Raw genomic sequence first — 144179 nt, forward strand, 5'->3', positions numbered from 1 at the left:
CGGTACTCTACTGTAAGATATTTTTTTTCAGTACCTCCGTGTATTTTCTTCTTCTTCTTTTTTCCTAAATTCCTACGTTACTAGCCAGAGCCGGCAAAGGCCGGATTGTTACTCTTCCTTTATTAGAGCTCGACTACTTTCCGCTTTGGATGTTATGTGCTTTGGCAGGGCAGGGAGCAGTCTCTGACCTCATCTCACGAGGCGCGTGCCGTGACGGGAGCAGGAACGAAAAGAGGCGTGAGGGCGAGCTCTGACGCGGTCGGCTTCACGTGAGCTCTCTGGGGGACGCGAACTTTCGTGCGTAACCCGGAGAACCAGCTGCAAAGGCGCTGCGATTCCCGCCAGCTACCGAAGGCGGCGCGTGAGCTGGAGCTGTAGAAGAAGAAGAAGGAAAAAAAAACCCTCCACGGACATCCTGGTCTGTACCACTTTGAAGGAAAAGCCGGAGTGGAGGGAAGGAAGCCAAGAGACACCTAAGCCGGAGGGTTGGCGGTTTCTCGGGAGTTTCCAGCCAGAGGCGGGCAAAGAAGCAGAGACTGCGACGGCTTGCACGCTCGGTGAGTGTTGCTGCCGCCTTTCCTCCCTCCCCTTTTCTCGTTTGCTCGTTGATGCAGATGGGCTGTCTGGGCAGGCTCGGCGTTGTGTAGATCCCTCGTTCGGCGCAAGGACGGGTGGCCGAGCGCCCGAAATTGTGCCGCCGATCCGTTCTACGATAGTCGCGGTTTGCAAGCGCCGCGGGGGAGGGGGGGGTTGGTTGCAGCCTTGCAGCCCCTTCCTGTGCCCGTTGCAGCGCGTTAAGTTGCAAGCCGGCGGAGCTCACCCACCCACATTTCTCCCTCGCGTCCTTCCCTCCTGCAGACTTGCAGAATGAAGCAGCCGGATTAAAGGCTGGTGCCTCCGGATGAACTGCCCTGTTAATCCCGAACGGCGTGAGGAAGGGTGTATTTTGTCGGAACTCCGCCGGAGAGATCCCCTCCTCCCACCGTATCTGTTGCATCATGCCCATCCTTGCCCTGGAGGCCGGCAGGGTCTCTGCCCTTACTACATCCTCACTTCCTTTGAGCAAATGCGCGGCTTCCTTGGAGAAACTGGAAAGTTTGAATGAGGCTCGGCTTTGTCCCCTAATCGTAGGAAGCCGGGAGTTTCCTTGGCTTCCCAAGAATATTATTCTGCTGCTGCTGCTGCTGCTGCTGCTGCTGCTGCTGCTGCTATTCTTCCAGTCTTCTCGCAGCTGGTGACCTCCCACTTAATTGCTCTGCCACCGTCATCATTCCCAACCAGAAAGGGAATAGTAAGAGTTGGACTATAGTTGGCAGCATATTTGAAGGGTTGCTTCCCATGTCAATATATATTTGTGGCTGTATCAGGGATTTTTTTATGCTTGTCTTTGGGAGATGTGGACAGGAAAGAACATCAAAAAGGTCTTGATGGTAAAGGAGGAGGAGGTGGTCCAGGAAACATGGATGCTGAAGTGGGTGTGGGGTATAAAAACCCTGCCAGTTTCTGCTGCTTCATCCTGCAGGGTTTGAAAGTCTGATTGGAGCTTTTACTCAGCACTATATCCAAAGTTCAGTGGGACAAAGCAGCCAAGGGGACATGCCTAAGCTGTCCTGTGAATTTTTCAGAGAGCGGTTTTTAGTTATCCGGTCACAATCTAAAATGTGTTATATTCCCTTTGAAAGCATGACTCTTGCTTCCCCATGTTTAACATTTGAGAGGCGGAGTTTAGTTTAAATATGCATTCATTAATCCTGAAACCTTTAGTGATGGAGAAAAGATAACTGAATTTAAGCCCATTAAAAAAATTGGATATTTCTTTACCAAACTTTTTTTTGTTAAAAAAAAAACCTACAGAATTCACACTAAAGAATTCAGGATATTTGAAGCTGCCTGGATGACACCTTTAAGAGGCAGCACATTTTAAAATATAGGACTCCTGCGTTTTCTATAGTGGAGCTTTGCCAAAACTGACCAGATAAAAAGTTTGCAATGTGTCCTTCTGACAAAAATAATATATCATTTAATCTTCTCACCTTTGATGTAGTCTCCTCTATCTTGGAAGAAAACATAGTACATTCTCCCCCCCCCCTCACATTAACATGGAAACTACAGTCTTGCCTGGTCTGATAAAACAGCTCTGTTATGTCTTCATATTAGAAACAGCAAGATATAGGCAGTACATAGTGTAAGTGTAGTCAAGTGAGCAGATTAGTTTGGCAAGTTTCCTCATACACATTTAGATTTAGTACTCACTTAGCTTTCTTTCCATTTAACTTTCTCTTTAGAGAACATACTTAGATATTGTCACTGATTACATTATCAGAATGAAAAGGATGTGAGTTGGGAATTTATTAAATCACAGTCCAGTACATCTGGAGGATGCAAGACCAGAGAATGGCTGTAAGATTGGCTTGGCTAGTTGAATTTTAGTGCTGAATGTATAGATTACTCTGATCTTAATAGTGCATCATGACCTCAATAGATGGCAGGCTCTAGCTCAGGGGTCCCCAACCCGCAGTTTGTGGACTGGCACTGGTTCCTAGCATGCCAGAAACTGGGTTGTGCAAACAAGCGAAGTCCCATCCATGCAATGCAGGCAGCACGTGAAACCTCAATCTCTCTGGTCCACAAAAAACCAAAAGGTTTGTGACCACTGCTCTAGTTGATCTTCACAGATCAGTTCCTGGTTTGTACTTGGATGGAAGCATCCAGTCCAGAGTTATAGGTTTGTAAAAGAAATTGGGGGGGGGGGGAATCTCAGACGTCTTCTGTATTATTACCAAGAAATTTGCATCAATACATCCATGTAAGGCACCCTTAGTTGAACTTGTTTCAAAAGCTCCACGCTTTTTAGTCCAACTTGGAGACTGGGTGTTCTGAAGTCCCTTATATAAAATTAGCATATTTTTTTGTTTTATTTGTTGGCTTCCTAATACATCTGCTTAGTCAAAGGGTCAGTTTGGGCACTTTGCTCCTCTGCACTTTCTCTTCCTCTTTTATTGGTGTTCAGATGTGTAGCCTTCCCTTGATCATCTGCTCTTTGCTTATTGTGATATCTACTGGTTTAAGATCTAGCACAAAATGTTGCCAGCCAACTTACATGGCAGCTGTGCAGCCATGAGGTAGTGGTGAATTTTGTAGAAGATGGCAGGTTAGTACCATTAGTTAATACTCTTTGAACAAGGTTTATTCAAGGCTATCTGACATCTATGCCCTAGGCACCTCACAGAAATGGAGTGATGAAATATACATAAAGTTCTTGATTTCTCTCAGTGAACAATCAGATAATAACTTGATTTTCTAGCCTAATGCTTTTCCTTTCCAGCTTATTTTCGTTTGGTAAGCAAAGCACAAGTTCCTAATAGCATTGTTCCTAATAGCATTACGAGGATATTCACCCATAAAAGAAAACAAACAAAAAATCCCTTTCTAGCAACCCAGCAAGCTAAATTAGACTCAAATAATGATCGATTTGTCATTGATCAAACTATCAGCAATTTCAAATCAGATGTCTCTACTTTGTCTCCAGCACTACTTGTGATGTCACATTGGCCCATATTCTTCAGTTATGAGAGTCTTCTTTTGATTGTGGAGCCACTTCTTTGTTCTTATTTCCAGAGTTCAAATTGAGCAATTCTGTCTTCTCTGTGATTGCTGTTTGACTATCATCTACTTGTTGTTGTTGTTAGCTGCGAAGTCATGTCTGACCCATCGTGACCCTATGGACAATGTTCTTCCAGGCCTTCCTGTCCTCTACCATCTTCTGGAGTCCATTTAAGCTCACGCCTACTGCTTCAGTGACTCCATCCATCCACCTCATTCTCTGTCGTCGCTTTCTTCTCTTGCCCTCAATCTTTCCCAGAATTAGGCTCTTCTCCAGTGAGTCCTTCCTTCTCATTAGGTGGCCAAAGTATTTGAGTTTTAGCTTCAGGATCTGGCCTTCTAAAGAGCAGTCAGGGTTGATCTCCTCTAGGACTGACCGGTTTGATCGCCTTGCAGTCCAAGGGACTCGCAGGAGTCTTCTCCAGCACCATAGTTCAAAGGCCTCAATTCATCTACTTATATAGTCTACCATCTGAAAAATTCTACCTGAACAGGTAGAATTAACAGAGGAGCCTTCCTGTATAATCCTATTTATACAAAGAGAAAAGGGGTGAAAACTAGGTGGAATCTTTACAATTCCATCTGGTTTATTAGTTTAACAGATAATTTGCTGATTTGCTGAATAAACAAAGGGGATCCTGAAGTACTCTTTCTGAATGTGTGGGGCTACAACCTGTCTCCTCAAAAAGACTATTTTTTACTCATTCCTCGCTTTCTACAGTATTGGAAGGAAGGCTCAAAGAAGTAAAAGATAACAAGAACAACACAACCAATAAGAAAAAGTAAATACTGAAATATAAACCCAAAAGATCATTCTCAAACCACCCTCCCTGCAATGAATGCATCTTTGAAACGGGTAACTTATTGAAGGAAGTAATTAGTAATTAGTTTAGCTAGGCTGACTGTATTGTTTTTTCTGAATTGCAGCTGGTAGTATATGAACATTATACATAGGCCCAGTTATCTGAGGAGCCACCCATCCCCAATTACATCCACCCAGGCATAGGATATGTTTAAGGTGCCACCTGCCAAGGACTTACACTTGGCTGATCTATAAGGCAGGCTTTCTCTGCTGCAGCCCCAGCCATATGGTACAGTGCTCCCCCCCAAGTGAGGTTAGCTTCCTCCTTGTTATTGTTCCATAAATCCCTCAATTGATGTGACCCAGCGAATAAAGGAATTGGATTTCAGAATATGCCCAGATGTATGATTTGTTCAAGAATGTAACTGCATAACCGAGATGCTTTTAAAATGTTATGTCTCCAGACAAACTTATAGAACAAAGACATACATGCACAGCATGATTCTAAAGCAGTTTTTCATGATGGCTGAAGAATTCTGGGTATTGAAGTCCACACATCTTGAAGTGGCCAAAGTTGGGAAACACTGTTCTAAAGGTTACAGCACAGTATTTAATGTTTGATAGGATAGTTGTTAATTTACTGACTTAGGCTAGGATTCATTGTCTTCTTTGGTATTTCAGAAAGCAAGGTTCACATTTGTGCATTCAATTGATTTTCTATTTTGAGGTGTGCTTGCTAGAGGAAAAATGGGTTTTCTAAACCTCTAAAAGTCAGATAATGCAGAAGTAAATGTGTTCCGCCTAAATCGTGTTGGTTTCCACTATATACTCTGTTTTTGCTGAGTGTTGCACAATGTTTCATTTTCAAGGAGGCCAAGCAGAGGGAGAACATATGAGCAGAAAAGGAAAGCTAATAACTAAAAAAACAAGTCACAAATGCAGTTTGTTACCATGCATACATTGCATGGCAAAACTGTTAAATATTTATTAAAAATCAAATAAAATGCCTCAGATATTAATAGAAAAAGGCAGCAAGGAGCACTCCTGTTAAAAATATTTGTTGGGAGCTAGTATTAACTGCAGCATACGACTAGGTTCACATAGCACGTTCAGCCATGGTTTGCTTAACCCTGATTTGTTTGCTATGCTATTTGGCAGTCAATTCCAAACAAGCCAAAAAATGTACACCTTGAAAAGGACAAGCTGAGGTTCTGAGAGCATAGAAAGGTGTTTACAGGGTTTTAGATTAGGGAATCTGAATAAAAAACTAGCAGGGCTAGATTTAAAGCTTGTGCTTTGGTCTCTGTGTTATTCTTTATATATTTTTAAGGGGAATTTTATGAGAAAGTTTTCATATTGCACCATTTTTTCTTCTTCTCTTTCCTTCCAGTTTTTTCCGCTTTGACCCACCAGTTCGCCTCTTAAAATATTGTGTCCCAGCTATCCAGGAAGAAATGAAGGGAAGAATTTTTCTTCCCCAGCTGCCACTGTCTGATTGGGAGAATAGTAGAAAGTCAGCAAGGTGTTCAGAAGTGTGACTGGAATTTTTTGGGAATGACGTAGAACAGGCATGTCAAACTCGCAACGTCACGTGACGTCACGCAATGTATTGGAGCTTTTTCCCCATTGCTGGCAATGGGGTGGGCGCGGTTTCATCATGACGCATCCGGCCCGCGGGCCGGCAGTTTGACACCCCTGATATAGAACAAGAAGAATGGCATGTTCTTTTGAGTATGTGAGAGAGAAAGCGTGTATGTGTGTTCACTAGTGGTGGTGCAGAGAGACAGATATTGAAGGTATATGAGAATATGTTGAGGTTAATGGATCTTATGGGCTGGGAGTATGGGATGTAAAAGTATTGGAACTTGAGAATATACGATGAGAGTTGGAAAAAAATCTTTAAAAAGGGTAAGAGCTGGGCTTCCAAAGAGCAGCTTTGTGTTTTGGAATTCAAATACCATCTCTATCTTATGTGTCAATTCTTGGGCAAGTTACTAGTTTTACAGCTTTGAGACTGCTGCATCCACCACAAAGCTGGTTTGGACAGGATCTGTATCAACTTGTACGAATTGCCCATTGATTCAAAAAGGCTTGAGATAAAGATGGTTGCACAGTACATGCAGAGATTAGTGTGTATGGTGCGAGGATTGGATTGAGCTGCAGGATCATGTATTTTTTTCCCCTTTGCTCTGTTCAGCACCTTCTATTCCGTAAAGGTTTTAGTCATATAAAAAAACTGAACTATGATCAAGGTATATAGTCAGAAATGTTGTATATGAAAACAAGGCTAATTCTGTTCTTTGGTCAGGTTTTTCAGAGAAAATCATAATAATCTCAAAGATGTATTTGTATGTGACATATGCGAGTGCAGCAGCTAGAATTATCAGTAACAGAATGTTTGGGGGAGGAAGCAGATAATTTGCCAGAAGAAAGAATATGAATAACAGAGAAACAGAAAAACAGAGTTGGAAGGGACCATTGAGGTCTTCTAGTCCAATCTCCTGCTCAGGCAGGAAACCCTATACCATTTCAGACAAATGGTTGTCCAATCTCCTCTTTAAAATCTCTAGTGTTGGAGCACCCACAATTTCTGGAGGCAAGTGGTTTCACTGATTAATTGTTCTAACTGTCAGGAAATTTTTCCGTAGTTCTAGGTTGCTTCTTTCCTTCATTATTTTCTGTCCATTGCTTCTTATTCTGCCTTCTGGTGTTTTGGAGAATAGGTTGACATCCTCTTCTTTGTGGCAGCCCCTTAGATAATAGAACATTGCTGGTCCTTCTTTTCATTAAACTAGACCAAGGGTCTTCAAACTCGTCCCTTTTATGACTCATGGACTTCAACTCCCAGAATTCCTCAGCCAGGTAAGCTGAGGCTGAGGAATTCTGGGAGTTGAAGTCCATGAGTCATAAAAGGGTTTGAAGACCCCTGAACTAGACATTGCCAATTCTGCAACTGTTCTTTATATGTTTTAGCCTCCAGTCCCCTAATCATCTTTGTTGCTCTTCTCTGCACTCTTTCAACATCTTTTTTGTATTGTGGTGACCAAAACTGGATGTTTTATTCCAAGTGCTATCTTACCAAGACATTATAAAGTGGTATTAACACTTCACATGATCTTGATTCTATCCCTCTGTTGCTGAAAGGGATTGATAACACATAATTGTTCTTATTTGGCAGAAGGAAGACTAGTTTTGAAACTACACTCTTCCCAGATGCTTATATTTCTTCCCTACAATGATGAATCAATTTTTAATGTGCCTTCCTTCTTGTTTTTCCTCATGATATATGTATCTTTCTGTGTGTGATGTTCATGCCATGCTGCTGAAAAAGTAACAGACCTTATTCAAGCTCTTGCCCCACAAATAAACCTTGAAAACTATTTCCCCTAACCTTGGGTTGTCTGGATGTCTTCGTTTATAAGCCCCAACATTGCCAAGTAGCATGACCATTGGTTATGTGGGCTAGGGCCATGTGGTTTGCTGTCTGTCAGACCCAATATAGCTAAGGAGAGCAAGGTTTCTGGAAGCTATGTGTAATGCAGCTCTAGGATAAATACAGAATCTTGGGAACTCTAAGAGAAATTTCACATCCTCAGTTATAATGAGTTTATTAAGGTGAAGTCTCACAATTTCCTTTCACATTTCTTGCCATGTGGGTTGAGATGGTATTCATGAGATAAACTGCTGACTCATATGGCTTATATCTATTTTCCCTTGTATTCCTTTTTTAGCTTTCACTCAATCTGTCCCATTGTTCAGGACAGCAAACTGAGAAGGGCTGTTTCAAAATGCTTAGTTTGTTATAACTCAACATGATTCTTCTCTAGTAGACTTCCCAAAGTATTCCATGCCTATGAAGTAAAATTACATGTTTGTCGTCCTAAAATTGAGTAGATAAAACATATTGCTGGGAAGTAGTAAACTGTTGTTGTTGTTAGTTGCGAAGTCGTGTCCGACCCATCGCAACCCTATGGACAATGTTCCTCCAGGCTTTCCTGTCCTCTACCATCTTCTGGAGTCCATTTAAGCTCACGCCTACTGCTTCAGTGACTCCATCCAGCCACCTCATTCTCTGTCGTCCCCTTCTTCTATTGCCCTCAATCTTTCCCAGCATTAGGCTCTTCTCCAGTGAGTCCTTCCTCCTTATTAGGTGGCCAAAGTATTTGAGTTTTAGCTTCAGGATCTGGCCTTCTAAAGAGCAGTCAGGGTTGATCTCCTCTAGGACTGACCGGTTTGATCGCCTTGCAGTCCAAGGGACTCGCAGGAGTCTTCTCCAGCACCAGAGTTCAAAGGCCTCAATTCTTTTGCGCTCAGACTTTCTTATGGTCCAACTTTCACTGCCATACATTGCAACTGGGAAGACCATAGCCTTGACTATACGCACTTTTGTTGACAGGGTGATGTCTCTGCTTTTTAGTGTGCTGTCTAGATTTGCCATGGCTTTCCTCCCGAGGAGCAAGCGTCTTTTAATTTCTTGACTACAGTCCCCATCTGCAGTGATCTTGGAGCCCAGGAAAATAAAATCTGTCACTACCTCCATTTCTTCCCCATCTATTTGCCAGGAATTGAGAGGGCCGGATGCCATGATCTTGGTTTTCTTAATGTTTAGTTTCAACCCAACTTTTGCACTCTCCTTCTTCACCCGCAACAAGAGACTCTTCAGTTCCTCTTCACTTTCTGCCATTAGAGTAAACTAACAGATAACCATTTAGAACTCAGGAACTAGAGGAGTTCAAAGGAGGCAGGTTTATGACTACCGTACTTCCATTTCCTCACTTTTAAGCAAGCTCTGATCTCTACTACTTATGCTTCTAAATATTCTAAATATTTTCATGTTCAGGGATCATACTGAAGCTCCAATAGGTCAGTAGATTATACTGTAATGGGGAAAAAAAGGTTCCCTCCTGTTTCCCCCCCCCCCCAGAGAAGCATATCACTTTTACAAATTGTTCAATAAATGCCCTGGATTTTGTTTTGGGAAAACTGTGAGAGTTAACTGTTTTTAAGCTTGCATATGACAGTTTTCTTTTATGTTGCTGTCCTGGAATATGAAGGTTCCTGGATTTGGCAATGCCAGCTGCCAAAGAACTGTTTTGAACTGTTTTCCTGAATCTAAGGAGATAAGAGCCAATCACACCTCCAGGAAGACTGTATTCCATAATGCAGGGATCACTACTGAGAAGGCCTATCTCTGAACTCACTGTTTGGCTTCACATGGGTGTGTGTGTGTGTGTGTGTGTGTGTGTGTGTGTGTGTGTGCAGACCCACTTTTTTGCACCATCCATGACATTCTAGCAGTATCTCCACAACTGCTGGATTTGCACATTGTACTGTCATGGCTTACAAGTTGCAGTGGCTGGATTTGCACATAGTCAAAACTGTCATATTAAGACTTAGCCAAGGCAGGGTCATGTGTCTCCTTGAAAGTCTCCTTCAAGCTGGGCTTGATTCCTGCTGACTTCATGGACACGTCCCTGTAGTGTTTTTGGCAAACAAAACTTAGAGGTGATTCAGTTGTGCTTAGCATTTTGAGATCAGCCAAATCAGCTGCTCCACCACCTGGTTGGACAAAGTCTGATTCTGCAAAAACATTTTTAAGGCTATCTCATTGACACCAGGAATGTCATCTATGTACAAATCCTGGCTTGTACTCGTGGTTTCAAGAAAAGAGAGAAGGGAGTTTTTCAGAATTGTCTATCTCTTTTACATGTTGCATTTATCCTATGCAGATTTAGCAGCTTCTATTTTGGCATCCTGTAGTTAAACTCAGATTTTCAGGCTGAACAATTCCAAACCATTACATTTCTACTAGGGAACAGAGTGTCAGAGGTAGCAAAATGGATTTAATCGTAGGGTAATTTTATTTGTTTTTCAGACTAAAAATTGATCAGAGGTGGAAATTTAAATGGTATTTTAATTAATGAAGTCTAATTTGCATTTTGTTATATGAACTGAAATCTCCAATATATAGGTCAGGGATTTAAACAGAGTGAACATAGACATCATTTACCGCTAGTTGTATGACAGCAAAAAAGAGACTACAACAAGCCAGTGAGTGGTAGGTGCCTAACCTTGAGATGTACATCTCAAGCTTCCTGTCAGTCAGCCATTCTTCTGTGTGCTTTGCATCAACTCTTCTTCTAGGAGCAGAAAACCAAAGTTTAAAACCTGTTTAATTTTTAAAACTTCACTGAGGTATCTAACTGCTATTCAGCTCCTGTGAGAGGAAGCGATTCTGAATAATTCATATGAAATTCTTCTAAATGTCAATGGCTTACTTGTGTAGGAATAGGCTCACCTTTGTCTTCCGTAGAACATTTTGCTGGGCAGAATAGAAAAAATTACGGTAGTTTATTTTCAATTCTCATGACTTAGGGCTGTTAATAAGCAGAGGCTTGTTGAAACACAATGTCCCTCAGTATGAAAAACACAGAGGTGGGGTCACTCACCATCTTCACTTTTGCTTGCATAAATTGCCTCAGAACAAAACCTCCCTCACTCACAAGGGATAGGCCTTTGCAATTACAGGTATTAAACTTTACATGGTTAAATGCTGGGCACCAATCACTTTCACTGATCACTGGCAGCACTTTAGTCTTGAGAGTAATCTCCCTTCTGTATTCTTATTAATTAGATTTGATTATAGCTCCTGGAAACAACTGAGAATATTTGGATAGCGGTGGCTTTCCTTTGGCTTCCAGAATATTCAGGATGAAAGACATAAAGATTTCTGAAGGTCCCATGAGCACTGTTTGGAAATGGGTTGCCTAATTCAGAGTTGCCAGAGAACATCAGTCCTTCACCCCACTCCATTAGCCTTTGTTTGCTATTCACAGAACAAGATAGAATCAACACATTCACTCAGGCAGAAGCTCTCACCTGAAAAAAGTAAGCTCATGGCTGAGCATCTGTGAAACGAAATGGATGGTGCTTGAAAATTGGCATTCATACCTAGAGATGAATTGCAGTATATTGTCCCTAGGAGAGGAAGGGTCCCTGAGCAAATTTGCTGAAGGCATCTTTGGATTTGTACTCTCATTAGGAGAACCTATGGACAATCTCTTTTGGGCTTTCACAGAGTGTTGCTTCTATTGTGCCAACAGAATGTATTGGAGAGTGAAAAGAGGTCACTGCAACTCAGGAGCCTGGGAAAAGGGGACTAGTGTGGCATTATTTTATATGCTTGTTTTACGCAGTGTACATTTCCCATCTGAAAATGGTAAACGGTAGTGCCAAGAATGGGTAAGCATACCCTTCACCTACAAAAATTACGATTAACTAGATCAAGTTTTCTTTCTCCTGCTACTTAAAAGTTTGGCTGTGGTTCCGTCAAAATGCATGACCTCTATCTTCTTGAGTTTGTAAGATTCACCATAGGGGGAGATGCTGCTTTCAAACTAGAGGTGAACGTCATTGTAAAATGTATGTGCAGACTTATTATTTATTGGATTTATAATGCTGCCCAACTCCATAACATTCAGTTGGAATACAGCAGTAAATACAACAGTAAAACAGTAAGAAATGCAAACTGTGTATGTCCAAAAAGGGCAATTCCTCAATCAGTTAAAATTCTATAGGGGCTCAGCATTCATCCTAGCCCAAAATCTGAGGGAACAGCCAGCGCTTCTGAGACTTCTTAAACATTATGAGGCTAGGAACCATGAGAATCTTGGAGTGGGGGGTGCTGTTCCTAGAGAGTTATTATGGCAACTTTTTTGTCGACTGGGTGGCTTTGAGCCAGTGTTAATTCCTAGCAACTACCTGCTTCCTTCCTGGAGCTAAGAGAGAACCACTGGTCCAATGTCATCCAGTTAGCTTTGTACCTAAGGCAGGACTAGAATTCACAGTCTTCTGCTTTCTAGCCTAATGCCTTATCTACTACACCAAACTGACTTTCTCACTTTAGGACTTAAACCTTGACAATAGAGTTGGGGAAAATGACAGACCTACAAGCCAGCTAGGATTCCAGCGGCTAAATCTTTGGTTTCTGGATTGGCAAGAAACAAGGTTGGTCTGAGCAAATATTTGGGAAACACTGCTCATTTTGTTTTCCCCAAGAAATTTATTCTGCAAGTGATGATTTTCCTTAGTGTAAAGTATACATATATTTCCAAATCTGAAAAATATGTAAAGAAAAAGTCCCTTAAGATTTGATACCACAAATCTTTTTTCTTTTCCTTTTTGCAAATTTTCCAAAGCTTGAGAAGAGATTCACTTAATAATATGTTGCCCTAGGAAACAATTATCTGAGGCTGCTAGAAAATGTTGCTGCCAATCCAGAGGATATTTCTCCTAAGCAGAGCTTTGAAATCTCTCTTTTTTCCAGTGAAACAGCCAACTTTAAGCAAGACCTGTATATTGCTATTCACTAGTGGGAATGAATAGGACTTTTCAAATCCACAGGATGCTGCCATGGCTTGGCTGTGCTATATTCCCACTAAGTAATGAATAGAAATATGTTGATCTATTTCTCCTTTCCTTAGTTCTTTGCAAGGTTTTTTTTTTTGCAGTTGCTTTTAAAGTTGTTTGATGTTTGTGTTAAAAGATAGACCGCGCCTGTGTCTCTTTTGCCCACAGAATAAGGTGTTTTATCTATTTTTGAAACACAGTACCTTGGCATCTGAATAATTGGTGACGTACAGACACTTACTGTTCTATAGTTCATGTGCTAAATCAGTATCAAATTTGCAAGCTTGAATCAAGATATTTTGCTGCGTGAAGCAGAACCCAGGCTCATCCCTTAACCAACATTTTAATCATTCTTTTTTCACCATTCAGACATCAATTCTTCTTTATATCTCTCTTCCCTTACCTCTGACTGCCCCAAACAGTAGCCTTCAACCTGAATAACCTTCATTCTGCCAAGTGAGCCAGCCTAATTAGCTGCTAACTTAATTCTTCTCATCAATTTATTAATTAATTTTGATCATTAATAATTAGCTAAAACAAGCAATTGACATGCTACACATCTGGCAAGAAAGAAACATGTTTCCTGATAAGTGTTTTGTCCATGCAAGCCTTTTTAAATATACAACATATAAAAGTATTCAACTTTGACTTTCCCCAACTCCAGTTTCAAGTGATTCAAACCAACAAAACTGGCAACCTGATAAAGATCTATGTGTGTGGACATTTTAGTTCCCAGTCTTAACAGGTCCAGAAACTACCAAGTCTGGTGGTTGCTTTTACTGAGTAGGTACAAAAATTAATTAGGTGTTTGCACACATTATTAGATATGAAAAAGAATTTTGTTTATGTTGTCTGCAAGAAGTGTCTTTCTGTTCTGATTTAGATATGGTTGCGGACAATCTGATGTAGACGCAGTGGTACCTATGGAACTATCTTTTGGACTGAGGGATTTATTATTGTGCTGTGCTGACTGTTGCCTCGAGACTGCTTGCCTCCTGAATGCCTTGTGCATCCAATTAACTGCTTAGATTTTTTCCACTAGTCTCTTGTAGACTAATGGGAAGGAAAACAGTTCAGGTTTCTCAGTCACCTGGTCTCATTTACTTTGGAGAGAGCAGGTGAGTGAAATTTCCCAAGACGGCTAGAGAGGGCCTTCATTGGACAATCCCACAATGGATAAATGTAATTTCTGTTGTTGGCAAAACCAACTACTAATTCAACAGGTCTCTAACTTTACAGTTCTATGTTAAAACTGTAACCTGTCCTTGCCCCTAACTGGGACAAGATTTTGCAATGCAAAGTACATGTCCTTTGTTCTTCGTGTATCAGCACATTCTGACCTCTTGATTTCAAATTTCTCTAACAAATATTACCCAAGAGTGAGCTATAGATTATATCGTTACACATGGCTGGGTTTCTTAAAAGTTTGTGTGCCCTTGTTGATTGTTAATCTGCTTTCTGTTATCAGCATGCCAAAATTTAGGGCTGGCTTTCCATTTTGCTTTAGGTTCTCATGAAATGGACAGTGGAAGAAATAGCATTTTTTTCTCATCTAGAGAGAATGTGGAGGCAACGCAATTTATCCAAAGTAAATAGCAGAGCGTGAATGGTTACTTCTTAGATGTGATCCTGAAAATCATACTGCATCTAAGATGAAGTGGATTTGAGAGGTTGCAGTTTTTCAAGATTATTGTAGAACAAACTGGATTTCTTTGAAAGACTCACAAAACCATGTTTCATTTTTATGGGTCTTTGCATTGTGAAATAATTTCAAACAAACTCCTTCCAGAAAGAATATGCAAGACTCAGGCATTGACAGTATTGATAGTCCTTACCTTAATTGCCTTCTCATAGACCTAAACCACAGTAGCTAATCTAATCCGGACAATATGTCAGTAAACAACTGTGATTATGAGTGGGTGGACCAGAAGCATCTACTTTGCCAAATTAAATGGAGAAGAAAAGTACAATAAATGCAGGGCTTTTTAAAAACAAAAAAACAAAAACCTGTCCTCTTGAAAGCTCAATCTTTGAATTTTGCTATGAGTCATGGACAGGTTATCTAAAATGGCATTCCAGTAAACAACTTATTTAGATGTGGGGCCCTGTTGAGCCATGATATAGACCAGACATGTCAAACACAAGGCCCGGGGGCCAGATCCGGCCCACGAAGTTGTTTCATGCGGCCCGCGAAGCCATCCTGGAAACAGTGAGGGAACGGCCCCCACTGCCTTGGCCCTGGCCCAGAGACCCTCCTTCTGCCAGAGACCCTCAGATCTGTCCCACTCCTGCCCAGGCCTCCATAAGCACCCTTGATGCGAATGATGTAGAGCTGGCCATGCCCACCCGGTAGGCCATACGCACTTTAGCCACACCCACCCAGGCCACACCCACCCAGCCCCCTGAGGGCAGCTGCAATGCTGATGCGGCCCTCAATGAAATTGAGTTTGACACCCCTGATATAGACCATAATATAGCATTGGAGAGACAGGAAAGCCCAGGTTTGCCTATCCTACGGCCAGGTTTCCATATCTACCTAATCCTGATGTATATATGCCACATTTTAGCTACCTATACCCTAAGTACAGCTCTTGTTATCTTAAAAATGGCCAGGTAAATAACTACTGGAGACTAATGAACAGTAAATATATACTTAGCTTTTTAAAGAATAACCAGGACAGTCTTTTTTCATTATAGCTTTCTTCTCACAGAGTTATTTGCTCATCAGGTTACTTCCTGTAGGATGGCATTCCTCAAATTGCTATAATTTTGAATATCTTCTAGGTCTAGGAACAAATGTGTATATTTATTTTCCCTTTATTAGCCTACAATGTAGTCTCCATTCAGTTGACCTGCCACCTGATGACTTCATGGACATGTGCAAATGGCAGCAAAACTAAAATGGTTTGCTGTTAACTTCTTCTAAGAAACCAACATTGCATTATTTTTTTTAAAAAGAGAGTAATTAAAGGAAGATATTTCCTTAATGGAGTTAAGTGCTTGTTTGAGCCATTTGGCAGATGTATTGGGTAATGTAAAATTAGAAAACCTGTGAGCCGAAACTGATTTATAAAATGATTGTATTGTTTTATCAGTAGCTCTAATGCAGGGGTATCAAACTGCCGGCCCGCAGGGGGGTTTCATCATACTGAAGCTGCGCCCACTCCATTGCCGTCAATGCAAAAAGAGTCGCAATATGTCGCAACACATCATGTGATGTGGTGAGTTTGACACCCGTGCTCTAATGGAACTGCGGGTCTTACATTTTAGAAACTCTCAAACATGCTAGGCAGATCGTGCAATTGTTTGAGACAGAGGTTGCTAGGCAGCTAGAGAAATGGATTTATATGGTTAGTCAATCAGAAAGACTTTTTCACGGGCATACAGTACAGACAAGTAGCAGGAGGATTGGGGATTGAAAGCACAGATTCGTATCCTGGTCAGGCTCCAATGAGATAAAATCTACGCAGATACAGAGAGAACAAAGCTAAGAGATGAGAGAATTGTCTTGATGTCTTTATCTTATGGAACCTATACATGTAGAACAGCACATGCATATGCCTGTTCCTTGCAAGGATTCCTGATTGTTCAGAATTCCTGTATTGCTCACAGATTTCACAATAAGCACATTTGTTTTCTCTGAAAGTAGGCAAAAGCTGTTTCAATAATTCTTTAATACAATATTCGGTTTGCTTGAAAATTAGTGTAATGATTTCTAGCATTTGTAGAAATACTAATACTAACATTTCCTGTAACTGGTCCAGTGAAAGTTACTTGTCCTTCCTATCTGTGGGTTTAATCAGATTTGTATATAGATAATAATGTTGGTGTAAACTGATTTTTCTTTTTCCCCCCTTTCAGTCCCCTTTCCCCACCCCCAATGTTCTTTCCCAGGTTCAGGAGCCTGAGACCAGTTCCTGAGCTTCACTGGGACCAAATCCTTATAATATAGGTGACAGAGAACTCTGAATCTGGCTGTTTATGCTCTTTCTCATATTGTTGAGAATTTCATACTTTGAAGCACATAACTAGGCTATTAATAAATCTTTAACTATATTTAGTTGATAGTTAGATGATCTCTCTCTCTCTCTCTCTCTCTCTCTCTCTCTCTCTCTCTCTCTCTCGCACACACACACACACACACTCACACTAATTTTGTTTAGATGCTTAGAGTTGTAGAATCAGAGTTTAATTTGTTAAATCACCAGTTACCATGTGGACATACACTGTCCCACAACCGCCTGTTTTTACCATCATCCCTGTTCTTTACCAGTTGAAATCCTCCTGAATTGCAAGTACCACCACATTGCAGACCTTTTTGTCTTCTCTGCTCCAGTGCACCTCCCTTTCATGCTCTCTGACCCTTATGTTAAAGGAAATCAGGGGGGAAAAGGCTGCTGCTGAATCAGCTAACTTGACTGATAAAGTCATCTCTTTGTCCTTTTTTGAAGATGGTTCAGTAATTTGTACGGAGAGTATATGGATGTTTTGGGCTTCACTAGTGGCTTCTAGGCCATAAAAGTGTGTGCTTTGATAAAATATTGCCTGAATCTTTTCCCTCAATTACAGAACTAAAATGGCAGCTTTATTACTCTTTTGGGCAGCAAGAGAAAAAGTGCTAGTTGTAGTACATTGGAGTAGCACCTATTTTACCATATTTCCTCCTTCAGAAATTTTGCTCTATTATAATAGAGACAGATGGCAACTGTTCTTCTTTCTAAATGTCTTAATGCTACAGTCTAGACAAAGTAGCCTCATCTATAACTTGGTTTCCTACTTCTCAAAATTACCCCAGCTTTTTTGGCAAGTGTAAATCTGTATTGCTGGCAAACTCAATTTTGTTTTAATATTTTATAAGATTGTGTTGAAGGACTGGACTGTGAATAAGGAGCAGCTCTGACCAGCAAGTAGTCAGGTTAGGGAAAAATCTGTTATTTTTTTAAGGAGCGGCTATGCAATTCTCTAGTAGATTCTTGCTTATGAGTTTGATTAATTATTGTTCCAAATGATAATAGAAGACATGAAGCAACATCTCTGTCCATTTATCACATTCCTGACAATTGGAACAATTAATCGGTGGAATGACTTGGCTCCAGAGTTTCCTGCTTGAGCAGGGGGTTGGTCTAGACCAGGGGTAGGCAACCTTGGCTCTTTTATGACTCGTGGACTTCAACTCCCATAATTCCTGAGCCAGCATGGCTCAGCTTAGAAATCTCTCCCTTTCTCCTCAGCATGGCTGGTTCAGGAATTCTGGGAGTTGAAGTCCACGAGTCATAAAAGAGCCAAGGTTGCCTACCCTTGGTCTAGACTCTAGAAGACCTCCAAGGTCTCTTCCAATTCTGTTATTCTGTTGTAATATTCCCCAGATATTGAACAGAATGTTTAAGTAAGGAATTGTTAAATTAATTCTGGGTAATTTTAATCTTGCCTTCTAAAGTCAGAGGTGGCTCAAAAATTCATGACCACAATAAAAATACCTTTCTCCCAGGTGTTTATAAGCCTGATCTGGCCACACATTGACCTGGCTTTTATTTTGGAACATATGTGAGTTGATCTGCTGCTGAAATATGTTTCTATTTTATTGCCTTGGATCTGCGTATGCTGGAAAGCTATCATTTTATGACCAAGCTTCCTTTTGTAGAGATGCTTATGGAGAATGTGGTAAGGCAACAGTTACAGAGAATCTTGGAAAAAGTAAATCGTCTAGACACATAAAAGTCAGGATTCAGGCCTGGGGATAAAACTTAAACTGTATTGGTTGCCCTCCGGGATGAGTTTTGGCAGCATTTGGATGAAAGGATGGTGGGCATTTTCATTTTGCTACACATCTTAGTGGCTTTTGATACTGTTGATCACAATATAGTTCCGGACTGCCTGCAAGATTAGGAGTCACTGAAACACAGTGGTTCTACTCCTTCCTGTGTAGAAAGGTCCAGGTCAATGGTCACAGAGGAGCAATGTCAGCCCTTCAGATGTTCCATCACGTAGTACTCCAAAGCTAGGGTTTCTGACTATCTTGTTTTTACCCTACATCAGGGATCCCCAATCTGTGGGCTGCAGCCCCCTACCAGGCCGCAGCCTATTTGCAACTGGGCCATGTGAGTGGTAGGCTGGCGCACGCATATGAACACACAGCCCAACTCACACAAGCAGATATAAGTCTACTATCTGATCTGTTTTTCTTGTTGAATGTTTGAGAGGTAGGAGACAGAAAAAGAAGTTTGCCTTGGAGTGCTGTAGTTAACATTGCTGTCTGGTGTTTGTATTCTTTAAAAATAGTTTTTAATAGAAAATTCACACATATATAAAGATACAAATACAGTACTTTTTTAAAGAAAAGTTCCTAACAGTTTCAGAGAAGGATAGCCATATTTTGCTATACTGGTCCATATAGAGTCAGCAATTCATTCATATATCTCAGGTAACATTTGGTCGTTAATCCATTGAATAACTGAGGTCATAAATGTATATTTTTGAAAGACAAATCTATTGGCAATAAGAACTGTTGCAGAGAAGGGTCCACTTTTCCTGTCCAGCCATCAGTTTCCATATAGGCTGTGAAGATCTGAAAAAAAATCAGATTAAAAAAAAATCAGCAAAAGTCATCAGAGAGCCAGTTTGGATTAGTGGTTAAGGCACTAGGCTAGAAAGCTGGAGACCATGAGTTCAAGTCCTGCCTTGGTCACGAAAGTCAGTTGGGTGACTTTGGACCAGTCACTCTTTCTCAGCCCACCGGGTTGTTGTGCAGAAAATAGGAGGAGAGTGTGCTGTTAGTCACCTTGAGTTATTTGTAAAAGTAATATAGGTGGAACACAAAGAAATAAATTAAAATGGGAAAGCTGTATCGGTGAATTTTTATAACGACGTATTCCCAGAATAGAATGAATTTAGGATGCCACAAATGAATGAAGTATTTTGTAGTTCATAAATATGTAAAGGTTTCCCCTGTTCGGTTGAGTCCAATTCTAGGGGGCAGTGCTCATCTCTGTTTCTTAATGGAGGGAGCTAGCATCGTCCAAAGACGCTTCCGTGGTCATGTGGCTAGCGTGACTATATGCCCTGGTGCAAGGAATGCTGTTAAACTTCCCACCAAAGTGGTACTTATTTAGCTACTTGCATTTTCATGTTTTCAAAGTGCTAGCTTGTCAGGATCCGGGGCAAAGATGGGAGCTTACCCCATCACACGGTGTTTATAACTATATACAAATTCCCAAATGTATTCTTTTGGCTTCTACTTTTAGGAAGGCTATTTCATTCTATTTTGTACAGTATACTCTGATCTGATATTAATTCTCTAGATTTAAGCAGCAGCAAGTCGTGTTCAACCTTAGCAAAACCAGTATTTTCTGGCTTTCTAAGAAAACAGCAGAGAATGGATCTGATATTTCTGAAAACATTATTTGGCAGTCACCCATTCAAATGCCAACTAGACATTGGTCAGGTGCTGCCATCTGCTGAGGTAAACTCCCCTTCAGCGTACAGTAAAAAGAGAGGGTGTTTGCCTGATTTCAGAATTATTAAAGTTGGACTGACCAGATCTAGAAAAGAGATCTTGAACTTGGCAATTTGTTTCAGTTTTTCAAAGATCTTCAGTATTTGCACCCAAAAGCATTTCCAGCGGGATTTCCAAATGAATGCTGTAACAAAATGGACTATGTTTCTTTGATAAAGTACTATCCTTTTTATAATAAAAGCGGGCCAAAGGTTAATCACTCCCCACTAATATGTTATCTCAGAAAGTTCTGCATGCAGATTTTCCTGCTCTGTGAAGGTTGAAGAATGTGAAGGAGCTCCTTTGTAGAACTGAGAGGTAGGAAAAGGGAGTATGTGAGAACAGAAGAGAGCAACAATCCTAACAAATAAGAATGTCGGAATGCAGCTATGGATTCTTGAGTTATGGAGTTGCAATTCCTTTCTGACTGATATTAGGAGACAGCTAAGGACATCTACAGAGAGGTGGGATAATTGGGATAAATATATGGAAAAGTGGGATTACGTCTTAAGCTCACGGATGTGCATGGTTTGTTTTTGCATCAAAAGCAGCCGAGCTAATTGGTTGTGTGAAAAGAAGGAACAATGCAAGGAGTAGGAGCTGAGCTGAAAGTAAGCCAAGATACTATTTCTCTCTGACCTCTCTTTTCTTTTTCTGATAACTCTACTTTTGACCTACTTTTTCTCTTATTTTTCTCAGTATCGTCTACTTTCTCTCCCAAGGAGAAGGATGGATAGTGAAAGGGAGCTGTTAGCTGCAGGGATTCCTGCAGAGGACAGTTGAAATGAGGCTTTAGGACATGTATCTTAGCTCAAAAGAGCCAAGATGCTGAACATGAACTAGAGAAAAAGGATTTGCCCAGTGAAATTTGTCTAAACCAGATTGAGCTTGGAATGTAGTGATCTCTGATTGCAATGCTGTAAAAAGAGCACAAAATACCTCTAGTCCATTGTGAATTAAAATGTGCAGTACAGTTAATACCACAGGAGCTTAATTGGACAATTCAATGAATTAAAACTTATAAATGGACTAGTTTGAGATAAATTTAGCTGTCATCATGGATCTCTTCTGGGATATTGCCAGTGCCTCCTAGAAGACAAAGAGTTTTATAGTTGAATCACAACAAGGGAAGTTATTGTCAAAAGGTTTTTCTTCCTGAGGACATGGGTAGCAGAAGTTCAGCAGAGGAAACTAACTAATCCTGATATTTTAATACTGGAAATAGTAACTTTTCAAATGTTTATACTGTATATGAGTACAATTTAGATTTATTTACTAATTTGTTCAATATATTTCTTTGCTGCAACAATCAAAGTCACTCTAGGCCGCTTAAAATACAATATCAAACATACCCAATTTAAAATAAGATAAAATAAAAATACACCCGCACTACAAGTAAATTCAAATACCTGTTTTATTTTATTGTTGTTTTTACTAGTTGTTTGGGCAATAATTTTATTCATATTCTGGGAATGAGCATAATTGTTTTCAAAGACTTTTCCCCAGCCTTCAATAAAGAAAATCAAATCTGGAATAATTTTGAAGTCATCTTAATGTCAGCAAAGTACTAAAATGCATATAAGACTTCCGGTGGCTCCGCGGCGACGGAGGGAGCCTTCCCGGGCTGCCCGCGGCTCAGCTGGTGTTTTTTCGCCCGAAACAGCGCCGATCAGCTGTTCGGGCGAATCTGAAGCCCCCTCCTCGGGAGAAGAGGAGGAGGTGAGCCCCCAGGTGGGGGTTGAGTTCTCCGGGGCCGCCTGAGCTTGGAGCTTGGGCGGCTGAAGGATTGAACTCCCCCGCAGCCTGGGCTGCTCCCAGCTGGCTAGCGTCTCTGCTCCGGACTTCATGGAGCAGAGCCAGGCGTCTGCGACCATCCCTGCTTGAAGGAGAGACTATGAAAGGGAAAGAGCAGGCAGAGCAGTACAAGAGGGAAAGATGAAGAGATGAAGAAGATTTTATTTTACTCTCAAGCTTGATGGACTTTGCTTAAAACTTAAAGTGAAAGTGCGTCACAATTGTAAGTAAAAGATGGCGGCTAAACCTCCCCCTAGAACTTTTCGGAGTGCTGGAAATTCTCCGGTGCAACAACAATCATTGCTGCAGGCGTTGCATTCTCCTGATGTATTGACATCGAAGGATCTTGAAAAACATACCCAGTTAATTTTGGAGTCAATGGGTGTTAAATTTCTACAGATGGAGGAGAAATTGGAGAAATTGGAGCAGAGAATGGAAGAAAGGATGGAACAGAAACTTAGAGAAATGAAGGTAGACATTTTGTCCTCAGTGCAAAAAGTTGCTAAATGTGTGGAGGTGCTGGATGATCAAGTGCAAGATTTGATTCAAAAGAATGCTTTATTAGAAGCAAAAGTATTGGAAATTGAAGATTTAAAAGACAAAATCAACAGTGAACAGAGCTTGGCTCAATTTTACCAGATGCAGTTTGCTGTGAGAATTAGAGGCCTAAAAGAGAATATTAAGGAAGATTTAAAGCAGCTGGTTTCTGAGGCTTTTGAGGGAGTATTGAACCATCCAGCATCTGAATTAAAACAAGGTATGGACAAAGTGTTTCGTGTGAATTCGTGGATTGCTAAACAGAGAAAGTTGCCTAGAGATGTGGTGGTTTATTTTGTAAAAAGGGAAATTAGAGATGAAGTTATACAAGCTGCCTACGATACCAAAGTTGTGATTGCTGGTCAACAAGTTTTGGTTCTAAAAGAAATTCCTCCAAAGATTTTAAAGAGAAGGAAGGATTTTATATTTCTTGTGCAAGAGCTCAAGCAAAGAGATATAAGGTTCAGATGGGAGATCCCAGCTGGGTTGAGCTTCATGTATGATGGCAAAAGGTACTGTTTGAGTAATGTGAAGCAAGCGCATGATTTTTATAATAATGTCTTGAAAGTAACCCCATCAACACTTCTGGAAGCTGCAGAGGGATCTGGAGAAGGAGAACATCAAGAGGATGAAGATGCACAGATAGACGAGAAGGGTACAGGAGGAGTTCAAGCTGCAACTCTTTTGGATGATCTTAGAGAACAGAGGGTGACGCGTGCTGCCTTAAAACGCTCAAAAAAGGAAAAAAAATAAGATCAGTAGAAATCTATGGAACTTCCACAAAATATTTATAGTTAAGTGGTAGTTGTGTTTTTTTTTTTTTTTAAAAAAAAAAAAAGTTTTGGGATGCTATGTATGGTAATAGATTTTTTTTTTAATTTGGAATTAATGGACAACTTACTACAGAGGAAGAGGAAGAAAGTTTTGTGGGTTAATGTGGGTTAATTTGTGTAAGAACTATTTATTAATGTGCAAATGAGAATATGTTAAGGTAATAGTGACTTGTGGAAGAATATAGATGGGAATGATGCTAGTTTTCTTTTATTTTAGTTTTTTATATATATTTAGTATTATTAAGGATTGGTTTACTATATACAAGCTAGAGAGTGATGGATTTTAGAGTTTATAATTGTTAGTATATGATTGTTTATGATTGCCTTTTAGATATATACCTTGTATTTTGCTCTGGGAAGTCGGGGGGGGGGAGGGGGGAGGAGGGGAAGTGGAGGGGGGGAGGTAGGGGAGGGAGGAGGGGGAGGGGGAGGGGGGGAGATAGGGGGGAGGTAGGGAGGGGAGGAGGGAGGGGGAAGGTGGGTTTTTTTAAAGGAAAATTGTATTTTATAAAACTTTTCAATAAAATGCATATAAGTAAATTTAATGTTTGGTAGTTATATTACAAATGAGGTTATTTGCGTTTGGCTCAAACCTATAAGGAAGTTTCTGTTACAAATGTAGTTATTTGTGTTTGGCTCAAATTTGTATGGAAGGTTAATACTACTGAGAAAAATTTCAGATGAATATCCAGAAGCATGTTCAAGAAAGATTGCTTATGAATAAGGTGATTGTCCTCAAAAATGATAGGAAAGCAACCATCTAAGTACTATTGCTGCATAGGATATGTGATACTTTACAAAGAACAATTGTGATTGGCCTCTTCCTGAGATATTTGCAATATAAGAACTGTCAACTAAACAGTTTGCCACTGTGGATGAAAATTTGGGACATTGCATATAGATCTTTATTAGGTTACCGCTTTCTAATGTTCAAGGGCCAGGAGGCAAATTTGTAATGTTGAGAACATATTATGCATACCTTTGCAAAACATCTGCCATTCATGAATCACTCATTTTTCAGAAAGCAAATTGAGATTACTTTAAACTTAATATTGCTACATTGGCTGGGAGGTAGGCTCATTTTTACAAAGACCTTGAGCAGCAACTGTCTATCATTTTATTTTCTTAAAATGCTTCTGGTCACATGGGGGATAATATAGTAATTGTGGCTGATGCATTACTTTAGGAGGATAAAGGCTGTGACTTGCTATTTCCTAATTTAAGATGTGATTCTAGACAGCCTGACAGCAGCCGTTGACCCATGTCATGAATAACAGTAAGTATCTTAACCATAGTTCATTGGACCTGCAGCTGCCTGGCCTCACAGGATGCCCTAAGCCCAAAATGTGACAAGAAACTCTATAGCAATAGTGCTGCAACTCTTGTGACTTTTTGCAGAACTTATGAAGACCCTCTTCTTATCATCAACCACAAACAATGGTCAACATTCTCTTTTAAAATGTATTGCAGTAACTTTGAACTTCCTCACAGCTGTGAAAGGGAACAACGTGATTCATTCCAAAGGTGTGATTGTGAAGAGGCTCAAAGAGAAAGGATGGCTTGCTTTAGCAAAGCAAACAGCTGGTTGCTGCTGTACCTTCCGGATTTGCAGCTCTTTGTGAATTTTTCTGAGAATAAATGAGAGGATCTGAATCATCAGATGGGAACTGGTGGTTGAGTTGTGGAACTGAGAAACAAAATATGCAAAAAATGGTGCATATTGTTCAGATTCCGCCTTGGAAATGCTGGCTTTTAATTCATGAAATTCATGTCCATGAACTGAAACACTCATAACATCAGTTGTAACTTCTAATGGACTCTAAAAACATGCATAGATTTTCCAATTGTTAAAGGAATGAACGTACCTGTTCCTTATTGGTGAAGAACACAGTTGTGCTATACGGGAAATATTTGAATACTTGTATGTCACTTCGCCTTTCTGTTCTGTGGACAGAGTTATTGCCAAAAGAGTAAATCCTCGGGTTAAGTTTATAGTTGGCTAATTTTCCAGATAACAATCATCCCCACTCCAATTACTGTATGTGTGTGAATGCAAGAGTGCAATAGAGCTCTCTCTAGTAGGACCTATCTTAAGAGTGAATCACTGATTGCTTCATAGCTGCCACAGTTGAATATTCAAAGAGAGATTTTTGCAATAAGTTACACATAAACTGAGTGGTGGTTCGTTTCATCATCACTTGCTGCCCTTTTAGTACATTGTTTTCAAGGCTGAATTCTTCAGTTTTGCCCTGTTCTGTACGTATGCCATGCTTCTATTATCATTTATTAGCTAAAGGCTAAATTATAATGGATATGGATGGATATATACAGGTAGTCCTCAGCTTAACAACCATTCAAAATTTTGATGGCACCGGAAAAGTGACAACTGAGCTTCACACACAAAACCATTACAGTATCCAATGGTCACATGATCAGAATTCAGACGCTTGTCAACTGACATGTATTTACAGTGGGCATTCTGATTCACACAATCAACATTTGTGACTTTCCCAGGGGATTCTGACAGCAGTGGGGGGAAGCTTGATTCACTTAACGATCATATGATTCACTTGACTACAGCAAAAATATCATAAATGTGGACATGACTCAGTTGACATCTGCATCACCTGGTGACAGATGTTCCAGTCTCAATTGTGATCATAAGTTAGGGACTGTGTAAGTAATATACAGTAGTGGCCAAAATTGTGGAAACCTTTTGGGAAAAGTGTATTTTTGAGGTTTGATGGCTAATAAGATCACTTTTTGGTGGGAGTAGTAACATAAAATTATATATCAATGGGGAGATAATTTAATCAAGAATGTAATTGCAACAAAGTTTGTTCAATTATCTGTACTGTAGTCTATGAAAAGTTATAGCCAAATAATCAGAAAAAGGAAGCACAACTTGCTTAGGTTGATATCGGGTAGCTTTCCTTCATCTGATTGTAGCAATGAGTGTTTAGAGAGCCAATCAGGTGTCATCTTGTTTTGGCAATGAGCCAGTCAGATCACAGTAGGATTCAGTTATTGATGTCCTGTATTGAAGCTGAGAGGAGGACATTTGTCAGTGTGTTATGTGATTGCTATCAAGTTGGTTGGGTTTTTTGTGTTCTTTCATTTAGTGAGCTTGTAAAACGTAATAAAATTAAAGTAATGGTGCAAAGAATTGACTGGTTGCCCAGAAATTGATGTAAAATAGTATTATTAAGTGAACAAGGCTACAGTTCTAAAGAAATTAGAAGAAAAAATGGTGGAAACTTAACCAAAGGTGGCATTTCTACTGTACACTTTTCCCAAAAGGTTTCTACAGTTTTGGCCACTACAGTAATATTTTATTTATTTATTTATTTAATTATACTGCCCTTCTCCCAAAGGGCGGTGTACAGGGCAATACAATAAAATACAATATATAAAAATTAAAAGAAATATTAAATACAACAGCCCAATTCAATAGATTAATACAAAACGTTAAAATACCCCTAAACCCATCAGACCAGGCCGGCTTGTTCAAATAAATATGTTTTTAGGTCACGTCGGAAGGAGCGAAGGTCGGGAGCCGTCCGGAGCTCCACCGGTAAACGGTTCCAAAGGTCTGGCGCGCCCACAGAGAACGCCCTCCCCCTGGGGGCCGCCAGTCGACACTCTTTGACCAACGGCACCCTGAGGAGGCCCTCTCTGTGGGAGCGCACTGGACGAAGGGAAGTTGATGCCGGCAGCAGGTGCTCCCGTAGGTAACCCGGACCCATGCCATTTAGGGCTTTATAGGTCGTAACCAGCACCTTGAATAACTTGGTGGAGAACAAGCATGCTGTGGTGGTTAAAAAGCTGGACAAGAAGCAAGAGAACCCAGGTTCTTGTCTTTCCTTAGCCACAAAAGCCAACGGATGACCTTGGGCCAGTCACTGTCTTTCAGCTGCCAAGCAATTTCAGACTATAAAACTATACAATAAACTGGTGAAGAACAAAACCCTCATTGCATCATGTATGGATAGGTTTGCTGTGAGAACTAGGGAAGCACAGTGCAAATGGACAAACCTTGCAGTGAAGCAGGACAAACAGTAAGTAAGTAAATTAATCATTCGATGAGATCACTTGATAGTTCTGGTGAATATGTGAACTGTTCTGTTGATACATTTTGTGATGTTCCGGTATCTTGTGATGCACTATGTTTCTTTTGCAACATGCTGGATTTAAAATAGCTGTTCACTTTTATGTGTGAATTTCCTGATGCTGTTATTAAAAACAATTGCATATATGGAACTAATCAAACAAAACAAATCACAATCACGAGAAATTTTATGGTTGTTTAAAAAGCATAAAGATTGCTGCAAAAATAAGTCTTGAGCACCGCTTTGGACTAAGAACTTACAAAACTGCATTTTCGTTACTGCCTTTTGGAAAATGTAATTCCCAGGTTTCCTGTTCTGATTTCAATATGTTTAAAGAGAATAATTAAATTCTCCTCCCCACCCCCACCCCCACAATAGCTCACCATTAGTCCCTGAGGAATTTCTAGCACTTTGGGGAATGTTGCACTTCTTGCCTACTATGGTATATAATCTTGGAGAATGCTGCAAGGTGGTTTAATGTATTGTTAAGGTATTCACTCTGAGCAGAGAATAATTTATAGCCAGTCTATTAATGTAGCCCAGTTGTTAAATATAAATAAACTATAACCATTGTCATTTTTAGCTATAATGCTCTTTTTTTTAAAAAAAATAATTTGAATGATTTGGATTTTGAGAAGTGCTAAACTTGTATTTATATGAAATAGACCTGGAAATCCAGCCAGTTCTGCCTTAACTATCAGTTATTTTTCTGGATTTGCATAAGAATGTTGCTATTTCTTTTGCTGCATAGTTACTTGATGGGAAATTCACCTCTCTTTATTTTCCTTGTATCCTTTGCAACAATTTTCGGCAGGCAGCCTCACTTCTCTTGTGATTCTTTCCACAGTCTGCACATTTGGCAAATGCCTTAGTGCCGTATGGGGGGTGGGTGGAGAGGGTTTAGCTGTCATCCCTTCAATTGCGCTTGTTGAGTTGCTTCAGTACATAGCAGGAAGAGCTTGAAATGATCTTTCCGGGAATACACTGAAAAATGAATGTACTTAATTTCTATTCCGAATGAAATAGCTCCATTTGGTAAATATCTCAAATATCTAAACAATATTTCTCACAAGTTAAGGTTAGCAATACGAAAGGAAATGGCTTGCTTGGGTCTTTCATATGGATTGCAAAATTAATGGTCAGATGTAACACAGGTAATGTGCCTAAAATATAGAAATAATGTTTGAGGATACATTTCATTTTACCATTTGTGGCCAACTGGAATAAAATGCATATTTTCTTCATTGTAGCCATTTTTTTGCATGAAATTTCATCAGATCTCTCTTGGAAATATGTGGGAAATTTATCAAAGCATTCTTATCATATACAAAGTTAACAGTGACTAGAAATAATGTTGATGTTATTTCCATCTTTTTCTAGACAACCATCGCCAGAATTAAGTGATTGTAAACCAAAGGTTTGGAAGACTCTTAGAAGACTGTCTTGTTTCTGCAAGATCAGAACTGAATTAAATGGCTGATAAACAGATTAGGTAAGAGCTTTTTTCTGTTCCTCTCTCAGCTATTCTCTCCAACTTTTTCCTTTGTGTTGTTACCACACAGTTCATTTTCTGTATCCCTAACTCCAAAATATATCTTCCTTTTGCCTTTATTTCTGTTTTCCCTAATCTGTCTTCTACATGTGTTGGACCACAGCCCCATCATCTCCAGCTAATGTAACCTTTGGAAAATTGGATGGAGATGGTGACTTGTACTTCAGTAGTCCCTAATGAGAAAGCAGAATTTGGGGTAGGTTGCTTTGATCCTCCCTTTGTTACCCTTAATGTGTTTCGGTTGGGAGAGGATAAAGAGAAATTAGGGGCTAATTCAAACAGTAAGACATTCATGAGTTAACATGCATTCCATGGTAGAACAGAACTTCTACTCCCCTGTGGACAAATACATGTTTGAAAGCATATCCTCTCTATAGAAATCAAGTTGTAAGGTTTCAGATTATCATTGTAAATGAATAAATGTTGGATAAAAATCCAGAGGGCAGTTTGTCTTTTCTTAATATTCGTCTCTTCTCTCAAATTCATTTCTGATCTTTATAAAGCTGTCTAGAAGGGTGTAGTGAAAGGGGGTCATTGGGATTGTTAAGAGTTAAGAGAATTGCTAATGGTGTATATCGTAGTGCTCTTATCCTTGTGTGCCTTTGGGCACTTCCTTAAGATTGGCTTATATCAAAATGGTAGAAACAAAAACCAAAAGGAAAAGAAAGAAAATAACATTTATAGGATATCATATCGGTATCAATATTAATGGTGGTATTTTGGATGTACAGGAATCTATCAGTGAAATATGAAATTAATATGTCTACTATTATTTAATAGCTGGAACACTAAAGTGAATAATGGGCCAGAACACAGTGGTAATTGATTGGTTGGAGAGTGTGGGCTCTTGCATGAGGCAATCTACATTATGATTGGTTGCTGGGTGTGAGGAGAGAGTTTCCCTTTTTCCCTGCCTTTTTCTTCTGTGTGCTCTGTATACTGTTCTGTGATTTACCTAACAATTTACCTCATGATGTAGTGATGTGCCTGAGTATCTTATCTACTGTAAATATAGATGTTAAATATATTTATTTACATAAAACTATAAGTTTGTAACAGCATCATTGACTTCATTTGGACACCTGTGCAATTCCTTGACACATACATAGCCAGGTAATAAGATAATTAGGTTCCTCAATTCTGCTTAATTGGAATTTTATTCCCAACTGACTATAATTTGGAGAGTTGTTTGAACACATGTAGAAAGCATCATTTTGAGGAAATTCAATCTTAAATTATAAGGATAGGTGCTATTTGCAAGGTTATCTGGGGCTGATAAACTATATACTCCAAATACATAATTTTATAACAGTCATTTACACTTAGATTATTTTTGTAATGTCAAGGCTAGAGTAAGAGTCAAAACTGTAAAGTATAAAACATAATAAGAATTTATATTAAAATCAGAACTATGGAATAAGAGAGTTGGAAAGAAGATTATTACAGTATCTATATCAGAATGATTTGTAATGCAAATGAGCATATTATTTGTTCACTGTATACAAATGGAAGGAGGCATAGCCCTCCAAAGGACAATCTAACTAATAGATGATATAAGAAGATTGAAATGAAGGAAAACTCTAGAGCGTGCAAGATGAAGAGGCATTTTTTATGTGTATCAGAAATATTGATAGTCCAAACCCTTGTATATAGAAAGGTTCATTTAGTGTACTGGCACCTTATTTGTTTGGATAATTTTTAGAAAAAATGTAGAATATAAAGATTCTCTACATAGAACTATAGATTAAATACAGAATTGCAGACTGGTCATAAACAAATCTTAAACAGTTCCTATGTTTGATTCAAGCACCAAGTGTTCAAAATGAAACCAGTCTTTGATTTCTTTTCATTTTAAATTTAAGCTCTTGTCTGTATTTTGTGTTTCTACATATAGGCAGCTGGACCCAACTGATAATGCTGCAAATAGAGTAGAATCTAAAAAGATTAACAGCTCTACACTGTTTGCAGGAATATTTTCTAATCAGCTTTATACAATTAGGCAACAGAATGGATTCATGCCAGAGTATATACTCTGAGATGTTATTCTAATCTTCTAAATTTCCAAGGTGACCCAAGATAGTTTAGATGATATAGTGGCTGATCTGGAAAAACCATCATATTTTATGAAAGCCACATTTGACCTCTAAACTCCTACATATTTTGTCCTGTCTTACAACTCCTCATGATAACCTCCAACTGTCTGTCTTTTGAAAATCCTCAGAGTTCTTTAACCAACTGACTGAATTTGCTCTCTTGTTTCCCTCTGTCCTTTCCTATCCAGTAAACATTCTTTGTATGGGCTGAGTAGAATATGCTACACTAACTGAGGCTGGTATCTTTTAGAAATTGGCCTTCTAATCTTGGCCATTGTATTTGAAAGTCAAGTCAATAATGCTGTTAAAATAAGGAGAGCCAGAGTTCCATACAGTTCTTATACAGTTGGAGATCTTGTAAGGATTCTATAAATCCTTTTTTTCCAGTTAAGTGTGATAAACATGAGATTCCTGTAGATTTGAGGGTTACAAGCTTGTCTGAGAATTAACTCTCATTGAACTCAATGAGATGACAGGTGTAAGTTCATCATTCAAAGCATCTAACAATCCTAGTGAGGTAGCCATATCATTAGTAGAAAGTTAAGCTTGACTGAAGGAAATTCTTACTGTTTGGAAATGAAAAAAATGGGAGTTTTATAATCTTTTAGATGGGTTTATAGATTACACTAAGCTGTAGTGTGATTTGTCGGGTTTGACTTAACATATAGCCATTGTGGGTTGGAAACTGTAAAATTTGGGGAACAGCATTTTAGGTACCTAGCCAAATTTGACTTATTAAACTAAAATTAAGCAAAAGAAAATCACTGTAGTACAGTAAAGGAACCTACTGTTATCTAAATTCTTAACCCCTCTGGTATTGTAGAAATAAATATGAGATCCAAGCTTTACATACCATTCAGAAATGTTATAAAAAAGATTTCTGAAAAACAAAGTTAGAGGAAATAACTACACATACACAGAACAGAAAATGTGCTTGAATGAACAGGGATAGGGTTTGATAAGTTCCGAAAGAGTTATGTTTTTTGTAACACGGCTGGTTTTGAGTCAAGTGATCAACTGAAGTATCACAACCTGCCAAGAGTAGGTTCCCCCCTTCATCAGTTATAGCCCTGATTCAGTGGTCTCCAGTCTATGAAACTTGCTGTGAAAAAATCAAAATCTTTAAGATGCTGCAGCCTGACATTTCTCTTGCCTTTTTTGGCTGGGTTGCTGTTCTCTTGGGAATGAACCCCTATGCTCTTTTTCTTACAGTGTACCTGCCAAGCTGATCAATGGAGGCATAGCTGGGCTCATTGGGGTCACCTGTGTGTTTCCTATTGACTTGGCAAAAACACGTTTACAGAACCAGCAGAATGGCCACAGGATGTATACCAGTATGTAAGTACCCCACAGATTTAAAGAAAAAAGAAAACATTCATTCATTCTTATTTTTTAATCAGTTGTTCCTGTGTGCGAACTGCTTATATTTGTCTGCACAAAAATCCTGTGGAGCTGTTTACTGAGATTCCCTAGGCCCCATATTTTTAGTGGAACTTCGATCTTAAGATAATTCATCAATACTGCATCACAGTTTTGATTAACTGAGGTTTTTTTAGAGCTATTGTAATAGTTTTAATAATCTTAAGAGTTGGGTGCCTGTGAGAGATATTTCTGCATCACTGCTCAGAGAGATTTGACCCATTGGGTAGGTATAATAAATTTAAATAAGTAATAAAATAATTATGGAAATGGTCATTCTAGCTATTGAATACAGCACCTGCTTTGTGCTAAAATCCATATTAAAGCTTCAGTGACACATAAGCAAATCTGTCATTCACCATTGGAACACTTGTGAATGTACATGCAGTAAGAGAGAAATTTGTTTATTTGCTTATATACTAAATTGTTATCCCACCTTTATTAAATAATTGAAGACAACAAACAGATATAATATTCTATCCTCATATTTTCTCCAGAACAATAACCCTGTGAAATGGGTTGGGCTGAGAAAATATGACTGGCCCAAAGTCACCAAGCTGGCTTCCATGCCTTAGGCTGGATTAGAACTCAGAGCCCCATGGTTTATGGCCTGTTGCCTTAACCACTAAACCAGACCAGTTCTCTTATCATCTCTCAAAGTAATTAATTCAACTGTACTAGGAAATCTTTCCTAACATTCCATTACAATCTCCCTTCCTGATTCAGCATAATTATTTATTTGATTAGATTCCTATGCCCTAACCCTTTTCTCTAGGAGCTCAAGGAGACTTTGACAGGGCTACCCCTCCTTCAGCTCCTGCAACAACCCTGAAAAGTGAGGTTGGGCTGAGGGAAACGGTCTGGCTCAGAGTCATCCACTGAGCTTTCACAGCTAAATGTGGACAGAGCTTGGATTTTCCCAGTTCTATTCCAACATCCATGGTTCAATATATGAATTGTTAGTGACCTTCTTCTGTTTTACATCCTTTCAAGTCCTTGAAGAGTATTGTAGTATCCTATTCACTGGTTTTCTCTTCTCAAAACTAAACATTCCCAATTCCTTCAGTCTCTTTCATCAGACATAATTTATAGTCCCCTGTCATTCCTCAAGCCTCTTCTCTGAAACTTTACCAATTTGTCTGAATCCTCTTTTCAGTGAAGTGTACAGAACTGTACACAGTACCTAAGGCAGGTTTCAACAACAGACAATGCCAATTTCTTGTGACTTGGAAAATATACTTCTGTTAATGAAGCCTAAAATTTCATTTGCTTTTTTGGGCTGAAATCCTGTTAAATTAATCTTTAATCTTATTGCTGTCCTGTAGACTATTCATTTTTTAATTTGTGCTTTCAAATCAATTTTGACTCATAACGACTGTCAGGACAAGTCCATGCAGTTTTCCTGGCAAGCTTTTTTTTTTTGAGAAGTGGCTTGTTTTTGCCTTGTTCTAGGCCTGAGAGAGAGTGACTGGCCCAAGGTCACTCAACTTGCTTTGTGCCTAAGAGATGTCTGGAACTCACAATCTCTTAATTTCTAGCTTGGTGCACTGACCATTACACCAAATTATTTTAAACCTCCCCCTTTATTTCACCTACAGATTTAATTTAGTAAGTAATCTATCTCATCCTCAAATCATCCATAAAAAGATTAAAAGCATGGAGCCCAGGGCTGAACTGTTAGCATCACCCTCTAGTCTAATGAAGAACAGTTACGCTCTTTCTGAGTACAGTCTGGAGCCAGCTGTGTGTTAGTATACTAGACAACCCATGATCCTTTGGGTCATCGTTTCATAGATATTTCCTTATCAGACTCCTCAATGCCTTCAACAATAGCAGAACTTCTAATATATTGAAAAGTTCTTAAAAATTCAGGGAGATATTCAGAGATGAATCTGCCTTGAAAGTAGCCCATGATTGTACAGCATAGTCAAATATCATGAACTGAACACGCTAAATGTTTTCTGATATTCTGTATTCTGTTTTCAAATATTAATTTTATGATAGTTTTTACATGCTGGTGTGATTAGTACTATAATCAACATGCCTAAAGGATATTGGTTGGACATGCCAATTGAGGTTGTCATCCTTTTACATCTGGACAAAATAGAAGGATAAAAGTTTTCACTTTGGACTTGGAAGATCTGAGTTCTATTTCCCACTTAGTCATCAGCATAAGACCACTGGGTCTACCTTGGGCTACTCATTTCCCCAGCCCGATTTATCTGCCAGGATTATTGTAGAATAAAAACATTAAAAACATCACTCCATTGCCTGGGTGTTGCCCTTTCATGTTTCATGCAGCAAGGTCATTGAAGGATTAATGCAGTCTATGCTGACTGTCGAAGATGCTTAATACACAACAGGAGAGAAGCAATGTGATGGGAACCCTAAAAAAAGCTTTGTTTGTTTGAATCTGTTGGTTATAGCTCCCCTGACATATGCTCTAGTGGCAGATGGGAAGATAAATTTCAGCCTGTTAAAGAAATTTTTATGTTATCACATCAGGTATTTCCAGGCTAGAGAAAATAGTCTCCAGGCTTTATTCTAAAGTTGATTTTGGAGATCACCATCTCTTTGCACTTAAGAGTTTTGTACCCTGAGGCAAATGGGTAAGAGATAGATGAGGAGAAGGGTCTTCACACCCTGCCTCAGTCTCTCTTTCTCATGTGGTCAGTTAAATAAATGTCTGTGTTTATGGGACAAAGAAAACTTCATGTTTTTTCTCTTTTCTCTCTACCTCCCTCCAAAATTGTCTTGATCCTGCTTATATTCAAGAGCCCGTCTTTCATCAAGACTCCCTGCTAAATTCAAATCTCTCACAAATAATTATTCTGTTACTATAGAAATGGTCAACTTGTAAAATTATTTTTTAAAGAAAAAAATACCCTGCTTATAATAGATATGATTGACCTAAAATTAGAACCTTTAGCATGCAAAGTATTTTTGAAGTCTATGTATTTAAAGTCTACCCAGGTATGAAAAGAATCATTCACCAAGGTTATATGACCCAAAATTTCAGCAAATTAGGTGGTTGGGGAAAAACTTTGCTTATGGCTGTTTTTATTTAGCTTCAAATGTTCCTCAAAGGAATTGATGTTTCTTATGAGAAGAAAATATTCTTGAGATTGAAATGTTCTTATTCTTCATTATATTTGGACTTGATTTCCTGCTCTTACTTTTTTTAAGGGGTTCTGTACCTCTTATCAAAGGGGAGCTGTTTTTAAACAGTTTGAAAACAAGAATGAAATTCTGGCACAGATATGTCATTAGATAGTTTTCCAATCTGTTTGCTCTCATATGCGCTTTACTGCAAGTCCAGTCAATTGGTTATGTGGATGGCTGTTCCACATATCTACAGTATCCTGATTTTGAAAAGACTGAACAGTTTTGGTCACCACGATGTAAAAAAGTTGTTGAGACTCTAGAAAGAGTGCAGAGAGGAGCAACAAAAATGATTAGGGGACTGGAGGCTAAAACATATGAAGAAAGGTTGCTGGAATTGGGTATGTCTAGTTTAACGAAGAGAAGGACCAGGGGGGACATGATAGCACTATTCCAATATCTCAGGGGCTGCCACAAAGAGGAGGGAGTCAAGCTATTCTCCAAGGCACCTGAAGGCAGGACAAGAAGCAACGGATGGAAACTAACCAAAGAGAGAAGCAACCTAGAACTAAGGAGAAACTTCCTGACAGTTAGAACAATTAACCAGTGGAACAACCTGCCTCCAGAAGTTATGAATGCTCCAATACTGGAAGTTTTAAAGAAGAGACTGGACAGACATTTGCCTGAAATGCTATAAGGTTTCCTGCCTGAGCAAGGGGTTGGACTAGATGACCTCCAAGCTCCTTTCCAACTCTGTTATTCTGTTATTCTGGTTTTTTCCAGTGTATTAATAACTAATAACTCTTTGATCCATCCACCTTTCAAACAGGTCTGACTGCCTTATTAAAACAATCCGATCTGAAGGATATTTTGGGATGTACAGAGGTCAGTATTACATTTCATGGTCACAAATAATTCCAAAAAGAAATCTTAGTGAAAATTTTGCATCTAGATTAGAAGTTGCTTGGTTTTAGCCATATGGCTGCTATGCATTTAGCTGTTTTATAGCAATTAGTGTTTCTTACTACTGAAATGCAATGATTTAGAAGGGATTCTAGGTGGCAGCCAGGAAAAGAGTGCCTGTTGTGGCTTAATTTTTCAAATGTGGAGTAAAGACATTCCTATGACACCCTCTATGAATTACAATTTTTTTTGTTGCCACATAGGTATGAGAAAACCTTATATAACTTGCATCAGGATGGCAATTGGAAATACAGATTTTGTTTAAGGAAAATGTTAATTCATTTACTTTCATTAATATTAATCACAACTTTAGAAAGCAAATATGCACATACCGTTTCTTGATAAAAATCATTTCATTTACCAACTATAGTTGTTTTCTAAAAAATATTTGTTATTTTTAAAAAAAATCTGTTGACTTTTAAAAAATTGTCCAGTAAATATGTCAGTATGAACAATAACTGACAAACATCAAATTCCTGAACTTAATTGTTAATGTTAGAAATGCTGGAGGGTTGGGGTTTTTTTGTTGTTGTTTGCTTGTTTGTTTTGGTTTGTTGTTTTTTTCCTGATTAAAATCTTGTTATTTTTTTACAACCTCGTGAGAAGCTGAAATCTGGTAAATGAACATTTTTCTCATCCTTCTGCTTGCTTATCTACTTACCATACATCTGTTAAAGCTAGAAAGGTTTTGCAGCAGTAGTGACCAAAGGACATTTGTGTGTACCGACCAGAAGAAACATATTGTCCACTTTACATTACCTAATTTACCTTCTGTCTATCTTGGCACACCTTCATTTAACAATGTAGTCCCAGATTAGAGGCACACAGTTTCAGTTCAAACGGCTATAAACCTTGAAGTAATTCATGTAATGAGAAGGGTGTAGCTACAACTGAAATCTCACTTAGTTTATAGTTCTAAAGATTCACAAGAGTAAACATTTTTATCTGTTGCTCGGAAGAGCTAATGCAGCATACCAGAGTACTATATAGCTTACTCTGCAGCATTGGGTAGCATAAAGTTAGTTTTCAGATTTGATTACATAAATCCCTGTCCTGTTTTAATGATCTTTAAAACAATGCTGCAATAGCTTTTTTGTACCTTCTCAGAAAAGAAAAACAGGGAGTGGCATGAGATGTACCTGGTGTTGTGATTCAGGGTCAGCCTGTGGGTTCGGCAGTTGGGTCGGACGACTCAGAGGAGGAGGGGGGTGTTGAAGACCTTGCTGAGGGGGTTGAAGATCTTGCTGATGGTAGCCCTCAGGCAGGCCCCTCCCACTTGGTCACCATGGAGACCCAGCTGTGTGAGCCTGACAGTGTGGATGAAGATGACCCACAGCTGGCCTTGTTCAAGGACGCCCGACGCAGGAGGCAGTCAAGTAGGAGTAAACAGAGGAAGGCAATGGGGCTTCTCGGAAGGAGGGAGAGAGAAGCCACGCCCTGAACTCTTTATAAAGGAATTGTGTGGGGAGGGCTGGTTTGCTGAAAGCAACCACTCAGATAGTGTTTCAAAGCTCCTGTATCTTGGTTCGTGTCTTGTTTGTTTTTGTAATAAATTTGGCAGACGTTATTCCAGCCTCTTGCCGTTTGTAAAGGGGTTGCCTTTTCTGCAAAGCCGGTAGCAGGCTGGTACAGAACACCTGGTAATGTCAAAGTTTTTTAACTATCCGGAGGGCAGGTGCACAGGGTGAATACTTATTTTTAATGTCAGTTGAGTTCAGAGCAGTTGTTACTCTCTAGGTTCAGTACCTATGATCAGGGCAGTGGAGCAACTAACCGAGAGTGGAAAGTACAGGTTGTTCTTGTCTTACCACCATTTGTTCAGCAGCCATTTGAACTTAAAACAGCACTGGAAAAAGTGACTTACAATCAGTCCTCACACTTCCAACCATCCCAGCATCCCTGTGGTCATGTGATCAACATTTGGGTGCTTGGCAACAGGCATACATTTATGACAATTTCAGAATCTCCGGATCGTGTGATCACCATTTGTCACCTTCCCAGCTGGCTTCCAACAAGCAAAATCAATGGGGGAGGCTGGACTGGGTTAATAACTTCATGATTCACTTAACAACTCCAGGGATTCACTTAACAGCTATGGCAAAAAAAAAAGGTGCACGACTCACTTAACATCCACCTTGCCCAGCAGCAAAAAGTTTGGTTTCATGCTTATAAGCTCACTGGAATACAAACAATAAGGCCTGAACTGTGCCTTCTCTTTTAAGTGTGGGAAATCCCAAAAAAAGAGTAAAAACTGAAAACTTCCTTCCTTGTTAGAAAATGCTGGATTCCTTTGCAGCCTCTTCCGCATCATCCTAATGCTATTTCTGAATAGCAGTTCAGAGACTGGCAGGTCATCCGTTTGGATCAGCTTGTGAATAATAATGGCATAAAATTTCCCACCAACTTGCTCAGCTTCTTCTCCTACTTTCCTTTTGGATTGGGAGCTTGCCAAAGAGCTGTCTTTGCCAAGTTGTTTCCATAGCACAGAACTTCTGCAAAGCAGACTATGCAAGACAGACAGCCGTCTTACTAAGAATAGCCTCCTCCTCATCCCCTGATTTGTAGTGAAATGAGCAAACCATTTCTGGCCACTGGGAACAAAGTGAACTTTTCTTCCATTCAGTACACAGGGATTGATCTACTTCATGCTCTCCCAACATGCCATACGGGGACTTGCAGCGTAAGACAGCCAATGTCAGACCTTTTTGACGTAAAGGATACGCTGGTTTTGCTTAGGGCTTTCATTTTGCTTTTGTGTTTTTTTAACCTTGAAAAATGCAGACGGGCAAAATTTGGCATAATCTTGTTCTCTTCCCACACATACATTCCCGTGATGTTGCAAACTATGTAAACTAGGAAATTGCATACTTCCCTGGCCATACTTCCCAAGGGGCTTGGGAAACAAAACACCTCACCCCTGAGGCAGATTGTTATTTTTGTCCCCACTCCTTCCTCCTAATCAGCGATTCCCCACCTTTTCAACTTGGCAGCCCAGCTGGAGGGGGGGGAGAGGGGAACCGGACCGTGCATGTGCACTGGCCTACCATTCGCACAAGTTGAGCTGTGCGCGTGTGCCCACCAGCCCACCTCTCGTGGAGCCCGGGTCTGAATAGGCCGTGGCCTGGTAGTGGGCCACGGCCCAGAGGTTGGGGACCCTTGCTCTAAAGCAGAATTGGCCTATACTCACTGCAGGAGAATAGTTTTAATGCCATTTCGCTGGCCCTCATGTGCTGAATCTTGCTGAGAGAGCACAGTTCATCATACTTAAACCTTGAGATGCCTAGGTTTGTAGGCAAAGTTTTTAAAAACAATTCCTGTATGGTGGCCTCTGCTTTCTCTTGAGGGTAACCCTTGGTGTCCCTAGCTTAATGGTAGAAATAGAAGAATCGGAATAGACGATAACATAATGATTTGCCACTAGTTGGCAACCTCAGAGGCATCCGTAACGTTTCTAACAATGTTTACCTTGCTTTTGTCTTTATCCCATTAAACATTTCTGTATTCTAGTAATGGCTTAATTTTTGGTAGAATCTGATATTGCTGAAACAACAGAAATCCCATAAAATAAGAATCTCTCTTACTTATTAATTTATCAAGTCTATATGGCTATCCATCTTTCAAAAAATTACACTATAAATGGCATTAAGTATAAGAACATGCAGGTTTTTAGATTACGCAGACCTCTTCATAATTCATTGTTAAAGAGCGCTAACCACCAGTTGAATTTTCCTTGGGTTGACTCAGTAATAGAGACAAAACAGTGCTTCATGCCGAGAAAGATTATGTAATCATATCTGTTTTAATTAAAAGCATTGGCATGAGCTTGTTGGAAAAGAGAAAGGGCTAGTAAAAGAGTGAATGTTGGACGTAGTTCTTAGTTGTATAGCCAATTTGTCAACAGAAGCACAAGTGTCTTTCTAAGTCACAATTGCTTTAGAGACAACGGTTGCTTTGCAGAATGTCAGCTTCCCATTTAGTTATTATGGCCCTTTGTGAAACAGTTGGATAGAGCAGATGAAAGATTAAAATGTTCCAAAGACAAAGAAGGCTTGGCAGATGCTGGACTCTCTTCTCTGAGTGATTTCAGTAAAGTGGGTCACCTTAGCATTAGTAATACCCCTTTCCTTTGTCCTCCCTGAGCCAGGCACAGCTTGGGATGCTCTCTGCAGCCCTGGGATTTGTTCTTAGGTTCTCTCTATATAATGGAGTCCCTCTTTCCCATATCCCTCTCAAAGGCTGTCTACATGCCAGGGAGCAGAGCTGGCAGAAAGTAGTGCTCTGGTGCGTTTGCCTACAAAGAGAATTTCCCCTGAACCAGATTTCAATCAGAACAAACATGTGTCAGGCCAGAGGACAGTCAACAGTTGACAGGAAAATGTTATTGATAAATATAAATATTTATGTGGAGTTTCCTGAAGAATAAAAATATGTGAGCCTTAATATGCATGATTTTGGCAGTCCCTAAAACACTTCTTAAAGGAGGTCTTAAGCATTCTTTGGAAGAGAGGGCTGAAGCTGTTGGTAATGGCTTGCCTAAGGCACCCAGATAAATACGTAATAAATAAGATTTGAAGTAGTTTTTCCAGTTTGTACCTGTTGAAATTTGTTGTTGGAATGTATTTTTATGCAACAACTATAGTAGTATTCAGCCAGTAGATGGCAATATTTACAAGTTTGGATCTATGGCAGTGGTGGCGAAACGTTTAGAGACCGAGTGCCCAAACTGCAACCCAAAACCCACTTATGTATTGCCGAGTGCTGGGTGGGCGTGGCCTGCTGGGTGGGCGTGGCTACGGTGGTCATGGCACTGGGTGGGCATGGCCAGCTCGATGTTGGTCTGGCGGGTGGGGCAGTGGGCAGGAGGACTTCTAGCTCAGCGGGTGGGGGGCATGGGGCAGGCTCCTGAGCCCAGCAACTCTTCCAAGGGGGGGAGGAGGAGAGTGGGGAGGGGCTGTGCTAGGATTGGGGCTCCTCATGCCTTCCGCTGCCCACCTGCGCTCTTCTGCCGCAGATGCCACAGCTCAGCTTGCCTGGCAGGGCGGGGGCGCACTCGCACATGGGGACACACATAGGGCTGCTGCCTTGCTTTCTGTGTCGTGCCGGGACTGGGCTGGACTGGGCGCAGAGCCTCCTCACGGCTTCTTCACCTGTGGACATCAGGAGCGCCCACCCCACCTACTGCTCATCCCAGGGCAGCTGCCACCATCCCGTGTTCTCCAGCTGCAAGAGCTGGCCAGATCCGGGCTGGATGGTGGAGGTAGCTGCCAGCAAGAATCCAAGTAAGCCTCTGGAGCGATTTTGCACACACACACCCCGCCTCATGGCTGATCTGTGTGGCAGAAGCATTTTCCAGACCTCTGGAGCCCGGATTGGGCTGCTGGCACGCCACAAAATCCACCCTGCGGCTGTAGATGCAAGCTTCGGAGGCTTGGAATATGCTTCTGCCGCCCAGATCAGCCGTGGGGGGGGGGCGCAAAATCACTCTGCAGCCCTAGATCTGGGCGGAAGAAGCATTTTCCAGGCCTCTGGAGCTCGCATCCATGGCCGCGGGGTGATTATCTTAGGGAGCACCTGCTGCCAGCATCAATTTCCCATCCTGTGCGCTCCCACAGGGAGGACCTCCTTGGGGTACCGCTGGTCAGTGAGTACTGGCGGGTGATCCCCAGGGGAAGGGCATTCTCTGTGGGCGCGCCTGCCCTGTGGAACGATCTGCCTGTGGAACTCCGGACCGCCCCCGACCTTCTTTCGTTTCGCCGGGACCTAAAAACTTGGTTATTTGATTTATCTGGCCTGGACTGAGGGGTTTTAATTTTTAAACTTTTAAATTTTTTAAACTTTGGGCTACTAATTCTTATTTAATCTTATTTTAATTCTATTTTAACTCTTATTTTGTCTTTTAACTTTGCCCTGTAAACCGCCCTGAGTCCTTCGGGAATAGGGCAGTATATAAGACTAATTAAATAAATAAATAAATAAATAATTGCTCCAGAGGCTTACCTGGACTCTTGCTGGCAGCTACCTCCACCATCCAGCCCAGATCCGGCCAGCTCTTGCAGCTGCTCCCTGACTCCCAGTGCAGAGAGAGAGAGAGAGAGAGAGAGAGAGCACAGGCGCACATGGAGAGGTGGAAGGGAGCAGCCTGGCCCCGCCTTCCTCTGGGGCAATGATGCGTGGGCCCACAGGGATGGCTCTGTGTGCCGCCTGTGGCACACGTGCTATAGGTTCGCCACCACGGCTTTATGCTTTTTTGTTCTAAGTTGTTTCCTGTTACAGTTAAATAGTTAAGCGGTAGAGCACATGGAGACTGTAAGTCATGGTTCCGATGAATGAGACAATTTAAACAAGTTGCAGGTATATTTAATTTAATTTAATTTAATTTAATTTAATTTATTAATATTTCTATACCACCCTTCTCCCGAAGGACTCAGGGCGGTGTACAGGGCAAGAATAAAACGCAGAAATTTACAAAAGATTAAATACATGCCCAATTAAAAAATACAGTTAATACATACTAAAAATACAGTTAATACATACTAAAAAACCCCAATAAAAATAATAAAAAACCCCACCAATCCCCCCTCAGGCCAGGCCGGCTTGCTCGAACAAGTATGTTTTCAGATCGCGGCAAAAGGAGCGAAGATCGGGCGCCGTCCGGAGCTCAACCGGTAACTGGTTCCATAGCTACGGGGCGCCCACAGAGAAGGATCTCCCCCTGGGGGCCACCAGTCGACATTCTCTGACCGGTGGCACCCTGAGGAGGACCTCTCTGTGGGAACGCACAGGGCGGAGGGAAGTAGACCCCGGCAGCAGGTGTTCCCTAAGGTACTCCGGACCCCTGCCATGTAGGGCTTTAAACACCATTACTAGCACCTTGAATCTCACCCGGAAGACAACTGGTAACCAATGCAGCTCATGGAGCAGAGGTGTGACATGGGAGTATCGGGAGACTCCCAACACAACTCTCGCGGCTGCATTTTGTACCAGTTGGAGCCTCCGGGTAGTCCTCAAGGGAAGCCCCATGTAGAGAGCGTTGCAGTAGTCTAGACGAGAGGTCACGAGCGCGTGAGTGACCGTGCATAAATCATCCCGGCTTAGATAGGGCCGCAACTGGCGCACCAGGCGAACCTGGGCGAAAGCCCCCCTAGTCACAGCCACCATGTGATCTTCCAAGGTGAGCCGTGAATCTAGGAGGACTCCCAAGTTGCGAGCCCTATCTACGGGGGGTAATAATTCACCCCCCATAGAGAGAGATGGAATATCCGAATAAACCCGGGACGAAGGTATGCAAAGCCACTCGGTCTTGTCGGGGTTGAGTTGAAGTCTGTTCCTCCCCATCCAGACCCGAACTGCCTCCAGGCAACGGGACATCACGTTGAGGGCATCACTGGGGTGGTTTGGGGTCGAAAGAAAAAGCTGGGTATCATCAGCATACTGATGATACCCAACTCCAAAGCCACGAATGATCTCACCCAGCGGTTTCATGTAGATATTGAACAGGAGAGGCGAGAGGACCGACCCCTGAGGAACTCCACAAACGAGAGACCTCGCGGTCGACCTCTGCCCTCCTGTCAACACCGACTGTGAGCATCCCTGGAGATAGGAGGAGAACCACTGTAAGACCGTGCCTCCCACTCCCAATCCCCTGAGACGCCGCAGCAGGATACCATGGTCGATGGTATCGAAAGCCGCTGAGAGGTCTAATAGGACTAGAACAGAGGAATGACCCCTGTCCCGAGCCCTCCAGAGATCATTCACCAGCGCGACCAATGCCGTCTCCATGCTGTGCCCGGGCCTGAAACCCGATTGGTACGGGTCTAGATAATCCGCTTCATCCAGGACCAAAGGGAGCTGATGCGCCACCACACTCTCAACAACCTTCGCAAGAAAGCGAAGGTTGGAGACCGGACGAAAGTTGTTCAATACAGCTGGGTCCAAGGCAGGCTTCTTGAGGAGAGGCCTCACCACCGCCTCTTTCAAGACAGCAGGGAAGCTACCCTCACTCAAAGAAGCTGATATAACTGATATAAGAAGCTGATATTATTTATCTAAAAGTCTTGGTAATGAAACGAAACATTGCACTCATGGAGGGATGCCAGAATCTGAAATCTCCTCCCCCCAAACCCATCGTAACACACACACAATCCCCGCCCTATCTACACGTCATAAATCACATTGTCCAATTAGTTTTACATATGAGGTCTCTCCTCCCATTCTGTACGGGGGCTTTCTAATCTTCTCAAATTAGTCGTTAGAAAATTCCCTCCCTTCAAGATTCAAGTGAAGCAGTTTAAACAAAAGGCTGTCTCTTATATTGTCAATGCAAAAACATGTAAATGTTTGCAGCATTGAGACTGTACTCTTTGTTTGCTCTATGGTGCTTTATATAAACAGAATTTCTAACAGTACTCATCCCTCTTAAGGAGATTGGAGAAACCTACCATTACCATGGATTTTGAACTGAGTCAAAATGTTTTGAAAGGAGTAATAGCTCCTTTTAACATGTGGTAACAAAGCTTACCTATTTTATAAACTCAAGCAGGGTCAAGAGAATGGAATGCTTCTGTAATGCTCACTGGCTGTTTCTAGCTTTGTCCAATGAAGAACGCTGTTTCTTTTGCCAATGAATATTGCAACATCAATTGGATTCTAAATTTCAGAGCTTGACTTTGGATTGCATGTGTTGAAAAGATGTATATATTCTTCAGTGCAGTGGCTCTGTGCAGCTTCAACCTGAACCTGTAGATATGTCCTAATTCATGGGTATGGACCTTGCAGCCCTCCACATTATGTAGAACCACAGTATAAATATTGAATGAATGGAGGGAGGGAGGGAGGGAGGAAAGGAAGGAAGGAAGGAAGGAAGGAAGGAAGGAAGGAAGGAAGGAAGGAAGGAAGGAAGGAAGGAAGGAAGGAAGGAAGGAATTCATTCCATGGTCCACACCCATGAATTAGGACAAACCCTAATGTGAACCTACACACAAAGATGATAGATAGACAGACAGACAGACAGACAGACAGACAGACAGACAGACAGACAGACAGACAGACAGATAGATGCTCAGTGGTGCTTGTTTCCAGCTTCTTGGTTGTAAAGCTAGCAGCCCAGGTTCGAGACCCAAGCTCCATGTGACAGTGTGAGCTCCCATCCTCAGCCCAGATCCTTCCAACCTAGCAGTTTGAAAACATGCAAATGCAAATAGATAAATAGTGCAAATATCAGTTTTGCATTTCTACAATGGAAGCAATAACACTGGGACAACTGTCTTACCCTGTCCAAGAATTAATTTCCCTTTCCTACCACCAGCTGTTGGAAAAGAATTGTACCTGTTAGCTTTTTAAAAAGAAAATGCTAGCAAAGTTCATCTGCAGTTTAGCTGTCTGCCAGGCAGTATATAAATGTACGACTGTCTTTATGTAGCGCAGTTACGACACAATATAGGAGAGAGGATAAATAGCAACACAGTACTTGTCATTGTTTGCTGGCTGCCAATCATAACATGCCTTTTCTTGTGTGTAGATGCCTCTCCTAGGATTCACTTTTTGTTTTGAGCACAATTGATTGTCAGCACGCAAAGATGATTTAAAATCCCTTAAACCACTAAGCTCTGCGTTCTCTTCTTTTTCTTGTCCAGGGGCTGCAGTGAATTTAACACTTGTGACTCCGGAAAAAGCCATCAAGTTAGCTGCCAATGATTTCTTTAGGTATCATCTTGCCAAAGATGGGTAAGTGGAGTGTGGGGCATACTGCACATAAGGATTTCCAACAAAGCTGGGCTCTGTCACTATTACCCCATTGTGTATTTTCCTCCCATTATAATTCACAGAACAGTTGAACCTCAATATCTGTTGATTTTGCCTCTATAATTTTGAACTGCTTTATTCTGTTCACAGTATAGAAATCGATACATCCCAAGTCCAGAACAGGCAATTTGTATATTTTTTGGAGTGGGACAAACTTATTTTTTCACCTTCTGACATGCTCTATTTGGTGGAGGGTAGTTGTCAAAATATGATATCCTCCTTATTCCAGGGCAGAAATGGTTACTACTTACTGCTTTGGTGTTCTAAAAGTAAGTCAGGGTTAACTTGTATGGTTGTTGAGGCATCTTATTATAGCTTAATAAAATTCCAACTTCCATATTAAGACAATATCCTTAATACAAAGATAATGTGAAAAAATGCACAAGTTTTCTACTTCACCAAAATCCTTTAAGCAATATAGCAAGGCAACAAAGCCAGCTTGGAAACTGTGGAAACTTTGCATTGTCATAGTTTTATGGCAAAATGTGGGATTAGATTGTTGGTATCCAAATTATGTTCCTAGAACTGTTTATTTTAGAAATACAGTATTTGCAAAAAATAAAATAAAATACAGAATTGACCAAAATTTATAGTATTTAAACCTAGGCATGGAGCTTATAATCACAAGGTTAATAGTTCTCATAGGCAACAATCAGCGAGTTGTTGTCATCAAAGGGAATTCCTTTCTCGGACAACTAAATCATCATATTTGGTTGATATTTGTATAACATTGCCTGTAATTATTTAATTTCAACTTTTAGGAATATAATTTTTTGAGATCTGTGGGGAAATTCTACAAACTTTCTCACTTGTTTATGATTTTTTATGCCAAGTAAAGCAATTAAAATGCAAATACACACTGTTTGTCTGTTTTCTTCTTAGAAATAATAACTGGGGGCAGGGCTAGAAGAAATGCCAGTGCATTTCTTCTCCATGCCTACATATCATAAAGTCTTTTAAATATCTCCCTGTCCAGTAGTTGCTATTCCCTCAAAAGGAAATCTGACATCGGCACCAAGATTTGGAATATAGAAATTAGGGGAAAATAGACCCTCCCCATATGCTACAATCCTAAACAGCACCCCCTCCCTTTTATAAGATCTCATCTATTGGAACCATAACACTATCCTTTTTAATTACACTTGTTATTGACTATCTTGTTGAGATCAAAACAAGGTACTCAATAATAAAAGCATGCAGTTTTTCTTGACTTTGGATTGCACAAATTTTTTATAGAGTATAGCTGTGTAAAATGTCATTCTGATAGGTGATGAGAATGATGCATGTGGAAAATGAAAGTGAAAGTCATCCCCAGAGGGTCGCTTATTTCGGTCAGTAATTTGGGTGCTAAAAATAGTGCATTTAATAAACCAGGGCTTTTCAACCAGTGGTATGGGTACCACCTGTGGTACATTGGCACCTGGCAGGTGGTACGCAATCATCCTAGAAAAGTGGTAGCGGGGGAGGGGAATGAGCTGAACCAATGGCAGCACTACACAAGCCTGAGCAAGAGACGGCTGGAGCTGCAGGGCTGTCAGGGCTCAGCAGAAGCGCCAGGATCAGCGCTTCTTTGGGGCTGTCAGGGCCCAGTGGAAGTGTCAGGATCAGCACCAGGCTCCAGCTGGAGCTCGGTGCTGATCCCGGTGCGTCTGCTGAGCCCTGAAGAAGCACTAATCAGCTGGAATGTTGCAGCATCTCCAGGGTCTTGTGATTTACATTCAGATGCTTGGCAACTGATTCATAATTATGACAGTCACAGTGTCCCAGGGTCATGTGAAGTGACCAAAACCTGCTGCAACCACCCAGCAGAGGAGGGGAAATAAAAACCAAACACCCCATCCCACCCCACCCCTGCTGCCAATCCTCAACAGAAATGCTCACAACAATGAAAACGTCAGACAGGATGAAGAGCGCCGCCGGGAAGGCAGGTGTCTTGCTCGGCTGTGGCTTGGGGGGGCACTTTTTTCAGCGAACTGTTGTAAGTCGAGGACTGCCTGTACTTCATCACTTTTTCCTTTTTTTTTTTTGGTCATCAAGTTTTTGACACCTTGCTAGGCGACTGGTGGTACTCGGATGTTGCCATATCCTAAAAGTGGTACAATGGGTGAAAAGGTTGAAAAGCCCTGTAATAGACTGAACTGAACTGGGTGGTTTTTTTTACAACATGCGCTAGATTGTGTCTCTGTATAATATCATATACCTTCTCCAAAGACATTGTGAACTTAATTAATACTTGTTCCATTGTCTTTACAATTCCTGGGAGATAGGAGACCGAGGACATGATACCTTTTCATCATATTCAATATGCAGCCAATCGGCTGGGGTAGGAGTGGTGTTTAGTTAGAACAGGGGTGACCTGTAGATTTCAACTCCACTGGAGAATTCTGGGAGTTGAAGTTCACAGATCTTAAAGTTGCCAAGGTTGGATGCTCCTGAGTTAGGTCTTGGCAAAAAAGAGGGATTTATCCACCCCTTTTCTCACAAGGTATTTTCCCCATCAAAATCACTTTTTTTATCATAAGCGCTACTACATTTACAGTGAAAAGAGAAGGTAATTTTTTTTTAGGTCCTTTGGGTTAGGAAGGAGCTATAAAGCCTATCTTATTTGAAAAAAAGGGGCCAAAGGCAAAGGATTATATAGACTTGTGTATGCCGTCATGGAGATATTTCTACTCTGGTCAGTTCTGTAAGCTGGAAAAAGAGATGCTTTTCTGATTTGGAGAAACCCTCATTCATGCATTTCCTAGTCTTTAATCCAGATTTATCCTTGCGCTATTGTCAGGATAAATAATTGCAAAAGATTTCACTTAACTTCCAAACGCCTTTGTCCTGGGAAAGGCTTAGTGGAACACCAAATGTGAATCCATAGATGTGAAGCTTTATTATTTTTGAGTGAAGAGAAATTGTGAAGCAATGTGTTGAAACAGAAGCCTTTGCAGTAGTGAAAGGTGGACCAGAAATGGTGCTTTAATTTGGGATGAAGCTGTCTGATGTGGGGCTTCGCCATGTCTTCACTAAGCCTGCTAGTTACACTCCGCTGCTCCTTCCTCAGCTCGCCTAAAGATATGAAATGTTCAGTTTGTAATCAGGCCATCTGAATTTTCAAAGTAGAAATGCAGAAAATGAATATTGTTTCCCTGCAGAAGGGGGCTGGCATCTTGAATAAATATTACCAGTTTAATCATGCAAAGATTCAGGGTCCCTTTTCATCTGAAACACTGATTACCATAAAGCAGGCACAGGATTTTTCTTTTTTTCAGAAGGTTGCATAAGTAATGTCAGGATTTTTGTTTGTTTAAGCAGACAAACTTAAGCTGGGATTATTAAATTCAGTAGTGTGTCTGTTTTCATATGTTCCCTATGTGCATTCTCAATTATGATTCTGTGGGCCGACCTTGGGGGTTACAGCCCCGGTATTTATGAGGATGGCATGGGCCTCAGTCAAATTCCTTCTGGAATGCTTGGAAAAGGCATTTCTTGAAACACATAATTGGCATGCTATGGCTGTTAAATGATTTGTTGATAATAGCAGGACCAGATTAGTGGAACTGGTTTTACCTTGTTTAGACCTCGGGCCGCAAAGACAGTTTTGTAGCATCGTAGATATATTTGTGTTCGACACAACAATAAATCCAGTGGGGTGGAACTGGTTAGTTGAATGCACATTTGCATGTTCCTGGATATAGCAAAAATATTAATACATGTGCTGCTTTTGCACATGAGTTATTTTTAGAACTTGCTGATTGTTGCCTTACATTTTGTCTCTCTCCAAGTACTGTGATTTACAAACAACCAAGAATGATAAAATAATTAACCATAAGAAGCGTAAAAATACTCTAAAAGATCTGATTAAAAGTGTAACAAGTCAGGGGCCACCCTAAGTGGGACAGTTCAGTTGCCATTCAGATGGGGATAAATTAAGTCCCATAAATTGAGACTTAACCATGTCCTTCTCCAAGTAATTTCATAACAGATGTGACCCAGTTCAGTATTTTGGTGCAAATCCTCTCAAATACTGTGAAACTTGCATCTGAGTAAATATTTACAGGACTTTATTGCAGAAAAATATGTACTTGCAAGAGTCTGAAAATAGTATCCTGCTTTGCACTGCATAATTTCTACAGGTGATTTTGGAGCATATGTATACTATCATTTGGCCCCATTGGTTAATGTGTCTCAAAAATTGCTAGTAAAAACAATATTTTTTGTAAATAGTTTCAAACATCTAAAAAATGTTCTGACTATAGATAATCTTTGTTTAGCGGCTGCCTCATTTAGTGACTGCAATTACAACAGTGATCAAATAGTAAATTTGCATTTGTGACTTTTGCAGCTCCGTAAAGCAAAAGAAAGCTGAAGTAAGATTGAAAGCACAGTTGTGGTTTCATTTAGCAATCACTTCACTTAATGACCAAGTTGCCTGTCCAGTTGTGGTCACTAAATGAGAACTATCTGTATCACTTTTTCCAAAGGAACTTAGTTAGTATCAACTCCTCCCTGTGGTGCAATAAAATCTTATTCTTTTTATCTTGACCTTCAGATTGCTGTTTAGGTTTGGCCAAAGAAATTTGCTGAGCTTTGTTCTTTCCCTTCCTGGTTGTTAAGCATGGCTCCATTAACTGTTTCTTTATGCATCCTATCATAATCAGCAGGAAAACTGATACCTTCCCCCCCTCCTTTTTATGTTTCCTGTAAGTGATACTGTTTTGCTTAATACACAAAAACGAGAGAGAACTTACAATGCTTGGTTTCTCTATGGCAGGGGTAGGCAACCTCGGCTCTTTTATGACTCATGGACTTCAACTCCCAGAATTCCTGAGTCAGCTATGCTGACTCAGGAATTCTGGGAGTTGAAGTCCATGAGTCATAAAAGAGCCGAGGTTGCCTACCCCTGCTCTATGGCATCCTGGAAGTGTATCTTCATCAATTCACTTTCTGGTAAAGACAGTTCTTTGATTGGCTAGCCACATTGTAACAGTGGTGGGATTCAGCCAGTTTGCACCAGTTCAGTAGAACCGGTAGCTAATCTTTTGTTGCCCAGGCCCAGAACGGACTTCCGGAAGTGGCATCCACAAAGAGAACCGGTGGTTCACCTATTTGAATCCCACCGCTGCGTTGTAACAACTGTTCTGCTGAAGTAGCCTTGTTTTCAAAAACCTAACTGGGGCCACTGCTGCCCTACCCTCATATTCAAAGTCCGTTTTACTAGGTTGTAAAAGCAGCTTAGATTAATTCTGTTAAAAGGGTGGTAGTCCAATGGAATGGGGTGATAGGAAATGGCATACAGGTAGTCCTCGACTTACAACAGTTCATTTATTGACTGTTCGAAGTTACAGTGGCACTGGAAAAGTGGCTTATGACCATTTTTCACACTTACAACCATTGCAGCACCCCTGTAGTCATGTGATCAAAATTCAGACACTTGGCCACTGATTTATATTTAAGACGGTTGCAGTGTCCAGGGGTCATATGAGCTCCCTTTAAGACCTGCTGACGAGTGAAGTCAATGAGGATCGTCTGATAAATGAAATCTCAGTTTAATAGAGGAGTGGAGGTAGACAAAGTATCTCTAAAATGATCCTCCCTAGTTTTGGGGAATGTAAAATTAAGGGAGGGGACAAGTACTTTCATACTGGCAAAATTCCACTATGTAATACTACAGTAAAGGTATTGTCGGCACCTGTGGTTGATGCTTTTTGTCAGGACTAGCTCAAAGGACTGACACAGATGCATAGATTGGAATAGGAAATTCTGAAGATCAACCTGATGCCCTCTGCAACCTTTTCCTTACTCATCACTTTAACAGCTTAGAACAGAGGTTCCCAATCTTTCTAGGTTGGTGGCCCGGAGGGAAAGGAAGGGGGAAGCATGGGGCTGCGTGCGTGTATGGGATGCAAATGGGGGTGGGGTGGGGCTAGCTCCTGCGTGACAGTGCAAGCGCCCGTGCAACGCTGGGAGCAGGCCTAGCACCTGTGCAACACTCAGGGCAGGAATAGCGTGAGTGGGGGGGGAGTGCACTCACTGGCCAGCCATTCATGTGGTCCGGTGGCCAAGAGGGCACAGCTCGGTAGTGGGCTGCGGCCCACAGGTTGGGGACCCCTGGTATGCTAGCTTTAGTTATGAGAAATAGAATTCTTTTCTAACTTTATAATATTCTTGGGAAATTGTTTCAATTCAATTGTTTGAATTAATACTGAATATTTAATTTGTTTATTTTTAGTGCAACTATAATTATGTTCATGAGTTATTGTTTTTGTTTTTTGCTAAATATGGTATGAGCTCCTTTTTTAAAGCTTCTACCATGGGTTTTCCGTTTACTTACTTACTAAAGACCTCTAAATTGTAAACGCTTATTTAAATGATTTTTTATTAATGATGATTCATTTCTGAGAAATTGTAAGTGGAAACGTGGTTTATAAATGTATATACTGTAAAAGATTACATACCGTAATTTTTACTTATCCAGCATTCTTTAGAACAGCATTTTTCAAAGCAGTATCCACCAGACTGCAGCTTCCATAGTGATTTCAGCCTTGCTACTTAGAAATACTGGGAATTTCTTTTCCAACATATGTGGAGAGTTTTTCCAAAGTAGCCTTTCAGGAATCAGGAAAAGCTCAACATTTTACCAAAAAATAGATATCACAAACAGGCTATGACCTAGTTTCTGCCCATCCTGATCCAGAAAGTAAGGTTATTTCAGTCATGTTTCAGTGAAAACTTTGGGGAAAAGTTTTGGAGGCAAGTGACAAACTAGCTCCAGTTTTTTAAATATTGTAGCTCATGCGCCGGCCCTTTGGAACCAGCTGCCCGCGGAGCTTAGGACTGGCCCCGACCTCCGTTCATTCCGCCGGGACCTGAAGACCTGGCTCTTCGAGCTTTCGGGCCTGGACTGAGGGTATTAATTGGGGTTTTAACTGGTTTTTAACTAGGTTTTTTATATTCAAGGTTTAATATAATCATTTTAATTGTTTTAACTTTTCTAATTGTAGTATTGTTTCTTTTAAAAAAACCTTGTGAACCGCCCTGAGTCCTACGGGAGAAGGGCGGTATATAAGTCTAATAAACTAAACTAAACTAATCTTTAAAAGGATTACCGGTAAAAGCATTTTTAAAGTATCTAGTGTCCACTTCTCAGTTTTTGAGCACACAAAAATAATGTTCAACAGATATTCAAAAGAAAATCTAAACCTATGAGGGAGTTAAGAGTTACAGATAGTCCTCAAATTACAACCAGTTGAACCCAAAATTTATGTTGCTAAGTTAGAAATTTTTAAAGTGAGTTTTGCTCCCTTTTATGACTTTTCTTGCCACATTTGTTAAGTGAATCACTGCAGTTGTTAAATTAGTAACATGGTTACTAAGTGAATCTGGCTTTCCCATTGACCTTCCTGGTCAGAAGTTTGCAAAAGGTGATCAGATCTCCCCAGCACGTTGCAACTGTCATAAATGTGAGTCAGTTGTCAAACATCCAGATGTAAATCACCTGACTATGGGGATGCTGCAATTGTCGTAAGTGTGAAAAATGGTCATAAGTCACTTTTTCCAATGCCGTTGTAACTGAGCGTTCACTGAGGGAACTGTTACAAGTTGAGGACTATCTGTATTTTGTGAGGGGAAAAAAACGAATACAGAAAACTAGTCCCTTAGAGGACTTGATTCCCTGCCAGATTCTATTCAAAGAGGGAATCGATTGCTTTAATGGATTCAGAAGGATGTTGCCAACTCTCTGTTTTCTTCTTGTACCAATGTGACACTTGCGTGCAGTGAAAATTCCTTCCTATATTCTCAAAGGAGAAATCTATATTTAGTGATTTGCTCATCTCTGCTGCGGCCTTACAACTATAATCTCCTCAGATAAGAGAACTCCGCACCTAAGCAGCAATCATGCAGACTGAGGAACTGGCTGCATGAGGTTTCCTGAAGCTATTTTTCTGAGCCCGAGAGGCAGTGGCAGTCCCTCCAGAGTAGTGGCCAAAATTGTGGAAACCTTTTGGGAAAAGTGTACAGTAGAAATGCCACCTTTGGTTAAGTTTCCACCATTTTTTTTCTTCTAATTTCTTTATAACTGCAGCCTTGTTCACTTAATAATACTGTTTTACATCGCTTTCTGGGCAACCAGTCAACTCTTTGCACCATTACTTTAATTTTATTACGTTTTACAAGCTTTCTAAGTGAAAGAACACAAAAAAAACCAACCCACTTGATAGCGATCACATAACACACCGACAAATGTCCTCCTCTCAGCTTCAATAGGTAAAGGTAAAGGTTCCCCCGCACATGCGTGCTAGTTGTTTCCAACTCTAGGGGCCGGTGCTCATCTCCGTTTCAAAGCCGAAGAGCCAGCGCTTGTCCGAGGACGTCTCCGTGGTCATGTCCTACTGTGATCTGATTGGCTCATTGCCAAAACAAGATAACACCTGATTGGCTCTCTAAACACTCATGCTCATTGGCTACAATCAGATGAAGGAAAGCTACCTAATATCAACCTAAGCAAGCTGGGCTTCCTTTTTCTGGTTATTTGGCTATAACTTTTCATAGAACACAGTACAGATAATTGAACAAACTTTGTTGCAATTACATTCTTGATTAAATTATCTTTCCATTGATATATAATTTTATGGTACTACTCCCCAAAAAAAGTGGTGTTACTAGCCATCAAACCTCAAAAATACACTTTTCCCAAAGGGTTTCCACAATTTTGGCCACTACTGTAGGTAAGGGGATGAATGTTATGCTACTCCAGGCTTCCCACAGAGGGAGGTTTTTGATGGATCACAGATGCTAAGCTTCAGCTACGTGGTGTTGGTTTTGAAGACATAACTGGGCAATGTACCACCTCATTTCCAGCTCTGGCTGGTGGCCAAGATCGTTGCCTGCTCTGAATTCTCTGAGAAGTGACAAATTAACCTTAGTGCCAGAAATAGGCCAACCTGTGCATTCACTCTGGATCTCTTACCTAAACTATTTTTTCCTGTTCCTCTTTATTCAATGTAACTGAAGTGATTTAATGGTCTCCTCTCATTTTTTCCCCCTTCGTGTACAGTAATAGATATATTAAAAATGCAAAAGAATGAGTACATATTAAAATGTGAAAGCGTTGTTTCAGATCATTCTTTCTGATTAGGCTGGTCATGGGTGCCTAGTCAAAAGCCCCTTTAAAAAAAATACCGTATAAACAAAATAAAATGTTTCAGATCGTGGAGTTAAGTAGTATGTTGAAAAGGAAGAAAACAGAAAGTCTCTTGAGTTCTACCAGTAGGCATGAGTGTGGGAGGGTTTTGGTTTTTTAATCAGGTAGCGTATTCTTTTAATTCTGGCTTTGAAAATAACCTCTTGATGAGTTGAGTGCGATGGGAATTCAGCCTCTTCTGTTCCCAACACTGTGAACTACTCTGCTTTTGCCTGGTATTACAGGCTAAGAGTTTTAGACTTGGTCACTTGTCTTATATTATGCTAAGTTATCAAAAGTATATGAAACTTCCTATTTGTTTGCAGCCAATAGTGGAAAACCAAATAGTTCAGTGTTTAATTCAGTTAATCCCCATGTATTTAATAATTTTCATTTTCTCCCATGAAAATCATACAATATGGTGGCAAATGTTATAGGCACTCTGGAGTTACCTATGAGGCTTTTGAAATTAGAAATTTCTACAGCAACAGAATGTAGTTTGATGGAAAGGGCTAATACCAAAAGCCAATATGCCTCAGGGTTAAAGGGAAGACCCATGAGGCAGTTGCTTCTCTCCTTCATCCCGTTGTATCGCCCTCCTTGAAAGTTACTTCTTTCTCAAAGTGTTGCCTGACTAAGAAAACCAAATTCCTATCTTGTTATCTTCCTTTGCTCTGATGGTGGTGATACTCCTGTGGCTACAGTCTCCTATTACATTTTGATTGCAATGGTGTCAGGTGATGACAGCTGTACGCAGTAGTATGATTTGCATTACCCTTCTGCAAAGCCAAAATACTGTAAGGGAGAGATTTACTGCCTAGCACTGTGGTGGCTTTATTTCCAAAACAGGATTCTTGTCAACCTCTTAGAGAGACATCTAGCTTTACAGATTAACATAATTAATTCCCCCAGAATTTTTTCATTTCCCCCAATGTTTGTGGTTTATTAATTTATGTCTCCAGTATTTTGCCAAAGAGTGTGCTTGGATAAATCTGTCTGTAGTTTTTGTTTTAAAATAACAACATAGAAACTGTCTTTGAAAAAAGCAAGAACAGTATATATTTGCATTCTTCTGAGTGTTGTCTTTGTTCACTAAAAAAAAACCACTTTGGTCTTTCAAAATTGTGCTGCAGTGCTGTGTCATTGAGCTAGTCGTCTTCAGATTTTATATGCCATTGCATTCATGATCAAGAAGACCCAAACTGGACAGGTTTGATGACTCTCATTCTCTACACAGTTTGTTTGTCATTTGACTCCTTAGCAGCAAAAACTGGCCATTTGACTGAAAGAACAAAACTGGCTGGTTTGTTGTTGTTACTGCTGCTTGAAATCAAGCAGGTCGTTGGATTGCCTAGCTGATTTTCTTTTGTGTTTTTTCTTTCTTCCCTGTGTTTTTGCCAGGAGCAAGTTGACGCTGCTAAAAGAGATGCTGGCCGGTTGTGGGGCGGGGACCTGCCAGGTGATTGTCACCACTCCCATGGAGATGCTCAAAATCCAGCTGCAAGATGCAGGCCGAATTGGTACCTTAACACTCTCTCACTCTCTCTCTCTCTCTCTCTCTCTCTCTCTCTCTCTCTCTCTCTCTCTCTCTCTCTCTCTCTCTCTTTTCTTCTCTCTCTCTCTCCTTTCTTTATAGCGCTCATGTAATAACAGAAAATGCATTCAGTGGTTCCTAATAATGGAAGGAAGCTAAGAGTAAGCTGTGTCATGGCTAGAGGGACTTGAGGCAAGCTAGCCTAACTTAAGATTTTACAAAGAGAAAGATGCAGCTTCTTAGCAAACCATCCATCTTAGCCATAGATTCAGACTAAAATTTCTACCATGTCCTGAAAATGGTCAGGACTATGGAGATAACAGGACAGCCTTATAAAACAATGACAGGATGCCAGATTAGGAATATTGAGTTATTGTTACTCTTTTTTTCACCCATAGCAGTCGATAAAAATCTCAGCAGGTTACAATCACAATGTTATTAAAATATCCATGTTACAATTACAAGTCTACATAAATATCCTCCCAAAGATTAAAATCATTAAAATAAAGATAGAAACAGCTTACAAATAGCAATAAATATAAGAAATGGATGATTATATTAAGAATCAAAAGGTCTCTTAAATAGCTCAATTTTTAATAGCAGAATTCAATAATAAAGTTTAGGAATAAATTTGGAGTCTGACAAATTAGAGCTGTGATAACAATAGTCCCTCTCCTTTTTTTTATGGAGAAGTCTTTTCTCTTTTTGTCCAGATATACCTCATTTATAGGACCCCTTTTTAATGAAACGATCTTTAAGTATTTAAATAGTGGAAAAAGACAGGAAAAATAGCTTTCTTGTGGTGGTAAATTATTAAACTGGAGAACTCATACAAGGAAGAGAATTTGTCACTCTTGATGCTTTTATTCAACTTTCTTTCTTTCCCCCACTTGTACAGTTGCTTTCCTGAGCCCTACAGGTGTATTAGTTTTGCCTTAGACACATTTTATGTGCCTCTGTTCTTCACACAGACACACAAACACACCCACAACTTATCTTTTTTGGTGGACTGATTTACTTCAAAACAAAACCCAGTACTCAATCTGTGTGTAGAGCAGGAAAAGGATGAATGTGTTTGTACTTCACTTAACTATTATAAAGGTAAAGGTTCCCCCGCACATGCGTGCTAGTCGTTGTTCTGTACCAGCCTGCTACCGGCCCTGCAGAAAAGGCAACCCCTTTACAAACGGCAAGAGGCTGGATTTACGTCTGCCAAATTATTTACTACGAAAACAAACAAGACACGAACCAAGATACAGGAGCTTTGAAACACTATCTGAGCGGTTGCTTTCAGCACACCAGCCCTCCCCACACATTCCCTTTATAAAGAGTTCAGGGCATGGCTTCTCTGTGCCTCCTTCCGAGGAGCCCCATTGCCTTCCTCTGTCTACTCCTAATTGACTGCCTCCTGCGTCGGGCGTCCTTGAACAGGGCCAGCTGTGGGTCATCTTCATCCATGCTGTCAGGCTCACACAGCTGGGTCTCCACCAGGTGGGAGGGGCCTGGCTGGGGGCTCTGCGGAGCCTCAAAGCCATCATCAGCAAGTTCTTCAACACCCCCCTCGTCCTCCTCGTCTGAGTCATCCGACCCAACTGCCGAACCCACAGGCTGACCCTGAATCACAACAGTCGTTTCCAACTCTAGGGGCCGGTGCTCATCTTCATTTCAAAGCCGAAGAGCCAGTGCTTGTCCAAGGACGTCTGCGTGGTCATGTGGTCGGCATGACTAGACGCCAAAGGCGCACGGACCGCTGTTACCTTCCCACCATAGTGGTCCCTATTTTTCTACTTGCATTTTTACGTGCTTTCAAACTGCTAGGTTGGCAGAAGCTGGGACGAGTAAGAGGCGCTCACTCTGTTACGTGGCACTCGGGATTCGACCCACCAAACTGCCGACCTTCTGATCAACAAGCTCAGTGTCCTAACCCAGTGAGCCACCGCGTCCCTTAACTATTATATTAAATGTTAATTTTAATGATTCAGGAACGGGACATTCACCTCATCTCCAAATGGACACCTTCCAAGTGCTGGTTGTAGGTCCCCAAACCAGCTGTCCATAGTGCTTCTGGCAGCCACTTCCATCTCCTTCTGAAGTGATGCTAGTGTGGGACATAGAGCTGAATGAAGAATGGCTGCTCTTGCTGGAGCTGAGCTATCTTCACTGTTCATTTCCTAAAGCCACAGTCTAGTATAGACATTATGTCAAGCTAGACTGCTATGGATGAGCAGTCTTTATACTTTAATTTGCCTCTTTTTTCCCATCTCTGCATTTTTTCGGTTCAAATAAGGTAATGCAGATTCTTTTTGTTTTTGTTTTTTGCAGAAAATTGTCACTGTAGCACAAAATTTGATATAAGTATCTTAGTTGCTTAGAAACTATTTTAACTCTATGCACTAGCTTTGGTAGGACTTCATGTAGCTCTATGGCAAAAAACAGGAGAATTACAAAGGGAGTAGTTAATGGGAAAAAGCAGAGGGTATAGATCTTAAATGTAAATTAAAATGGCTGCCTTTGATATGTGACCTCAGCCGAAATTCAGAGGGGAAAAAGTAAAACTTTTACATGATTAAGATTGAGATTAAGGGTAGATTTCTGGTCTGGCAAGATCATAAGGCTTGTCACTTCAAAGGTTTCTAAAAACGATCTGTTTTTCCTGAAGCAGTTAACAAACAAATTTCAGAAGTTATTAGAAAAGGAATTATATGAACCCAGTGCCCTTTTAAAGGCATGGATTATACTTTGTGCAAGAGGTCTATTTCCTCACCTCCCACAGTTCTAAATCTGCAAGAGACTGCTGTCTTGCAGTCTCCTTGTGAGGAGCAACCATCTGGAGCACTTGTGGGCAATCTCAAGTCCTCTCCTTGTCCTGAGAGGAATTATCCAAGAGATAGCCAGCTCTTCATTCTCCTGTGGTTGTTGGCTCCACTTTTTGTGGTATCGTCTTCCAATTTGCTGTTGATTTCCCAGAAGTCTTATTTATTATTATTAAATATGATCTTTATACACTTTAGAAACATTAACATTTATTTTATAAAAAATCTTTTAGTTGCTAGTTTATAATATTGTGTATAACCTAAACAGCATCTTAATTATAACAATTATAACAATATTATTAAGGAATGCAGGACTATTGTACATTATTATGTAAAATATATACAAAGAGCTAAATATGAATTATAAACTGTACAAAGAGCTATATAGTGAAAAAAAGGGGGGAAGCAATTCTAAACTACCTAAGGAAAGAAAAAAAGTAACTGCCTGAAAAGGAAAAGAAAGAATTTAAACAAGAAATGTGAAACAACACTAAAAACAAAAACCTACACCTACATTATATCTAATTCTAACCATAGGGGAGGGAGTTTAATAACAAAGAAAACAATGTATCAGGCTACTGAAATTATATAACTTTAATTTTAAAAGCATGATCCAATTTTTTAATAATGAATTAAACCTAGACCTTATAGAGGTAGTCCTTGACTTATGATCATTTGTTTAACAATGATTCAAAATTATGACATCCTTGGAAAAAGTGACTTATGAGATGTTGTTGCAGGCATGACTGTCACATCACCCCTGTGGTCATTTGATTGTAATTCACCTATTTGGCAACTGGCTCATATTCATGATTTCGGGGTGGTGGGGGTGGTTGCCTATTTCCAGCAAAAAAATACCCACTGGGGAAGCTGGATTTGTTTTAACAACCGCATGATTGTCAGAAAATTGGATTTGACAGAAATTCTGGTCACAACTGTAGTTGTAATTCGAGGACTAACTATACAGTAATATTATCCAGCTAATTTAAAGGGTGAATGTTGACAGTTTTATTAAACCAACATATAAAGTCTCAGAAATAGATATTCTTCTTTCATATCAGTCCAAGTCTGATATACAGTAGATTTTTTTTCATAGATAAAAGGATTCTAGTTTTTTTCAGTACATTAGCATATACATACAGTCATGGTCGAAATTGTTGGCACCCCAGAAATTTTTCCAGAAAATCAAGTATTTCTCACAGAAAAGTATTGCAGGAACACATGTTTTGCTATACACAGGTTTATTCCCTTTGTGTGTATTGGAACACACCAAAAAAAGGGAGGAAAAAAAGCAAATTGGACATAATGTCAAACAAAACTCCAAAAATGGGCCGGACAAAATTATTGGCACCCTTAACTTAATATTTGGTTGCACACCCTTTGGAAAAAAATAACTGAAATCAGTCGCTTCCTATAACCATCAATAAGCTTCTTACACCTCTCACCCGGAATTTTGGACCACTCTTCCTTTGCAAACTGCTCCAGGTCTCTCTTATTGGAAGGGCACCTTTTCCCAACAGCAATTTTAAGATCTCTCCACAGGTGTTCAATGGGATTCAGATCTGGACTCATTGCTGGCCACTTCAGAACTCTCCATCGCTTTCTTGCCATCCATTTCTGGGTGCTTTTTGACGTACGGTATGTTTGGGGTCATTGTCCTGCTGGAAGACCCAAGATCTCGAATGCAAACCCAGCTTTCTGACACTGGGCTCTACAGTGCGACCCAAAATCCTTTGGTAATCCTCAGATTTCATGATGCCTTGCACAAATTCAAGGCACCCAGTGCCAGAGGCAGCAAAACAACCCCAAAACATCATTGAACCTCCACCATATTTCACTGTAGGTACTGTGTTCTTTTCTTTGTAGGCCTCATTTTGTTTTCGGTAAACAGTAGAATGATGTGCTTTACCAAAAAGCTCTATCTTGGTCTCATCTTGCTTTTTTATGTCTCTGTGTCAGCAGTGGGATCCTCCTGGGTCTCCTGCCATAGCGTTTCATTTCATTTAAATGTCGACGGATAGTTCGCGCTGACACTGATGCTCCCTGAGCCTGCAGGACAGCTTGCATTCCTTTGGAACTTGTTTGGGGCTGCTTATCCACCATCCGGACTATCCTGCATTGCAACCTTTCATCAATTTTTCTCTTCTGTCCACAACCAGGGAGATTCGCTACAGTGCCATGGGTTGCAAACTTCTTGATAATGTTGCGCACTGTGGACAAAGACAAATCTAGATCTCTGGAGATGGACTTGTAACCTTGAGATTGTTGATATTTGTCCACAATTTTGGTTCTCAAGTCCTCAGACAGTTCTCTTCTCCTCTTTCTGTTGTCCATGCTTAGTGTGGCACACACAGACACACAATGCAAAGACTAAGTGAACTTCTCTCCTTTTTATCTGCTTTCAGGTGTGATTTTTATATTGCCCACCCCTGTTACTTGCCCCAGGTGAGTTTAAAGGAGCATCACATGCTTGAAACAATCTTATTTATCCACAATTTTGAAAGGGTGCCAATAATTTTGTCCAGCCCATTTTTGGAGTTTTGTTTGACATTATGTCCAATTTGCTTTTCTTCCTCCCTTTTTTGTTGTGTTCCAATACACACAAAGGGAATAAACCTGTGTATAGCAAAACATGTGTTCCTGCAATATTTTTCTGTGAGAAATACTTGCTTTTCTGGAAAAATTTCTGGGGTGCCAACAATTTCGGCCATGACTGTATATTGGTCTTCCAGAAACCTGGTTCATCATAATGGTAATAGCTAACCAATAAAAAAAATTACAAATGAGCACACCCCTAGCATATGTACCAAAGTAATCTTTGAATAAGAACAAGTAAAATTCTTGTGTCTTGTGCTCTATTTATTCTGAGGTCAGAGAATACCATTTTAACAGCTTAACCATCGGTTGGGGTTTCCACTTGTGCTGCATCCTCAGACTAAAATGGAAGAATCTTTTAAGTGGTTTTGTTGTTGTTCCTCTGCAGCTGCTCAGAAGAAGTCCATGATAGGACAAGCTCAGCTCAGCCCATCCACTGGCACTGGAGCTGCAGAGTCGGTGGTAGAGACACGAATGACAGCGATCCAGATCACAAGAGATTTGCTTCGGAGCAAAGGCATTGCAGGACTGTATAAAGGACTTGGAGCCACGTTGCTTAGGTTGGCATTTTCTCCAGACTCAACACAACCATTTCAGTTGCATGTGTGTGTTTAAATAAAAGGTCCTAATGTATGGGAAATTCCTGCCTTTGAGCACAGCCACTTGGCTCCATCCCTGGTTGAAAATAAGTCATGTCTGTCTATCAGAAGTGTTGCATTTATTATTTCTGAGGTATTACTAAAATTATGTTAAGGATCATTACTGCTTGCTGCTGATTTGGTTAGTTACAAGCAAAATAAATAAATAAAAATCCCCAGAAACAAATCTTCTCAGAAGATTTAAATTGGAAGCAAGAAAATATTGTAGGAGAGAAGAAAGGGCTTGGCCGGAAAGGGGTGGATCTGAATGAGCACCATTACCTTCCCTTGAGTGTTCATTCAGTCAGGAAGGCCAAAAACTTGCCAGGGATGTTCTGTGGTGTAGCTTTTTGGAGCTAAATGCAAGTATAAAGAATTACCTTCTCAACGCACACATAGTTATAATGAACAAGTGTGTGGCCAACTAATACTATTACAGGATAGACAGAAACAGCTTTTCAGAAATCCCACTCATTGTGTGCCTCTCCTTTTGTAGGGATGTCCCATTTTCCATTATTTATTTTCCACTGTTTGCCAACCTGAACAAACTGGGGCAGAAGAGCCTTGAGGTCAAGGCTCCATTCTATGTCTCCTTCCTGTCTGGATGTGTGGCAGGCAGCACAGCAGCTGTAGCTGTCAATCCTTGTGATGGTAAGTACTTTTATAGCATTCATTGGGGTACAGGGGCAGGAAGATCCATCAACCTTGCTGGCTATGGATGCTGAGGAAAACAACCAAAGCAAAAGAAAAACAGTAAAACAGACATTTAAAAAGCTATAATTAAAATAAGCCCTATGTGTTTGGAACATTTTAAATTAAAATTAGCTCCCACACATCAAAGACACTTACCCACTCTTTTTTTTTTAGAAAACTGCTAAGAATATATCTCTATAAATATTTTTCAGCCGTTACTCCAAGTAGACCTAACCCTAGTTTCATTTTCTTCAGCAGTGGGATTTTCCAAAGTATTTTATTGTGGTTCACAAACAACTCTGAACAAAAAGCTGTCAATGTCTCTTTCCATTGAAAACCTCTTAATGTTAGGGTCTGAAAGCACTCCCCCCTCCTTTATTTTTACTTTACAGAGAATTCGGGAGGATCCCTTCTGAAATGGACCCCACTCCTCTTTTCCCTCTGTGGGTTGAGATACGTTTACATGAGGATGTCTAGCTTCAGCTCTTCCTTCTGTCTCCCAAAGTCAATCACACAGCCCATTATCCAAATTCCTCATTATCAGATAATGTATGATTCCCAAGGAAATCCCTTAGATCAGACATGTCAAACACAAGGCCCAGGGCCCGGATGCGGCCCGCGAAGTGGTTTCATGTGGCCCTCGAAGCCATCCTGGAAACAGTGAGGGAACGGCCCCCACTGCCTTGGCCCTGGCCCAGAGACCCTCCTTCTGCCAGAGACCCTCAGATCTGTCCCACTCCTGCCCAGGCCCCCATAGGCACCCTTGATGCGAATGATGTAGAACTGGCCATGCCCACCCAGTAGGCCATACGCACTCTGGCCACGCCCACCCAGTAGGCCATGCCCCCCCTGGCCACGCCCCCCCCGAGGGCAACCACAATGCTGATGTGGCCCTCAATGAAATTGAGTTTGACACCCCTGCCTTAGATAATCAAAGAATATGACTTAAGGGCTCTTCTCTCTCTTTAAGAAAAGCTTACTGAGAGCTGTTCACACATAGTTCTAAGAGGAATGTTCTAGACCAAGCTTAAATATTGATATGTTTTTGGAGGGAGAATTGATAAAATCTTGTCCAGTAATTGAATAGAAGTATCTGTAACAATTGAAAAACTTGAAAAAAATAACTTGACACAAATTAAGGCATTATAACAAGCTCTACCACTATATCTTTCTGCAGTAATCAAGACAAGACTTCAGTCCTTGCAGAGAGGAGTCAATGAGGACACATATTCAGGGATAATAGACTGTGCCAGGTAAATTATCTCTGTCTGAAGGATGTTGTTAATGAGTAGTTAATAGAGGACTAGCAATGGAAGGATGATATCTTTAGAGTGGTTGGCATAAAACTCGCTAAAGCTTCAGCAAACAGCTTCAGCAAACAATCATAGAGTGATCCAACTATGGCAGAAAAAAAACCTTTATGGTGACGTCCTCCACATTACAACTGGCCCAAGATAAGACCAGATTTAGTGTGTTATCCTTGTTGTCTGTTGAGTCCTCAAAGACTTGGGTCAGGTCCATGGTTACCAAGGTGATCCTTAAGCATCCCATACTCCGTATCACTCACAAGCAAGTTAAGCCCCAAGAACTAGCAGCCACAGAGACTGAATGGCTAATTCAGCAATAGAATTCAGACAGAATTCTTGCTGCAAGCAGGGAGTCCAGTACAACACCAACAAGCCGAACAGCTCTCTAAAGCCCATCTTGAAGGGTTTTATATCTGGTTATCTCCAGAGCAGAGCCTCTGAAAGCTTTGAAGACCTCCTGGATTGCAATTGTTATCCCCACCCCCACCCCATTTCATGGCTGGTGTCAGACCTGAAACCTAGGTGGACTCCTGTTTAAGAGAGGTACTTCCTCCTCTGGGGCCCCTCTCAAGATTTGGTGTGTAAACCTGACATGTAAAGTGGTTTATTTTATACTGGCTTGGCATATTTGCCAACTCCAGACAGTGTGGTTTGTAAGCTTTGATTTATGGGTTAATGCAATGTATTCAGCAAACCATTATTAAAACTAGCCATGGTTTAACATGATATTTGAAGCCAGCTGTGATTTCATCTCTTTTCTTTGTGTCTTTTTCTAGGAAAATCTGGCGTAATGAGGGTCCCTTGGCCTTTTTTAAAGGGGCATATTGCAGAGCCTTGGTCATTGCTCCACTCTTTGGTATTGCACAAGTTGTCTATTTCATCGGCATTGCTGAATTCATCCTAGACATGTTTCCACGGCATCGGGATTAACCTCCCATACTTCTTCTCATCCAATTGGAATTCATCATAGTATTTTTATCATTGTGATGTCAGAGCAACGGCACAAAGGGTTCCAAGCAGTAATAGTGGGAATGAATGTTGTCTCCAAAGTTATTTTTTTTCCTCATATCAACATAGCCCTGAGGAGGGATACCTAAATAGTCGTATCTGTTTTTTAATTATCAGTTTTAAAGACACTGCTTAACACAGACTGTCTGAGTGGCCTGCTGTTCCTCTTGTCTAGTGGAAGATGAGCCCCCTCACCCCTTTTCTGGAACTGCTAACAACTCAAGAAGGAGCAAAAGAACAGGACATTGTTTCCATGCCTCTATTCTTGGGGTTAGGTCTCTAGGGAAAAGAATCGGTTGGTACTCAATAAAAGGGAGGTCACTTTGACCCAGGCAATTACTGAGATCAAAGTATTTGTTTTTAGATGGGTCTCCTAAACAACACTTCTCCAAATTAGTTGGACTTAACGAACTTTTGAATATTAAGAGAGGGCAAAGGGAAAGCTGCATCCTAAATGTTTTGATTTTATGGAAGGATCATCTTCATAATAGGTCCTTGTGGGAAAATGTACTCAGGACAACTGTGCATTTGCCCTCTGAAACCTCATCTATTGGAAATAAAGTGATGTCCAAGGTCATCAATTATCTGTGAGCCATGACGGTTGGGGGAAACCAAATTATTTGGGGTTTTTTTTTAAAAAATATATATATATGCTGGATAAAAGTCTAGTCTGGTACCTTAAATACTCTCTTTCAGACTGAGATGCTGCTCTCCATGCTACTTTTCACCCCATCCTGGGTTTCAAACGTCTGTGTATTTTAACCTGTGCATAGAATGTGTTTATTGCTTCCTTATTTTTGTTTGGGATCATAGTAACACCAAAGGCAAGTGAACTCTCTTGTGGCTGGTCAGTGCTAAAAAAGAGCTTGTGAAACAGAGCATGGCGGAGGAAAACCTTGTATGTTTCTTTAAAGTCAAAGACGTTTAACCTATTTTATACCAGCAGATTATCATTTTTCCCCTGAACAACAAATTTGCATTTTTAGATGCCAGTTTTTATTGTAAAGGGGAAGTTTGCATGTTTATTATTTTCATAAAGTCATCCATGCATAGATGTTCTCATTTCAAGCTGGTTTTCATAGTTTTTCCCTTACATTTGCTGGTTCAGTGGAAAAAGCCATTCCATTATTGACGGCTTCTTTCTTTTTTGTTTGTGGCTTTGGTTAGTTCAGTCAGCTGCTTTTCTTTGAATATTCTTTTTGAATATTAGACACCGGGGCACAATTTTTTTAAAAAAAAATATTTTTACTTAAAAATTACAACACTTTTAGTCTTAGAGGATAGAAGATCTAATTTTTGGCATGTCTTTGCTTGCATTTTGGATTTCTTGTCTCTGTAGATTGTTTTAGTTGCTAGTATCTTCATGTCATTCTATAGAAAGAAATTTTATACATAGTTGTCCCCTCTATTCAGAAATACTTGGATTTCAAATCTGAATGTTAACTATGTTCACATTCCTTATAAGATCTTTTGAATAATAAGGATTTTTTTTAATGTGGCATTAATTTTTCTACTTGCTCTTTCAAATTCAATGTAAAACCATGTCTATTCTGGAAAGTTAAGGGTTTCATGTGGTCAAAATAATTGTGTGGCTGGTGAGATTAGAATAGAACCTATATTTAATAGTTTGTTTCATGACACACAGATTTTTCTTCACTTTGTCCTTTTATAATCATGGTTTAAAACTTCTTTTGCAATATTTATTTCACCCAGCTAATCAGATCTCACTTCAAAAAAAAGAATGCCTTAAGGTTTCATTGTTGAACCATGAAATATAATGGCACATAATATTTGAATTCATTGCAACAATATATTTTGTTATTTCTGAAACAGAAATTAAGCAACATTTTGATTTTTCAGGAAGCACAAAATTAGGTTTAGTTGATGCACTTTAATAATTGAGATTAGATAAATCCTTGTTTTAATCAACCATTTGGTTAAATTAAAACTTTAAAAATACGATTGTCATTTAAAAAAAAAACAGAAAAAGAAACAAATGTTTAATGTCCTTTACAATAGTATCTGCAAGATTAATTGTCTGAGATTCTACTTTAATTCCAGGTAAACCTTTGCTTCGATGAAGGCATGGATAAAGAAAATTATCTATACCTCAACTATAGGCCCAGATTAATAAAACTGCCACTAGATTGCAGCTGCATGTTTTATCACTGCTGAGTTGTGGGTCAGCAATACTGCTGGAAAGGGAGAAAAAGCACTATTTTGGGGCTAGTGCATTTCCATGCCCCAGATGTAGTAAAATAAGGTGTCACTATTTCACAAGCCTCCATATTACCTTGCAATGTAATGTTTAATGCTAATATTCTTAAGGCATGCTTATGCTGCGGAGACAATCTAATTGGAGTGTAATTAATGTTTGCCTGAATGCTTGTCAGAGGGCCTTGTGGCTCCGTGGGACCATGATTAGCTGGGTTCTTTTCTTGTAGGGAAGTTGTGTATCACTGCAGTATTGACAGTCTCTCTGTTGGAGCTTCTTAGGTTTCCTGATTCCCAAAGGTTTACTCGCAAGTGCTCACTTTAAAAAAAAACAAACCCTCACAATGTGACTTCAAGCATATTTTTAAGTTGTAGAAGTTTTCCATCTTGTTTTAATAGATTGGAGTTTTTCTATTTAAGGTCCAAGAGCTTTGACAGGCTTCTTGAGGCCTCTGGTGACTTTTGCACATTCCATGTAACACAGTTGTATTTAGGATAATCTTGATAAAGCAAAAAGATTGAACTGACAATTGAATTGCTTGGATTATTTTTAAATGTGTGATTCTATGTGCTATTTAGTTTGTGATGACCAACACCAGCTTATACAGTGACCTTCCCGTTGCTTCTCTTTATCAATCTATATTTCAGTCTTTGCATGAAAGCCCAGGAGCTTGTTGGCAAGTAAAATCTCTCTTAATTGCATGGTTGGAAGAAGATGCGCTGGAGGCGAGCATCTAAAAATAGCCACTTGGTACAGTAGGGCTGGGGACTGCCTTACAGGAAAACTGTGTAGGCCCTGCCCCTAGCAATATCCACCTAGAGTTTGGATGGTGAGGAAGGGAAGTTGAGAATTGATGTTTATTAAACTGAGGTGGAATGGAAGTTAATGGTGTTGAGTTTTCAATAGAATAATGTGGATGTGATTTTGAACTTTTCTTGCTTTTATTTTGGACATAGTATGGAAGACAACGCATACAACATAAAATGCATATATACATTTTTGTCTGCATAAACTTGTTATCTAATATATGATATCACATTTTATCTTGTTCTCTGCCAGTGTAACATCAATATAAAGCTCAGTCCTAGGTCTAATCATTCGCCGGTTGGTTGTTGTCATTTTATAAATTGTCCCTGATCACATTTTTGTCTGTACTCACAGGGTACAAGCATGTTAACAGGTAACATGTCTTAGCTGCTGCATGCTGAGAAGCAAGAAATTTTGAGGACTACGTTTTATTTACTAAATATGGATTAAGTATTCTAGTTTCTCAGATCTTGTGCACAAGAGCTCACAAAGGACTCTTGGTTGACTAAATAATAGTACCATAATTAAATATGATATTAGGAAATATAGGCTACTTCTCAAGTTCTAAAAATATAATACTGTTTACTTAAAATGGGTATTCTGGATTAAACATGATAATTTAAAAAGCATATGGAGGGGGTCCAAATTTGAAGGCTACAATAATTTTCCTCCAGGAAAAATGTCCCCCTTTTGTTACAGTCCTCTCACTTCAGATCTCTTCTCTGAATGCAAATCTGACATTAACTGCCATTATTAATATCTTAACAAATCTTAACTTAAGCCTGGTTCTATGTGGAATATAGTGGGTGACATTAAGGGCATCACAGGGTGACTTTTGTGTCCTTCTTTTGAATAAAACCTCATTTTGGGAATGTTACCTCCCAGAAGCTCATTTAAGGGAATTCATTTTGTTAGCGCTTCAAAATAGTTTGGTAGAGTCTCGTGTAACATACATTCATTATTCTATGAGCTTCTACTGAAATATTTTGCATTAGGAAAGTTTAATGCTGAAGATAACAAAAGAGTAAAATTTGATTCTGCTCTTTCCATATACCAGTGATTACTTTTTGCCACAATATATTATTAAGCAACATTTAAATACAAATAAAACCATCTTATAAACAAAAGAAATTAATAAATACAAACAAAACCCATTTCTGTCAAGTTTTCTTCTCATATGCACTTTTCTCTCTGAAATTTTAAAAGCAACAACTAGATTCTGTGAAAATTACAATGATTTGTAATTAATTATTACAATTTAACTGTAGAATTTGGGGAAAATAAATCATTGGCAGATTCATCTAATTAGGCACTCTGATTCACAGAAATCAGTGAATATTTATTGAGTAACAGCAACAGAAGAAACTCACACATGGAAAGTTTCTGTACCTTAAATAATTTTTGGTTAGGGATGCTTGGTTATCTAAAGAGCTATTTTTCATAGAATCTGTGATTCCTTTCTGAAAAGTTATTTTCAGCAGACTCATCTGTAGAGCATATTTCTAACCAAATCTAGCTTTTGACAGAAATTGTCCCAATCCAGGCTAAAACATTTATAATACAATCCTGTAAATCTCTAACTGGAATTATTTCTGAATTTAAAGCTAAAAGTCTCTCATGCTTCCAATATATGCTTATTAAAAGATGCCTTTCCTAATTGGCGTTTCTTAAAACTCAGGCCTTGCTTTAGCATATATTTTTTTTAATTAAGAAACAATTCTAGCTTTTACTCCTCACAAATAGTAGCCCATATTTGTAACATAATCGAAAGTCTTATTAGTGAAGGTCAGATTTTAGAGTTCACGTTTTAACAGCATACACTTTAAAGCTAGTAGATATACTATATTATAGCCAAGTAGGATCTTTGTTTTCCTACTTAGCAGCTTTGTCTTCCCACCATGTTAGATGGGAAAACGTTCTAATACTCTTACAGTAGTGGCCAAAATTGTGGAAACCTTTTGGGAAAAGTGTATTTTTGAGGTTTGATGGCTAATAAGATCACTTTTTTGGGGGAGTAGTAACATAAAATTATATATCAATGGAGAGATAATTTAATCAAGAATGTAATTGCAACAAAGTTTGTTCAATTATCTGTACTGTAGTCTATGAAAAGTTATAGCCAAATAAGCAGAAAAAGGAAGCACAACTTGCTTAGGTTGATATTGGGTAGCTTTCCTTCATCTGATTGTAGCAATGAGTGTTTAGAGAGCCAATCAGGTGTCATCTTGTTTTGGCAATGAGACAATCAGATCACAGTAAGATTCAGTTATTGATGTCCTGTATTGAAGCTGAGAGGAGGACATTTGTCAGTGTGTTATGTGATCGCTATCAAGTTGTTTGGGTTTTTTTGTGTTCTTTCATTTAGTGAGCTTGTAAAACGTAATAAAACAAAAGTAATGGTGCAAAGAGTTGACTGGTTGCCCAGAAAGTGATGTAAAATAGTATTATTAAGTGAACAAGGCTGCAGTTATAAAGAAATTAGAAGAAAAAATGGTGGAAACGTAACCAAAGGTGGCATTTCTACTGTACACTTTTCCCAAAAGGTTTCCACAATTTGGGCCACTACTGTATATCCTCCTTTGCACGGGCTGATGGTTCTGCAGTCAAGAAGAGATCGTATAGTTTTAGAGCAGCCTGCACCCACAGGGCAGGATATAAGCATTGGAGAAACTGATGAGGAGATGGAGGGTGATTCTTGCTTTGGAGTTAAAGAGCCTATAGATGTAGCAAACCTCTACAGAGATGCTAATACTCTCTAAGACATATGTGAAGGGCTTTGGACAGAGGATAGCTTTGACCTTCAAAGGACATGCCATGGGGCAGAATGAAAATTGGAGTCTTTTTTATTTATTTATTTTTATTTTAATTCCATTTATATCCCGCCCTTCTCCGAAGACTCAGGGCGGCTTACAAGCTTAGCAGTAGCCTTCATTCTATGTATATGCCTGCTTATTAGGGCTTTCACACACACACACACCCCAAGCGGCATTATTACAAAGTCAGCTTAATTGCCCCCAACAATCTGGGTCCTCATTTTACCTACCTCGGAAGGATGGAAGGCTGAGTCAACCTTGAGCCTGGTGGGATGCGAACCTGCACTAATTGCAGGCAGCTGGTGTTACTTAAGGAGGCATTAGCCCACTGCTCCACCAAGTTCAGTAATGGGAGGAAAAAAAATAAAGGATTGGAAAACCCATGAGAACCATTGGACAAAAAGATCCAACTCACGTTCTCTGTTTCAAAATTAATAAATAATTGAGTACATTTGTTTATGAGTTGACTTAAAAGACTTTCTGAACATTTAGCTATTAAATCCATTTATGGTTGTAAAATCAGTTCACTGATTCCTCCTACCATCAGATCTTCTGTTGCTATAATAAATTTATAAATTAGATTCTGGGTAGATCTGATGCTTTCCCCCATCAAAATTTCTGCTATAACCAGATGTAATGTTAATTAGGGAATGCAGACTTCCCTCTGATTAAATTGTGTACTCTGAGCCATCTCCCCCTCTGTTCATCCATTAAATGAATTTTATCAATCATTTCTCAATTAAGGTTTCTTTGAATCTGGGTGTCTGCATGCATTGCAAAGGTACCTGACGTTCAGGCTTAGTTACCTAGAACAAAGTGAATGGGAAGAAGGAATATCAATATCTCTGGGATCCACATTAATGAAGGAAGAGCATGATGAAAAGACAGTGGTATTGGTAACATTCAGATCAAGGAAGGAGGTAATTTAAAACAAGCTCACTGCTAATTTGAACTAAGCTAACAGCTAAAAGAGGCAGTGACAAAATGAATTTAAAACCACCTTGTTTAATCTGAGGCAAACTGTACAGACATAAAAAAGATGGCACAAAAATAGTATAACATCATTAAAGATGGCCATTAAATGTGTGTTGATACTCCTTGCTTCTATGCTACTAAAATTTAACAGTGCTTACAGGACCACATGTAAGCTCCTGTTAAGGATGGGGGCCCCTGATTTGGGTATCTGCTCTAGACATTGGTGTGATACTGACACAAATATACGATGTGTCTTCTGCCATTATTTTTTCATTTTGGTAAGGCTTGCAATAATATCTGTGGAACCTTGACACTGAATAATGTTTAAACAAAATTATTAAATTTTGGGAGACTTTGCTATTGAAAGTCTTGCAAGATTTAGGGTAGTCTAATGCAATATTTTGTGAGGTCTTAGATATGATTATCATTGAATTTTGCAGATGTTAATCGTTATTGTATTGCCCTTGTTTATGCATTAGTGCCTTTGTATGATATAGTGCCTGGAAAAATTTCCAGTTGATATGTTTCAAAAAACCACTTAGCATTTTGATGACATGGCTGCTGATGGGAAGGTTAATTTGAATGTTGATTTCCCAACATAATTTATTCAAATCTTTGAGATTTCAGTAGTCAATATTTACTATGAAATTCACCCTATTGAGGAAGGAAATTTGTGTTTAATTTACAAGTTGGATGCTAATCTTTTAAGGTGCTGTAAGATTCCTTGTCACTTTTACTTCTTCAAAACTTTCTAAGACAGTGCATTGTGCTGGTGCTTAGTAAGTCATTTGCTGCTATGAAATGGATTGTAATACTTGATATGTACATTACAGCTCTGATTGTTGTATAAATACAAAAGATAGCTAGTTAAGCTATTAAGAATCCTGTTATATTACTGTGCACTAGCTTACAGTATATTCTTATGACATGAAAAGGAAGTAAATAGTGATATTTTAAAAGTATCTGTATAATGTTGCAGTTTTCTAGAAACAAGGGATCAGTTTGGGGAAATTAAAATTTAAAATTCCCATTTTTCTGATGAAACCTGCCATATGAGAGTGGGAATTAATATTTTATAGCTTTGTATCACATCACTGTAACCTTAGGGGGAGGTCTAAGAAATCCAACTGCTTTGAACCACCGAAAGCTTGAACAAAATGACAATGGTGCATTTGTAATTTTTAAAAACTGTCATGTTTTGACCACATTTTGATCATTGGTTGCTGCAAATCTTTTGGCCAGTGAATGTGTTTTGAATATAAAATTAAGATATACTTGAAGTCAATCTGAAAATTTAAATACCCTGTTAAATATATGCGAATGATGCTTCATCATTAAAGGGAAAGGTCTTTTTCTTCCTGGAACAAAAAGGGGACCTTGAAAATCAGCTTACTTTTAATTTTTAAGTATGGATTTTCAGTTCCATCTGCTTCCTGTCATAGTCTATTAAGACAACTGAAAGGTACAGCCTGATTCATTGGTATTTTTTTTCGGCCTCTGTCTCTTCCACCTTCCCAAGCATTGGCTTCTGAGTGGACTGCAAGCATTTTTTGTGTTCTGCTCCTTGCCAACTTCTTTACAACACTGCCACATCCTTTCTTTTGGCCCTGAACACAATTCCATTGCTCAAATAATCTTCCAGTTGTCTATACCAGGGGTAGGCAACCTCAGCTCTTTTATGACTCATGGACTTCAACTCCCAGAATTGACTCAGGAATTCTGGGAGTTGAAGTCCATGAGTCATAAAAGAGCCAAGGTTGCCTACCCCTGGTCTATACAGTATGTAATATACTTGTTTCTTTTCTGGCCTTGGATTTTAAAATAATGTTGGTATTCTTGTTGAGGCACCTCTTCTGAAGTTGCTTGTACCGTGAATAGGTTTCAAGCCTATTTCATATGAGACATTTGCTTTAAAACTAGGGGAATGGTGAGATGCATTATGCTTTTTTTTTAAAAAGGAGGAAAATCATACAATCTGGTATTCTCTACATATAATAGACTACAGCAGTTAAACATAACCATAAAGGATATTTGCTTGAGCCAATGTTCTTTAGGATTTTGCATAATCTTTTTTTTCATAAAACGTATCTATTAAAATCTTTTAAAAGGTAAGGGGGGGGAAGGCTTGGATTTAAATCTATTTTAGCTATTCTCCAAAGCACCTGAAGGCAGGACAAGAAGCAACAGTTGAAACTAAATCAAGGAGAGAAGCAACTAGAACTAAGGAGAAATTTCCTGAAAGTTAGAACAATTAATCAGTGGAACAACCTGCCTCCAGAAGCTGTGAATGCTCCAACACTGGAAGTTCTTAAAAAGAGACTGGACAGCCATTTGTCTGAAATGGTATAGGGTTTCCTGCCTGAGCAAGGGGTTAGACTAGAAGACCTCTAAGGTCCCTTCCAACTCTGTTATTCTATTAGTCAGAAGACATGTCATCTACCTTTGCTATAGGAAATATTAGTTAAATGTCATATTTTTAGGCCAAATATGCCTATAAGAGCAAATGCCCACCATCTGTCCCAGCGATAATTCATAGCTCTTCTGGAGATATTCCAGTGATCTCCTTAATCCTGTTTATGTTATCCCCCCTTCTTCTGCTTCCCTCAGCCTCTGCCAAGTACAGTTTTTTATTACACTTCACCATACACTTGAATCACATGCCCAGGTCTCAAGTTTCTGCTTCTGATCATTGTTTTAAGGGAACAGTCTTCATTTTCTTTGGGACAGATTGATTGGTTCCCCTTACTTTCTAGGATTCTCTGTCTCCAAATCCATAATTTGAAGATGTCTGTTTTCTTTACTTCTCCAACCCACAGTCTAACTTTATACATTCTAGAACACAAGACAAAACTATCTCCCGCTATAAGTTCTCCAAATATGCAGATTGACATTACCTTTATCTTAATGCTTACCAGTAAATTTAATTGTTTACTTCCTGTTTGTAATTTCATAATATACTCTTCTATGTCTTCTTTAGTTTCAGCACAATACTGCAGTGCTTGCCTATTTTAAATAATTACAAAGAGTTTTAATAATAATTTAATTTAATAATTTAATTTTTATACCGCCCTTCTCCTGAAGGACTCAGGGCGGTGTACAGGGCAATGCAATAAAATACAATATATAAAAATTAAAAGAAATATTAAATACAGTAGCCCAATTAAATAAATTAATACAAAATGTCGAAATACCCCTAAACCCATCAGACCAGGCCGGCTTGTTCAAATAAATATGTTTTTAGGTCACATCGGAAGGAGCGAAGGTCGGGAGCCATCCGGAGCTCCACCGGTAAACGGTTCCAAAGGTCTGGCGTGCCCACAGAGAACGCCCTCCTCCTGGGGGCCGCCAGTCGACACTCTTTGACCGACGGCACCCTAAGGAGGCCCTCTCTGTGGGAGCGCACTGGACGAAGGGAAGATGATGCCGGCAGCAGATGCTCCCGTAAGTAACCCGGACCCATGCCATTTAGGGCTTTATAGGTCGTAACCAGCACCTTGAATCTTACCCGGAGGGCAACCGGAAGCCAATGCAGCTCACGGAGAAGAGGTGTTACATGAGAGTATCGGGAAGCCCCCACCACCACTCGCGCGGCTGCATTCTGCACCAGCTGGAGCCTCCGAGTAGTCCTCAAGGGCAGCCCCATGTAGAGAGCATTGCAGTAGTCCAAATGGGAGGTCACGAGTGCATGAGTGACTGTGCGCAAGGCATCCCGGTCTAGATAGGGCCGCAACTGACGCACCAGGCGAACCTGAGCGAAGGCCCCCCTAGTCACAGCTCCTATATGATCAGCCAAGGAGAGCTGTGAATCTAGGAGGACACCCAAGTTACGAGCCCTATCTACGGGGGGTAATATCTCACACCCCCATAATTAGCGATGGAATATTCTGAATTTCCCGAGACGCCGGCACACACAGCCACTCAGTCTTGTCAGGGTTGAGTCGATTCCAGCTGTCGTTTCTTCTAATCCTGCTACTTTTATTATTTGTTAAACAAGTTCAACAAATATGGAACCAATATGCATTTTTGTCTCAGTTCTGTCCCTACACAAACTGGCAACGTTTTCCAAACTCGGTTTTCACATTAATGAAAAATATGCAGTTAATTAATTCCTTTGTTTTATTCATAGGAGGGTGACCAGAAATATGACAAAAAGTAGGGAAGACATTTCTTTAGCAAAGTTCTCTCAATAATTGTTGAACATTTAAACAATAATTGCTAAACATGTAAACATATAAAGAGCTGCAAGTCACCCAGACAACATATAGTACAAAAATAACTAAAGCAAACAAAACATTTTTCCACCTCAAAACAATGAGTTGGATTCAACATGACAAATTTTGGTCCTCCCCCATTTCTGTTGTGTAAATATTAAGTTGTTGCTAATTGTGTGCAAGAGAAAGAGAGACAGACAGACAATACATTCAGTTTTGCATGCCATGCCTGCCTAGAGAATAGCTTTAAGTTTTTGAATGCAAGGAGGTAACTGAGTTACTGCTTCACTGAGAAATAACAAATCTGTGTAAACATCTCCAAGGACTGCTCTTATTTCTGATCAGTTTTGTAGGTTTTTCTCTGTCTTCACAATGTTAGAATTGTTTCTCTGTCTACAGATGAAATCAAATGGCAGTAATTAATAGGCAGCAGCACACTTCTGCTGGCTTGTTTGAGACATTTCCATAGAATTTTTTCCCCAGGTTGTTGTGAATTGTGTTTTGCAAAGGCATGTTAGCAAATAGGTTTGTACCCACAGGTTCGCTCAACTTCACTCTCAGAAAAATTGTGATGGCTGATCACTATTGAAAGGATAAATCTCTCACTTATCTTTCTTGCTGCTCTTTCTAATCTTCAGGGTAGCCTCAGTGCCTTCAAAAGAAAACCTCTTCACCCACAGCATGATTAGCTGTTGCTTAATTGTTTTGAAAGGAACATCCATTGTAAAACAAGTTACGGAAGAGCATTTGGAACAAGGCTGCTGGAATTCCTTCCGACTTTAACAATTATTCCACCCTTGGTCACATGATGAGGGAGGGGCTAAGAATGGAGAGGTTGGCATTATTCCAAGGAGCTGCCCTATGGCAGGGCTTTTTAACCAGTGGTACAAGTACCACCTGTGGTACATTGGCACCTGGCAGGTGGTACGTGACCATCCTAGAAAAGTGGTAGTGGGGGAAGGGAATGAGATGAACCGGTGGCAGCACCACACAAGCCTGAGCGAGAGATGGCTGGAGCTGCAGGGCTATCAGGGCTCAGCGAAAGTGCCAGGATCAGCGCTTCTTCGGGGCTATCAAGGCTCAGCGGAAACGCCAGGATCAGCACCAGGCTCCAGCTGGAGCTCGGCACTGATCCTGGCGCTTTTGCTGAGCCCAGAAGAAGCACAAATCGGCTGGAATGTTTCAGCATCTCCAGGGTCTTGTGGTTTACATTCAGATGCTTGGCAACTGATTCATAATTATGACGGTCACAGTGTCCCAGGGTTATGTGAAGTGACCAAAACCTGCTGCAACCACCCAGCAGACAGAGGGGGGAGGAATAAAAACCAAACTCCCCCCCACCCCACCCCCGCTGCCAATCCTGAACAGAAATGCTCACAACAATGAAAACCTCGGACCGGAGGAAGAGCACCGCCAGCCAGGCAGGTCTCTTGCTCGGCTGTGGCTTGGGGGGCACTTTTTTCAGTGCCATTGTAACTTTGAACAGTCACTAAGCGAACTGTTGTAAGTCGAGGACTACCTGTACTTCATCACTTTTTTCCTCTTTTTTTGTCAAGTTTTTGACACCTTGCTAGGCGACTGGTGGTACTTGGATGTTGCCATCTCCTAAAAGTGGTACAATGGGTGAAAAGGTTGAAAAGCCCTGCCCTATGGTCTCTCCGATAGGGATGAATGGGAGGAGCTATTCTGCAAGACTTTTCTCTGCAGCTTTGAATCAGGCCTATTTTCAAACTCCATCTTTCTTTTGCTGGCTTATTTGCCTACATCAAATCTGATCCCATGGCTTCTCCTTTTTTTGAGTTATCCTGCTGAGAAAGTCCCAAGATCCTTTCTAACCATTGGTGCAGTTGGAAAGCATAAAAAGCAACATTTCAGAAAGGGGCTCAAACTATAGTCAACTATAGCACAAACTATAGTCAATGCTGTGTGTCTCTCACTATTCAGTCCTGGAAAATAGATTTTATGTCAGTATCCAATAGAAGTGTGTTTAGCCTTTATTTAGAGTATATCCAGACAATTTTTAAAGATATGAGAGAGTGGCTGACCCTTGTATGTTCCATTTTTTCAACCTCTTTTTTTTAATCTGAACTGGAAATAGAATTCTGACTCATACTTATGATCTATGGAGATTCTCAGTCATCCAGGACATAATTATCCCAAAGATGCTTTTTCCCGAGGCAACTGGACTTCCTTGTTTTTCTTTGAAGATGTTTCGCTTCTCATCCAAGAAGCTTCTTCAGCTCTGACTAACTCCACCATCCAGTCGGAGCTGAAGAAGCTTCTTGGATGAGAAGCGAAACGTCTTCAAAGAAAAACAAGGAAGTCCAGTTGCTTCGGGGGGGGGGGGGAAGCACCTTTGGGATGATTCCTACTTATAAAAAAAATTGTATGTAAAGTTGTATAGAGAGCTTCAAAATACATAATGCAGAGTCTTGGCAAATTAATGGATCTGACTGGTAATTTTCAGCATAAATTGATATCTGTCCTCTGGAGTTGTTATAATAGTTTGTGGACCATAGAATCCACTTTCTGTGTTCCAGAAAATACCATGAAGTATATACATACTAAGGGCGACATCTTTGCACCTGACAGGTCTGTGACCTAAAACAACGTTTCTTGCTCCCATTTGAAGCCAGGTTATTCCAATAAATTGAGCAAATAGTGAAAACAAGTGTGAAAGGGGACAGAAGTCCCTTGTTAAATGATGGTGAAAATGCTCATTTTGCAAGCCTGCCTTTGTGAAAACTGTTGGACCTCAGGCATCCATTTTGTGTTAAGTGTGTATGCAGTGATCATACACTTCTTGGTGTGAGGTCTTCTTTCGCATGCAGAGTTCAGCTTTTTCTTGTATGGGGCTGTATGTTTGTGCAAGAATGTGCACTGCTGGAGGTTCCAGATGGGAATGTGTTGATGTTGTGCTTACACCTTATGCGTTTGTGGAATGGCATGGCGAAAGGGGTATTGCTTTTATTTTTTTGAACCTCCACGTTTGTCACCAACTCTCCTGGTTGCATCAGTCAGTGTGTTTGGACTAGTAGCATAGGTTTTCCTCTTTTTTAACCCCTAAACCACAAGGGCTTCCTCTTCTGCTTTGGCTTTTTTGTTTCCTTGGCTGTATTTTTCAGGTCCCACAGCTGTTTCTTCAATAGTGCAGTTTTGTATGTGCAGTTTGTGATTTAGTCCAACACAACACTGGAGGGATGACAATTAACACGATAAAATCATTTTGGACAAGCTCCCTCACTCTTAATCTAAGTTAGGGATGTAATGGTGACATCCTCTTTCTTCATCTGATGTAGTTGATAGTTGATTTCCTTTGAGAGCTCAATGTCAGGTAGGCCTATTTCGAAATTTCTTAGATTGACTTTTTGGGGTTTAAGACCTTAGTTTCAATAGAAAACAGGCAGGATCAATCAACTTCTCTGTACTGTACTTTTTTAGTAGTAGTAATTTCTGTTAGTGATATGTCAATTGACAAGTTTATGTCATCTTATGTTCACTATTTATTTTCTGATAGTAAAAGATCTTGTTATTCCTTATCTTAAACACTCATTTGTTCAGTTAAATAACATTTCATGATTCCATTTACATTAACCTGTGTGTGTGTGTGTGTGTGTGTGTGTGTGCACGCGCGCGTATCTGTGCACACACTTATTTTGTTTTGAGATGTTCCTGAATGAAGTTTCAGATTACATTTTTAGTATATCCTGTTGCTGAATAGGAATTTTAAACTACTTGTATTGTGGTTTTCTTAAAGTGCTGCTTAAAGATAAAAGAAGAATTATTTCTTTTCTCCTGGAGAGTTTTGAAAAGTAGTTTTGTGTATTGTCATGTAAAATAAATATCTAAGTAGAATTAAAATCTGATTCTCCAGTGCTATTTGATTTTTGCTTGTGTTTTTTACTTTTATTTGTGATCTTCATAGTACAGTAATTACCGAAATTAAAAATGTGTTTATTCTTCAGACTGGAAAATTAAAGATAACAAGTTGAACTAAGTCATCCTAATATTAACAGGAACATAGGAGTTTATTATATTGAGTTAAATCAGTAACTATTGACCAATAACAACTACACACATTCAATAGTGAATTCAGAAGATATGTCCTAGTTGAAATTTCACGCAGGAATTCTCCAAAGGCGGGTCCCGCCTCCCCAAATATATTGTTTGGATATTATATAAAGGACAATTGTAATACTGTAAAAGCAATATGCAATCTATCCAACAATGAATTTCTCAGGATCTATGGTTTGAAAACATAACTGGCTAGTAGAACACGTGCCTTCCGGCGCGATCTCAAAACCTTCTTTTTTGAACAAGCTGGCCTGGTCTGATGGGATGGGGTTGGGTTTTTTATAAATTAGTTTTAACTTTTAATATGTACTAATTATTACGGGCATAGTTGTTTAATTACTTTTTAATTTTTGTATCATTTTTTATTATGTATTGCCCTGTTCACCGCCCTGAGTCCTTCGGGAGAAGGGCGGTATACAAATTAAATTATTAAATTAAATTAAATTAACTTTAATCAGAATAGAGCTGGAAGGGACCTTGGAGGTCTTCTAGTCCAACACTCTGCTCAAGCAGGAGACCATTTCAGACAGGTGACTGCCCAGTCTTTTCTTAAAAATGCACCTACAACTTCTGAAGGCAAGCTGTTCCACTGGTTGTTTTCACTGTTAGGAAGTTTCTCCTTAATTCCAGTTTGTTTCCTTGATTAGTTTCCATCCATTGTTTCTTGTCTTGCCTTCTAGTGCTTTGGAAAATAAGTTGACCCCCCTTCTTTATGGCGGCCCTTCAAATACTGGAGTACTGCAGTCATGTCACCCCTAGTCCTTCTTTTCTCTAGGTAACCAATTCCTGCAACCATTCTTCATATATTTTAGTCTCCAGACCCTTGATCAGGGGTGTCAAACTGCCGGCCTGCGGGCCAGACGCGTCATCCGGAAGCTGCGCCCACCCCATTGCCGGCAATGGCAAAACCATCCCGATACATTGCGTGATGTCACACGACATCACGAGTTTGACATGTCTGCCCTTGATCGTCTTAGTTGTTCTTCTTTGCACTTTTCTCAAAGTCTCAACATCTTTTCTGTAATGTGGTGATCAAAACTGGATGCAGTATTCCAGGTGTGGTCTTACTTAGGATTTATAAAGCAATACTAATACTTCATGTGATTTTGATTCTATGCCTCTGTTTATACAACCAAGGATTGCATTAGCTTTTTTGGCTGCTGCTGCACACTGCTGGCTCATAAGTCAAGTGATTGTCCTCTAGGACTCCAAGGTCCCTCTCACAGTTACTATTTTTGAGTAAGGTTTTGCCTAATCTGTAGTTGTACCTTTGGAAAATTAAACTAATATTAACTAAAATAATGTAACAATTACATTAAAGTTTGCTTGCTTGCTAATCTTATTAATGAAAATCAAATATATAATGATGTCCTCTTTCTCTTTGGCAAAATAGACAAAGTATCAACTGAAAATATTTTAGTCTGCCTTTTATATTAGATCATTGTTCATCACTATAAACATATTGAACTGTGGAATGAAGCAAAAGTGCTTTTAAAATCCAGAAAAGTCAGCCGAGTTTCCACAAAATGGAATCTAGCTCATTATGAGCTTATTTGAGCAGAGTTTGCTTAAGACCTGTTGAATATGTAGCTTAAAGGCAGAGTTTTCAGTTTTTGCACAGTAGTAAACAATATGAGAACTTAAATTCCAAGTGTCCATTTAAGGTAATGTCCAGTGAAATTTCAAGGTTGGAGGAGAAGATCAAATTTTGTTTTGTTTTTGTGAAATCAAGCAAACCATTTGGAGTATTCATACATCACTCTAATACAGCAATCCAAATTTAGCAACCCTGGGAACTTTTTAATGTGGTCTGTTCTATTCTGTTCTATTCACATAAAAAGATTAAAGAGAACTACGGCTCACCAGTTTCAGGAACTGATTCTCATCACGACCCAGCAATTTTATTGTCTTTATTTTCCTCGTCTGAATTCTGATCTTTTTGTACAAGCAACAGGGTCACCTTGTTCATTTTTTTCTGTTTGCTTCTATCCCTCTGTTTTCTTTCTTTCCACACAGTGTACTACCATCTTGTGGCCACTCTTGAATTTCCTGTGCCTCTCTGAATTTCTTTTTACAGTTCAGGAAAATAAAAAAGGGCCTATATTAAGGAAGTAAATTGAGTAGACCACCATGTATCACTGACAAACGTGAAGAAGAAAAGGAAATGTGGCCAGATGCAAACCATTATTCCTTGCAATAATGCAAATACATACTTGAAGCTTTTTGGAGAGACGTCAAAGTTCCCAACTTTGAATTAATGTCAACCAATATTTACCTCAGTTTACACAGAGTGACTCCAGGTGGCTCACAGCATAGGGTTAAATATTCCTTTGAAGATTTACAACATAAATCGGAAACAAAACAATAAAACACATATTAAAAACAGTTTTAGATTTAAGCTGCCAAAATAAGTTTCCAAAAAGTAGGTTTGATCTGCTCTCCCATACTGTTTAGATACTATATAAAGGACAAATGCAATAAGGGCAGAATAATATGCAATCTTTTTAACCAGGAATTTCTGACTTTGTGGCTTGAAAACAATGCACTAATAAAAGAGAACACATGTTTTCTTTAGTAACTTAATTATATTAAAGCTTTTTTTTGCTAATCTTACTAATGAAAGTCAAATAAGGTTGGATGACCCAGAGAAGTTTCTATTTGTAACAATGAGAGTTTCATTCTATAGAAAAGGGTAATATTCACCATAGAGAGGCACTTTGGTGTAGTGGTGAAGGCACCAGGCTAGAATCCCAGTTTAGGCACAAAGGTAGCTTTGGGCCAGTCACTCACTCTCAGACTGTGGAAGCAGGCAAAGACAATTGCCAGGCGTCAAAGATTGATCCAAAGGCACGCGCACAACACCCCCCCCAAGAAATCTACCATAGTCAATCTATTAAAGTAAGAGTCATTTTAAATAAACCCAAATCCGATTTTTGGAACTATTGGGTGATTTGTTATATTATTCAGTGTCACGGATGGATTTGAAAGGACGCCAAACTGAAGAAAATTACCGTATTTTCCGGCGCATAAAACGACTGGGCGTATAAGACGACCCCCCAACTTTTGAGATGATTTTCAAGATTTTTCGTCTTATACGCCGGAAAATACGGTAAGCCCAGCGTCCCCTTGCGACCACGCCATAAAACACCACTATTTAGGGAACATAACAGGGACTTCAAGGGGTGCAGCGTTAAAGCAGGCTTCGAGGCTGCAACAATCCTTTGGTCTGCATGACTTGAAGCCAACCTACAGAAGCGGACACGTTGGGGGAGGGGGAAGTTGGAGAAGCAGCTGGCTCGGGAATTCTGGGAGTTGAAGTCCACAAGTCTTAAAAGTCGCCAGGGTGGGACAACTCCTGGTGGAGATGGTTCTAATTTGGAAGCGTTTCCCCTCCCGGTACATAACTGCTCCCTGTGGCAAGCCTTCTTCCTTCCCGGATGCGCTGGCTTCAGCCTTACGCTTGGCCTCATTTATTTATTTATTTATTTATTTATTTATTTATTTATTTATTTATTTATTTATTTAGCCTTACGCTTGGCTTTCTTTCTTTCTTTCTTTCTTTCTTTCTTTCTTTCTTTCTTTCTTTCTTTCTTTCTTTCTTTATTGCGGACAAGCCGTTTAATCCTGATGGGTTTTATTGCCGGGTTTTTGTTTTGTTTTTTTAGGAAAAAAAATAAATCTGCTTTTGACTTAAGTCAGCCTTGTTAAATAAGGCCGAAAAGCGCTATTAAGCATAAACGCATCCCGAGTACTTTGCCTTCTCATTGCTCCGAAATATTTGGAGCCTTAACATGTTCTGAAACCCCACCCCACCATCTGCCTCCAAAATCAATTTCTGGCTAGTCAGCCGTCCTTTCCCCAATCTTTGCACTTAAAGGAGCCCATCGTCCGCTGCGCCCCGTGCAGGCGTTTCCCGCCATGATGCCAGGAGCCCCGTTTTCTCGGCGGGCAGGTCAGCTGAAACAAAACCGGGAGCCAAAACCGACGTTTTACCCCCTTTTTTTAGTTTTCGGCCCCGCATTTAGCCATCCCCTTCGCTCCACCCTTTTCCCCGCCTCTCTTCGGTCTCCCCAGTTAGGCAGAGAGCCGCAGCGAGGCATTGTGGGAAACTCCCAGTCGCTTCCACCGCCCTCATCCGTTCCTCCTTTCTGCGGAGCATCTGGCTTGCAAGGTGTGTGACATCAGCAGCCGGGAGCCGAAGGTGGGAGTGAAGGTATGGATGGCTTTTTCTTCCTGGCTTTTCTCAAACGCCATAAGATTCCAAAATGTAGGGAATATATTTTAAATGTTCGGGGGGAGGAGAATAAATGGGTTTTGTTTTTTTTTTGCACGCCGGATTACCGAGCAAGGCGTTTGTGAAAGGTTGAGAGGCTCTAAGGTGGGGAAAGCGACCAGGGCTGCAAAACTCAGGAGGGCAATTAGGTGATAGCAAATCATTAAGGTCTTTTTTTTTAAAAAAAAATCTCTTTGCTGCCCTCTAGTGATGGTCTGGAAGTTTGCGGCCTATCTAAGCTATCCCTTCTCTGAAGGAGAGGTCATTGGACCGCTGCTTCTATGACAAAAGCATTTTGATTACAGCAGGAGTGTCAGTCATCTAGGTGCCATTAACCCCATCCTGCCACCTCAGCTCACTAAAACGAAGGTTGTGTCTTTGGATACTGTGTCCTACTGTCTGTCTTGAAGGTCAGATTGTGGGTGTGAGCAGGAACAGAAGCTGAAGACTTAACAGGCTAACCTTAGGCTTCAATGGCTGAAGAGCATCATGTGCCTTTTGCTTTAGTCATTTGCAGATAGGACTAGTCTGCATAATGGTTTCCCTGGGTGCTCAGAAATATTTCATCTTATAATCTTTTTTCCTGGGAAAAATGTTACATCTGGTCCTGAGAAATAGAAGGCCAACTAAAGAGTACTGTCATAGTCCAGAAACATACCTAGGCTTAGCTTAAACCAGGAAAGGAACAGGCAGAAATTTAGGATCTTGGCAAACAATTTTAAAGGGGAAAAAGCACCTCTTACAATGAAGGTCTGTCTCAAAATGTAGCAACTCTCTTCAAATTTTAATGAGCAATCTGATTAATTATGCATTTTGTTGCAAATTTGTTGTGGCTGAAAGCTGGTTTGTACAGAAAATATAATTACTTGCATCCTATCAAAAGTATTATCTTCATTTGGAATTAAAATCTAAGAACTGTGTTCTTTCCCCATCTACATACAGATACAAACATAAACATACTTTCTACTAAAAAAATGATATTATTAAAACTTTTTTCAAAATTACATTTGAGTTAATTAGAAAAAGAAAAACCCCTAATAACTAAGAATAGCTATCCTTTGTTGCTTTTTAAAAAAGAATTTACTAGCTAGTTGTTGAAATCATACAGAATTAGGTAACATCTGTAGGAAATGCTTTTTAGTATCTGCTATCATTTTAACCAATTCTACCTTGATCACTGCTGTTCTGCTTGAAATACCAAAGGAAAAAAGTGAATTCAATGCCAAATTTTGGGATTTGGGTTCTAAAAAAACCCTTCTTTTCAATTTTCATACAAGAAATGGATGCTTTTCTATCTTGCCTAAGAAGGCCAAAGAGCAGTGCCCAGAGCTGTTTGGATTAGAGCTGCATTAAAAATCAGTAATAAATAAGCAAATAAACATTTTTTTCACAAACTACAACTGCTGTAGTTTTGTTTATGGCTAAATGTTGAGAAATCTATATGCATTTGGAAAGTTTTTATCTGTAGGTTCACCAAGAATTGGCTACAGTTTAACAGAGCATAACAACATACGCTTAGACTAAAATTTCTGCTACAGACCTTTTCTTTGGAAAGGCTGTGATTTATTTGGAATATAATTCCAGTATAATGCACCCGATGTTTCCTCTTGGTTTCCAGACTATACATATATACCCAGTACAGTCAAGAAAACAGTTTCATCACATATCAACAGCCAGATCAATAAAAAAAGTGCATCAAGTTCCTTTTATTCAGTGTACACGAAACACAGGTTTTAAATTTTTGGGCGGGGGGAGTATCTAATTTTCACAGGATAGCTTTTGCATTTTCCATTGGACAGCCTTATTTCATAATTATGTGAATAAGCTGCTAGAGCTAGAGTATTCTTTTCTATGACTGTAGTTTGCATTCCACATTAGAATTTATTTTCCAGAGGGTATTAAAAATTGGATTATTCACCTTTTTTCGGTTCTCATGGGTGGTGCTTTTGGAGTAATTAAGAAATACGTGGGTTGAAATCAACTGGTTTCTCTGGAGGCCTTCCTCATGATTAGCTAGTTAGAAAATGTTCTCACATCTGGAGGATGCTTTGAAAGCTCCTTGCTATAGGTGCAGCATAGAAATGTCACGAGCCAGACATTCTTTGGCAGCAGTTTCCCTTTACCACCACCCACCTTCCTGGCATTCTGCCACTATCATTCCTGGCAAGCTTAATTGCTCTACTATTCAGTTCTTTTTAGCCACATTGTTGACTGAAAGCTCACTGCAACAGGAAGACAGTTTTGCACTTATTCTTTTCTCTCTCTCTTGTTTCTTGATCATTTGAGAATAAATCGTCCCTCTCAGAAAAAAACACCTGGTGCTAAGTAGCTTAGAGATGCACAATTTCCACTCCATGCCCTCTCAGTTTGCACAGGGGAATGGGCATGAGAAGACTGTTGAATCCAGGCCCTCCCATTGATTGTGTGCTATTATTTGTTAAAGGTCATTGCTTCAAGCTGAGTCAGGATCTTTCTCTGCAGTGGCTTCTTGAATTTCCAGTGCGACACAGTAGCTTTGGACTGGTGCCTATGAAAGACATCTTGTGAGGTCCTGCCTAATCTTTGCTTTCACCCAATAGAGCGAACAGAGCAATTGCTGGTGACATCTGGGCCACTGCATTGTTTGGAACAATGTTAGTTACATGGAAACAGAAGGAGCTAGTTACTAGAAATATTGATGAGGGGGGAAAAGCTATCACACTCTGTAGAGTTACTGTTCAATGTCACAATACCAATGGCTTTGTTCTTTCTTTATGGTGCTCTGAATTTGCTTTTGACAAAGAAATGCACCCCCCACCCCCGCATAAAATATCAGTATCGTGGCTAATAGAATTCTAAACTCTAAATTCCATAATCAACTTTGTCACACCTGGAATGTTAATACAGTAGTACAGGGGTGTCAAACTCTATTTCATTGAGGGCCGCATCAGCATTGCGGTTGCCCTCAGGGGGCCGGGTGGGTGTGGCCTGGGTGGGTGTGGCCTACTGGGTGGGCGTGGCTAAAGTGCATATGGCCTACTGGGTGGGCATGGCCAGCTCTACATCGTTCGCATCAAGGGTGCCAATGGGGGCCTGGGCAGGAATGGGACAGATCTGAGGGTCTCTGGCAGGAGGAGGGTCTCTGGGCCAGGGCCAAGGCAGTGGGGGCCGTTCCCTCACTGTTTCCAGGATGGCTTTGCGGGCCGCACGAAACCACTTTGCGGGCCGGATCTGGCCCCCGGGCCTTGTGTTTGACATGTCTGCAGTAGTAGTTCTCTGCAGTTAAACTGTGCCTCTCTATGTACAGTGTTTGAGAGATAGTTAAACATTAACCCCAAAGAGTGGCATGAGATAAATCTACTTAAATGGGTAGTGAAAATTATTTTGTTGCAAGCAATACAACTCAGTGGTGATCAGAACCATAAAAGCCCTCTTGAATATTGCATTCTTCTATACCAGGGGTCTTCAAACATGGCCCTTTTATGACTTGTGGACTTCCAGAGTTCCTCAGCCAGGCACTCTGGCTAAGGAATTCTGGGAGTTGAAGTCCACAAGTCATAAAAGGACCAAGTTTGAAGATCCCTGCTCTATACTCTATATAGTAAATTTCTTATTTTTTGCTCTTCCACTTGTGGCTAAAAGAGAATGTAAGAGTATTGGCGTCCTAAAGCATTGGCATCCTAAAGCATCAGAAGTCTTATTGAGTGGTGTTTATTGTATAACTTCTTTCCCCACAAATTGTAATTTTAATATGCAGCAGCTCGACCTGCCAAGAATATTAATCTGTGAGCCAAAGACTGAAACTTGAGACAAGATTTTCTATACATAAATGAGTTCTTGATTGTGAATTGGCTAGAAGGAATACATGCAGTTCGGGGAAGGATATGAAACCAGGAACCAGTGATGTTCAACTTCCATCTAAACAAAGGTATTTTCTCAGCTGTTTGTTAACTAAGAAACTAAGGACAGCCACAAGATCATAATAGGCTGAATTTGCACAAGCTTCTTACGTCGTAAACCTATGGTTTGTAAGTTATGATAGCTGAATTCCGTGGTGCATTAGGCCAAAGTGAAACCAGCAATATTACAGCCTAATACGATGAGTGAATTCAGCCAGAATTCAGATCAGCCTTTTTCAACCTGGAAGTTTATATGGACTCGCCATGCTTCCTGAAGTTGATGGGAGTGAAGTCCCAAAAATATCTAAGCCTATGCATCAGGTTAGGGTAGGCTGCTATGTAAATAGACCCAGGCTAGATCTTGGTTAGTTTAGTTCAATAATATCAAGAAACACCTCATCCCGCTAAGGCCACATTTATATAGTTGCATTGTTATGTTCCCAGAAACCAGCAGAAAACCATGCCACTCTTATTTCTTGCTATCCCCAAAGCAACCCTTACTGTGTACTTGGGGCCAAGGGCGTGCTGCACATCTGTCCATACAGGTTTAAAGTGCAAATTCAAAGCCGTGGTGGTGGTAGTTCCCTGGGCTGAAATGCCACATGAAAAGGCACATTCAGTTGGCATGTACAGTGCTGTGGCAAAATGTCATATTTTTAAATGTTACTTCTATGTAGTAAAGCCTTGGTGGAGCAGTGGGCTAATGCCTCCTTAAGTAACACCAGCTGCCTGCAATTAGTGCAGGTTCGCATCCCACCAGGCTCAAGGTTGACTCAGCCTTCCATCCTTCCAAGGTAGGTAAAATGAGGACCCAGATTGTTGGGGGCAATTAAGCTGACTTTCTAATAATGCCGCTGGGGGGGGGGCGAAAGCCCTAATAAGCAGGCATATCCATAGAATGAAGGCTATTGCTAAGCACATTGATTTGTGCTTAGATTGTAAGCTGCCCTGAGTCTTCGGAGAAGGGCGGGATATTAATAATAATAATAATAATAATAATAATAATAATAATAATAATAATAATAATAATAATAATAATAATAATTTAATTTGTATACCGCCCTTCTCCCGAAGGACTCAGGGCGGTGAACAGGGCAATACATAATAAAAAACAGGATACAAAAATTAAAAAGTAATTAAACAACAATGCCTGTAATAAATTAGTACATATTAAAAGTTAAAACCAATTTATAAAACCCAACCCCATCCCATCAGACCAGGCCAGCTTGTTCAAAAAAGAAGGTTTTGAGATCGCGCCGGAAGGAGTGAAGGTCGGGGGCCATCCGGAGCTCGACCGGCAAGCGGTTCCACAGGTCTGGCACGCCCACAGAGAACGCTCTCCCCCTGGGGGCCACCAATCAACATTCTTTGATCGGAGGCACCCTGAGGAGGCCCTCTCTGTGGGAGCGCACTGGACGGAGGGAAGTTGACGCCGGCCGCAGGTGTTGCCGTAGGTAATCCGGACCCATGCCATGTAGGGCTTTGTAAGTCATCACTAACACTTTGAACCTCACCCGGAGAGCAACCGGCAGCCAATGCAGCTCGCGGAGCAAAGGTGTAACATGGGAGTATTGGGAAACCCCCAGGACAACTCGCGCGGCTGCATTCTGCACCAGTTGAAGTCTCCGAGTGGACTTCAAGGGCAGCCCCATGTAGAGAGCTTGGGATTAAAAAAAAAGAGCTTGGGATTAAAAAAAAAAGAACAACTTGACTTTTAGTTTGTTGCAGTCATTCTTGAATCTATGTATTAACTGATCTGATATAGTGATATAAAGACTGATATAATGACCACCAGCTGGCAGTAACGAAAGTAGGGCTTTTTTTAAAGTAACTTTTAGCCACTATGAAATGGAACAGTGATCAGCCAGTAGGGAAGAACCAGTGGAAAGCTAGCAATGGAGAAATGGATTGAACAGTGGAAGCTTCAAACCGTCTTAAGAACATAACATGAGAAGAGAAAGCCAGGAGCTTTCACCATTTTCCAGGGACACTGGAAAGGAATTCCCTGCCTAGAATAGACCTAGAATAGAAGTTTCACTTTTTCCTGCACTAATCAGGCTTAGGTTGGTCAGTTTTAAGGTTTTGCACTTTCTAGGTCAACCAGTTGCCCAACCTATGTAAAAAAATGGCTTGGAAGCTAGAGTTCCAGTCTCCGAAAAGGATTGAGGGATGAGGAAAGAAGTCTGGGCCCAGAATGCAAGGGATAACCCCAGAGAAAATGACTGGCACTAAAAGATTGCAGGGACAAAACACATTGTTTCACCCCATCTCTATAATGCACATTACCCCATCATAACTACATTGCTTGAAATGGGATATTAGAGAAAACGCCATTCCCAGAACTGAGCACATTCAGCTCTTCTCTGGCTGCCCTAGCTAGGGGAGAGTCCAGAGCAGACATGTCAAACACAAGGCCCGGGGGCCAGATCTGGCCCACGAAGTGGTTTCATGCGGCCCGCGAAGCCATCCTGGAAACAGTGAGGGAATGGCCCCCACTGCCTTGGCCCTGGCCCAGAGACCCTCCTCCTGCCAGAGACCCTCAGATTTGTCCCACTCCTGCCCAGGCCCCCATAGGCACCCTTGATGCCAACGATGTAGAGCTGGCCACGCCCACCCAGTAGGCCATATGCACTCTAGCCACGCCCACCCAGTAGGCCATGCCCACCCAGGCCACACCCACCCAGCCTCCTGAGGGCAATCGCAATGCTGATGCGGCCCTCAATGAAATTGAGTTTGACACCCCTGTTCTAGAGATAGGATGTAAGTAGAAATACATGTCCTTGGGATGTCCTCCTGCTGGGTGATTCGCCCTAGGATCTCTTTGTATCTCTTTGAAATTTTATTTCTGAATTGAAAGTAAGCACCACTTATTACATTTTATTTACATATAATTTTATTTACATATTTCTTTCTTTCTTGGAATCCAGAGGCTGCATTTTCAGTGCAACGCAGTAGAAATTTAAGAGAGTTAGAAAAGAGCTATGGCTGCAAAATAAACTTGCTACCGTTCCTCTGGGCAAGAGTCCCAGAGAATGAAGGATGGATTTTTAGATTGATAAAGACAGAGCAAAGTCTGGGGCAGCTGTGAATCTGTGCCCTTATTTGTGCAATATTTTCATCTGAAACTTTCCTTGACCTTGACTCTGCTTGTCAGATGTGCCAGTGATCTTCCTCTTGGCCATACTTTCTTGCTCTGCACTGCCATTTCAGTGGAGCTTTTCTATTGTGGGGCGTAATATCACCCAAAGGGGCTTGACTTCCCCATTCTGCTAGTTAGTTGACATGGCATAATTTTTATGTCCTGTTTCTCAAAGTCAGTGGGTTGGTGTCCGAGTTCATACTTAAAAATAAACCATGGTTCACCTAAAGCAACCAAATCACTTTGAAGAGACAACATGGGTATGCAAACAATACAGCGGACACTGGGCTCCCAGGAAAGCATTAACAGCTTGTTGTGCAACCCTGGGTAAAAGCAGAACAGCAGCATATATACCTTTAGCCCAGGGGTCTTCAAGCGTGGCAACTTTAAGACTTTCGGACTTCAACTCCCAGAATTCCTCAACAAGCCTTGGCTGGCTGAGGAATTCTGGGAGTTGAAGTCCACAAGTCTTAAAGTTGTCAAGTTTGAAGACCCCTGCTTTAGCCTATTACATTTCTAAGACAAAACCAAAAAAAGGCAAACACAGTGTAAATTACAGCATGACTTTGTAATATTTTTAGGTAAACCCATCTAGATGGTCTGCTCATTACTTATCCTGTCTTACTAGGTCATTGTGGTAGCTATACTATCTTTGAGATACAGTCATGGAATATAAACAGTTTGTTTTCCTGGGCCACAGGTCCTTGACTGACGTGTCCTGTTGCCAGGGTCAGTTCAGCTTTCTGTGAGTGTTTTATTAAAACAACATTTTAAGTAGTGTACATGTATGGAGGACTCTCATAGGTTTAGTAATAAATGCATCCCACATGTGTGTGGACAGTTACCACAATGATTTATAAGTTTAAGGCTTAACCACCAGGATATATTTAATGTGATACCATAATCACAATTTACAGATAAAAAATGGATTTGCATATTTCTGCTGCACTATCTTGTATATCTTGGCATATATCTTGGCATAATGTCTGGATCCAAACTGTGTTGCTCTTTGGTAATTTTCCTTCTGCATTTTACAAACAATGTGCTCCAACCTTTGATGGAACAGAGCATTATTTTATCAATGAATGAACTCAAACAGTATTTTTTGTTCTTGGTTACTGGTAGGAGTGATTTTTCTTGTTTGCATTTAATGCACCATGGGTACCAATTTCAGATCAGTGAAAAATAGGATATCAATACTGAATGCTTCCCCCAACATGATAGTTTTCCATCTGTGAGGTATTACTCTTTGGGCAAGATGAAAGAGTATACTTGCTGGGTAATCACTTCTGGGAAAGAAAAATGGGCGACAGTTGATTTTTCTGATTTAAATTTGCCCTGCAAAGCCAATATTTGGCATAATTAAGGAAATGAGCTCTTCCCCCCCCCACTGTCAGATTGAGTGGTTCAGGTAACTTCCATAGGACCAATACAGGCTGGTTTTCAGCATGCTTGGTCAAAGGCAAGGTTTCTGTCTTGTGAGGAGGCTGCAGCTTGAAGAAGCAATTGCTAAAATTTGACTCTGGACTGTGTCACAATTCCAAAAAAGGGGAGATCTTTGGGGAGAGAGAAAAATTAGTGGTTTGAGAAATTAAATACATGATCAGTGCTTAACTGGAAAAAAATGTGTTTGCAAAAATATTACTCCAGGTGTTGCACAACTATATGTGATCCTGAAGGCTGCTTCACTCATTATATAACTTCTGTACATGAAGTGTTTCCAATATAAGCACAAATATACATATAGATTATGTGTGTTCTTTAACAACAGTGCTGTCAGGCCTTGTTCACATCACACACTTAATTGGATAATGGTGGGTGGGGATGGGAAATAAATATCTTGAATGAACATCTACCCCACAGTTATTAATTTTAATTGCAAATTGTCCTCAATGGCTTGCAAAGCCTCTCTAGGAATTCCTCCTCTGTTTGCATACATAAATCCCTCACAACAACATGAACAGCTGTGAAAAATGGCAAAATGGGGAGGATATGGGTAAATGCTCTATAAATCCATCAGCAATTGCATTAATCCCAATTAACCCTCTGTATTTTAAAACTAAGGGACGCGGTGGCTCAGTGGGTTAGGACGCTGAGCTTGTCAACCAGAAGGTCGGCAGTTTGGCGGGTCGAATCCCGAGTGCTGCGTAACAGAGTGAGTGCCTGTTACTTGTCCCAGCTTCTGCCAACCTAGCAGTTCGAAAGCACGTAAAAAGGCAAGTAGAAAAATAGGGACCACCACGGTGGGAAGGTAACAGCGTTCTGTGTGCCTTTGGCGTCTAGTCATGCCGGCCACATGACCACGGAGTCGTCCTCGGACAAGCGCTGGCTCTTCGGCTTTGAAACGGAGATGAGCACCGGCCCCTAGAGTCGGAAACGACTAGCACACATGTGCGGGGGAACCTTTACCTTTTTTACTATTTTAAAACTGCTAGATCAGGATAAATGGAATTGACAGCCCCTATGAGCACTTGGGGGATATAGAAAATGGCTCTCCCCTGGCCAAGTTAATCAGAGAAAACTGGATCAGCTGGACTGTGTGAATATAGCCACCATCATTGGAGAACAAAAAGGGTGGAAGTGCTTTTCCCGTTTCAGACTTTGGAAAGGTACTTGAATTGTTTAAGGTACTTCCCGGACTTGAATTAATAGCTAAGGCTTTTAATGGGTTTTCATGGGAACTGCAGCCAGTTACAAAGTACCAATTTACCTGCACATGACCTGTCATCATTTCTTGTCCTCTTCCATTGGCCAACATTTTTATTTGATGGGACCCATTTGGGCTCCAGAGAAATTCTGGGAAATAAAGGAGATGCTGAAGGCTGGCCCTTACGTTTATTTGAAGCATGTCATCTTCTGAGTTTTATAATTAAATTACCTTTAATACATGTAATAAGCTGTATGTGAGAAAGAGCCCAGAGAGTTGTCACTGACCTTCTCACACTGATTTGATATAATGTAAATCGGTCAATTGACCAATTGATCAAAAAGATGCAAACTGACTTTTCCTGTGTACGTTTACACAGTGGTCTCCATAGATGTAAGATCTTGACCCTGGCTGAAACTGGAATCTTGTTCAAACCAGCTGAGCTGAGAACATGGTTTGGTTTTGGGCTAGTGTGTTCCAAGGCTATATAGGCAGTTGTAGCTGATTCAACAAAAGAAAATTAAGGCCATGGCTTAGCACCATGACCAGGTCTGTCTGCAGGGCTACATGCAGAGGCACCCAGTACAAACCATGATACTGTCATTTTCATCATAAACATCTCTTCTTCCCTTCTTGCAAAAACTGTAGAATTTTTGTACATTATAATCTCTTTTGACGTTTTGACTCTTCAGCTGTACATTTCTACTGGATTATTTCTGATATACAGTACATCCTAACAGGCAATGAATTTTATTGTGATTTCATCAGCTGTTTTACTTAATGAACTTTAAATGAAATTTGAATGCAATGAATTATTTAATTTTAGTCAGAATTATAGTTCTAGCATGTCTTATACAGATTCTTGACTGTATTTATTGAAAAAAGATTTTTAGCAATGTTTTTATGAACATCACTATATTTAACAGTGGAATACATATTAATTTATGACAAATAACAGGAGAGGAAAAAAGGTCCAGGAGGGAATGCAATTAAAGGAAAACAATAAAATAGGCATACATAATGAACAGTTATAGTCATGTTGACTGAGCAGGGGTGGCAATAACTCGATTGATTCCAATCATGTGAAAGATTTTGAATTCTCCAAAAAATTTCCATTAGGTAAGATGTCAGAAAAGGAAAAAAGGAAAAGCAGAGCACAAGAGAGAAGTAAGAAGCTCCCCAGAGCCAAATGTTTAAATCACGAAACCTTCAACTCAGCATCAACCTGAACATGAAATATCTAATTAGTGCTGCAGGTTGTTAACTTCAGGTCATACCTAATCTCCAGGGAGAGAAAATTTTGAAAGCACAAAGCCAGTAGCAATTCTGCGAATATCAGGTTTGCAACCCTTTAGATGACCACTAGGTGGGTCAGTTTTACAGTTCTGATGTGGTAAACCTAATAATATATAAAATGATTTTCCTCATCAAGTAGAACACATCCCATTTCTTTGCCATTTTTATTGATGAAGAGTTCTAGAAAATCTGAAAGCCTACACAGTCTTGTAGGCTTGTATAAGCACCTCACCTAATAGATCAACTATCTCCCATATTTTTATTCTAAAATTCAAAAATCAGAAGGTAATAACTTTATTAGATTTTTTTAAATGTCACACAGTCTTGTATGACATTTTTAAAAAATCTAATAAAGTTATTACCTTCTGTTTTTTTGAATTTTAGAATAAAAACACGGGAGAGAGATGATCTATTAGGTGAGGTGCTTATACAAGTAATGGTACATACAGGGCTGGTAAATTTAATTTCCTTGATTCAATACTAAAATTTCCACAGCATTTTTTTATTCTTGTCCTGGGTACTGAAATCTTAGAACCCTGAAGAGGAGCAGACTGGGGACAGCTGACCTAATCAGTGAATGGATTTATTCAGCAAATCACGGGTAGAAATTATGCTGAATGTGATAAACCTAGCTGTATCTGCAAAAACAACAACAACAATAACAAACACACACAAAACCAATGGTGATTTTTTGACTTTGTCTATGAATTCCAAGATGCGGGAGCACGATGTTTAAGTGATTGGGATTTTCTAATCAAAGGGATCAGTTTTCCAAAGCTTTATCAGATATTGAAATATTAATATTGTTTGATTTCAATTGAATCAAGTTGACAAACTGAATCTGAAACAAATTCTCACTTTAGTGCAGTCCAAAGTTCTTACCCTGCGTGACTTCTGCTATATTAAGGAGTTGTGCCTGATAGAGCGCCCTGGTCAAAAACAACTTGAATTAAATACAAAATGCAGACTGACCAGGAATACTGAAAGCAGTTGTCTGGAACAGTGCATATTCCTGTTGTTAATCCGGTACATTTTAAAGAGAAAACAACAAGTGGTGGTCACAGGATATTACTTGCAGAAAAAAATGTTTATTTAAGAACCCTATAAGAAAAATAGAGTGACTCATTCATTTTTTTGCAGGGTAACTGTTTCAGCAGTGTGGTCAAAAAGAAAAAAGAAATGTGCTTCATTTCTATTCTTCTTGGGAAGGAAGAATTTATAAGAATGGGGATGGGATGAAGACTTGAATCACTGGGAGAGGTCAAGTCCACTGAATGCAGAATAACATTCCCATCAGAAAAGGAGCTGGAATTGAATAGGTTCAATTGATGTAATTTAATGAAAAGCAGGGAACAATTACTCTTCTCCGTAGTGAACAGGATTGCTCTACTACAGGGGTGTCAAACTCAATTTCACTGAGGGCCGCATGAGCATTGCGGTTGCCCTCAGGGGGCCGGGTGGGTATGGCCAGGGTGGGCGTGGCTAGAGTGCGTATGGCCTACTGGGTGGGCATGGCCAACTCTACATCGTTCACATCAAGGGTGCCTATGGGGGCCTGGGCAGGAGTGGGACAGATCTGAGGGTCTCTGGCAGAAGGAGGGTCTCTGGGCCAGGGCCAAGGCAGTGGGGGCTGTTCCCTCACTGTTTCCAGGATGGCTTTGCAGGCTGCATGAAACCACTTCGCAGGCCGGATCTGGCCCCTGGGCCTTGTGTTTGATATGTCTGCTCTACTACATCTACTTTTCTTTTTTTATATATATTTTATTAATTTCAAGTTTTACAATCATAAGTACTTAATAAACAATTTGGCGTCAGGTTTCCCTTATCATCCAGTGGTACATACTAACTTTCGCTTAAAATATCCAATACTACACCATCATTTCCCTGGTCCTATCTTCTTCCAATAATAATCATTTTTCCATACTATGTAAGTATAATTCTTACTGCTATTAATACCTATATACAGTCAAATATAAACATCTTCATCACATGATTCTAATATTATACATAGTGTCAATAATATCAGTTTATAATATCTTCTCTAGGCAAAACATATCTCAAATATATTTACAAAGTTTCCTTATTCAATCCGTATCCTGTTTTTTTCTTTTTTTCAATTTTAATTTCCCATCAATATTCAAAATAACTTTTATCAATTATCATTTTTCTCATAATTAATTACATTTGGGTAACTAAAAGCTTCCCTTATACCAACCCTCTTAGTATTTTCATATTTCCCATCTTATAGAAAATTATGTTATTCTAGTTACAAATCACATTTTTCTAATTCACTATGGTCCTTTTATTTCTAACAATTGTCTATTCTTTTAATCACATTCAAACATCCACTAGATGGTATAATACTTCATCTAATTAGTTAGGACCTCTATTTTCTTCAGTCTTACTCTAGCTTTCTTCCTTTGCCAAATAACTTTGCAAGTCACCATTTAGGTCACCAAGTATTTCTTCCTTTGTTTCTGCATATATTATTTGGAATAAAAAAGACAATTTAGTCCATTTATATTCATTAAACAGCCTCCATTTTCTTTCTCCTTCAGTTTCTCTTTCAGTTTTTTGTTCCCCAGTTTTCAGCATTTCTCATAAAAGCTCTGTCATCCATTCTTTCAATTCTTCTTCCTTGTCTTCAAATATGTTCTGAAGTTTTGAAAATTAAAATGTCTTTCCCATTTCTGGTGTTGTATCTGGGTCTTCCAAATTTTTATTTATCTGTGTCTGTCTTTAGGTTTCTTCTTTTGAATCCTCTGTCTTTATATCAATTTTCTCTATTTTTTCTTCTAATTTCTGAGTTGCTACCAGTAGTTCATTCTTTATGGTCATTTTCTGAACGTTTTTTGCTTGAAAGTTTAAGTTGGAGAATTGCTCATTTATGTTTTTTAAATTATTTTTAGTCTCCTCATAATTGAAAACAATTGTCTGTTGAATTGATTTCAACATGGAAAGAATTTCTTTCTGAAGTCCATTTACATTTTCTTGTTGATTATCCATGTTTCTTCCAAAGAGAAATAGACCAGAAGAAACTTTCCCACTGTTTCTTAACATTTCTTGATAATTCTTGAAACTAAAAGTCAGTCAATATTTGTAATCTAGGCTGGCCAATTCAGAATGGTTTATTGTCTCCTTCATACAGATAAAACAGCTCAAAGATTTTTTTTCCTTTTTCCCAGCTGCAGTCTGCAAAAGTGAAAGTTTCCAGGAACAATAAAGAGTCTTATCTATATCCAGGCTTCGTGCCAAATTTTCTTTAAGCATAATAAATTGTAATGCCAAGGTTCACCACTAGATGTTGTTAATACCAATCTTCCAGCTTTTAAGTCCAAACTTATTTCACTAACTTTCCAAATATCTTTTCAAAAAGAAAGTATTAAAAATACTTTTAGTCCCCAAATTTGTCAAAGCTATGTCTCTATATTAAATCCAATTTAATCTTGTAGTTTTCTCTAATTTCCCCCCAAAGAGAGTTATTTGCCACTTCTCTTTTCTATCATCTGGGGGTATTCTTTGCTTTGGGAATCCTTTTTTCCAGGAAGAAGTTTTAAAATTATAAAGAGAGGATTACGTTCTCACCCAGTTCCATCCACGTTGTTCAGAGGTTGCTAATTAGTGCTTATCTTGGGTTGTTGGTGGCTTCTGGCTGGCCACATAAATGCGGCCGGTCTTTCTTTTCCTGGTTTGAAGGGCTTCCTCAGGGCCACCACCTCTCCGCAATCAACGAGGGTCCCCTTCTTCTTTGTCTCCTCTCCGGGGTGACTTTAGACCCTTTTTAGGATCCCCAGCAGAGCGAAATCGGATGTGGAAAACGGAGCCCTGTTTTCCTGCGCCCGTAATGCCATGATGTGTAACCCGGAAGTATACATCCACTTTTCTTCTCCGATATGTCCGCTGTCCCTCTTAGCTAGCTACTTCTTGGCAGTCCCCCCCTGCCCCCATGATTCCACCTTTGATCAATCTTTCTCCATGTTTCAGGTTGACTGGCAAGCAATTCATACTTTTTCTCCACAGCCTCAGCATCCTGTACTAATGACAGAACTCACAAAACATGGCTTGCAAAGCCAGCCATACTCACTTTCCTTTTTTTAGTATTCTGCAATAATGTTCACTTTTGCCAAATTACTGGTTTTTTTAAATATTTCTGCAAAAAGGGAGAAAGCAGAGCTTACAAAACAGAAAATTAAAAAGGAAAAAAATAAACAAACCCAGTGGAATGCTATCTTCAGGGTGAAGAAAATGCAGAGAGAAGTCAGCTGAAGCTGGTATAAAATAGAAACTGTTTAATTTCATCTTTTGCCCACGCACAGGGAAAAGTAGGCTATTTGGAAAACCAACCTTTGTACAGTTTTGATCAGGCATGTCAAACTTGCGATGTCATATGACGTCATGCGATGTATTGGGACTTTTTCCCCATTGCCATCAATGGGGTGGGCGCGGTTTCGGCATGACGCATCTGGCCTGCAGGCCGGCAATCTGACATGCCTGGTTTAGATGGTATTCTGATATTCTGATATAGCTCTATAGATCAAGCGCTAGATTAGTTTTGGAGTCACTGGTGAGGCAATGATTCTAGCAGTTTGCTTTGTGATGATTGACATGTTATGCCCCAGAGACATGATCATAGATTTTGGTGATTTTATTTACTCTAAGTACTTATTGATATGATCCACTATTTTTTCATCACATGCAGTTGAATGCATGAAATGATCTGCTGCTTAAAGTCTGGTGTATGTAAATGGTATTCATATTTACCTGAACATGTAAGGAATTATTTCTACGGTGCAGGCATCCTAAGATATCATGATGGGCCAAAGTTAAGGCTTCTCTAGTTCTGCCTGAGTGAATCTTATTCTTTCAATTACAAGATCTGGTATTAAGTCATAGCTTTTTTTGTTTGGTTTTTAAACTAAATACAGGCTATTCCGAACCCATTATAAACAATTTAGTGATACAAACAGATCACTAAAATGGAAAAATGGACTATACTGTAAGTATGCTTTGACATATGAACTGACAAGCTTATGAATCAGGAATACTGTAAACCATTTGCACTGTTAGGTCCTCCTGAGCCTTCAGAGTTTCAAAGCCCAGTGAAGCGCTTTTGTACAAGGAATCTCATTAATAGTTCCAGCTACCATGTGGAGTTTCACATTTAAGGACCACGCTGCTTATCTCTTACAAGTTCCCAATAACTGTCACCGGGAAGTGATTGTCCACATTTTATTAAGTTCAAATTCCTAATCTGAAACTAGCAGTATAAAGATTTTGGAAACCTTGTGGACTGATCACTGAGGTGCCCCCAAAGATTATGCAGGAGATTGAAATAGAAGGCTCCAGGGCACGAAACTAAGAGTGAATATTGTCCAAAGACATAATGCTACTAATGGGGGAAAAAATGTTGGAGCATAACTGAGTTTGTTGTAACGGCAGGCATATCCCCCTACTGGCACATAGCGCAAAAATGCTATAGTACAAGCTGAAATGAAACATGAAAAATTGTGTCCAAATTCAAGGTGGGAAGAATGCTGCTTTATATGGGTGTTGCTGCATATTCTGACCTGTGTGTTTCTGCTTGATCTTACAGGAGTTGTACTATGTTCAGGCAAGATATCGCTTGAGCAAGACACCTTTTGGAGAGACAGAGCCACAGCTATCCCAAGAAGTGAGAGGCAGGTCCTCCCTTTGGGCTAGTGAGAAGGGCCAACTGAAGAGAGCCACCTCAACTGCCGGCTTCACGTCCCTCTCCTTTGGTTTGAGCTGAGTTTGGGTGATATCCACCTTTGCCACTCTCATGAGCAGAATGGAGTCTAAAGAAAGCGCCCGAAGTGGAAACAAGACTGACAGCAAGACGTCTAGCTCAGCAAAGCCTGAGAAACCTCACCCTGGGCCGGCGGCAAGTGCTGATAAGAAAGAAGCCCCTAAGGAACAGCCCGCTCCTGCTGCCACCACCCCTGCAAAGAAGGGGGCCACAGCACCCAGCGAGGCAGCCATGCTGAATGACCACAGCAACCTGAAGCCTGCCACAGTGCCAGCAGCTGAGGGGCCTGAAGCAAGTGCCCATCCCGCTAACTCCGAGCATCAAGAGAACAGTGCAGAGGAGTCGCCAGGGAGCAGCGTGTTTGAGAACATCAAGCCCCTGCTCATCTGTGGAGGGGCAGCAGTAGCTGCCATAGCTGTGATCATAGGAGTAGCCATTCTAGCTCGGAAAAAATAGGGAACCTAAGGAATGCAGGGAACAGAATTTCCCCGGAGTTGTGTACTGTTCCTTTTGACATCAGTGCATGCAATCACTTCTATACATACTTATAAATATGCAGTATATAGCAAGAGAGACGTAGGTAGGTCTTGCTCAAGGTTAGTATACCAGGGTCCTGGAAAAAAAAAAAGAATAGATTTCCCCCCCCCCCCCGGTCAATAGATGCTATTTTGTGTTGTTGTTTTTTTCCATAGCTCCTCCCCATCCCACTTTTTGGTCAGCTTTTAAACTTGGTTCCATCATCATTTTCAGATTCCTTTGCTTTTACTTGTGCCATGGAACAGCAGATGAAATAAACACTTTCTCTTCAAGAGGACCATCTAGAATCCTGTAGTCCAGCTCACTGAAATACTTTCAGAGGTGCCTAAAATGGCAGCATCTTCACTAATCTGAAGACCACGTGGTCCCGTCCAGTATTCATCTACTTTGGTTCATTGTCAGAGCACATCCAAGTATATTCTCACCTAAATTACAAAGTTCTCTTCAGAGTACAAGAAGCTATCAGAGTTCAAGAAGCAAACTTAGCTTACTGAGATCACTAACTGAAGCCCAGGAGGCAACATCTTGGCTTGCCATCTATCACACAGTGTCTACAAAGTACTAAATATAGTTTAGCCATTGATTGGAATAGCTTTGGAATATAGTAAAGTAGTCTTTCTCTACCATTTAAATGCATGTCAAATGCAACCCTGCATTGGCCAAGTACCTTTGTAGAATTTAGATACCTTTAAAAAAGTTTTTTTAAAAAAATAATAATCAGATATTGAAATCTATGTGATTTAAACTTTTGGGAAATTGAAAAGCTCATCTGTGCATAAGGATTTTGAAGTAATAGCGGAGCTTCTCCATATAAAGTTACATACCTGTTTGTGCTATAAATGGAAATCAAGAAAAACAATGAACACCAAAGGAATAGGCGTGTATATTTTCTGGAATTATGGATTTAAGAAAATTTGCATATGGAACAACTGCCCAAATGCAAGAATTTGAACCCAATGGATGATCTTCATTTCAACATTTTATAGCTTTAATTCAAGATATAGCAAAAGAATGATATAGCCTCATGTATTTCATTGGAAATTATGCAAAGAAACAACAAACACTGAGTCACAGGAGCCATTCCCTCCCCCCAATAACATTTGAACCAGGATGCTGAAGATTAGAGGAGATTTCCTGTTTTGAAATAGGCTTGTTGTGTTGATGGTCTTCTTGAAATGTTTAAAACCAGATTTGGGGGGTGGGGGGTGGGGACAGTTATTTGTCTTTGTTATATTTACTAAAGATATTTCCCTGACAGAAAGAATTTGGACACTGGAGCATTGGTTATAATGTAAGATGACTGAATGACCATCCCTCATGTAGTAGATTTTTTTTCCTGCTTGGACCCCACCAGTGTGAAACAGGTTTGTATGTGTGCATTAATTATACAACATACCCATACCAATGAGATCAGATTTAGTAAAAGATTAATGTTTGTTGTTGTGTGTGTGTGTGTGTGTGTGTGTATCATGTTTTCATCTCATCATGTTCAGAAACTAACCTCTATACTAGACTTTTTTTTGTATTTTTAGCCCCACTCACTTTAAAATTGCAAACTATAAATCCAGAAGTATAGTAAAATGATAGTAGTGCCTAGGCCAGTGTTTTTCAACCTTGGCAATTTTAAGATGTGTGGACTTCAATATGGCTGGCTGGGGAATTCTGGGATTTGGAGTCCATACATCTCAAGAGTTGCCAAAATTGAGAAACATTGGCCTAGGCTACAATCAATCATCTCTCTTGCATTTATGGCTGTGATCTCATAGGTTAGGTCTATAAGGGAATCATTCACTGGCACTCATTGTTTAATATCGTGATATCCCACTGTTCTGAATAATTTTTCAGAACTTTTTCCCCATCTGAAAACCTGTATTCTTGTGTATATGTGTACAAGCTTCTTTGAGAATATGTGTATATACATTATAATTTATGAAGCCTTTGTAAAGCTACAAAACCTGTATTCTTTGTAGAAAAACAGAATACAACCATTTATCTGCACACTTGCATTCACACAAAGTGTCTGTGTTTGTGCCACTTGCATTCCATTGTACAGTAGCCAAAACCAAGATTTCCTTTCAATAAACAAAGATACATTTAGCTAATTGATGAATGTATAATAATCCGTCTTGTGCTTCTAAGGAATCCCTCTGATTGATGGACAGTTGCTGGTACAAAAGAACTTTCTCTGCTTGCCTCTGATATGTGTTCCTAAACTATTCTGGAGCAATTGATAAGAGTCTGGAGCAGGAAAGGGATGGGTGAAGAAGGAAGAAGCTATTATGCCCGAGGAATGGCATCAACAGATATTCCCCAATATAATTTGGTGGTGTAATTGTGGATCTGTGTGATAACATGTTCAGGCTTATTTCAATCTTGAGGTTTAATGTAAACCTAGTGGTTGTGTATCATCTTTGCCCCTGCCCCAAACTGACCCTTAGGGAAATGATAGTGATGCAGAACTGGCCTAATTTGCTGCATGTGTTGCTGTATACCCCACAAATACATCTTTAGTCTATTTCACTGCAATAATAAACACAGCAAATGCTTCCTCATACTTGCTTTGAATAATGGACATCTGGCAAATATGTTCATTTGTGTAGACTAAGCTCAGTGAACTTGAGCTTTATGAAAATGTGCAATTTTCAGTAGAAAGGCTAGTTATGTTTCAGCTTGGTAAACAATATCATGTAAGCTTTTGAATGTGTGTCAACATTTGAGTTTGTTTCTTTTAAAGGTGAACAAATCAACATGCGCTGCATCCTAATTTGTGCAACCTCTCGTATGTCTTGTCTCCTTGCATAGCAGCTTTTGGTTGCTGCTTATTGGCACCAGGGAAATTGCTGCAAAGTTTGACATTGACATCTCTAATATTGGCTATACTTTGTGTAGTACAACAATCCCATTTAAGCATTTTTCTAGTTCCAAGGTTGTTGATACACCTCTATTATCATTAGTGATAAAGTAACAAAACACTTCCTTCAGAAGACTAGCCATCTTCAGCTGGGACCCTTGTATGTCTTGAATGAAGTCAAGATTGCTTCTATTGGTTTTTAAAGGATTCCCCCCCCCAGTTTCAATCTTTGACATACTTTGCCATACATATGGGCAAAATAGTATTGTTTCTGTTTATTGTTGCAGATCAGCTGGATTATTATACAACTCATCAACTAACTGTTTTTATACTTGGTATTTTTACTCTTTCCCTACCCAGCACCCCCCCCCCCAAGTTTATATATCGTATCAGCCCTCGTTCATTGTTTAGATTGAGAATGAATGGACCAAGGCAATTCTGTGAGCTTTATGGGTAAGAAAGGTCTAGAACTTTGGCTCTCAAGACTCAACTTTACACTGCTTTTTTAAATACAGTGCAGTCCTCAGAAAGTACATTCTAGAGTAAATTGCACTGACTTTTCAGTTATTTTTACAAAATAAGTGAGTGCACCTTTTTCTGTGGTTAGGAAATGATCAGCTAATATTAAATGTCTGCTCCAACTGGGTATTTCCTATATCAAATGGCATGTATTAGTATGAATGGAGCCGGAGCTAATGTTAAGACACAGAGGATGTGAAGAATAATTGGACACTGCTCCTTAGTAATCACAGATAATTTTGTTGCCAATATTGGAACTGCCATCCTTGCCCCCATCTTTAATTTTAATGTAATGGAATTGGGGGAACTGGCCTTGAGACAGTTTTCGAACACTGGTAGCTTCAGCAAATTTGTTAGCAAACTGCTGTGGTAGCAAAATGAGTCATGATATCGTTGTACAAGTGGTGCAGTAATGTGATGATATCACAATATCTGATGTTAGTAGCTAAGTCACAGCCTTTGTATTTGTGTGATGATGTCACAATGCATTTGTCATTCTCTCTTTCCACCCAATCTGCCTGCGGATGCCCACATATAGCCTGCTAATAAAGGAATACACATTTAACGTCAGTCTATCATGCATTATCAAAAAATCCCCATTCAGTAGGCCAGGCTTCCTACATGTGCTTATTAGGTAGGGAATACATGAGTTGTTCTCAATTTTTATTGAGATGATACAAAGTTTTCATTCTGCATATAAATTTAGAAAGACAGTTCCCTCACATTTCTTCTTTGTTGCTGTACAGCCCCTTAGTACAAAATATTAAGATATATTAGCAATCTCAATTTGGCTATAAACATGTATCACTAGAGTCAAGGAGATCAGCCCTTTATCAGCCTTGTATAGGACATTCAAGAGGGTTGCTTAATTAAACATACTGCAACTTATGCGTGAACTGAGCATTCAAGGTGACACAGCTATAACTGCAGCAACGCTTCAACGGCATCAGTAATTCATTCTGATAAAAAGTTTTTCTCAACATAATATTTTGCTTTTTTTTTTTGCTTGAAAGAAAGACTCAGATTTCACTATTCAGTACCAAAAATGAGTTAGGGGAGGCTACTCTATATGCTTTGCTGGTATTAGGTATTGCCCCCATACAGTCCCCAGAAATGGATAGTGTTTCTCTCTTTAGTGACTAAAACGTGAAAAACGAATGGGAAAACTAGCAAAAGGATAAGGAACTCCTCCTCATTCCAAAAAGCCACTTTTATTATATAAGATCTGGTTGGTTGTTTTAGATGTGTGAGGACAATAAAATGTAATGATAAGAACTGGTATCTAAAAACTGAAAGTGATTTAGTTTAGACAAATATATGTACAAGTGGGCAAACATTAAGACCAGGGGTCTTCAAACTTGGCCCTTTTATGACTTGTGGACTTCAACTCCCAGAATTCCTCAGCCAGCAAAGCTGGCTGAGGAATTCTGGGAGTTGAAGTCCACAAGTCATAAAAGGGCCAAGTTTGAAGACCCCTGATTAAGACTATGCTTCTATCCAAAGTCTTGGCTCTGTCTATCTTAAATTCTCCCATTCTCCTTATACCACTTCTTTTTTCTCCTGAACCATCTACTAAGATGCCCAGTGTACAAAGCCCACCTCACCTTCTCCATGTCACAGAATCTCCCATAGTCTGCCAAGCAGTCTTCAGTTTAGTTTGACTCCAACGTCATTTTAAATTGTACTCTAGGATGAATGGGGAAAAAAAGCATTGGCTGAGTAATCCCTTAAATTCTACTGTTTCTTAATACGAACATGGCCCAAAATATCTGGCGTATGAAAGATAGTTCTGTTATAAATGTCTGTTTCAATCTCAAAGCCATGCCTTGGTTATAAGGTGACAGCCACAGTTCCATCATTTTATCTCATTGTGCTGAATTGATGAGTGCTATTTGATGCAATTAAAACTGTCTAATCCGTTGCTAATTTTTCAATCATAGAAGTTTAAACCAGTTTCCCAAGCTACCAAAAATGCAAGGAGAATGCTCCTTTGGTGATACGCCCATATCCTTCTTCGTAAATGTATTTGAGGTGATCTCCCACCCCTTCATATTTCTTATGTCTTTTCCTATATTTATGGTTAAGGGAAGGCCCAAAGTAATCCGTGTAGATGGGAAATGCTAGTTGATTCAATCCGAATGTTTGCTATCTGCTTCTAGATTCATTTGAACAAAAGAACAAAATCATACAAAATGTACTCCACAGCAAAAATTGTTTCTAAAAGCAATGTAACATTACTAAAGAGTCTCCCCATTAATATGAGTAGCCTATAACATTAATTGATTATTTCCCTTACTTAACAGGCACACTTACATAAACAACATGAGATTCTCCATAGGTCCTGGGCTATAACCAACCCAGTTCCAAGATATAGTCCAACACAATTGGAAAGAACAAAGTTGGTAAATGCTAACTTAATATATGTTGGCCTATGCATAACAGAGATTAAGGTGTTTTCTTTTTTCATTTTGAAGTCAGCGGTTGCAGACTATCTTTTGTCAAAGCAAATGTGAAGTAACACCACTTTGAGTTAGAAAATAAATCTGAACCTTTTAAAAATCTTCTGATCTTGCCTATGCTTCTATGGACACTTTGTATGGGCTTTAGCTCAGCTCCTTAAAATGGCAAAGAATTTTTCCTTTCCCATATAGTATTCTCTTTTATTTGAATTTTAAAATGCGTATAAATGCAATAATGCAGGTAGAGTAGAACTATTAGACTGAAAATTAAAGTAGTTTAGCTTGTCCCATTTGTGACTACAGTGTTGTATGACACCCAACACTGTATCCTAGCATTCTCAAGGCTTTCCTACATAGCTGAATCTAGTCTTAGCTTTGAAAAATCATTGTGTGAATGGTGGGGTGGGTTGACTGGGAACATGTATGCTTTACATACCGTATGTTATTTGCATCAGAAGCTACATAGCCACTCCATTTTCTATGAAACTGTAAATGATTCCCAATATAACTGTAACTATTATCAGGATTGTGTGAAATAAACTATATATATCTATATAGATATACATGTATATTGTATAATTCCTACAGTTATCTTCATGTTTTATTTTCAGTATAATCCTTTAAAGAAAAAAAAAACTGTAATACATAGCTTATTAGGGTAAGTGTGTTTTCTGAACACAGACCAAGAATGATTTATCAATTAGGGTAGTAGCAGCAATCCTGATGGCCTTGTGATGAAGATGCTCGCCCCCCACTCAAAAGATTGAGAGTTCAATCTTAGGTAGTAGCAGATGTTTTTCTCCTAGGGCACAAAGAAAAAAAATATCTGCTGTGAACTCCACATGGCATCAGGAAGTGCACCTGGCCAGTAAATGCTCATCTCCATTCAGTCACCCCAACTCTTTCCTGAATTAAGGGATTATAGAGTCGTAAATTAGACAAATGCAAAATCAAAACTGGTATTTGTTTATAACATTTACCGGTAAATCCAATAGCAAACAGACCCTTAAGACAGGGAATTGAGGAAACAAAGTACAAAGTACTATATGAATAAAATATTCATATTGCCCCAGTTTAGGCTTGCATTACCTACACTTTATTTTTCCCTGATATAATTTCAGGAAATAACACAGGGATAATGATAGTAAAGAATAGTAGAAGTAGCTGAAGGGCTTGGAAATTATATAGAACCATATTTAAAACTATGCTGCTGGCAATACATTTCCAAAGTTTTTTTTAAATAACATAATCATAGCAGAGGAAATTTAAGTCATTTTAAGGCACTGTGTTGAGACTATGTTGCAGTTAGGGGAATACCTTTGAGATAATTTCAGGTATATGGCACTTCTATAAATTGTGTACCTCTATTTCTAGCTGGAAAGTAAAGTTTTCTTTACAAAATTGGTTAGCTTGGTAATAGGAATTCAGCCTTCACCCATAATCATTATCACTGATTTGTTGGCAGCTCACTTTGGAACAATTGATTCGAAGCACAGTTCTCCTGCTATGTATAAGAACCAATTTTTTTGGTGCTCTTGAATTTTCTCATAATGCTTAGAAAGTTTCATATGATATCACATCCAAGATATGGAAAAACTGGCCTCTCATAACAACCATGAAGGTGATATGGATTAAAGTACTGTAAATGGGATGAGCTCAAACTCAAAACATGTTTGGAATGAAACTGCATGGAGATTAGGAGGAGGTGAACATTTGTTGTTTTTCTCCATGGCAAACCAGATTTCAGTACAAATCCTAGAGATGGTCATAAGTGAGAAATCTGTGGAAAAACGAGTAGAATTATATGTTCACCTTTTGTTCTGTGTTACACTAGGTTAGTAAACCATAATATATATCCTTTCTTTTTGACTTTCTTTAACATGTGAATCCATTCTAAGATAAATAATGAATCTAGAAGTGTACAAAGACGGAAATATAGGCCTATGCTAAAGCATATTGTGATTCCTTGTTCATAGTTAATCTGGATAGCAATTGTGTGTCAACAGCTAAGTAACAAGCATTAAATCTGGATCTCAATTATGTCAACATAATATTGGTACAGTCTTTCTCTGAAAAGACCTACATGTACCTGTTTTTAAACACTGGAGATAATTTCTAGAAGGTTCAAGATAATCCTGATCTTCTAAAATATTTCAGGATGATAGTTCTAGGCCATGAGAAATATGTTCTTGGAAAATCAGACCCAAAGAAGAATGAAATTAGAATTGAGTTTCCCTTCTTAACTGAAGGTAAATTAAGTCAAATAATATTGCATAAAGGCCATGGCATTACTAGCAGCTATAAAACTTAAGTTTTTTTTCATAAGTATTTGTCTTTTTCCTTCTTGACTAAATTCCCATTTTTCCCCATTTTTTTTGAAAGGTGAATACCATAGCAAGTTATTTTTAAATTACATCTCTCTATGACAAATGCTGAATTAATCTGCAGTGCTTGAAAGAGAGCCTTCCATTTTACATTAAACAAAGTTTTGAGTGTGCATAATATATTGAAATTATGACCTTGCCCGGAAGAGCCAAAGAAGAGGGAGGGGCATAAAATGTATGACTGCAAATCCTTCAGAAGTGAAAAAAGATGTGACTACTATTACAACCATCAGATAAAAAAAATTTATAGCCAATATCTATATCAGACAACATGTATAACAGGCTTTTATAGCAAGATGATGATTTACCATAAAGTAACAAACAGTTTGTGAGAGAACTTTTAAAAAGCATCTCTTTTAGAATGATTAAAGCACATCTTTTTCCACTTCTGAAGGATTTGCAGTCATACAGTTTATGCAAATGAAAAGGAATCTACCCATAATAGCACCTAATGTATTTCCACTTACAAGAAAAGAACAACAAACAAAAAAATATAGAAAAATTCTTCTCCAAATCCTAAAAATAACCTGTGCTATCTATTGTGAAACCTGTCCTGGACAGTTAAAATAATTAAAAGTACAGTCCTAAAATAAATACTTAGAATTGAATAGATGAATGAACCTAATATTGTAAGCTTATACACGATTAGTATATCATATTGCACTTTTGCTATCTGTGCATAAAAATAATACATGTAAATCTGACAATTTAAATAAATGTACCTGAAGAGGGGGTATTGGTGTAGGACAGTTAAAACAAATTGCAATAAGAGTCACTTTGTTCACAAGTGATTAACACAAAAAATGGTCACCCTATCTTAAAATATGCCAGTTTAAGACATAGTTTGGCAACTAATAGTGTTGTGGTTGGAGAATTACATGATAGTTCTATGCAGGGTTGTTATTTTTACTCCAACCAAATGGCTTGGGACTTACTCCCATGTAAGTGTACATAGGCTGTGCTCAGAGATGAAAACACAAGCTGCATTTGTCTGAGTAGGAAAATATATCTTGCAGACATGCAGCAATTTTCCATTCCGCATAATTTAAAAAAAAGTATTTTAGGCTGAAAAAAAATGGAAAATCAGAATGTTTTTTAATCTTGTGTTTGCATGCCAGGTGCATGCATGCATGCTGCATGAGAAAAGCCAATGCATGGCAACAATAAAACTAAGCTATAATGAATAGGCCTTAATGAGTTTCAACAAGGAAATATCAGTTTGTAAAAATAAATTTTATATTATACCTAAGTCAATGAAAGAGGTGCTTCACAAATATATCCTGAAAACATGAAAAATCGGTGTCCTTTGGATGGCTCTCTTCAATAGTTTTCCCAGGTATTTTTGTTCCTGTATGTGCAACTGTATGCTAGGCTAAAGGGATGCAGTTGTGCATGGATGAACAGATGGCTTTTCAAAGCAAATGCCTTGCAGAGCTATTTCATTTAAGCCTTTCCTAGGGACAACCAAATTACAGGCATTTAATTTCTAAGAATCATATATACAGGAGAGAATTTGTAAATAGACTGTAAAAGACTTAAACACCCTGTTATCTCACATAATCTAAATACCTTCCTCTTGTTCCTTTAAAACAGACATGTCAAACACAAGGCCCGGGGGCCGGATCACAGTGTTCATGTTCTTGAAAAACAGAGATGAAGCTAGCTCATAAAAGATACCCTGGCAGTCAAAACTTTTGCCCTGATAGTGTCAAACCCAGGAGAGGCCCTCAAGACACAGACTTTTTTCTTTAGGCACAAAAATATCCACCCATAGTTGCTCAGACATCTCAATTCAGATAAGCAATTTTTCCCACCCTGGCCAGTTGATCTGATTAGTTAATCAAGTCCTTCCTTAATTTATTGATCTTTTGAGGATAATCTGAAAAGACAGCAGGATTTTTTCACCAACTGTTTCAGACATGCACTGAACTCCATGCATGATACATGCTCTCTGGGATCTATCCAGATTTCTGCTGCAGGTTTTGGTATACTGTTCTGGGGGTGTGGGGGGGAGAGAAATAGGGGATCTCAATCCTGTATAATATTCTGCTTATAAACTGATTGTGCCATTCAAACTATATAGAGCAGACATGTCAAACACAAGGCCCGGGGGCCGGATCCGGCCCACAAAGTGGTTTCATGTGGCCGGTGAAGCCATCCTGGAAACAGTGAGGGAACGGCCCCCACTGCCTTGGCCCTGGCCCAGAAACCCTCCTTCTGCCAGAGACCCTCAGATCTGTCCCACTCCTGCCCAGGCCCCCATAGGCACCCTTGATGCCAACGATGTAGAGCTGGCCATGCCCACCCAGTAGGCCATACGCACTCTAGCCACGCCCACCCACTAGGCCACACCCACCCTGGCCAACCCCAATGCTGATGCGGCCCTCAATGAAATTGAGTTTGACACCCCTGCTTTAAAAGGAATGGTAAAGTTTTTAGGACAGGGATTGTTCTCTTCTTTGAAACGCTGTTTCTTTTCTAAAGGGAATATAGGGAGAGATGTGCAATTATTTCTAAATTTACAGCCAGTTTGGCCTTTCATTTTTTTGTGAGAAGGGCAGTTAAGAGACAGGATTGTATAAATCATATGACTGTGATGGTATCCAGGTGAAAAATTACTAGTTTATGCAGTCCTTGCACCAGGAAATCAGCATGCATTCTAGAAGTACAGAAACATATTCCTGTTGGGAACTACAAACATCTTTAAGGCTATGTAAAGATCTATGGAGCTCCTATGTTCTATTATTTCATTTGATGTAGTTCTAGTTCTAGTTCCTCTGCGTAATATCCTTCTCTAAGATAAACATTGCTCTTCAATCTCATTGATTAGATTTTAAAACTTCCAGTTTTAGACAATATTTTTTACCATTTGATTATAACATACGACAGTAAATGTCTGTTTTCTGGATTGCAAGAGGTTCCTTCACCAATCCAGATTACAATTTCACCAGTCCAGATTACAACTCATGTCTCATGTTGGAGGATGAGATTTAAAAATTCCAGAATATTTTAGGTGTGTGATTATATTGGCCCTTATACAAACAGTACCAAATTTTAGCCAAGGCAGTTGGCTGACAGGGGTGGACTGACAAATGGTATTTATCTGCCCAAATCAAGAGATAGAACATCCAAAGCATTTGAGATGGAAAATATCACAAATGTCTGCTCGCTTCGGCACATATACTAAAATTGGAACGATACAGAGAAGATTAGCATGAAAATATCACAAATGCATGCCTCTCTGGGAATACAAAAGAATCTAAATCAAATAAATGCTGCCTCTGATAATTATATCGAGATCAGTTCAAATTATGTTTTTAATTTTTAATTTTAATTTTAATTCCATTTATATCCCGCCCTTCTCCGAAGACTCAGGGCGGCTTACAAGCTTAGCATGTTGTGAGAGGGATGGCACTGTGATAAAAGCCACTTGCAATACAGTTTTCAAAGACTTTCTGCTGATGAACAACCAGAATGGAGGTACAATTCATGTTCTTTAATCCACAGTTTCAGGGGGAAAAATCAAAATCTGTTCTTATACATAAATCTTTAAAGGGAAAAAATGGGATAGCTCATCTTTAAGAGCAGTTTTAGAAACAAAGTACAAAGCAGCCCTCATTCAAAAATGGAAAGAAGAAAGTAATTGTTCAACTTGCTAGCGGGTGATAGCTGAACCAGATTTGTTTTGATCTTGTATGTAGAGAAATCAGATTGCATTGAATTCCATGGTTACAATGGAGACTGTTTGATCCAAAGAATATATCAGGTCTTTTCAACCTTTTCACCCATTGTACCACTTTTAGGACATGGCAACATCCAAGTACCACGAGTTGCCTAGCAAGGTGTCAAAAACTTGATGATCCAAAAAAAAAGGAAAAAAAGTGATGAAGTACAGGTAGTCCTCGACTTACAAAAGTTCGCTTAGTGACTGTTCGAAGTTACAATGGCACTGAAAAAAGTGCCTCCCAAGCCACACCCGAGCAGGACACCTGCCTGCCCACCCGGCGGTGCTCTTCCTCCTGTCCGAGATTTTTATTGTTGTGAGCATTTCTGTTGAGGATTGGCAGGGGGTGGGTGGGTGGGTTTGGTTTTTATTCCTACCGTCTGCTGGGTGGTTGCAGCAGGTTTTGGTCACTTCACATGACCCTGGGACACTGTGACCATCATAAATATGAATCAGTTGCCAAGCATCTGAATGTAAATCACAAGACCCTGGAGATGCTGCAACATTCCAGCTGATTGGCGCTTTTTCTGGGCTCAGCATAAGTGCCAGGATCAGCGCTGAGCTCCAGCTGGAGCCTGGTGCTGATCCTGGCACTTCCGCTCAGCCCTGACAGCACTGCAGCTCCAGCCGTCTCTTGCTCAGGCTTGTGCAGTGTTGCCATTCCCCTCCCCCGCTACCACTTTTCTAGGATGGTCGCGTGCCACCTGCCAGGTGCCAATGTACCACAGATGGTACCCGTACCACTGGTTGAAAAGCCCTGGAATAGATGACTTCATTGTTGTGATTAGCGTCATGGGCCAGGCTCTGGACCTAAGAGTCTGAAGCGGAAGAAACTTTTCCAGATGAGTCTGTGGAATATCAGCCTCTGGAAGGACAAAGGCAGAGATCATCTGAGGCTGATCAATCACAAACACTACCTGAGCAGCTGGATCTGTCCAAGGAGGATGACCTAAGGCCTCCCCGTCCCTGTACCAGACCATTCTAGAAAGGAGACCAGAAGAGGAAATCTAGTAGATTAATTGCCAGTAAATATTCTGATTAGAGACAGTTCATGTCCTTGAAATTGACCAAAAAAGGGCATAACAAAAATATAATGGCAGCAGCAGGAGCTAGATGTCAGTCAACTAAATGACTGCAAATGGATATCAAGCCAGCCAAATTAATGTGATGAGCCAAGCAGACTAGTGTAGAGGCATTTTATCTCCTTCATGACAGAAAAAAAATCCTCTATAAAAAAACTTCCATCTTCTCATATCACCCTCTATCAAATCAGAGACCCAATGGCGCCAACTAGTATTCTTCTACTCTATTATTTACTTAAATTGCTGCAAAGTAATATAAACAATTAAGGGATGGGGATGCCTTTGAACTCATACTAAATATGGCATAGTAGTTTCGGGATTTTATAGAATTTTCCATTAGAGCAAAACATTCATAGTACAGATAGATAATGCGAGCTATTGTTTTACACAAAGAATAAATTGTGACAATCATTAGGATTTACTTATGACTGCTGACGCAAGAAAATATAGATGCCCTTTGCAATCTCTGCCTCTTCAAGCTTCTAATCTGAATAGGGTGAATGTTTTATGACCCCAAGGCTACAATAGCTTTAATCTATAGATTTTAGAGAGTCTATTTTATATTCTAAGGGACGTGGTGGCTCAGTGGGTTAGGACGCTGAGCTTGTCGATCAGAAGGTCGGCTGTTTGGCAGGTCGAAGCCCGAGTGCTGCGTAGCAGAGTGAGCGCCTGTTACTCGTCCCAGCTTCTGCCAACGTAGCAGTTCGAAAGCCTGTAAAAATGCAAGTAGAAAAATAGGGACCACTACGGTGGGAAGGTAACAGCGTTCCGTGCACCTTTGGCGTCTAGTCATGCCGGCCACATGACCACGGAGATGTCTTCGGACAAGCACTGGCTCTTCGGCTTTGAAACGGAGATGAGCACCGGCCCCTAGAGTTGGAAACAACTAGCACGCATGTGCCGGGGAACCTTTACGTTTTTATTTTATATTCTGCTTTCCTCTCCCGGATTCAGGTGCACAACTGTCCCTTATATAGCCCAGCCCCAGAGCATTGCAAGAATTCCGTCTATTATAGTACAATAACATACAATTCGAGAGACTGCCCTAGGAAAGTTAAACAGTTCCAAATACAAGACTCAAATCCATTTCTTCTGCTATAAAACCCCGCTTACTGTTAGGGAGAAAGGAAAGGGTGTGGTGTTTTGTTTTTTTCCCCAAGAAACAAGAGGAGCAGCAGCAAATGCCGAATGGAAAATAGTGGAATTCCCAGCAATGCAGAAAGCGTTAATGATTTAATATCAAAAGACCCCTATTCTATGTTGACTCACCAGTAAAAACAAACAAACAAACGAACATCATTTTTAAAGCTATCGTTCAAAATAAGCTGCGCTGGGGAAGGAAAACAACAATACAATGATAACAATAGGTGCATTTTATCTTAGAGGATTTCTGGCTACTAGAAAGAGACTAGAAAGGTACAAAGCTGCAGCGTTGGCGTCAGCTTAGAAAAAGGTCGCCAAAGCCCGGCCGCCGGAGAAAGCAGCCGCAGGAAGGCGACCCGCCCCTCTCTTCCCCGGGTCGCCCTCCTAGAGCAGGGGGTCTTCAAACTTGGCCCTTTTATGACTTGTGGACTTCAACTCCCAGAATTCCTCAGCCAACATGGCTGGCTGAGGAATTCTGGGGGTTGAAGTCCACGAGACATAAAAGGGCCAAGTTTGAAGACCCCTGTCCTAGAGGGTATAGTCAAGGCTATGGTCTTCCCAGTTGCAATGTATGGCAGTGAAAGTTGGACCATAAGAAAGGCTGAGCGCCAAAGAATTGAGGCCTTTGAACTATGGTGCTGGAGAAGACTCCTGCGAGTCCCTTGGACTGCAAAGCGATCAAACCGGTCAGTCCTAGAGGAGATCAATCCCGACTGCTCTTTAGAAGGCCAGATCCTGAAGCTAAAACTTAAATACTTTGGCCACCTAATGAGAAGGAAGGACTCACTGGAGAAGAGCCTAATGCTGGGAAAGATTGAGGGCAATAGAAGAAGGGGACGACAGAGAATGAGGTGGCTGGCTGGAGTCACTGAAGCAGTAGGCGTGAGCTTAAATGGACTCCAGAAGATGGTAGAGGACAGGAAGGCCTGGAGGAACATTGTCCATAGGGTCGCGATGGGTCGGACACGACTTCGCAGCTAACAACAACAACCTAGAGGGTGGCCGACTCGAGGGCGCTTGCGCAAGGCGAAAGTTGGGCGGGCCGGTGGGCGGGAAGCGCGGCGAGGTTTCTCTTTTCCATCCGCCAGCTTCCCTTTTCTCCCGGGAGGCTTCCGCCGGGCTAACGCCAGCATGTCGGAGAGGCTCAGCAAGCCGACGTGCCTCATCGTGGCCAGCGCCGCTGCTGCAGGTGAGGCCGGTGGCTCTGGCCCTCCCCGCCCTCTTCTTTGGCTCTTCCGGGCGAGGGCGGCGGACCTGAGCGCTGAATAGAAGGGCGAGGCAGGGAGGTCGAGCGAATCGCCCCTGAAAGGCGTACGTTGTCGGGGGCAGCAGCCCCTCTCCCGGTGTGGTGTGTGTGTGTGTGTGGCTTGTCCAACCTTTGATACTCTACTCCAGCGTTTCCCAACCTTAGGAACTTGAAGATGCGTGGACTTCAACTCCCAGAATTCCCCAGCCAGCTATGCTGGCTGGGGAATTCTGGGAGTTGAAGTCCACGCATCTTCAAGTTCCTAAGGTTGGGAAACGCTGCTCTACTCTGCGCATGGCTGGACGCAGGAGATGGAGAAGGCTATTCCCGGCAGCTTGATCAATACGGTAATGGCAGGGGGAGACTGTCTGGCTGGGTCGGAGTGATGGGTCTTTAAGGCAAAAGAGAAACTCTGCTTCAAGTGGAATTCATCTTCTCGATTTACCTGGGCTGTGCCGTATAATGGTTCCTGACGGCAGCACGGAAGTTATTTGCCGCTGTTTTCTCCTGCCCTGGATGACATTTCCAATGTAGTCTTGAGATTTCTTGGTGGTCTCCCATCCACATATAAACTTGGCCTTTGTCTTTTTTTTTTTAATCAGCCAAGGTCAAGTAGGGCTGCATCTAGTTAGGTGTCTATTGCATTTTATGTGCGCATGATCAGCGTTCGATTAGTTGCCATGCTGTAATTTCTGCATAGTATTAACATGTTTTTATGGTCTTATAAACATGTTGTGCTTCAGCTCTCTTAAACCCTAACTAGGCTTTCTGTTTTCTGCCTGAAAGAACCTAGAAATGTCAGGGCTGTTGGTCTGTTCATTGAAGCTTATTAGCGCTCTTGGTTGAATCTTCTGTTTTACTTTATTTATGTATAGTATTTATATTATTTTTAAGATATACTTCCCTTCAGGAGCTCACCTAGCAGCCTTCAAAGAGAAAGGTGGTCTTCAGTTTAAGTCTCCCCATGGTACTCCAATAGCTTCATCTCTTCGCTACATTGCCTTTATATATATGTACATATATACTGTCTCTTTTTGTATATGTTCCTTCTTTTGTTACAAAACCTTTTAGTTTTTAATGACTCTCTTCTTAAGGAATTTAGGGTTGTTCTCTGAAGTTGGTTAGCCTTAGCAAGTTTTGCCTATCCTGTTTTTGTATGTTCAAGATCAACATGAAAATGATCAAGTCTTTTGTTGTTTTTTTACTTTGAGGAATGTGAAGGCTATCAAGTATGCATGTTTAGTAAGAATAATCAGTGAATGCTAAGGCTCCCATATTTGCGTTGTAAAAAAAAGCCAGGTGGCTTTTCCAGTATGTCTCTGCTGCTGTCTAGGTGACATCCAGATTTTATTCCCCTAGATATGACAGCCAATGTTCCCCCCCACCACACCATATATGAGAAGCTCCCACTACACATATAATGTGCTTATATCTGTCCACCAGGTGTATCAGCTGATTCTTTCTTCCACTCTTTTACATTGGCCAGCTCTGCTTTTAATCTACAAGTTGCTACCCCAGGGGTAAGTAAATAAGTGTTCCATGTTAGTTTTATTAAGTAGGTGATGAAATAGATTCTTCCTCAGGCAAGGATTAAAAAAGAGGAAGCAAGTAGCTGTTACAGGAAATGATGGCCTTCAGACATGGTCTTAAAAGGGAATGTAATCAGAAATTGCAGTGTGCCAAACTAGGCACCGAGAGATAACATTCACCTGCTTTTAGTGAAGTAGAAGAAAATAATTTTTATCCACCAGTTCTTTAGTAGATTTATTTTTCTCTTTCGTTTTCATATGCAATTTCCTAATGGGGGTCTCAGAATACAGGAATGGGTAAATGCAATGTTTTATTAAAAAGCAACTAAATCCAGCTAAGCTCTTTTAAGAGTAGTGCACAAGTTGTAAATGTACAATATTTTTTTGGGGGGGGGTTGTTTGTGTGTATTGGCCAGTATTTCCATTTTGGATCATATGAAAAGTGATGTCTTCATTTAGCACCAATAACACTGTTTTTACTTCATGGAGATAGGCTATTGCTTTTTTTTCAAATATTTTTTTCTTTCACTTAATGTTTATTCCAAAGACTTATTATAAGTAGATGCATTAATTGGGCTTTGCTGTTGTAGGGGAAGCCAATTGACTTTGTTGGGGTTAATGAAGCAAATATGCGTTGGATCCAGGATTTTCGTATGAAATCCTACGCAAATCCGGCCAAGTTGGAATCAACAGATGGTGAGATATTTTTTGACTTGTGACTGGACGTATCTCTCTTCATTACCTACACAGTAAATGGTCTTTTCAGTATCTGGATACTCCGCCAGATATAACATGTTAAAATAAAGATAATTTAAATCGATAATCAAATTGCCTATTATTGTTCCATTTGCATTTTTAGGAGGAAAATATAAAGTTTGCTCTCAAAGCTTTGATTGTTTTTATAGTTCAGAGCCAATAAAAGCCATGGTTTCATATTTCCCCTTGGCATATTTTAGGAGTTTGTTTTCACCTTTAACCAAACTCACTTAATGGTTTCTTTAAATTATTATAATTGAGAGCAATTTACAGTCAAACTAGTTTCAGATTCTGTTTTGTTTTCAGAACAGGTAGTACAGATTTGAGACATTAGGCAGTAGTGATGATGGGATGGGTATAATGATTACATTTTTAAAGGATGGCTAATATATGAGCAGGGACGCGGTGGCTCAGTGGGTTAGGATGCTGAGCTTGTCAATCAGAAGGTCGGCAGTTTGGCGGGTCAAATCCCGAGTGCCGCATAACAGAGTGAGCGCCTGTTACTCGTCCCAGCTTCTGCCAACCTAGCAGTTCGAAAGCACCTAAAAATGCAAGTAGAAAAATAGGGACCGCTACGGTGGGAAGGTAACAGCGTTCCGTGCGCCTTTGGCGTCTAGTCATGCCGGCCACATGACCACGGAGACGTCCTCGGACAAGCGCTGGCTCTTCGGCTTTGAAACGGAGATGAGCAGCGGCCCCTAGAGTCGGAAACAACTAGCACGCATGTGCAGGGGAACCTTTACCTTTTTATGAGCAGTGTTCCCTTTGCTTGTTTCCTCCTTGCCTTTCTCACAGATAACTAGCTGTATGTATCCCGAAGGGCACTGAGCTTTTAGGGGCAAATGGGGAAGCAAATCAGTTTGTTCTGATAGCAGAAAAGTTGGGCAGATTGAATATACCTTTGGGATACATTGATCTTGTCCTGGGCTTGAACATTGTTTGGGAATACCGAGTGGGTTGCAGACAAGCTATTACTAGACAAGCTAGTTAAATTTAATTTAAATATTAGTTTATAATTTTTATGTAATAGGACCTTCATATATTGCTATTGAAAGTTAGTAGCAAATAAGACGGGAGGAAATGCTTTAGGAGAGCACTGTCTTTTGAGTCATCTCTGCCCTCTCTAGTTTTGAATAATACAACTCAGCTTTGCCTGTGCTTCCTACCTAGGTGCAAGATACCATGCCTTGTTGATTCCTGACTGTCCTGGTGCCTTGACGGATCTAACAAATAGTGGCTACTTAGCTAGAATATTGCAGCATTTCAGTTCGGAGAACAGTAGGTAAACTTCCTTGGTGTTTTATGTGCTATTGTGTACATCGAGACACCATAGATAAGGAAGCATGTTGCATAAAAGTGATTAATGTATAAGATGCACATACCATATTACTTTTAGTATTTCTTCTACTTTAACTCTAGTTAGTCCTTAAAAGATTTTGGACAATATAGCAGATATACAATCTGCTGAATAATTGTTAGGAATGCATGAAAAGAATAGATTTGAATATGCATTGCTTATTCTGTTCTCATCAATATTGTACCTTTCCCTGTTGCATTTTTTAAAAAAAAACGTTTAGTAGGAAATAATAAACATTGCATTTATATAGCATGTGATACACTGTTTTTGAAAGAACGATCCATTTCAAAATAGCATTTTCATAAAACCCTGAAGATTTTATATAAAGGTTTATTTTTTAATAGAGCCTATTTGTGCTATTGGAAATGGAGTTGCTGCCTTATGTTGTGCCACGAATGAAGACAAGTCTTGGGTATTTCAAGAATACAGCTTAACAGGGGTAGGTGTTCTATGCTGAAGGAAGAGTGCATTTTTCACAATAGATGGCTCTCTTGAAAACTATGTGACGTAGAAACCTAAGTGATGTAAAGTTAAGTCTCTTTGAATAAAACTATTTCCTGTAATTTCACAGATTTACCTATGTAGTATCTGTGTTTGTATTGTCTTATTTTTCTTGTTTTCAATGTCCTGGTCTAGCCTACAACCCTGGAATTTACTAATGGTCTCCCATCTGGTCTGATCCTGCTACATTTTTGGAGATAGATCAAGATTGCTGGGTGCTGCTAAATATCCAGGCAATATGATGTAGCTTATTATTTTTGTTTTTCATAGATGGCTGAATTTCTCATATTATAGTCATAGATCTTACTCAAGATTTATGTGTTTGCTGAAGCACATCCCATTTACTTGCATTCAATTTTATCACCACGAAAGAGTATACTTCCTTTAAAAAACTTTGAAATCTAGCTTTATATCCAAGAGATTCTCAAGTACGTTAGTAATCCCAAGATAATCACATGCAGAGTATAAACACAGTTATAGCTACAATGAAACTGAATTAGTAATTGTTAGTGGAATGGTTTGCAACAGTAATACATTTAATTCTGTATTTCATATAAAGTGATCCTGACTTTATTTTCTTGATTAGGAACTGCTTTGTTGAATTATGTGAAGTTCTATTTAGTTCTTTAACCAAAACGTGACTCTTCCTTCATAGGTTTCAGTATAATACAATGTAAAAATATTAGTTATCATTTTGTTTCTTCCAGCCTTCTGTCTATGAACTTGTAAGACTTCCTAGTTTTGCTAGTTTACCAATTATTGTTGAAGATTTTTCAAAAGATGCTGGAGCTACTTTTAGTGGTATGTCATTTTAATATTTTCTGCTGACATAGATTTTTATTAATACTTGTTAAAATCAATATATATGTAGAATCACTAAACAATTTTGTAAACACATTAAAGTAGAAAGTATTGTGTAGTAATTACAGTATTTATAGGAATTTAAAGTATGGCTGACTGGGATTTCTTTTTACATACCTTGTGATTTTAAGAATGCAGTACAAGACAATTGTTTTTTCAAGGCTATAGAAACTACTTTGACTTGGTTGCCCACCTGATAAATAGCATCAAATTTGCAGCACTGTGGTCATAGCAATGAATAGTTACACCACTCTCTCTCCCCCCCCATTAAAAAGCTTTAAGAGATGCATTTTTCGTAAATTAGGAAACTAAACTTCAAACAGTGCTGCTGCTGATTAATAGCAAAGTGTGCAAGGTAGCAGTCTCGGAATAATAGCACTTAGCAATAGCACTTATTTATATTTTTTATATATATTTAGTTACATTTATATACCGCCCTTTCCCTGAGGACTCAGGGCGGTTTACAGGGAATTAAAAAATCCACCATACAAAAGTTAAAACCAAATTAAAAAATATTAAATTGACCCTGTACACTTAAAACCCCAATTAAAAATTTCTCCTCAGCCTGGGCCCGAGAGCTCAAAGAGCCAGGTCTTCAGGCCCCGGCGGAATGAACGGAGGTCGGGGGCAGTTCTCAGCTCCACCGGCAGCTGGTTCCAGAGGGCAGGCGCCCCCACTGAGAAGGCCCTGTCCCTGGGTGTCACCCGCCGGCAATCTCTCACCGGCAGAACCCTGAGCAGACCCTCCCTGTGGGAGCGCACTGGGCGAAGGGCGTTTGATGCCGGCAGCAGGTGTTCCCTCAAATAACCCAGACCCAGGCCATGTAGGGCTTTATAGGTAATAACCAGCACCTTGAATTTCACCCGGAGGGCAACCGGAAGCCAATGCAGCTCGCGGAGTAGAGGTGTTACATGGGAGTATCGGGAAACCCCCATTACAACTCGCGCGGCCGCATTCTGCACCAGTTGAAGCCTCCGAGTGGTCTTCAAGGGCAGCCCCATGTAGAGAGCGTTACAGTAGTCCAAACGGGAGGTCACAAGCGCATGAGTAACTGTGCGTAGGGCGTCTCGGTCCAGATAGGGACGCAACTGGCGCACCAGGCGAACCTGTGCAAAAGCCCCCCTGGTCACGGCTCCTATATGGACTTCAAAATTGAGCCGTGAGTCCAGGAGGACGCCCAGGTTGCGAGCCCTATCAACGGGGGTAACACCTCACCCCCCATCATTAAGGATGGAATAACTTGGTTAACCCGAGATGCCGATATGCACAGCCACTCAGTCTTGGCGGGATTGAGACGAAGCCTGTTTCTCCCCATCCAGACCTGAACCGCCTCCAGGCACCGGGACATCACGGAGAGGGCATCACTGGGTTGGTTCGGGGTGGAAAGAAAAAGTTGGGTATCATCAGCGTACTGTTGATACCCCACCCCAAAGCCACGAATGATCTCGCCCAGCGGCTTCATATAGATGTTGAACAGGAGGGGCGAGAGAACCGACCCCTGAGGAACTCCACAAATGAGAGACCTCGGGGCGGATCTCTGCCCTCCCGCCAACACCGACTGCGAGCGGCCCTGGAGGTAGGAGGAGAACCACCGTAAAACGGTGCCTCCCACTCCCAACCCCCTGAGACGCCGCAGCAGGATACCATGGTCGATGGTATCGAACGCCGCTGAGAGTCAAAGTCCAAGCCGGTCCGGATCCGAGCGATTTTGTCCACCAGATGATGACTAAACTCCTCGGCTCGTCCCTGCAAGGGATCCACTCTCACCTCCTGGTTAAGGAGGGAGCGAGTCACCCTAAACAGGGCGGCCTGTACTGCTTCATGGTGCTTTACAACGCCCTCTAAGCGGTTTACAGAGTCGGCATATTGCCCCCAACAATCTGGCTCTTCATTTTACTGATCTCGGAAGGATGGAAGGCTGTGTCAACTTTGAGCCGGTGAGGATCAAACTGCCAAAAAGGAACATTTTCCTTAGGTTTTTGAAAAATGATATATCGTTACAAGTGTAAATTAAGATGTGAATATATATTTCCACTGCAGCCAGCAAGGTAGATGCAGTTCACGTCGTGCTTGACAGACACCTTGTCACTGGACAAAATGAAAATTCTACTGTGGCAGCTGTGCAGAATCTTATTTTTCTCTGCAATGGCAGGTAAGAAAACGCAGGTGGGATTAGTAGTAAAATACAGAATTTTTGCTTTTGCAAATGCATCCCTGCATTATTTTTTTATTTTTTATTTTAATTCCATTTATATCCCGCCCTTCTCCGAAGACTCAGGGCGGCTTACAAGCCTAGCAGTAAACTGTTATCAGTTTGGTAATTTGTGCCAGCATTCTTCACCCCTACCTCAAAATGGAGTCAATTTGAAGTTGTTGCTACAAATTTGTCAATTTGAGATTGTTGTTAGAATAAGAGGTAGGAGTATTCTCAAGCACTTTATTCCTTAAATGTATCATATGGAAATCTTTCTATACTGATTAACTCAATATAACGTTTCTTTCAGCAGAAAATGACGGAAATATCTCTGTGACTGAGCAGAATAAATGAACATGGAAGAATTATTTGACTTGTGAAAATTGCTAACCTTTCATTTATCAACCAATAGAGAAGAACACAGCTGATTTTTTAAAGGTGGCATTTTGTAGCTCAAGAACAAGCAAATAATATTCTTAAATTTATATAGTAAGGCCTGACTGTTATCAGATGTGACAGCATTCATAGACATTCATTGTTTGTATGAGTCTAAGAATAATATATTTTCTCCTACCTCCCACTTTCATAAACTAAGGATAAATTGATTTGAAAGATTTCAGTTACAATTCCCTTTGTTTCTGAACTTCCATCAACTGTAATCTGTTTAAATCATTTCTTCTTAGCTAAGTTTCCCATTGTGCTTGATCTGGGCTAAGTAAGTAATCTGATAAATCAAGGCTGAATCTATTAGCTCTATGTTATCATTTCAGATTGTGAATTAAGTTTCAAACTATGGGACTATAGTGACTTTTTTCATATATAGGAATACATGTTGTAAAGGTTACAGCGAGAGATACTAGTAACAAGTGAACTTCAAGAAAAGGAACAATTAACTGTAAAAATAATTTTACAATGGGACAGGGTAGTTTTATTTAATAGAGATGTTTAGTGTTTTCCATGTGTTCATTTGTTGTAGCATGACAATAGTGGTTCATTTATTTTGCTTACTATAGAAAGCTTTTGATTGATTAAACTTTTATTTCAGCTTTGTGTCGTGTAACTTCATGATAGTGATTGGCCATATTTGTGAATATAACTTCTCAATTTTATTCTTGAATTAAGTCATTGACAATGTGAAGGCTTCGCACTAGCTTATTAACTCTATTCAAGTTGTAGGTTGTAGAACTTACTGTATCTGTTAATGGTAGAAATAGTACCCAGCTTGCATAGATTATGTACAGCACAATTTTGACTCAAGACTGAAGAAGTACTTGAGATTTTCCTGCAAACTACAGTTTGAGAATCAAGGGTTAGATTCATATAATAGACTAAATAACACACCAGCCAACCTCTGTAGTCTAGTGTGAATCTATTCCATATGGTTACCTTAAAGATTGTGTAAACTCAGACAGTTTGGGTAATGCAGACAGTCATAGAGTAGTTTTACTGCAGCACAGGAACCAGAGGAAAGATGTATATTATTATTTTTTTGAAAAAAGCAGACTACACCCAAGTTAAAGCAACTGTTCCAGAATTACAAAACTTAAAAAGTTTCAATAGTACTTGAGCTCTAGGTTTCTTTTAGATTCCACTGCAATACCTGACCAATAAGAAAAGAATATATAGCCGAGGATTGAACTGTGGATTCCTTGGTGCTCAACACTGATGTTACTCAGATAATGAAACATCTGCAAGCAAACAACCACATTCAGAGTACCAAAGATTCCACTGTACAATAGCTAAGGTTTGCATTTTGTAAAAATTGCTCCATTGTTGCCAAGTGGACAGCTTAGGGGGAGGGGGGGACAAGTTAGAGGAGGTTACTGATGTTATTACTCCCAAGCTGTTATCAGTAGTACTTTAAAACTACTCAGAAGACCTCTTTCTTGCATAAAAGATTATTGTCAGTTAATAAAACGGTATAAAAATATATGGACACAATCTACATTCAGATTATGATGGGAAAATAGAAGTGCTTAATGAAATACATGAATTCTTTCTTGACTCGTGCAGCCCTTAGATATCACCACTATACTTGTTCCTAAGGTGCTTTTTTCCCCCCAAAAGGCAACCGGACTGACTTTGTTTTTCCATGAAGACATTTTGCTTCTTATCTAAGAAGCTCCTTCAATTCTTACTGAATGGTGGGAGATGAAAGGATTTATATTCCTTGCAGTCATCTGATCATCATCTGGTCACCACTATACTTTTAAATCAGAACTATGCCAAACTGAGATCTCCTCCCCAGTATTGCCCTTAGAAGTCTTGTACTATATCTGACAGGGTTCGATCCAAAGAAATAGTGCACTATTAATGGCCATTTGAAAAGAGCTTTGCTACTGTTTGAAAAGGGATGCGGTGGTTCAGTGGGTTAGGACACTGAGCCTGTCAATCAGATGGTTGGCAGTTTGGCGGGTTGAATCCTGAGTGCCGCGTAACAGAGTGAGCGCCTGTTACTTGTCCCAGCTTCTGCCAACCTAGCAATTCGAAAGCACGTAAAAATGCAAGTAGAAAAATAGGGACCACTACGGTGGGAAGGTAACAGCGCTCCGTGCCCCTCTGGTGTCTAGTCATGCTGGCCACATGACCACGGAGACGTCCTTGGACAAGTGCTGGCTCTTCGGCTTTGAAACGGAGATGAGCACCGGCCCCTAGAGTCAGAAACGACTAGCACGCATGCATGGGGGAACCTTTACCTTACTGTTTGAAAATCACATTTAAAATGGGGGAAGGCACTGAAGATGTTCAATGCAGTTGCAACAATGCCTCAGATTCTGAGAAAAGCAATATCGGTTTAAAGTTTAGGCATGTGGGCCAAGAAGCAGACAGGAGTATGATCTAGGCCAAAATATCACTAAGCACTGAAACCCTAGTTAAGAGATTTGGAGATCACAAATCAGAGACAAACAAAGCTGCTCTATCTTGGGGAGAGGGAGAAGCACAGTGGCAATAACAGCTGGAGAAGGAGACAGCATTATAATTTAGATTTACATCCCATCTTTTATTTGTAAAATTCAAGCTTTTCCATATTTCTTCCTCCTATTTTCCCACAATAACCCTGTGAGACACAATTCATTCTACAAGAACAGGAGGGAAGCTCCTCATAATCCTAAGAATGGAATGTTTATAAAACACACTTGCTCAAATCTTACAGTGATTTTGTTTGTAGAAATAGCATGTACACATCCTTCAAATGGAGGACTTGCCTCAACAGGAGTCAACCAATCTCTATAAAATGTCGTACGTTTTATTCTTTTGGAATGCACCCGTACATCAGAATGTTTTATCATTATTAGTAATAGTACCTTGAAGAAAAAAGCTAAGCAGTTGGTCCTTGATGCATCTGCATTATAGTGAAGAATAAAAATATTGGTAACACAGAATTGTAATATTACAATCCTGATAAGCACAGCAGACCTGAAGAACTTTTCTCTGCAAATTCATATAGAAATCTGTGATTACAGAAAATCTTTTCGTATGCAGCATGTAAATCTTTATATAGCATCCATAAAATTTGGCATGTCTACTTTCCATTTGCAGTACCGAACATCCGTTCCTAAAAAAGGAGAAAAAATACAAAAATTAATAGGCACATTGGTTGCAGACATTTTAAGAAATCATTGACATTTAATGTACAAGAAGAGATTGGCAAATAGGATTTCACCTATTTAGGGATGAAGGTACTAAGACCAATGAAGAACATGCAGTAGCACTGAAAATCAGAAAATAACTTGCAAGTTATATACAGTTTAGCATCAATTTTGACTTTATTTACCTGCAGTCTGTTTAAATTCCAAATTAAAAAGTTATAAACAGTGGAGTTACTAATACAGGGAAAGGGGAAACCAATTTCATTTTGATTATTTTCTTTGAGTCAAGAGAGGAGCATTTAAGATTTAAAAAAAATATCATTAAATGTTGAAAATCCATGTGCTGGTTTTGAATGTCACACGTGAACATCTACCAATCCCATGTAAATATAAACATTTTTTTTAAATATCCAATTTATAAACTTTAACACTGTTAAGATACTTAAATTTAGGAAGTTTAACTTATCAAAGATATTTCAGATTTATAAAAGCAGTATAACCTAGGATCTGCTATGTAAGAATTTATGGTGATTAGTTTTAAAGTGCATTTAATTCTATATGGAAATAAATAAAATCCATAATAATAAATGGATTATGGGATCAACAGCCTAATTACAAAATAATGCACTTATACTTTAAATCTCTTCACCGATAATTTGCTATTCAATTGGTTTTATACTTTATATTTAACATTAGTATCATGTATGAAAACATGCAACACAAAATACAAATAAACTCAGGTTGACATTTACATCTGCAATACTTGTGAAATGTACCATTTGAAGGAACTTTGGAAATATATTTAGCAAGATAAGAAACCCTTAATTTTACCTTTATCATGACTTCCAGTTTAACTGCATCAGCAGCAAACTTTCTGATCCCATCTGACAGTTTCTCCACAGCCATTTGGTCTTCATTATGAAGCCAACGGAATGTCTTTTCATCCAGATGGATCTTCTCCAAGTCAGATGCCTGAGCTGCATTGAAGATGATAGAAGTAACAAATTATGGAAGTAGGCAATGGTATACTTTATTATTATACTAATTGTACAGTTATCACAGGGAATCCTGAATCTCACCATCTTACAGAAACCATTCAGTTAACTAATATGTGGGTATTGATATTATCCTTTCAGTGCCATAGCAAAAGTCTTACATATTCCTGAATAGTAAATATATAAAAAAAATGCTGATGCATCTCTTTGAGACATTGGTTTTTCAAAAAAATGAACTTATCTATTGAGTACCGAAAGGATTAACAGTTACACATATACAGCCCTCTGTAGATAGTTACCGTAAGTAAACTTAAATCCTTACGCATTGAGAGGATGTGGTAAAAGATCGTTGTTAAAACTTTTTTATTGAGTGGTGTTTGTCTACCTTGCATGTCAGTAAGACAGAAAACTTACCATCTTTGATGTTCAGCTTTGGTGTCAGCTTGCTGTTATCTTTACTGAGCTCTCCCAGAAGTTTAGGTGAAATGGTGAGAAAGTCACAGCCAGTCAGTGCTTTGATTTCTCCAGTGTTCCGAAAAGAAGCTCCCATTACAATAGTTTTATAGTCAAACTTTTTGTAATAATGATAGATTTTGGTGACACTCTTTACCCCTAAAACAGAATATAAGGTAACTATTTAAAGCAATTACTACTTTATTCAGAGGTAAAGAAGCTCTCAGAATGGTTTATTTACGAATACTAAATATTTCAGGTTGATTCAATTACAAACTTAATTTCTTAGCCACATTTATTCAATTACCTGGGTCCTCTGATGGCTCATAGGTTTTTTTGTCTGTATTTGCAACATGCCAATCCAGAATACGCCCAACAAAAGGAGAAATGAGGGTGACCCCTGCTTCTGCACAAGCAACTGCCTGAGCAAAGGAAAAGAGCAAGGTCATATTGCAGTGAATCCCATGTTGCTCTTCAAGAATCCTGTAAGACAAAACAGACCAGAATTATTTTTCCAATCAGTATCGTTTCTGCTCTATATGCAATTTTTATTAAATACTGCATATAGAATTTTATTTTGAACCGCGTTATTTTTTTAAAAAAGGGTCTTCTCAGTGAGTCAGGACCCTTTATTTTCTTTGTGGTTAGTGGGATGTGGGCAGTATGTTATGCTAGCTTGCAAAGTGGTCTCCGCGTTACGGATCCTAGCTTTCATAGAATAGCATAAGCACAGTTGGAATAAAATAGAATTTCAGTTTTGCTTCTGGCGTACAGAGTAAAACATGGCAAGATGAACTGGTGTTATACATATCACTAGGAGGGAAGGCTACTTGAGACATGGATGTAACTAATACTCTCCCTAATACAGAGTAAAACATGGCAAGATGAACTGGTATTATACATATCACTAGGAGGGAAGGCTACTTGTGACATGGATGTGACTAATACTCTCCCTAATACAGAGACGCGGTGGCTCAGTGGGTTAGGACGCTGAACTTGTCGATCGGAAGGTCGGCAGTTTGACGGGTCGAATCCCGAGTGCCGCGTAGCAAGAGTGAGCGCCTGTTACTCGTCCCAGCTTCTGCCCACCTAGCAGTTCGAAAGCACGTAAAAATGCAAGTAGAAAAATAGGGACCACTACGGTGGGAAGGTAACAGCGTCCCATGCGCCTTTGGCGTCTAGTCATGCCGGCCACATGACCACGGAGACGTCCTCGGACAAGCGCTGGCTCTTCGGCTATAAAACGGAGATGAGCACCGGCCCCTAGAGTCGGAAACGACTAGCACGCATGTGCGGGGGAACCTTTACCTTTACCTAATACAGAGTAAAACATGGCAAGATGAACTGGTATTATACATATCACTAGGAGGGAAGGCTACTTGTGACATGGATGTCACTAATACTCTCCCTATTATTAAAAAGTGTTCTGTGAAAGCTTTGACTGATGAAACATGATGGGGGTCAAAATCTATGGTCTCCTAATGAGGATCTCAGCATATGGAAATTGCAACTCAGACTGTAATGTGATCCAGGAAGGAATAAATGAATGTGATCCTGCAGGGCAAATTATTCGGTTAGTCAACATGAATGGATGAGTAGGAATATAAAAGAGACATGAAAATTGAGTCAGCAACAAATTAGAATGAGTGCTTTGTCGGTATCTACTTAGAAAAACATCTCCTAGTTTTGAACATACTGTTTAAACGTTCATCTGTTCACCTGTTCAAATGGCAAAAGAAAAAATTTAAATCCGAAATAATGATTTATTTGCTTATTTATAAGACTGAGAGAATCAGTTAAGAGGATGCAAGAGTAATAAGGGAATTTCTGAATGTTAGATAAAATACTTTTTGGTTAACGTCAACAGTGAATCTTGGGAAAATGGACACGGAAGAAAAGGAAAGAAGAAAATAAGTAAGGGACTTCCGGTGGCTCCGCGGCGACGGAGGGAGCCTTCCCGGGCTGCCCGGGGCTCAGCTGGTGCTTTTTCGCCCGAAACAGCGCCGATCAGCTGTTCGGGCGAATCTGAAGCCCCCTCCTCGGGAGAAGAGGAGGGGGTGAGCCCCCAGGTGGGGGTTGAGTTCTCCGGGGCCGCCTGAGCTTGGAGCTTGGGCGGCCGAAGGATTGAACTCCCCCGTAGCCTGGGCTGCTCCCAGCTGACCAGCGTCTCTGCTCCGGACTTTATGGAGCAGAGCCAGGCGTCTGCGACCATCCCTGCTTGAAGGAGAGACTATGAAAGGGAAAGAGCAGGCAGAGCAGTACAAGAGGGAAAGATGAAGAGATGAAGAAGATTTTATTTTACTCTCAAGCTTGATGGACTTTGTTTAAAACTTAAAGTGAAAGTGCGTCACAATTGTAAGTAAAAGATGGCGGCTAAACCTCCCCCTAGAACTTTTCGGAGTGCTGGAAATTCTCCGGTGCAACAACAATCATTGCTGCAGGCGTTGCATTCTCCTGATGTATTGACATCGAAGGATCTTGAAAAACATACCCAGTTAATTTTGGAGTCAATGGGTGTTAAATTTCTACAGATGGAGGAGAAATTGGAGAAATTGGAGCAGAGAATGGAAGAAAGGATGGAACAGAAACTTAGAGAAATGAAGGTAGACATTTTGTCCTCAGTGCAAAAAGTTGCTAAATGTGTGGAGGTGCTGGATGATCAAGTGCAAGACTTGATTCAAAAGAATGCTTTATTAGAAGCAAAAGTATTGGAAATTGAAGATTTAAAAGACAAAATTGACAGTGAACAGAGCTTGGCCCAATTTTACCAGATGCAGTTTGCTGTGAGAATTAGAGGCCTAAAAGAGGATATTAAGGAAGATTTAAAGCAGCTGGTTTCTGAGGCTTTTGAGGGAGTATTGAACCATCCAGCATCTGAATTAAAACAAGGTATGGACAAAGTGTTCCGTGTGAATTCGTGGATTGCTAAACAGAGAAAGTTGCCTAGAGACGTGGTGGTTTATTTTGTAAAAAGGGAAATTAGAGATGAAGTTATACAAGCTGCCTACGATACCAAAGTTGTGATTGCTGGACAACAAGTTTTGGTTTTAAAAGAAATTCCTCCAAAGATTTTAAAGAGAAGGAAGGATTTTATATTTCTTGTGCAAGAGCTCAAGCAAAGAGATATAAGGTTCAGATGGGAGATCCCAGTTGGGTTGAGCTTCATGTATGATGGCAAAAGATACTGTTTGAGTAATGTGAAGCAAGCGCATGATTTTTATAATAATGTCTTGGAAGTAACCCCATCAACACTTCTGGAAGCTGCAGAGGGATCTGGAGAAGGAGAACATCAAGAGGATGAAGATGCACAGATAGACGAGAAGGGTACAGGAGGAGTTCAAGCTGCAACTCTTTTGGATGATCTTAGAGAACAGAGGGTGACGCGTGCTGCCTTAAAACGCTCAAAAAAGAAAAAAAAATAAGACCAGTAGAAATCTATGGAACTTCCACAAAATATTTATAGTTAAGTGGTAGTTGTGTTTTTTTTAAAAAAAAAAAAAAGTTTTGGGATGCTATGTATGGTAATAGATTTTTTTTTTTTAATTTGGAATTAATGGACAACTTACTACAGAGGAAGAGGAAGAAAGTTTTGTGGGTTAATGTGGGTTAATTTGTGTAAGAACTATTTATTAATGTGCAAATGAGAATATGTTAAGGTAATAGTGAATTGTGGAAGAACATAGATGGGAATGATGCTAGTTTTCTTTTATTTTAGTTTTTTATATATATTTAGTATTATTAAGGATTGGTTTACTATATACAAGCTAGAGAGTGATGGATTTTAGAGTTTATAATTGTTAGTATATGATTGTTTATGATTGCCTTTTAGATATATACCTTGTATTTTGCTCTGGGAAGTCGGGGGGGGGGGGAGGGGGGAGGAGGGGAAGTGGAGGGGGGGAGGTAGGGGAGGGAGGAGGGGGAGGGGGAGGGGGGGAGATAGGGGGGAGGTAGGGAGGGGAGGAGGGAGGGGGAAGGGGGGTTTTTTTAAAGGAAAATTGTATTTTATAAAACTTTTCAATAAAAAAAAAAAGAAAGAAGAAAATAAGTAAGAGAAAACTATATAAAACAACTGAAAGAAGCCATACAAGACTGGAAAACGTGGAGAGAACTGGTCGGTAGAATTGCCGAGAATCAGAGCTGACTGAATAGACAGCATTGTCATATACATACTGAATTAATGTGAATCAGGCAGCCCCTCTCAAAACTATTAAGAAAAAAGCCGTTGACACTTGTGATTTCCATGTCTTTATAATGGAAATGTAAAGAGGTTTGTGGTTTAAAATAATTTTAAAGTCTTAGCTTAAACTGCAAATAAGGGTTTCCCCCCCCCAACTTCCTCAGCTCACCTAATCAAGGTCCAAAACCTTTAACAATAGGTGTACAGAGACATACAGAACTATACATCTGTTGTATAGAACTATATTGAACTGGAAACAGCTTGGTAACCTTGTTGTTCAGCACACCCAGGAGGAAACCATAGGAGGTACCTCACTCCCCACCCAGAGAGCAGGAGCCTGATTGTCAGGATAGCTGCTTCTGTACCCACTACCACAACTTATCCCCAGTGCCAAACTGACAGGCCCCACTGGGCCTTGATATGCAGCCAGACTGCAGCTGCCAGTTGGCTTGTCACACCATCTTTTCTTCTTAGGGGGCGGGGTGGGAGGGTTGTGTAGCTTCGGTATTATTATATTGGCACTCTGCTGTCCTGTGTCTGGTCATTTCTCTCTTGTTATGTTGGGTGAGGAGTGGACTGCATAAAATGACTTGGGGGGGAGCTTTAGGTTTGAGGCTTCTGGTGTAGCATGTTGCAAGAAGTAAATGTATCTTGAAAGAAATAAAAATGGCTGTGTTTAACTGCATGTTTTTCTGCCACGTTGTTAAATGGAAATGAAAACTGGCTATATTGTGGAGGAAACCTAAAAGATGAATGTGATCAGAATGAGCTGTTTTAAGAAGTGTGTGTGGTAAAAATAGACCAGATGGGGTCAAGGCAGAAGTTCCTATGCAGAAGGTGACAAACAGGAAATATTAAATAGCCATCAAATAAGCCTCATACTACCATTACTGGTAATACTTACTTGCCAGCTTGGATGCCTTCCCATGTTGATGACAGCTTGATGAGTATACGATCTTTGCCAATTCCTATTTCTTTATAAAGATCTATGAAGTGTCTGGCTCTCTTAACCATGCCTTCTTTATCAAAAGACAACCTTTAAAATAAAAAGATACATTTTTGTTTTTGTTTCATTATAATTGGTGTACACTATACTCAAAAGGGCAAATAGGCAGATACGGGATGCAACATTCATGCTTTTCTATACTACTTGCCACACCTCAGCCCTCTACTTAAGAAGTCAATATCATTAGGCAAGAACACATATAAATTGGCAGCTTCACAGCATCTATTTTATCATGTGCCATTTCTACTACTTCTGCATTAATTGTGTTAAAACATTACACCCCATCAAATAAAATAAATTTGAATAACATTAAAGGTAAAGGTAAAGGTTCCCCCGCACATGCGTGCTAGTCGTTTCCGACTCTAGGGGCCGGTGCTCATCTCCATTTCATAGCCGAAGAGCCAGCGTTTGTCCGAGGACGTCTCCGTGGTCATGTGGCCGGCATGACTAGACGCCAAAGGCGCACGGAACGCTGTTACCTTCCCACTGTAGTGGTCCCTATTTTTCTACTTGCATTTTTACATGCTTTCGAACTGCTAGGTGGGCAGAAGCTGGGACGAGTAACAGGCGCTCACTCTGTTACGCGGCACTCGGGATTCGACCCGCCAAACTGCCGACCTTCTGATCGACAAGCTCAGCGTCCTAACCCACTGAGCCACCGCGTCCCTGAATAACATTAAGGAAACACAAATACCATTAAGAAAATTGGTATCTTAAGAACAGGACAACAAGGCCTTTCTAAGCAAGATCTTCAGCAGGAAGCCTTAAGAGAAACCACGAATGGTAAGCTAAACAAAAGACTCCAGTCCATTGATGCAAGTAACAGGATGGCCATCTCTCTAATCCATGCAAGAGAGACTAACTGGTTTAACAGAACAAAAGAGGCTTTGGGCTACAGTGGCTGGAGCCACTTGGGTATGTGTTGTGTTGACCGCTTCTGCCATCTGTTTTTGTTTTTCGTTATATTTTTATCTGAATTAAGCGGGCAACTAAATTTCATTTTTGATGTGTGCTGTTGTGCCCATAGTAAAAAATGACAATAAAGATTATCTTATCTTCTTCTTGTTGTTATGCTGTGAGCCTCTTACGAGTCATACTTTCACCGATAGCTTAACACAGCGTTTCCCAACCTTTAGGAACTTGAAGATGCGTGGACTTCAACTCCCAGAATTCCCCAGCCAGCTATGCTGGCTGGGGAATTCTGGGAGTTGAAGTCCACGCATCTTCAAGTTCCTAAGGTTGGGAAACGCTGGCTTAACAGGCTCACATGGAATGTTTATTGTTGTTGTTGTTAGTTGCGAAGTCGTGTCCGACCCATCGCGACCCCATGGACAATGTTCCTCCAGGCCTTCCTGTCCTCTACCATCTTCTGGAGTCCATTTAAGCTCACGCCTACTGCTTCAGTGACTCCATCCAGCCACCTCATTCTCTGTCGTCCCCTTCTTCTATTGCCCTCACTCTTTCCCAGCATTAGGCTCTTCTCCAGTGAGTCCTTCCTTCTCATTAGGTGGCCAAAGTATTTCAGTTTCAAACATGGAACGTTATGACAGCCAATTTGGTGTTGGGAGTTACGAAGTTAGACTAGAAGTAGGGAGACCCATATTCAAGTCCATCTTCAAGCTCAGGTGTTCTTGATCAGATAGTCAGCTCAGCCTAGTTCACTGGTTTTTTCTTACGGGAAAAATAAGACGGGATGTGTGCCGCTTTGATTTCCTGAAGTACAGTCTGGATAACAGTCAATCAATCCAACAAATATAATATAGGAGCCGTAGTGGTGCAGTGGTTAGAATGCAGTATTGCAGGCTAACTCACTGTGCACTGCCAGGAGTTCAATTCTGACTGGCTCAAAGTTCACTCAGCCTTCCATCCTTCTCAGGTCGGAAAAATGAGGACCAGGCCATATGCTGACTCTGTAAGTCACTTAGAGAGGGCTGTTAAATCACTATGAAGCGGTATATAAGTGTAATTGCTACTGCTATATTTGATGAATTCAGAAAATACTCACCTTGCATCTACTTCTGTGGACACACGGCCAGGTATCCTCTTCAGTATTTCTGCCCCAAACAGTACAAAAAGCTTATCACAAGCATTTGTAACTTGTTCATTTTCTGACCTGGAAGTGCATAATAATCAAAGTAGAAGTTTATGTACTGAGGAAAAAAAATGTGCTAATGTGACATCTAAAAAAATAAATGAGTCAAATTGGAACGGTTAATGTGCATTCTTTGCATGATCTTCTGAACTTTAGAGTCAGTTTAATGCAGTGGTTAAGATTCCAGACTAGAAAACGGGAGACCATAAGTTCTAGTCCTGCCTTAAAGCACAAAGCCAGCTGCGGGACACTGAGCCAGTCACCCTCTCAGCCCTAGGAAGGCGGCAATGGAAAACCACTTATGAAATCTTACCTAGAAAACCATAGGGATTTGTCCAACCGGTTGCTATTAGTCATCACTGACTCAAAGGTGTGCACGTGTACATATACATACGTCCTGAGGTTTATCACCATTAATTAACTCTCTTAACTCCTGGGACAAACTTGACTGATGCTCTATTTAAACCTCTGACTCATTCTCTACTGGTGCATTTGAGCCAACTATTCCTTTCCTCCTCCTTCCATGAGAAAAAACTGGTAGTGGCTGGTAGTCTGCAGAAGGGCTTTGACTTCCTCTATTCTACCATTATTTAATTTCTTGATCCCGGTTTAAGTCTGACAGTTATCTTACATGAAGATGAAAGGCAACAGAGAGTGAAGACACATACTGATAATACCCATTAAGTGTCACAGCTGCAAAATTAGAACATTGGCAAGCTTACTCACCCACCAAGTTTCCTTCCATACGCAATAGCATCTTCTACCAGTTGCTGATAGGCTGGCATCTGAGCTGCAGCTAGTATCAGGGATGGGTTGGTAGTAGCATCCAGAGGCTTGTACTCTTCAATAGCTGAAGAAAAGCAGGAAACAAGAATAAAAAGTTGGGGGATGGATGTTAGCCTCTCAGCTTGATAATAATTTTTAAGGGTATGCAATAAGATGGAGCAATGTAATTAATGTAGTTATTCTGGTGCCAGAAATTATGTTCTCACATAATGTGATTGAGAATTAATAATTAACAAAAGACAGATACTGTACAATTCTTAGTAAAATTAGCAGCTAGGATATATAATTCAGAGAGTCACTCAAAGTCATATAGAAAGTTGATATTAGGAATGCTGTTATCCATAACATCTTCCTTGCCATGTCCTGTATTGATTAACATAATGATTTTTACCACTCCACTGTGCAAACAAATTTCAATACACTGTACAGATACAATCCACTAAATTAAATCAGTCTAAAAAGGGCAACGTAACAACCGAAAATAATAATAATCTGGAAAAACATGGTATATCCTTGGCACCAAAGTGAAAAGGCAAATTCTAGTTAGTGTCAGTAGCAAGAGTCATGGAATAGAATTTAAGATCAAAAGGATACTCAGTTATGCAAACTGTTCTTTGTCAACTTCTTCATTTATGTAGATTTAGGAAGTATTATTTGCTTCATTCCCTCTTTCAATGTAGATCATCTTTTATTAGTAAGTCACTGGGACCAGAATTTGTTACTAAGTGATGTGGTCATAAAGAACTATGTGACATGACCACATCGCTTAATGATGGCAATTCTGACAGTCCCTGTTGCCGTCGTTAAACAAGGACCTCCTTGCAACTTCCTGCTAGCTTCCCACAAGCAAAATCAGTGGGGCAGCAGGCAGAAAGTTGGCAGTTTGCAAGCAGGCCAGCAGGCATGTAAGTGGCTGCTACTGGGTGGGGGAGAGCACATCTGTGTGAAGGAGGGGCTAGTGCAGTGTAACACAAGCACAGTGAGGCTTGGGCTGGTTGCTGCTGGATGTGGGAAAATTATCTAAGCAACCTGCAGTTTCTCTGCTAGCTTTCCCATTGACTTCGCTTATCAGAAGCTGGCAGGAAAAGTCACAAATGGCAATCAAGTGACCATGGGATGCTGGGATCACCAGAACTTCTAGGACCAGTTGTAAGTTCCATTCATTCAGCCATTGTAATTTTGAAATTTCCCTTATGTGTATTTAATAAACTGAAGACAAGTGTTACATGTGTATCTCCCACACTCCAGCCCATTTTTGCCTTTGAATGAAAAGCACTGTGCAGTAAACAGCCAACAGTTGCTGGTTTTGCCACATCAAGATCTAGATGTGGGTTTCAATTTTACACACACACACACACACACACATTGATGACAGGCAGTCCTTGAGTTACGACCATAATTGAGCCCAAAATTTATGTTGCTAAGTGAAACATTTGTCAAGTGAGTTTTGCCCCATTTTATGAATTTTCTTGCCACAGTTGTTAAGTGAATCACTGCAGTTGTTAAGTTAGTAACATGGTTGCTAAGTGAACCTGGCTTCCCCATTGACTTTGCTGGTCAGAAGGTCACAAAAGCTGATCTCATGACCTTGGGACACTTCTACGGTCATAAGTATGAGTCAGTTGACAAATGGTTGTCAGTGTGAAAAACGGTCATAAGTCATTTTTTTCAGTGACGTAACTTCATTAAACGAACTGTTGTAAGTCGAGGACTACCTGTTATTGCCATCTCCACATTCAAAGGATGACTCAAATAATTTGCAGGAAAATCTACCAAAAGTAGAATTCCTGTCTATGTAGGACAATGAACATGCACTGTAACATGGAAACAACTATTCTTGAACTGGCACGTCTAAGTACATTCAATTTTTTTAAAATTCCAAATTGCTACATATACAAGCTAAAAAATTGTGCTTTTCAGGTTGAAACTCCCTGTAGGTGTTTTTGAACATACATATGCTGGTAATCATCTCCAATTACTTAAGGACATACCATACCAAAGTTCTTTGCAAAGTTACATAAGTGGCATCACAGAAATACAATATAGCCCTATGATATTCTTAAATATATTGTGCAATATTTCTATAGAAAATTTACAAAGTATTTTTAAAACAAATATTTAACACATACATAGGGTTATTTCCTGCTCTGCAAGTTTTATTCGCAAGTTAAAAAGGTTTTTTTCTTGTCAAAATCTGCTAACTCATAGCCCATCAGCAAGATGCCATCATCACCAGTTAAGCAACAGGAAGGAGAAATATCTTTCCTAAGACCATTTACAAAATAGTTAATATTTTGTGTTAGGTTAGATTCTTTGAGCAACTTTTACTCTGAGAAATTACTATCCATGAATATTATACATTGACCATCTAAACAACAGATCAAGATATATTAAATTTTGCAAGCAGTACTATTTTCTTCAATTATATAGCCTACAGTAGTGGTAGAATACATAAGGGTTTTGTAAATAGATTACTATACAAGAAGATTTTAAACAGAAAAGCATTTTTTCAGATATTATGATTCTCTTAAAAGTCCAACCATTAAGTCCAAAAAGAATTAAGCTACGATTTAAAGAGATCAATAGGCACATCCTCTAGAAAAACATAAATATCAATTACTTGCAAAACTATGCAGACTAACTGGTAAGAGAGTTAAACTGAGAGAGTTTAAAAGATTATCCGAAATATTTTTTAAAAGTATACAATGTTTTAATAATTGTCAAAACACTCCCTGGGAGTTGGGCAGCAGATACATTTAATAAATTATCACTTATCCATACTGTGAGTTACTTCTGCTTTTGCATAAATAACATTTTAGAAATGGCTTATATCACTCCAGAACAGCAGAAGTGGGACGTTTTTAATGTCTGCTCCTTGCTGTAAGGAATACTAAACACTGTGTGAAAAATGCTACAGGTTAATGAAATGTATACTTTTTTAAAGCCTTGCGTTCAGAATGAGTCAAGTTCCTTAATAATCCCTAAACCCAAATTGTGGGTAATGGTGACAAAACACAGCAATAGCATTAAGACTTGACATACAGATATTGTATTTCCCCACCGCTAGGCACAGAAGTTAGAGCGATTAATCCACATTGTTTTTCTTGGCAACAAAACAGAAGTGGAATGCCAAGTCCTTCTACTGAGATTCCCTCTCCCCACCCCACCCCCATCATCCTAGGTTATTCTACAACCATGAGATTTCCTGGTGGTCTCCTATTCTAGTATTAACTAGGTCTGACTTTTCAAGCTCCCTCATAAAAAGTCCCCCCCATTAAATTGCCCGTGAAAACAAAATCAGGATTTAATAAAACAGCACCTTTTTAAGGTCAACTAGAGAAAGTTTATGAACATCCCAACACTGCAAGGTTTCTAAACGTTTTGCTTCTACCGAGGGGCTAGACCAGGGGTAGGCAACCTCGGCTCTTTTATGACTCATGGACTTCAACTCCCAGAATTCCTGAGCCAGCTGTGCTGGCTCAGGAATTCTGGGAGTTGAAGTCCATGAGTCATAAAAGAGCCGAGGTTGCCTACCCCTGGGCTAGACTTATTAGGCCTGCTTATGCGAAAATAAAGCACTGCACCGGGCTACGACAAACACGACTTCCTCGTCGGGTTCCCTCCAACTAGCTTTCCTTTCCCGCGGAGGTCAGAAAACGGGGGGAGTTCAACCGTACCCGGAAGAAACCATGGGAAAGAGCAATTAAACCCAGCTGGATCGGACGTGATAGGGAACCCCAAAAGGGTCACAGGAGAGCTACACCCGCCCCCGCCCCCCCCCCCCGTTCTACCTCTCTCTCTCTCTCCCGGATCCTGTCTGGAAGGGGCTAAAAAGGGATCACCGGAACGATTCCCTCTCACCGTGGAAATCTCCCGTATCGGCCACCACGGTGGTGTGTTGCTTGAGCTGCTCTAGCGCCGACTCCATCTTCTGCTTTTTCACGGGGGAAACTGACATGGTCGCGCGCGGTTGCGAAGAAATAAGGAGGCGCGGCGGCGGCGGCGGAGCCTCGGGCGGAAAAATCAGGGGATCGGCACGCCGCTTCCGGCTTTGCGCCGCACGAAGCTGTGACAGGCGGCCTCGGGCTTTTCCGCCTCGGCTTCGGCGGGAGGCGGGGTGGGGGTGGGGAGGCAGAGGCCGGCGCCTACGTCATCCCAGAACTCGTTCCCGGGCTCTCGAGCCTTCTCTGTCCTTTCCGAAGAGCGCCGGAGAGCGCTAAGGCTGCTCTCGGGCAGTGGGCGCAGGCGATTGGTGTAGCCCAGGGGTCTTCAAACTTGGCCGCTTTAAGACTTGTGGACTTCAACTCCCAGAATTCCTCAGCCAGCCCTGCATGTATCCTGCTGGCTAATGTATCCTGCTGGCTGAGGAATTCTGGGAGTTGAAGTCCACAAGTCTTAAAGCGGCCAAGTTTGAAGATCCCTGGTGTAGCCTTTGGTTTTCCCGGCTCGGCAGCCAATCAGGATTGCTCTGGGTGGCAGGACGAGCAGGCGGTGCCGTACAGCCTTGCCTTAAATGAGCTATAGAGCTGTTCGTTGGAAGGGTGGGAGAGGAAGGGCGTTCGTGTATCTCGTTCTTGCTTATGTTTGAGAAGATCTGACTGTATTGCAAATCAGGGCTGTTTCCAGAGGAGGAGAGGACCTGGAGCTTATGGAGTGAAGGAACTGGATGAGGCTGTCGGCAGGCCCAGAGGAAGAGAGAGAGAGGCTTTTGGAGGAGTTGGTGGAGGCGGCAGCGTGCTCCAGGGGCGAAAAGAAGCAAGGCCTCTCTAAGGAAAAGGTGGAAGAGTCAGGATCAGAGAAAGGAAAGAAGGCGAGGTTGTCAGAATACAAGTGAATTTGAGGGCTAATCCACATGGGGCCCCATTTCCATCTGTCCTGTGTGTGCCATCGTTCACTCCCTAGAGACTAAAATGGACAATGTGAAATTTGAGCGGGCCACGAACAGGAAGTATATATCGGAGGTGGTGACCCTTTGAGAGCTGTATGCAATGAAATTTCATTTTGATGTATGCCGATTGGTGTACATTCAAAGTGACAATAAAGTTATCATCATATCATGGTTAGAAATCAGGCTGATTTGTTTCCCCTCCCCTCACCCCCTTGCAATCTTGTCTTGGTCTCCTACATTTTAGCTAATATGCTGCTGCTGCTTTTTTTTTTTTTTTTTTGAGTCCCTGGTGGCTTAAAGCGTAGGTAGGAATTAATTAAGTAAAATATCCCCTGATTTGAAAGAAAGCTTCTGAGAGCCAGTTTGGGCTAGTAGTGGCTGAGGCACCAGGTTAGAAACCAGAAGATGGTGAGTTTTAGTCCAGCCTTGGGCATGAAAGCTGGCTGGGTGATTTTGGGTCGGTCACTCACTCTCAGCCTACGATGTCAGGTTCGGGAGATTGTCGTCAATACCTGTCGCAACTAATGTATCAATCAATATTAGGTTATGCCAGAGAAAACAGATCATGCATTTGGAGGAAACCCTAGGGAGTTTCTGTTAAAAGTACTTGTGTAAGGCTTGCAAGAGACAGTCCCACATGATTTAATTCGTTTCATAACATGTGGATTATACAAATTGTTTT

The 144179-nt window shown here is 40.1% G+C and overlaps 4 protein-coding genes across 5 annotated transcripts; 3 read left to right on the forward strand and 1 right to left on the reverse strand.

The window, feature by feature from the left end:
* The first annotated feature begins 272 nt into the window (after window positions 1-272).
* Window positions 273-71226, forward strand: SLC25A22 (solute carrier family 25 member 22). Its single transcript, XM_083350655.1, has 10 exons — window positions 273-557; window positions 28960-29071; window positions 32437-32562; window positions 36575-36630; window positions 46341-46431; window positions 57083-57201; window positions 63012-63183; window positions 63758-63912; window positions 65132-65207; window positions 66038-71226. The coding sequence occupies exons 2-10, from the start codon at window positions 29052-29054 to the stop codon at window positions 66189-66191; spliced, it is 969 nt and encodes a 322-aa protein (XP_083206781.1). The 5' UTR covers window positions 273-557; window positions 28960-29051; the 3' UTR covers window positions 66192-71226.
* Window positions 71227-89482: 18256 nt separating this feature from the next.
* Window positions 89483-102820, forward strand: CEND1 (cell cycle exit and neuronal differentiation 1; the record flags this gene model as incomplete). The annotated part of the gene is made up of 2 exons (XM_083349661.1): window positions 89483-89544; window positions 102191-102820. The coding sequence occupies exon 2, from the start codon at window positions 102398-102400 to the stop codon at window positions 102818-102820; it is 423 nt and encodes a 140-aa protein (XP_083205787.1). The 5' UTR covers window positions 89483-89544; window positions 102191-102397.
* A 15311-nt stretch (window positions 102821-118131) lies between these two features.
* GATD1 (glutamine amidotransferase class 1 domain containing 1) lies at window positions 118132-126845 on the forward strand. Of its 2 annotated transcripts, none has more exons than XM_083371974.1 (8): window positions 118132-118252; window positions 119753-119829; window positions 120429-120534; window positions 121765-121872; window positions 122296-122390; window positions 123160-123253; window positions 125354-125465; window positions 125818-126845. In XM_083371974.1, the coding sequence occupies exons 1-8, from the start codon at window positions 118195-118197 to the stop codon at window positions 125825-125827; spliced, it is 660 nt and encodes a 219-aa protein (XP_083228100.1). In that variant the 5' UTR covers window positions 118132-118194; the 3' UTR covers window positions 125828-126845. The 2 variants fall into 2 exon arrangements, with proteins under 2 accessions (XP_083228100.1, XP_083228101.1); XM_083371975.1 differs by having other exon boundaries at window positions 125821-126845.
* Window positions 126846-128738: 1893 nt separating this feature from the next.
* On the reverse strand, window positions 128739-142772 carry TALDO1 (transaldolase 1). Its single transcript, XM_083371959.1, has 8 exons — window positions 142471-142772; window positions 138550-138673; window positions 137737-137844; window positions 135630-135761; window positions 130853-131028; window positions 130507-130704; window positions 129929-130074; window positions 128739-129063 (listed from the first exon to the last, which is right to left on the reverse strand). Exons 1-8 carry the CDS (start codon window positions 142565-142567, stop codon window positions 129031-129033), a joined length of 1014 nt encoding a protein of 337 aa, XP_083228085.1. The 5' UTR covers window positions 142568-142772; the 3' UTR covers window positions 128739-129030.
* Between the last annotated feature and the right edge of the window lie 1407 nt (window positions 142773-144179).

This window comes from Vipera ursinii (genome assembly GCF_947247035.1).
Source record: "Vipera ursinii genome assembly, chromosome: 1".
NCBI classification, from domain to species: Eukaryota; Metazoa; Chordata; class Lepidosauria; order Squamata; family Viperidae; genus Vipera; species Vipera ursinii.

Bases quoted from the DNA above. Each gene is read 5' to 3' on its own strand.
- SLC25A22 (XM_083350655.1), top strand. From the start codon at position 29,052: ATGGCTGATAAACAGATTAG. The intron at 63,184-63,757 runs GTTGGCATTTTC...CTCCTTTTGTAG, and splicing joins CTTGGAGCCACGTTGCTTAG to GGATGTCCCATTTTCCATTA. The intron at 65,208-66,037 runs GTAAATTATCTC...GTCTTTTTCTAG, and splicing joins GGGATAATAGACTGTGCCAG to GAAAATCTGGCGTAATGAGG.
- GATD1 (XM_083371974.1), top strand. From the start codon at position 118,195: ATGTCGGAGAGGCTCAGCAAGCCGACGTGCCTCATCGTGGCCAGCGCC. The intron at 121,873-122,295 runs GTAGGTAAACTT...ATTTTTTAATAG, and splicing joins GCATTTCAGTTCGGAGAACA to AGCCTATTTGTGCTATTGGA. The intron at 123,254-125,353 runs GTATGTCATTTT...TTTCCACTGCAG, and splicing joins TGCTGGAGCTACTTTTAGTG to CCAGCAAGGTAGATGCAGTT.
- TALDO1 (XM_083371959.1), bottom strand. From the start codon at position 142,567: ATGTCAGTTTCCCCCGTGAAAAAGCAGAAGATGGAGTCGGCGCTAGAG. The intron at 138,674-142,470 runs GTGAGAGGGAAT...GCTTTTCTTCAG, and splicing joins CGATACGGGAGATTTCCACG to CTATTGAAGAGTACAAGCCT. The intron at 129,064-129,928 runs GTAAAATTAAGG...CTCCTTTTTTAG, and splicing joins AACTGGAAGTCATGATAAAG to GAACGGATGTTCGGTACTGC.